We start from the raw sequence: 144,179 nt of genomic DNA, 5'->3' as shown, positions 1-144,179 counted from the left end.
GGATTCAAAAATATGGCACTCCACTGAGCGGGAGGCAACCTAAGCACAGGCTACAGAGTCAATCTGGATCATTCTCTGACCCCGTGACTATACCAATCCCCCAGTCTCGCACAGGGCACAAAGCCATCATCTAGTTCATAATCTAGATTTTATCATTCAGTTGCTGTAATAGTTTAGCAAAAAAGCCAATAGGTTTTAATAGACATTTGCCGAGGTTTAAGTATCAGAACAGATACAAACAGTAATTGTGTGCAGTTATTTCCATTGTCTTTTGACATTTATTAAATGAAAGCACTCCCAAACTAGCCAGTGGCAACATCCTCATTAAAATAAAGTATGCCACTTCTTATATGTGGATTGTATGGAAACATTTCAGTTTTGCTATAAATGCTTCACCTTGCATCCCAGATCAGATGCCGTCCAAATTCTGGTTTCCTTATAAAGTAAATAGTAAAGCTCTGATAACATACTTGTAGATTTAATTTACCGGCTAGGCTGTGACAATTCTTACCACATTACATTGTATTCTGAAGAACAAAACCACTGTGGTATGTCAATTTATACCAAGTGAGGGTCTGTGCATTAGTACTGAGTTAGGGAGAACAGGAGGACGAAAAGAGAAAGCTGGTTGGTTAATACCAGCATTTTCTGTGAACCCTCATCAAAACAGTTTTTCCTCTAGTACCATTCAGACCTCTGGCATTAACAACAGAGTTTCATGGAACAGATGTTCTTGAATTTGCATAATGACAGACAGACTGCCTTTTCTTTATTAAAGGTCACTGAAAACCAATGCTTCTGTTTAGTCAGCCCTGCCTTCATTAAACAATTTCAGGACAAAACTGCTTTGTCTTCAGTTACAGCCTTGGTGATCACTACTTTACATACTTTAATCAGATGGCTTTGCCTCCAGAGCACTTGCTTATTTCATCCCACATATGCTTGACTTTCTTAGCTTGGTTAATTTCTACTAATAAGCACTATTTTTGTTTGAAAGCTCAAATATGTCTGAACACGGGCCTAGATCCTCAGCTTCTGTAAATTGGGGTTGCTCCACTGACATCAGTGGCTCTATCCCAAACTATCCTGATTTACACCAGTGAAGGATCTGGCCCTTAGATGCTTCTCCTCCCCCCCCCCACCCCCCCAATTCCCCACCACCTTCCTCACAGCCAGGTATAATAGTATTCCCACCACTTAAATTCAAGTTGATTTCTCACACAAACAAAATTCATTTGACATTAAGTTTCTAAATAGAGGTAGTGAAAATATTAATGATGAATTGTATTTGCTATAAATGTAGCCTCATTTATGATAGCAAATTGTTCAGAACTACATCCTTATTGTCTTCAAATGTACTCATTAGTTGTATGCTAAGTCAAATAGCTGGACAAATCATTTTCAGCTTACGTGTTCTTTGCTAATACCTCACTCCGGCTATTTGCTATTCACCATTTGCATTGTGTGGTAAATCACCTGAGTCACATGGAATTGTTTCTTTTCCCTGACTGGATGACAAACACCTAAAGCAAAAGAGCACACACTGAAGAATGACTGTCAAATGTGGAATAAATACACATAGAGCAAGTTCTCATTTGTGCTAAAATTTCATGAAATGTTGCAGTGCCACACGGAAGACAAGGGTGTGATACTTCACTCACAGAACCGATTAAGCTCAAATGAGTGACAAAAGTGACATGTTCCATTTCCAGTGGTGCGCTGTGATCAGTGACACCTCACTTCTTAGTGCCAGCCGAGTTCCATAATTAGTGTTTGAGAAGAGAAATACATGTTTGCCTTCAGGGCAAAAGGTAGTCCTGTGTTCTCAGCCACATATGGCTGAAGATTTATGGAGAAATCAGCTATAAGGTTTAGGGAGAGGGAAAAGGTAAAAAGACCTCATTTGGACCACCCAGCTGCATCAAGGGGAGAGGGAGAGTCATGCTCAGATGCCTGACAGAGGGAAGGGAAATGCATCACAAAGACAGAAAGTAAAAATAAACACAGAATTTCATGCTTTAAAAATATCACTCAAATGACAAAGAAATGGAAGATGTACCAGCATGGTAAATAATATTTTTTCTACATGACATACTTTCAATTTTCAGTTAGCTCTGCAATTTTCCACTATGTGGTTTTAATCAGTGAATCATACATTAGCATTTGCTGTTATATTACCCAGAACTGCATGATCATGTTAAAATTATCTATTTGCTCATATTTCAGATTAATTTAATATGACTAAGAACACTCGAACACAAGATTTGCACATGGGCAATGGGATGCATTGCTGCACAGAACAAAACATGCAGTGTTGCTTCCTACCTCTTCTGAATTATGCACAATATTTTGCCTGGTTCTGCAGGAAAGGAGAGGGTGCAGACTCCCTTCCCTCCAACTCCCCTTCTTCTTGTGGGCAGTGGCCAGGTGCAATTCTGTTCCTTACACTTCTGGACAGCAAGTTCTCACGGGACTCTAATGCTGGCAGCGGCACAGAAACTACTTAACGACAGGGAGGAATGGGATGAAGTCCCAGCCTCCTTCAGATTGGACAACACAGCAGGGCCAAGGTGAGAGGACTGGAATGTGCTGCACCCTGCTGAGGGCTAGATCACACAATTTGAAGGAAGCCCAGTGTAGGGGGCCACGTGGAGCCGCCCTGCCTTAAGGGAACACCAGGAGAGATTGTGCCTCAGGAGAATTTCCTCACAGAGATTCTCCCACATCATTTGGTTGGGGGGCGGGAGGGTGAAGTTTACCCCTAGTAAAGGGTGTGAGGCCTATCCTCAAGCTTAACAGGAGGACAAGACCATCTGTGTTGAGACTATATGCCTCTGCAACAGCTCTGGCAAGCAGCGAGATGTCCCCAGGCTGCAGCAGCCTCTGCTCCTTTCAGGGGTGGGTACACAGAAAACGCAATTCAGCCTGGATCTTACTATCTTTTCCAAGTATGTTCCTCTGGGCCAAGAGCGAGGTGGGAGGGGATGGATGAGGTGAAGTATCTACCGCCGGAATACTTTTCCTGCCTCCTGTCCCACCCAATCTACACTGCTTCACCCAGCGTGGACCCAAACTACATGGATCCAGTAAAGCCCTGTCCAAGTAAGTTTGGGGGACAATGCTAGGAAGGTAGCTGAGTCCTCAGTTCCGTGTGGAAGGGGAGATCAGTACATGGAGGCCCCTATGTATGCAAATCTCATAGGAGGGGATGGGGACAATCTGGCCATGGTTATGCTTTGAGCCTGTGTATCCTGACATGACCATTTGTTATAGTGACAGAAGTTGAATGCTACATGTCGCTTGTTAACAGTCAGGTTTTAACTTCTCTCTGAGGCCAACGGGAGATAGGCAAGCTACATACAGTTAGCTTGAGTATCTCCTATGGACTTCCTCACGTTCTCTTGCCGTGGTGTCTCCGCCGCACTGTGTCGATGGGAAATGCCCTCCGATCGACACAGCATTACTCTTATGGGGGATTTACTGCGTCGACCAGAGAGCACTTCTGGGACCAATTGTGCAGGTCTCCATTACCCGCTCAAATTGATCCTGCTGCATCGAATTGTGGAGCCCGACGCAGCCCTGGCCCTGTAGACATATCCTGAGCTCCAGTTTTTATTTTCCCCTGCCATCATCCTCCATTTAAATGGGATTCTCACCTGTCTTTCAGCTGGGGTTTAAGTTGCTGGTGCTGATGAAAGCCCTGAATGGTTTGGGATCTGACAGAGAGAGAAATCCCCCTGACATGACACCATAACAAGTGCCATCAAATGCACTAATACCACCCAGACTTATTTATCCAGGAAGGGGCTGGCAGCAGGTGTTTTCCATAAGGAGTCTTTTACTGTGAAATTTGTTCCACATTCCTATCCAACAGAGCCCAGATTTAACATTCAAAGTAAGCTGCAAAGCTCACTAAAATTTTGTGCCTGATGCATGTAGGGTAGTTATTAGTCAGGCAAATATTATAGGTCAGATCCTGTCATCCTGACACTGTTTCTTGTAAATGATCACTGAATGAGACTACCTAAAGGTGAATGAGAGGGCTTAGTCTGGAAAGAAAAAAGCAAAGAGAAAAACCAAAGAAAAATCTGTCAGTGAAAATACTCAACCACAAAAAATGATCATATGCAGAAAGCTATTGAAATATCCAATATTGTATCTAAAACAACAGGGTAGATTCATGAAAGATGTTGGTGGCTATATTTAGACCATGAAACTACAACAGAATAGGTAAAACCACAACTCATTTTTCAAGGCTCAGTAAATTAAGTGCCTGCAAAGGCTTTTTCTGTTTCAGATATAACTAGAAAGAACTCAGAAGTTCGTGGGGACATGGTAACATACATTTAATATCATTTTTAGCCTAAAAATGTTTTGATGGGCGTTTAAAAATTTTGTATGTGCTCTGTAAGATTTGCTGGTTCTTTTAGTTTTATTATGATGTTGTGTGTAGATCTCCTAGCACAAGGAGGTCCTGGTTGATGACTGGGCTCCTCGGCACTGCATTAATACAAATCAAACCTACCTACCTACCAGAGGTGTGGCTGTGTCACAGCATTTTAAAAACGTACAAAAATCATGGAACAGCCACAGCAAAAGTCACAGGTTTTGTGCTTTAATTAAAAATATGCCATGACAAATGAGAAGGCTGGGTCTCAGGGAGGGGGTGTTTGGACTCCCATGGACCACGGGTTCAAAACCATTGCTATAGAGACCTGATCCTGCAATATTTAAGTCACTTGGTGCAAAATTGGACTTTAGCAACAGCTGTATTAATCTTCTTTGGCCCCCAACAGAAAAACCCTGTGTAAGTCACATTTGCTCCAGCTCTTCACAGGGCTAAAATCCAACATATGTAAAAGACATCTTGGAAAGTTCCTTAATCCATGGTATGAACTGTTTTCTGTAAAAATATATAACCATCCAGTCACTATGAGTGTCTGTTACATAATCACTGAACAGAGTTTTAATTTGTGATGTTACATAAAACTCTCCTACAGTTTTACAGTCCTTCAAGGACACTGTGTAATGTATACAGTACATACAATTTATGACTTTCTTCTTTAAGCCAATACAATTTCACTTGTTCAATTGCAATTGAACTTCAGCTTGTGTCAATATTGTTACTGGTGTTTATTTAATATGCCATTGGCTTGCATGATAAAATGCCAGGTGCAGTCCCTCAGGAGTTTACATTCTAAGGGGATGAACCAAAGCCCATTGAAGGTGGTGGGAAAACGCCAATTGACTTTGTTAGGTTTTGGATTAGATCCTAAGTTTTCTTACAACTATATTGCCTGTTAGACAAATGATGAGCTGTTTTCAATGCTAATATGTCCTTTTTAGCTTCTATTATTCCAATGAACGAGGTCTTGTAAAGAAGCAAAAATAGGAAGCTCATGATTACAAGTTTTTGTTACAGACAAAATTCTTTACTTCAGAGTTAGCACAATGGTTGGAAACAAAAGCCTTAAGTGATATTGGTAAACCCTGGTGAACAAAGACAGTATTGTTCTGCTTTAATTATCCCATCTGCATTTGAGAGGAATTTATTCATTGGATGATGATCCAAAAGAATCATGTTTCCACTGTAATAGTGCACGGTAATAATTTATTGAGAATTGCCATTTTCCTTCCAGGAAAGAGAGCTGAAAGTCATAGTACCGCTAAGTATGAACTGCATCTTTACTGTTTAATTTTTTTCTCCATGGATACTAGCTCTTAATATATCAGCGATACAAGATATTCTCTCACAGTAAGAATGATAACAGGGGTGGGAAGCCAGAACCAGACAACAAGAGTGTCATAAGAAAAAGTTACGCTTGAAATGCCAATGGTAAGTTATTCCTGCAGAGTGAAATTCACCCTTGTGCAGAGGGCCAGCATAAGACCAGTGCACTTAAGTTCACTTAAGTCCTATTTTGGGGTAGTGAAGTGGGACTCCAGTATTCATAGGACTATACTAGCCCTGCAAGCAAGGAATGGATTTCACCAGTCAATTGTATGTGTATGGAAGGATTTTTATTTTTTTTTAATGAAAGCAAAAAGGACAATTTCAAAACTGAAATACCCACAAAAAAATTGATTGAAAACCAGAATTTGCATATTAACCACAGCGTTGATGTTATCTCAAGTCAAGCTCTCTGTAGGATAAACCTAAGCTTTTCTTTCCTTAGGGCAAGTTTTTCCAAAATAGGAGCCTAAAGTCAGACTCCTACACCCATATTTCAGCATCTAAATATATGCCTGATTTTCAAAGGTGTTGAGCACCCAGCAGCTGCACTGAAACCAGCTCTCCTATTTAGTTGCCTACAGGTGGCCTTAGAAGCTTCACTATAGGCACCCATTTTGAAATTCTTGGTCTAATTTACATTTTAAATTAGTAAAATCTAAGCGTCCATTATGTCTTGTTTTTAAAATTACCATTAATGAGGCAGACAAACTGAAGACCAACTGATGAATCAATAAGAAGATCAGTAGCTTCTCCATCACCACATCCAGAATTAACATTGGTCTGTGATGGAAATGGCAGATGCGGCAATGTGCATTGACTCAGGACTCAATATCTACTATTGATGTCTGTCATAGGAGGGTTAGAGGAAGGGGAACTTGTTGCTGCCTAAAACTCAGCAAGCTTCCGTTGGTAGTTGGGCATTGGGAAAGCAAAACAGGAAGCTGGACAACAGCCTTGTGCAGTTTCTGATTTTGATAGTAACCAAAAACAGTGTCTTGTGAGGGAAATAAAACTGCACGTGTCTCACTGTGACCAGCATTGAATTTGCCTTGCAAACATTTAATGGTAGAGTGGGGAAGAAATTCAGGTGTAAGCTGTGTCTCAGTGGATTGAGACTAGATATTTTACTGGAAAACAAAAACATTATAGGAGGATTCTACTGAGAAGGAATATTGAAATAACTAATCTTACTGCCGAATGTGGGTATTTAAGTATAAACTAGTAATCAGAAGCACATGGTAAAGGAATACATGAAGATAATTTCATGGACACACGACTTCTTCATAGGAAATAGGAAATATATCCTCTATTCCACAAAAGGAAATATATCCTCTATTTCCAAGCTTTCTAGAAGGCATGTTGACACTATGTGATACTTAGATGACTCTCACACAGTTTCTTCATGCAAATTTCAGTGTAAATCCTGAAGGAGCAAATTCCTTGCCATTCATGTAAGCTTAGTGACACAAATGGCAAAAAAAAAAAAAAAAAGTGATTTAATGAATATTGATTTAAAAAGTTACAATGATATCTGAAATAATGTGAAAATGATTAACTTTATGGTCTAAGTATTTCATCCTCAATAGCACATATTTTTGGCAGTTAATGAAAAACAAAAAAGGCTATATGATAACTTTTGTGAACTCATATTTACAAATTCTCAAGAAGTCAGTGAACTAAACACTATATTATATATTTTTGAAAAAAGAGCTCAGACCAAGCTAGGCAAATTTTAGTTTAAAAGTAGAGATTAGTCCAAACAAAGCTGATGTTCAAAGAACACACAAAGTGTTTGAAATCCAAACATAGATCCAGATCTAAATACTGAACCCTAGATATTGAAGTAATATACTTTAGAGACGTGTTGTCCCATTTTTTAATCCCATGAATTAGATAGATACTTCTGTCTTTGGAAAGCCCAAATGGCAAGAATTTTACACACACACACACACACACACACTCTCTCTCTCTCTCTCCCCCCCCCCCCTAAAATTACTTCCTATCTTGATGGCTGCTTAAAATATCGTGCCCAGGCTCTGAGGACCTGCTGCTATGGCTTTAGTGATTAATACATCCAGTCCAAACCACAAATGGCAAGATGCCATGCAAAAATGTAGGATCCTATCTGACAACACTAAGCAGGAATCGCATAACATTTTAACTCTATTTTCACTCACAGTTCTCTCATGTATTCACCTTTTGGGCTGACATTTTCCATGTTTGGTCACTGTCTGAAGATGAATATTTGTTTACTTTTTTTTAAGTTTGAATAAAATTCCTTTCCACTGACTTCAGTTTATGGGGGGAAAGACTGTAGTTTGTACATATAGGTAAAACTCTCAATCTTGTAGATTAAAATTTTCCTCAACATTCTATTTTTATGTTAGAGCCAAACGAACTAAAGAGTGAGGATCCTATGCTAATCCCTTAAGGCAGAGTGGCACACAAAGAGGCAACTGTTGTGCTCTCTCACTAACATAGCTTTGAATTATTAATCCCGCCCACCCACTTGTGTGCAATTTGAACATGCGTTTAGCGTAGAGGAAGATGCTGTTAGCTCACAGAGCATTTTATAAAAATTAAAGCAAGTAGAGAGGAAATGGTTTCCATTAATACCAAGCTACCATTACTAGAATGTAACAAGTGATTAAATGTAACAAATGTAGGGCAAAGGTGGTCTTGTAGAAAGTTTTCTTCTTTTCCATCATTGCTTAGCAGTATTTTGGCATATCAGAGATGCCTAACCCTCCCACTTCTCCTCAATCCATGGCACAGAATGGGTTTTCTAATTCATGCTGTATATAAGAGTAGAGTTTAGAACATTTTGCTTTCATAGTCAGCTCCACACATGGTGGAGTCCAAATATATACAGTATTCTTTAACACTCATAGCTGGCAAGAGTGTATTTGTATAGGATACTGAGGCTCAGTCAGCATCCCCCCGGGTGGGTCTGATCTGGCCACTTGCTGAGAACAAAGTGCCCATAATCAGCAACTTGCCAGAGGAGGCCTTGTGTTATGCTGTGAGATAAGATGAAATCACTGTCTCTCTCTGATGAGAATGTGCCTCTTTCTTGCATAGCATGATTCCAAATTATTCCTTTGTTTGGATTTTAATATAATGAAGCAAGAGAAAAAAAAAAACCATTCCACTATTTTTGTTGCATCTCCTTTGATCATCCAACCTATTTCTTTGTGAGGACAGGGTTGTTACACTTGCTGTCTTAGCCCGATGTCCAGCTTTGGCAATTACATTATGCGTATCCAAATTCATCCTGTCATTTCAACTGGGTGCAATATTCTTCAATTTCCTTCTTACATGGTTGTGCAGAGTTAAGGCTGTTACACAACTATTGCCTTTCAAGAAAGCAGCTGCACTTAGGCTGTTTTTCAGTTACAGATGAAGAGAGCTCAGTGGATAGTTTGTAAACAAATTGATGTACTGTATACATTATAATCCTTTAGGATGAAGTCCACTGTAATATAAAATCATCATCTTGCTTTAATATAGATTGAATAATCAGCATGAGAACAGTATATGACTTGTAAAAGGACACTGAATTAATGTCTTTAAACATAACTCCCATTATTATTCATCAAAACAGCTTTTGATAGATTGAGTAGTAAACTTTAATATTGTTTTAAAAGGTATAATAATTTTCCTTTCAAATAAAGTAAAACCCGTCATATCTGTCTGTGTCTTTGCCACTGTTAATTACTAGGCATTTATGAAACCACCACCACAGAACAAAGGCCAACGCGCAATAAGGTGATTATTAATTCACACTGCGTCATTACTAAGTCTAGCTTCTGCAGCATACCTTATTTGAACTCTCATTCACTCTGGTTACTGCAAGCACTCCTAGGGAATCATTTCTTTGCAGGGGAATATATGGGAACCTTGCAGTTATTTTTAGTCACTGAAATTAAAATTCACTCCTAGTTATTGCTGAGTGCTCAGAAGAAATGAATCAGTTCCACAGCTACTGGGATTAATGCAGACTATAGCTGCCCAGTCTTGTGCCATATTGTACACGTAAGAGAACTTTTGTAGCCAAGGGCTTCACAATATGGTTTTTTGCAGGCATGATTTTGAATTAGGTAACTCTTCAGAAGTCAGAGCAACAGAGCAAACCACTGCCAGTCAGAGTGAATGAGCTTGTAAATACACTCACAGTTTATTGAAGAAGAATTCTGGAACTTAAATGTCTGAAAAATGGCTTGAAGGTAGAACGATCAAGAACTGAGTAGGAACTGGAAAGATGAAAATAGAAAGATGGAGAAAAGTGCATGCCATATATAAAACACATGAACATCCAGTAAAGGCAGATAGTCTGTATATTAATTTATGGCACAAGTCCCTGAATTTATTATGATTGGTGCTGTTTACAGCTACTGTAAATCATCTGAGCCATTTCTAATGCTTTACTCAGTAGATATCAATCCCATTGGATATAGAGCAACTCATTATCATGCAGTGTTGAAAGGAATCCAACTTCTCCTAAATTACAAAGGGACTGAATGTGAAAGATGGCCAATGTCTCACCAAAGGTGTCAAAGTCAATGGGAGCAGGAAACACACGGGGTACCTCCCAGGAGGCCCGCAGCAGCAAAGGCAGTTAATTCTGTTTGTTACACAGTGTTTCTTTTTCCACTGAATGCCCTAACCTACGTGCTGCTTTTTCAAATGGAGTGAAGCATATTAAGAAAGCAATCACCCAATCAAAGCATCAATTTAGTGTGTCAGCATTTTTGGAAAAGAGACCTGGCTCAGTGGGATTGAGGGAGGAACAATGGACATGTCTCTTTTTCCAATCAAATCCCACATGATTATTTGCTTACAGTAAAACCCACAATGTGTTAGATGCTTGCCAGCCATAAAAGTAGTGATAATTCCGATCCCATTTGCTTAACAAGGGCTTAAAAATGACTCATGATTTCTGAGGTCTCCATTTTTGGGTGCCCAGCTTTCAAGATCCTAATTTCCAGTAAGTGCTGAGCTCCCACCCTCTGGAAATCAGGCTTCTTTACGTCCCCTTGAGTTGGGCATCCAAAAATTTTCCATAGTGACCAGTCATTTAAGCCAAAATAACCAAAACTTGCCTAATATCATCCTCATTAACACCCCCCACCCGACACACATACACATCACACCCACACAAAAACACAAATTGGTAAGAAGTTTGTCTTTAGAAAGAAAATTATTTGCATGGAATTTGTTTTAGCTAAAGTGGGTTTTTTTTTAAAATGAAAACCAAAGCAGTGTTCAATTATAGCACTATTTCAATTTTCTAGAAAACAGGACCTCTTCATTTTATTGTATTCATATGTGCAATGGTGTCACGTCTCTTTTTACATTTCAATTCAATTCTTTTAATCTGATTAGCAGCATCTTCTTTTCTCTCCTTCTTTTCTTTTCTTATCTTGTTATCCATCCCTTGCTCTGTTATGCTACCTCTTCCCTCCGACTCCCCACTCATTCATATGTTTTTCCTATTGCTTTTGCCCCCCTACATTCTCAGCTCTCTGCATCCATTGCTCTCACCTGTATTTTATTATATTGCCATGGTCTTTCCCCATCTCTCAAACATAAAACTTAGCACTCATGAAATATTTCACACCCATTAACGTCAACATATCAAGACTCTCATGAGGTAGGTACGTATGTTAGCCTCAGTTGTATCAGTGAGGAAACTAAATTAGAATGATTTAGTGACTTGTCTACATCTACAAAGTCAGTGCCAGAGCCTGAATGCTGAAGACTCTGGCTCTCATTCACATTTAGTCTAGTAGGCCATGCTGCTTCTCATGCTATTGAGTTGTGCCTCTTTGTCACCAGTAGCCAATTGTCCAGTTAGTAGAGGATTTGGATTGTCTTCAGGCAGTGGTCAAGAGGTAAGCTCATAGCAGCTATAGCACCAGCAATGGCAGCCTGATTCAAAGAGTCAGTTAGGTTTGGGGTCCCCTCCCAAAAAAAAAGAAAATAAAAAAAATAGAGTGGCTGATCGATCTGGGTTTCACAGTCACACCGAGCCAGCCTAAGTGGCTGCAGAAGGAATGGCCAGTAAAATGAAAGTTTTAGGGAAAGACAACATACAATGTTTTCATCTGCAGGGTTTGGTTTCTACAAAACCACATTTTTTAAGGCTATCATCAGCAAGAGGAAGATTAGACACTTATTTAACGAAAAATTAAATTAGCCTTGATTTTTGTATAGTCCCAAAATTATGGCGTCCAACCACCGTGGGCTTCACTGGCATCAAAGGCCATTTCAATCCTTTTGAACCAGATCCAGGTGATGTAAAACAGCACAGCTCCGCTGAAGTCAGTTGACCACAGCTGAGAATCTGGTCCTTTAGTCTTACAAACAGAAAGCAATATCTCCTGAGATTTCAAATCAAATCAGATTTAAAAAAAAAAAAAAAAAAGTAGTTGAATTAGTTAACCAGAAAATATTTTAAATAGCTGCATACTTTTATATTATAGTATATGCAGGGTATGTTCTACTATGAAGATTATCCTGCTGTGTAAAAACAAACAAAAAACAGAGACGGTGCCCTTTTTCCATCTGTAAATGCAATGTATGCAAATATGAAAGTCAGAATTTGACATATGATGTAGGACATTTCTGAAGAAAATATATCCACCCTTACGTATGTGAATTCACAGGCTGCATTTGAAAATGATAGTTTTGCCACCTTGAGAAGTTGATTTCTCACTTAAAAAAATTCTGCTGTGATAAACGAAGCATAAATAGGTCATAATAATGCCTAGAGACTAACTTTGACAGTCACTGCAACATTGAGAGAGAGAAGTATACCACTATATCCTTCATAAATAAGAGCTTATGTTTCTGCTGACCCACCTGAGGGAAGCACTTGTCTTTGGGTTTTTCTTCATTTGGAAATTTGTCAAGGACATCAAACAATTTGCTTTAATTATAATTTAGCTGAAAAGACAAACTTGCACTGCCTAGTACATTCCCCGGTTGGTAGGACACAGTCCTCTGAAGTGCAGAGAACCCCCTGTGAGGAAAAGAACATCCTCAGTTCCCATTGGCTTTTGGTATCTTGCCCAGACCAGATCCTTTGCAGCTCAGGAACATGAAAGATTGCAAGCTGTGGTAAAATGTAAGTCACCACAAAGTGAATTCAATTTCTTTAAATTCAGTATTTGATTCTTTATTACGTTCCCATTACAAACAGAGAAAAAAAATAGAAACTATAATGATGTATCAGAGCACTACAATGGTTAATACACAATGAAGTACAATATACTGGAGACTCTTTAGAAAGTTAGATTCAAAAGAATCTTATTAATAGATTTCAAAGTATCTTAACCATGAGGAGATCCTCACCTAATAAGCTACTGGCATAGCATAAAGAATGAAATACAGCACTTCCACAGGAACTAAGTAAGCACTTAAAAAAATGCCACAAGTAAGATGGATGAACTGAGATTTCTGATTCAATGGCTGCTGACAGAGGTGTCCTCAGATGCTCAGAGCTATTTGATTGAAATGTTAGACTTGTTGACTTTCTACTCCTCTTCTGAACTGATTGAAAAACTGAAAAGGCAATTTTGGACATGTAGCTACCAAGGGCTGTAGCCTGGCCCACACTCCCTCATAGGGGCATATGGGAAATAGCATTCCCTTTTACACTCCTGCACAAACTTACTTATTGCTAGAGTCCTCGTGCATTGTAGTAAGGGGATGCTGCACAGCAAATATTCTCAACGTCCTATCAGCTAGCCAGGGAGTGGCTGGAGAAGGGTGAGAAGTGGACAAAACCTTGACTCTATCCATCCAACACACTAGCAAGCACTGCTGAGCTGGTGGGGGTAGAATAATTTGTAGAAATGGGCTGGCAGCAAAACTACCTTTCTGGAGCAAAGGGAGGATGGTGTTCCTGAGGGATCACAACAATGCAGAATGGTACTTTGGGCAGATTGTACAATAACAATCTAACCTGTGTTTTTAATATCCTGGCTCTCTAAAATGAATTGTTAATAACTACCCTATACATGATTGAATGAGCTACTGACTGCTGAGGCCCTGCAGGAAACCTGAGATGATAGTCTATCTCCATAGATTAGAAAGGTTTAGCAAGAGGTTTTGAGGAGGTACAGGATGCATTTAAAAAAATAAAAAGGAGGAAAAATTAAAATCTCGCCCTCTTTTCCTGACTAAAAAGCTCAGACAAGACTGTGCTGCTGCATTGGAAAAAACATACACAATTTCAGTCCAGAACCTGACCTGCACTCTGGCCCTTTTGCACCACCAGAGCAGCACAAAGGGGTCATGAAGCTACCTGAAAGTGATGTAGAGGAATTCTCATAGATACTCTATGCCATGCCCTGCCACAATGTAAGGGGAACATCAGGGATGGGATAGAGCGAAGTAGGAAGGGTTTGACCAGACCACATTGCTGAATTGAAAGGAGAATATATGGCTGGGCCAATAAAGTGAGATCAATCCCTACATCTGTGTTGCAGTAATATACAGAATAGCAGTAAGAAGCTGTATGTTGAGATTTATTAGTGAGGTGAGAATTCAGGCAGGCAGGCCAGGTGAAGTGAAATGATGAGACCCTTGATAAGGTGTTGCTCTCACCTTCCTTATATACCAGGTAGCATTAATGAGCTGCACCTGCCACAATCAGCCTAGCAGAACATTAGCAGCTTCATGCAGGGGGCTAACACCCCACTACAATGTGGCCTGGCCATTGTGTAAGCATTATCAATTAGAGTCTAGTTATAGGGGTCTCTAGGAGTATAATCATAAATTCTAAACATGCTTCAGGAGAAAGTAGCTTTGGCACAGGCTTGTCATGATTCTCAGAGTTCCGAGTCTTAAATTCTAAGGCCAGAAGGGACTACTGTGATCATAGAATCATTGCGTGAGAAGGGACCGCAAGGGTCATCCTGTTTAACCCCCTGCTAAGATGCAGGATTTGTGTGCCTAAGCCATCCAAGACAGATGGCTATCCAGCCTCCTTTTGAAAACCTCCAATGATGGAGCTTCCACAACCTCCCTAGACACTGTGTTCTATTGTCCTACTGTTCTTACAGTTAGAAAGTTTTCCCTGAGATTTAATCTAAATCTGCTATGCTGTAGTTTGAACCCATTGCCCCTTGTCCTGCCTTCTGTGCCAAGAAAGAACAATTTTTCTCCATCTTTTTTATGGCAGCCTTTCAAGTATTTGACGACAGCTATCATGTTCTCCCTTAATCTCCTCTTTTCCAAACAAAACATACCCATTTCCTTCTGCCCCTCTCACATGGCTTGCATTCCATCCCTTTGATCATCTTTGTCGCTCACCTATGGATCCTTTCAAGTTTCTCTATATCCTTTCTACACATTGGTGACCAAAATTCAACACAGTACTCCAGCTGAGGCCTAACCAGCGCTGAGTAGAGCAGTACTATCACCTCCTTTGACTTGCATGCTATGCCCCTGTTAATGCAACCTAAAATTGCATTTGCTTTTTTTTGCAACAGCACCCCATTTGCTGACATGTTGAAGTTGTGATCCACCACAACTCCCAGATCCTTCTCAGCAGTGCTGCTGCCAAGCCTGTTTTTCCTCATTCTGTATTTGTACATTTGTTTTTTCTTCCCTAAGTGTAGGACCTTACATTTGTCTCTATTGAATTTCATTTTGTTGTCAATAGCCCAGGTCTCCAATTCATCTAACTCCCTTTGAATTTTAGCTCTATCCTCTAAAATGTTGGCAACTCCTACGAGCTTTGTGCCATCTGCAAATCTGATCAGTATGTTCTATATTCCTACTTCCAGGTCATTAATAAAGATGTTAAACACCACCGGACTCCAAATAGATCCCTGTGGAACCCCATTTGAGATCTTCCTCCAATCTGACAATCCATTAAAAGCTACTCTTTGTCACCTAGTCAGACCCTCAACACAGGCCTTAGCTTTAGCACTTCCCTGAATTAATTAATTCCCATTAGAATTAGAGCATCTCTCTTTTAGAAAGACATCCAGTCTGATTTTAAAATTTCCAGTAATAGAGAAGCCATCACAGCCCTTGATGCGCTGTTCCAACAGTTAATTACACTCACTGTTAAAAGTTTGCATTTATTTCTAGTTTGAATGTGTCTCGCTTCAAGCTTCAAGCCATTGGATCTTGTTCCTTTTTGACCACAGTTTCACATTGGGAGCTCATATTTGGCTGATTATCTACCATGAGCCTAAAATCTTTTTCAGAGTCACTGCTTCCCAGGACAGTGTGCTCCCTCATGTAAGTAGGCCCTACATTCTTTGTTCCTAGAGATGTACAACTTTAACTTTGGCTGTATTGAAACTTATATTTGCATGCACCCAGGTCCTGAAATGCTCCAGAGTGCTCTGTATCAGTGACCTGTCCTCTTCATTACCCCAAGTCCAATATTTGGGTTATCTGCCAACTTAATCAGTAATAACTTATGTTTTCTTCCTGGTCACTGGTTAAAAAGTGTTAACTAGCATGGGACCAGTGAAGTCAGTGAAATTACAGCAAGGGATCCCTTTAGCCTAACATGTTTGTTTGTATTACAGTGGTGTTTAGCGTTCCCAAGCAAGATAAGGCACTATTGTGGCTGGTACTGTTCAAACATTAAATGTCTGACCTGAAGAGCTTATAATCTAAATAAACTAGACAGACCAAAGAGGGGATGGGAATAGATGTACAGAAATGTGAAGTGATTTGCCTAAGGTCACGCAGAAGGTCAGTGGCAGATTTCCTGACTCCCACTAATGGTGCCCTATCCATTAGACCACACTACCTCTGCCAGTGTTTCAGACTTTATTGTATAATAGGATGCTGTTAGCACTATACAACATGACTCTCTCTTTTGTCACAGGCAGCTGCAGCCAACAAGAGGAATAGTCAGTTTTCATAACTATTTTGTGCATGTTTTTCAAAAAAGTGAAGTTGTTCCTTTCATAAATTTCATAGCTGGATGAGATTGTGATCATCTAGTCTGACCTCCTGTACATCACAGCCCATAAAACTTCCAAAATAATTTCTAGAACAGATCTTTTAGAAAAAGCTTTAATATTGTTTTAAAATAGTCAGTGATGGAGAATCCACTACAACCCTTGCTAAATTGTTCCAATGGCTTATTACTCTCACTGGTAAAAAAGTTACCTTATTTTCTGTCTGAATTTGTCTAGCTTCAACTTCCAGTCATTGGACTGTACTAAACCTTTCTCTGCTAGACTAAAAAGCCCATTATTAAATATTCATTCTCCATGAAGGAATTTACAGACTAATCAAATTACTCCATAGTCTTCTTTTTAAACTAAATAGATTGTTAGAATCAAGGAGCTCACCGTGACAGATGTTTTCTAATCCTTTAATCATTCTCATGTCTATTCTCTGAACCCACTCCAATTTATCAACATCATTCTTGAATTGTGGGGGCACCAGAACTGGACACAGACTCCAACAGCAGTAGCACCAGTGCCAAATACAAAGGTAAAATAACCTCTCTACTCCTACTTGAGATTCCCCAGTTTATGCAGGGATTATTTTAGCCCTTTCCTGGCAAATGAAGTGGAACTGAATTTAGTCCAGTTACTCATGTCAAGCCAGGCTTGGGATGAGGCCTCATTTCTTGGGAGACAGGATTAAGGAGGTAAATGGATCAGCAGGCTGGACACAATGTCTGTATGAGCTATAATAAGGGGGATCACCCAGGGAACTATTTACAATGGCCAAAATAATAATGGATGAGATAAGCATGGAACATAAAATGATGTAGAATAAGTCATACATGGACAGTGCATGCTGTATAGCGATTGTTTCCTAAAAAAAGTGACTGAGCTCATCCCAAAACATGTAATGCATTGTATAGTAAATGCATATTCAGGAGACAGTTTGCTGTGTAATTGTGGATGCGTGGTACACCTTATACCCCCCAGCTATGTTTGAATCTGATCCACTCAGATCAGCTTTGCTGATCAGCTTTGCTATGTGCCAAATAAAGGAAATTGAGTGATAAGACTGGAATCACACTGAACTCTTGGGGGAACTGAACGGAAGAGGTCTGAGGAGAACTGCAACAGTAAATGAAACAACAGTGAACTGGACAGGCTGTTAGTTGTTCACCATGGCTAGGAGGGATTTTTAATTTAATGTTTTATACATATTTCCAAATGGCAGCACCCATTACATTGCTTTTGATATCTAAAGCAATGGACAAGGATTTAGCTAATTCCTTAGCTACAGTACAAGCAATGAGGACAAGACCACCAGTGTTTTGATATTAAAATTAGCTATAGCTGAGTGACTGATTTACAGTGAATAATTTGATATGCACAGCTTCTCTCTCTAATCACAGAATATCTGCACACAGATCTCAATTTCCTTGATTTAGGGTCTGAAACAAAGCTCACTGCAGTTAATAGAATTATTCCCATTGACTTCAGTGGACTTTGGATTGATAGTTATTCAAGAAGTCTCTCCATATTTATTATGTGTCGATTGTGAATATTCAAAAACTGCTCTGTTTTGCTTAGTTGAGATTAGTCAGGTAAATCACATGGATCAAGGGACGATATTTTCAGAAACAGGTGCCTAACGTTAGGCTCGCAAATAAGTGACCTAATTCTCAGAAAGGCTGAGCATCCAGCTGCTCCCACTGATGTTGTTCAGATGATAACTTTTACAGATGACAAAATTAGCCATCTTAGTCAAATATAGAAAAAATGTTGAGGAACTTCAGAGGAGCTTAAAGATGATGCATGGCCAACAAGGTGGCGATCTAATGTTAACATATAAAAGATAATGCATATTTAGAAGGGATAATTTGAACTATTAATACATATTACTGGGTCCTAAAATAACTATCCTCTCAGGAAAAAGTCCTGGGCATCAGTATGGACATTTCAGTGAATATCTCTGTTCAAGACACAGCATTAGTCAAAAAAAAAAAAAAAAAAATGTTTGGATATTCAAAGAAAGGGTTAGAAAACAGCATCATATAAAATAAATGGCATGCCCTTATCAAAGGCCAAAGATGATCAACAAATAGGATATGAACAATGGAGAGACTTCCCTGTGAGGAAAGGAGATGAATGACAGGGAGTAGAATAGCGATATATAAAATAATGAATGCTACAGAGAAGCTATGCCAAAGAGGACAATTAAACGTGTTGCCTTTCAATCTAAAGCTGATAAGAGAAAATATGGTTTTATACAAGGCATAATTATATAATTCATTGCCAGGAGGTATCACTGAGGCCAAGACACTAACAGGATTCAAAAATATAAACAAATTTTATTTAGGTAATGAAAATATCTACAGTTACATAGGTTAGAAAATGAGACATCATTCATGTTTCAGAGCATAGGCCAATCAGTGACTGATAGGACGTTAGAAAGAAATTTCCCTTATGAGCAGGCTATGCCATAATTTTGTGAACTACAGGGTTTTCACATCTGGTACAGGCTATTGTTCAATAGCCGACAGATAGAACACTGATTTGATGCAGTATATTTCCTCTGTTCATATGTTTATTTTATAAGAGACTGAGTAATTAATTTGAAAACAGGTCTTAATGCTTGTAGATAGAATAGTGATGGGTGAGAGAGAGAGATTAGCTGGCAACCTCGTAAAGTAGAAAGAAATGATTTCACTATGGTCTGTTCTGGTTTACAGTGTCTGGTGCTATTTTACAAAACAGTACGATGGTTTGCTTGAGCTAAACTCTGATTAGTAATGGTGGCTAATTTAAATACTTGGGCTGTAGAAATGTAAGTGTTCATTATCTACATCAAATACAACCTTGGATTTTAGCCTACAGGATGTGGGCAGCAATGTTCATTACTGTACCAGAGTAATCCACTATAGTGCTGCAGTGTCCGTTCCCTGAACAACCTGTGACTCACCTCTTGTTTTTATTTTCTCATTACCAGCATTCAGTCAGTGTGGAGACAGACAAACTTTGACCTACATAAGTTAATTTCTGGTTGTATTATGGCATTTAGCCTGGCACTGCTTCCCTAAAGCATAAAACCTCTCAAAAGATCACTCGTTGCTTCTTGAGATCTCTTCCTCTTGCACATCTGCACAGGATCTACTCCAGTCTAAGAGAACTTTGTTAGCCAGAATTTTTGTCTGCAGAACTCTGATACATACACAAGAGAAGGGCAGCTGTCTCTAGACAGAAATTAAAGTACCTACAAACCCTCCTTCACCACTAGCTAGTTATCCATGATTACCCATGGTTCTCCACTCTTGCTCACCACCTTCAGTAGGACTGCCCATGATCACCCAATGTCAACCTAACCTGTGCTTGGCTAGTATGGACTTTGTCACGTCATTCTGTATTCCTTTAACTATTGCATGCCTGTGCTAATATTTTGACTCACGTAGATTTCACAATGCCACAAAATTCATACCATTTACTTATATTCATGTCCCTCCCTTTGATTAGTTCACAAAATTAAATGAATATTCCAGGAATTTATTAATATTTCACCTAATAGCTCACTCCTATATACACTACAATTTGATTTGCATCTTTGACTCTCTGATATTACATTGGGTTTTAGAGAATTGTGGTATAGGTAGCTATGGGATTACTATGAATTCCTTTTCTGTGTATTGCACCTTAATTTCTAAAAAGTCTTTATTTTGCTGGAATTAGATGCTATTTTGTGTTCACAGCAGATACATCCTGTTGTAAAGCAGGGAAAACGGGCACGCGCACGCGCACGCGCACACAGAGGTCCTTCATGGAGGTTTTTTTGGTTGTTTGTTTTTTTTTGTTTTCTTCTTTTGTTGTCTCCACTTAATCTAAAACAAACTTGTTCAGACAAAGTACATGATTTATGGTTTGCCAGCCAAAAACAGCAGATATTCATGGTAGTTTTCTCATTGATGTAATTGATCTACACACACACACTTTTTTCTTTTAAATTAATATAGAAGTTAATATAATTAAATACAAGTACTGAATGTTAAGGTTCATCCTTAACGATTAACTAGTGCCATTTTTCAAGGAATTTTTTTTATAATGAGAAGCGTGTCAACAAGTGGCCTTCCCTCCCCCATAAAAGTCAAACTCTGAACCAAAAAAAAAATGTTTATGGATTTAATATTTCCTTCCCCCTCCACTGTTAGTGGAAGAATCAAGGGGGAGGAAAGGGGGGGAAGGGAGGATAGAGAGTTTAAGGTCAAAAGGGACCACCATCTAGTCTGACTTTCTATATATCACAGGCCACCAACATCACACCCAGCACCCACACACTGAACCCAATAACTAAAATTAGACCAGGTATTGTCACTCACAGGAAACTAGACTATTCTGTACCACAGAGAGAGAATAGGAGGGACCAATACTCCAGGCCCCTGCAATAGCAGGGAACAGATAAAATGAAATATACTCAGATAGTCATGTCTAGTGACCCACACAGTGCAGAGTATGGTGAAAACCACCTAGGTCACTTCCAGCCTGGGCTGGGGGAAAATTCCTTCCCACCCCCAAATGTGCTGATCAGTAGACCCCAAGCACATGAGCAAGAACTAGCCAACCAAGCACCTGAGAGAGAGACTGCTTGGTGCCATCTCAGAGCACTGGCCCACTCTGCCCAGGGTCCCATCTCCAACCATGGCATTGCTGATGCTTCAGAAGAAGGAGACCAGAAAAACTCCCAGACTACATTGGGAAGGAAATTAGGAATCCCGTTGTGTTCCCTGCAGTTGGCTGGCTGAAGCCTTGAAGCATTCATTTGTAAGAACACAATACATATGCCAGAAGTGAGCCACAGGGCTGCTGAGGGGGAAGGAAAACAAAAGACAAGAAATTTTCAAAAAATGTTTTAAATAAAAACATTTGAAAAATCCAAATAAATGAGTTGTTCCTTTTCAAATCCTGGGGAAAGGAAAGGAACATGACTGAGGTTTTTTAAAAAATTCCATGTGTTTTTATTGTATATATTAATCAGCTCTACTACCAATATTTGTGCAATTTAATATTTCAGATTCTCTAGTACACAATACCTGGAGTGTGGAGACTGCATCCAAATGCTCATTCATCCAAATGCTCAGTGACTGGGTTTCCTTCCAAAGTAAGGCTATTTAAAAGCTTTTGAGAGAACATTTTTCCATTGGAAAATGCTGATTCATTGAAAGTGAAATACAACAAGCACAAAAAATCAACTGAGGAAAACTCATTTAGAAACAAAAGCTGAGGAAAACCATTTTGAGGAGGTTGAAATGCTCATTTTGACCTTTTTGGGAATAAAACAATTCTCTATTTTTGAATTACTTTTTCCATTTTTTCTTAAGTTCTCCATTATAAGCATACATTTTTATCTCTAAGGGTGCCCCTCATCCCTGCATATAATATCATGGGAGATTCTCTCTCTTGCACCTCCTTTGGGGGCTGCTTTCTCAGCCAGAGTGACCACTCCTAGCCAGACTCTTCCCTAGATTCCCTTAGTGGGTCTTCTGTGATGCTAATCACACAACAGTTCAGTCCAGGGTTCAGCTCAAAACAAAATGGCCCTTTGCCCTTCCTGGGCTCAACTTCATTTCCCTTACCCTTTGTGGCTGATGGCCAGCTTCCCTCAATGGGTCTCACACCTTCCTGCTTGTAGTGGGCCAGGAAGTTGCCCATCACCCCATCTTCCCTGGGGGAGAGGGGTAGGGACCCAGGCCCACCCGCTCCTCCGGGTCCCAGCCCAGGGGCCCTATGAACCACAGCGGTATACTGCTGGCTCTGTATTGTTTGAGCTGCAGCCTCTTCCCCTGGGCTACTTTTCCCCCCTCAGTCTTTCCGGCCTCTCCGGCCCTATGTCCTTGCAGGCCCTTCCTGGGCTCAGTACCTCCTTTAGGGTTCTTCTGCTCTCCCCCACTTCGCTTCTCCAAGCTGCTGCTGCTGCTGCTGCTGCTGCTGCTGCGCCCAGCACAACACCTCTGCTTCCTCCAACTTGTGCACTGTGTGTTTGGGGCGGAGCCCTTTTATGGAGCACCTGGCTGATCACTAATCAGCCTCAGCTGCTCCTAATTGCCCCCAGTGGCTCTGAGTTAGTCAGCAGGGAACAAAGCCCGGAGCATTCTGGGGCTCACGCCCGCCCACCTTTCCTAGTTTTACAAATAGGAGCACTCTTCTACTGCCTTCTGCCTTCACCATATCACACCTTGTAGACTCGTTCAGTTCCGTTCCGTTCTCTCCCCCACAAGACTCTAGTGTGCTCCCCCACAACCTCATCCCCTTGTTCCCTCCTCTAGTGAGTTCCCATTTCTATTTAAATAGTGCTCTCCCTGCTTCACCACCATAACTGGGATCAGTCTTTCTAATTCATTATACCCAGCTGGGGTCACTAATGGGCCCTTATTGTCAGCTCATCAGTGAAGCTGAGGGATAGCTGCTAAGTCACCAGGCTGTACCCAGCTTGTTTCAAAGGGCTAGCCTATCAGCCCATCAAAATCAGAATGAAGCATTTTAATTGACTTGATATGATTTTTGCGTGTATGGGTGGGTATTTCAGTTTATAGGGATATTTCAAAAAAATTGGTTTCAATCCAGAATGGAAGAAGTTTTGCAATCACAGAATTCCCCCCAGATGAAAAATCTAGTTCCCACACAGCTCTACTCCAAACCTATTTGTTTTCTACGATTTGGTGTTGTGTGGGGGTTTAAAATAGAACTGACTGGATGACAACAAGTCCGTTTTGTGGCATCTTTTGAGGCTGTGATGTTTGTTTTCTTTCTGCATTAAAATGAAAACAAAACCTTTTGAACATTGTTGCGAAAATGGAATTACATAAGGGGAGACATGGGTATGTGACACTCTCTATAGGCCTGTCTGGGATGTAGGAAACCCAGGTCCTCGTCCCTGCTCTGTCTGATTCAGAGCAGAGATTTTCATTTCAAATCACTCAAATCAGGTAGAGCAGAGACTTAACTGTGGGTCTTCTACATCCCAGGCCAGTATCCTAACCACACAGTTACACATGCACATTCTCCTGGTTAAAATTCTGTCAATGTTTTGCTGTTGACAAAATGGCTTATTTCACAGAAATGAAAATGTTCTGACCAGCTCTAATTTAAAGGCAAATTTAGTTGGCAAAATAACTCCCTAAGGAAAAATTTTATTTCTCCTTTAATATCATTTTGTCTTACTGTGGCTCTCTCAGAACTTGGAAATCCACAAAGACTTAAAAAAACTATGATAAATAAAGTAATATAAAATTGATGTAACTATCAAGGTGTGGGGGGGAAAAGGTAAATATAGGGTTTTTCTGATAACATTACTTTTTAGTCCACAGGACTCCATGAGGAATCTTAGTGAACTCAGTTCATTTATAGGCATGTGAGCAGCTGACTGAATGCTTAATTCAGAAAGGCTTAGCAGTAGACAGAGATAGCGGCTTTCTGTACTTCTGCTCCACCTTTTTTTTTTTTTTTTTTTTTTTTTTTGGTTAAACAATACTCTAGCTGGTTTTATTTTGTACTGAATAATTTACAGAAAATTTGGTTTCCATATGTGTGTGTGTGTGTGTGTGTGTGTGTGTGTGTGTGTGTGTGTGTGAGAGAGAGAGAGAGAGAGAGAGAGAGCATTCAGTTGCAACTGCTGGGATAGTAAACTTGCAAAATGTTTATGGCAAAATACCTGGCTTCAGAGTCTGCTCTCTCAACAAAGATGCTGGTTAAGCCTGAGTAAATACAGAGGAGAAATGCCATGTTTGATGGCTTTACAGTTTCAAATGGTTCACACCCAGTCACTAATGAGCCATTCCAAATTTTGCATGTCCTGTGCTAATAACAAGGTTTGCTAATAACATGTAGGTTCCCATAATCATGTGGCAAGTCTAGGGAGAGCTGATCAAAACTTCAAACGAACCATGTAATGGCTCCCAACCAAAAAGAAATGTAATGAAAATATAAATTTAGCTTGTAGTGTACTATATGCTTTACAATATGCTGAGAGAGAAGGCTGTGGTTTGTTATTCTGAATTTCTTTGTATGCAAAAACAACAATTCCCCGCCCCCAACCCAAGGCGTTCCAACAAGAGAGCTAGATTCTACACATAAATTAAGTGGAAGATGTGGATGTATACACTACATTTATTTCTGAATTTATTTATATATTACTTACACAAGATTTCTCAAAAAGATTGACTTGGGAAGGTATGAAGGTTGCTCTCAAGGTCACATATGTTGCAAGGAGAGGTGCAGGGTCATAGTCTACACTGCCCCTAATCCATGCCTGCCCATGGAACTGGCAAGTCATGTAGAGGACAATTCAATGTATTTTCCTAAAGAATGGTGTAATGAGTCCTGTGTGCTTCCTGGAGATCTGGGAAGGACTGGATCACCACCACGCTTGAGGGGGGAGGCAGGTAGCTCCTTTATCCCCTTCTCAGAACTATAGTTAAATGGTAGCCCTAAACCTGACTAATTAAAGAAAATGAAAAGATGCTCTCATGTCTTCAGTATAGATAGGCCAAACTGTTAAATTCAGCTCTGGATCTGAATCAGAGGGTCTGCTTAAGTTTAATACAGCAATTGGCCTGCCTGCAAAATCTGGAATTAGATCTGAGTGTGCGCGCGCACACACACAAAACTTCGGGGTGTTTGCTGCTGGACCAGAGTTTGGGTTCAGATCTATCTCGAATCCTGAACAACTACTTGTATGTATATTTAATTTATTTTGTGTTCTTTTGCCTGACACATTTGTCACTACTGTTTCCACTGACCTGTTGTTATCACAATTTGATTTTGGCTCACTGGGCATTTTTCAAAGAGAACTTAGATATAATTTTCCATGCTGTGGATTATCACATTTTCACTTTTGGCTCCCATGGGTAAAACTAAACAGATTTTCAAATAGCAACGTTATATAAATAGACTAAAGTTTATATATTTGTGCTTCATGTCATCTACAGCTAGGAAAACCATTCAGACAGATATCCCAAAGCCACCAAACGATCAGTGCAGCAGAGACTGCTGAGCTGAACACTGATACCTTTACTCAGATGATCTTTGTGTTGCAATGTCATGAAGCAAACACGATGATGGCAGCCAGACAGTCAGAAATCAAACAACCCTCTACTGCTTCCCTCTTCCGCACTATCATGTACTGTAGATGGTCTCTCAGGAAGTGGATCAGGAGAAATATGGCTGCCATACTTTCTGCTCTCTGATTTCAGGAATCCATGGGACTGGGCCTTATAGTCCAAGTCAAAATTCTGTCATGTAATATGGCAAATATTCAAGGTTAAAAGTAACTTCTAATGGCCATTATCTGAAGTTAGTGGGGCACCTCATGGGCACAGAAGCCCATGAACTTGGATGCCCTTGCAATATGATGACCTAAAACAGGATTTGTCTCTCCCTCAGCTACAGGTTACTTCAAATTAGGAAAGCAATATAGGTTAATGGCTAGGGCACTGAACTGGGAATCAAGAAAGAGGGGTTCTATGCCTAACTCAACCACTGAACTCATGAGTAAACTGGGGAAATGTGGTCTAGATGAAATTACTAGTAAGTGGCTGCACAACTGGCTGAAAGAGTGTACTCACAAAGTAGTTATCAATGATTCATTGTCAAAATAGGAGTCTGTTTCTAGTGGAGTCCTGAAGGCTCTGTTCTGGTTGCAGTACTATTCAATATTTTCATTAGTGACTTGGATAATGGAATGGAGATTACGTTTATAAAATCTGCAGCTGACACCAAACTGGAAGGGGTTGCAAGCATGTTGGAGGACAGGATAAGAATTTAAAATGACCTTGACAAATTGGAGAATTGGTCTGAAATCAATAGGATGAAACTCAATAAAGACAAGTGCAAAAAATTTCACTTAGGAAGGAAAAATCAAACATCTACAAAATGGGGAATAACTGGTGGTAGTACTGCTGAAAAGGATCTGGGGATTATAGTGAATCACAAATTAAATGAGTCAACAATGTGATACAGTCATGGAAAAGATTAATATCATTCTGGGGTGTATTAACAGAAGTTTTGTATGTAAGAAATGGGTGGTAATTGTCCTGCCTCTATTCGGCACTGGTGAGGCCTCAGCTGCAGTAATGTGTCCAATTCTGGGCATCATACTTTAGGGAAAATGTGGACAAATTGGACAAAGGCCAGAAGAGAGCAACAAAAGTGATAAAAGGTTTTGAAAACCTGACTTATGAGGAAGTTTAAAAAAAAAACCTGGACATATTTAGTCTTGAGAAAAGAAAATTGAGGGGGGACCCGATAACGGACTTCAAATATGTTAAGGGATTTTATAAAGAAGACAGTATTCTCCAAGTCCACTGAAGGTAGGACAAGAAGAAATAGGCTTAATCTACAGCAAGGGAGATTAAGGTTAGATATTAGGAAAACCTTTCTCACTATAAGGGTAATTAAGCTCTGGAATAGGCTTCCAAGGGAGGTTGTGGAATACCTATCAAAATTAGGTTGGGGGGGGAAAAACCCACCTTGTTAAGGATGGTCTAAGTTTATCTGGTCTTACCAAAGCACAGAGGGCTGCACTTGATGACTTCTCCAGTGCTCTTCCAGCCCTGCATTTCTATAGTTCTGTGATTCTATGAACTATCATTGATTGGAAGTTTATCTTTGTTTGCTGAAGTACGTCATGATGCAACTTCAAAAATATTCCTATCTTCCTGCTATTGCTGCTTATGGCATACATCATCAATATGGGTCTTTCACATACTGCCCACAATAGTTTGAGTTGTATCTCAACCTTTTATCCAGACAGCACCATTTAGAAAATATTTGTGAACCCTTCCTCCAATTCTACTACCAGAACAGAACTTGAACTGTTCTCCCAATAGAGTGAAGGGCATCCATGTGTTTCTCTTGGGGGCATAATTAAAAAACGCACTTGCATAAGTACTACTGAATGACAGTCATTAAAGATACATTTATAGGTCTTTTTATGGTGTGCTTACTAAAATTCCAGGAAAAAACCTATTGAGGTAGCCTACTAAAAACCAGGATAGTTTTGGCCTGCTCAACCAATTTTATTAAGCACAGCATAATATTTTCTTTTTAAATTAAACCAGGATTGATTGTAATGTAATTGATCAGGCTAGCAGTCACTTAAAAATGTCATGTGCTTCAAAAGGAATTCAATGAAGCGCTAAAATGTACCAGATTTCTAAAATCATATACAGTATCTTAGATGTATCATATTAACTTAGTTTAGTAAGAGGTCTTGGACTTTTCACTCATACTGTATTAGGATTAACAGGAACTATCCTTTGGTGGAAAACTGGGAGAAGCAGAAGAGAAAGATGTCCTGAATACACTAACCTTATCTTCAAGTCCTTCCTCCAAACTCACCTCTTCCGTAATGCTTACAGTAAACTGCAAATTGATAGTACACCGGTAGGGAGTCTTATTCACTGCTCCTGACTAAGAATTACATGCATCCTATTGTTTTTGTTATCCCATCTTCCTTATCTTCCTGCAAACTCCCAGTTTTCTTATCCACCTGTAATGGATTTTCTTTTAGACTTAGGGTATATTTACACTTGGAGCAGGGGGTGTGATTCCCAGCTCTCCTAGACATACTTACCCTACTGCTCATCGAGCTAGTGCACTGAAAATAGTAGGGTAGTCAGGATGGCACAGGCTGTGGCAAGCAGCAGCATAGCCCACCATCCTTGAGTACAAACCCACATGAAACCCATGGGAATGTACTTGGCATGGCTAGCCCATGTCACCATTTGCCACTGCCCATACTACCCCAGCTACACTACTATTTTAGCACACTAGCTTGATGAGAGCTAGTGTGAGTATGTCTGCTCGAGCCAGCAATCACAGCTCCAAGTACAATATATGCCCTAAGTTCTTAGAGGCAGAGCCATCATTTTCTATACAGAACTGAGTACACCCCACCAGCTCATTCAGGCAGGTGGGTGCTACTGAATATAAATGGTTTACCAATAGTAATTAAGAACTTATTTCCAAACTGTGGCTATCTGTACAGTTTAAAAACTCACCAACTACTACCCTGCTGTACTTTCCAATGCCTCCATTTCCTTGGCTTTGATAATGCTAGCTGCCTGATTTGAGTTTTAGTGCCAAAGGCATACATGAATGCAGAATGCCAGCAAAAGAGGCGTCCTAGCTGTAAGTACAGACGGAGTACTAAGGTGGTGACTTTTTGGCAATTTTCTTTAATTCCTGGGAAGGAGCTGACCACCATCATATTTTCCTAGTTATTGTATTCACTAATTTATGTTAGGCAACCAAAGTGTCTATTTGAATGTTACAATTACTCTTCCAAAAGCCTGTAGAAATTGTCAAGCATTTTTAAAATATTTTATTCCTCTTGAGAAGCCACAAAAATAACCATGGAGAAGATTCTGACAGACTAGTCAATTTTCCCCACTGGTAAATGTTTATTTATGTTTATTTCTCCTCTTTCTATGGTAAAAGATCTTGGAAGTATTGAGTAGGCCAACACTTCTAGAGTTAACTCTCCTACATTCTCTTGAAGGGCACTGATGCTGTTGAGTGCTCTCAGAGGTTCCACAGCTCCCCTAAAGGAGCTCCCTGGTACACAGAGTTAAATGCCTTCCGGGAGAGAGGGGACCCAGTGTGCATGTCAAAATTAACATTTATGTCTTGGGTGTGGGTGTTGAAGTCAGCAGAACTGAGCTGCCGACAGATGTGTATATTAAGAATGTGGATCCAGTCCAGAAGAATGAGACTTTCAGTGAATCTGGTGGGAAGTATATTTTGTAACTGCTGAAATAATCTATTTTCACTGAAGCATATGATTCCTGGCTCAGTAAAGTGAACTTTGATTCAAGTAGAAAGAAAAATGATCTTCCCAGGAATGTTAAAATGGCAACATTCGTCACCAATTTCAGGGAGGAGATGGTTATGAAAATGAATGACACCAACAAGAAGAGACCATAAACAAACATTTTACATCATCCACCTATGAAGTACTGCAGTGAACTATGCTGCATTTTTCCTGCTAATGACAGAACTCATGCTGGTGGTAAATGCTACGTTCCATAAAAGCATGTTACTCACTTTCTTTAGTGAATGTTATTTATCTTTAAACTTAGATGGCTTTCAGGGTAGTCATGATAGTATCTGATTGATTGTGGAAAAAGTCAGTGGTGGGCCTGGAGCAGCCACCACATAAAGCTTTCTGTACAATGCCAGACCACAGCAGGACCAAAGATGATAGGAAATGCTGAGCACCACATCGGTTCTGCCTGGTAGAGTGCTGGCTTTTCCCCTTCTAATTATGTTTTTGTCTTTCTTTGCACTCCTGTGGGCCTATGAAACACTGGAGTCCCCCATTTCAATGAATGTTTGTGCTAGCTGTTATTATTAATTTGCATTATGCAAGTAGCTAGTGGCTCCAGTGACCATTAGGGCCTCATTGCATTAAGAACCATACAACCAAAAAATAGAAGGACTGTCCTGAGCTGTAGAGATCACAGTCCAAGAGAGGGTGCTATGACAGGAGTGGGATGGAGGAAGAGAGGGAAGACACAACCAGTAGCAAAGGCCAGCTATGTGCCCAGCTAAATGATCTTGAGTCTTATTTTCATATAAGACATTAATGACAGATTACTTGGGTTATAAGATCTTTGGCTCAGGGCCCGTCTTTTTGTTACATGTGTCTAGGGGTGCTGGAACAATGTGTATGGGGGGCTGCTGAAAGCCATTGAACCAAACTGTAAACCCTGCATATGATGGAAACCATTTCAAGCCAGGGGGTACAACAGCACTCCTAGTTCCAGCACCTGTGCATGTGCCTCGCATAATTGAACCCTGATTCCTGACTGGGGTCTCTGGATGCTGTAACACCACAAATGAATTGTAACAGATGACATATCAGGAGCCCTTACCAGCCAAGACTCTAACCTTTCGCAACTAGGTATACATATTGCAGCAAAACTGGGTCTTGATAAGAGATCTGAAGGCATCTTTATGAACTAGGGTCTGTTTCCTTTTTCCCAAACCACAAGTTAGCCCTCCAAGTTAACTATTAAATGAAACCATTAAGGCAAAGCAGCCAGTGATTTCTCCAATGCCAAACTTTATGACAAACTGACAGGAAACCATCTTTAACCACACCATGAGTTGTAGCAACTATTTTATAGAGTCTCGGGCAATAATCTTTAAACTCGATTCTCCACCTGTGGCATGAGCATCCAAGGCGGCAATGTTCAACAGCCGCTTCCCTTCCTCCTCTCCCTCTGTATCCCATGCACTGTTGTCCATGGTTGGCAGAGTTCCAAGTTCAGGCAGCTTTGTCTCCAGCCCTTAAGGGAAGTGCTTCTTGATATGCTCTGGGTGCTCCTCCATCTATCCCAGTAATTTAAGCTTTAATAGTGCTTGGTAGGTGAGTCTTCAGCAGATTTCTTCAGCTATTCTGCTGCTTTCTGTGCCACCTCAAGTCACAAAGTCACCCCTCTCCACAGTCTTCAGAGAGAAATCAGTCGTATATAGGACGCCAACCAAGTCTTTACCACCTAGAATGCAAGCTCCCCAAAAGATAAAAGATCCCCTCTCCCGACTCCATTACCTAAGTGTGCTAGATTGAGGTTTTGGTTAGGGGACCCCTCCTTCTAAGCACAGCTGGTGTAGTTCTAGTACCCTTTCATTACCTGACAAGAACAATGAAGCTTTATTACCTCAAAACTTAACACTTATCAGAATTTTGACCAAAGTGTTTCAAACTGTCACGAAATAGAAATGCAAACAAGGTCTGGCCCATTCAGTCATTTTCTCTTGCTCACCAACAGATTCCAGAAGAGAGCTCCCTCCCCAATGGAGCATCCGTCCACCTGGAGTTCCGAAGGAGCTCTGTGCTGCTCTTTCCCCAGATTACCAGCAGATGGCTGTAGCAAGCTCCCTACGCTTTAGAGTTTCAGGCCACAGACCTTACACATACTTCTAAGCCAACTGGGTCTAGGCTGGGTCTCATTCCTATCTCTGGGTCTCTAAGGCATCCTCCCAGGTACAAACCGCATCTGAACCCATCCTTGGGACATGGGACTCCACAGTTTAGATGCCCCAGATCTCCTGCCCCCTCAGTTGCTTACACATGCTCCCACAGGACTCCACAGAGCTCTCTGGGCATGCTGGATTCTAGTTCAACCCCTTTGGGGACAATGTGACAGTAAAGCAAGGAACACAGACTTTGCAAAGAAATGTATTAATCACAGTCACTTGACTCATAAGAAGCATGAGAGAGTTGCAAATCTTTGCAAAATAAGAAAAAAATCTGAAATACACACTCCCCTAATCCAGTGGAGGACCGAAGAGGGGTGGTTGGGAGGGGGCCATGGCCTCCAGGTGCTGGCTATGCAGACAAGAGACACGCAGAGGGTGGAGAGTGCAGGAGGCTTTAAAGGATGGCTGGATGGAACCCAGAGGTAGGTGGGAGGGTGGGGAGCTGTGGGTGACCAGGAGGAGGAACTCCCCCCCCTCGCTACCCAATGGCCAGGGGATAAGGCCGCCCCATCCGGTAGGGGGAGCTGGCATCGGATCTGATTGGGCTGTGAGGCTGGAGTGGGAAAGGCAGGCACCGCAGCGGGTAAGTACGGGGGGGCAGTGGTGGAGCCTGGTCAGAGCAGGGGAACTGCCGCCATGAGCGTCAGAAAGTCTGGGCACAAGAGAAGGAAAGCAGCATGTCCCTTGCAGATATAGATCTCCCCCCCTCCCTCCCTGGGCCAGTTGGGGGGGCGATGCCATCTGCGGGAGCCGGGGACCCCTCTTGTCCTGCATGGGGAATGCCTGAGGCCCTGGAGGGGGGGCGCAAATGCAAGCATTGCCCCCCCCTCCCGGTGCCAGAGACCCACAGCATGCTACTGCCCTAATTTGAGCTCATTCTTTCTGTGAGTCAAAGATCTTGTCAACATTTCAGTCTGGTCAGAGTCCCTCTTGCCCTCTCTCCCTTCAGCCTGGTCTTCTTGCATGTGGTGATGGATGGCCCCCCTCCACTGAGAAGGACTCCTTAAATACAACCTCCGTCCCTTTTGCAATGTACACAGGCTGAGAAGCTGAAGGTCTACCCATTTTGTCACAATGTGCATAAAGAATAGCAGGAGCTCAGCAGCTACTCAAGTGAGTGGCTTGGCTTGCATGTTGGCTCAAATGAAAGCAATGACTAATAGTTGCAAGTACTCAGCAGCCACAGAATTGGACAATAAGTGCTATTTTGTCACATCAATGGACATCATATCCAGGAAGAATGGCAGGCCATCAGACGGCACAGAGATACATAGGGCATACACCTTTCGAAGAGGAAACTGAAGTACCTATACATTTATCCTCATTCACTTGCTCATGTTCCACTGTAAAAGGCAACTCCTAGACAATGGCACGTCATCTTAGGCTGGTGGAAAGGAGAGCATCAATGTTTTGCAATAAATATCCATGGCTTCCACTATAGAGGCCACCCACATTTACTTGAAAGTTCACATCAACTAATCTACAGTCCACTGTCATGGGAAGACTGGCCACTTTAGAGCTCCTGCCAGCAACACCTGAGCTTATTCTGGAGTCCACTGTGCCAAATTTAGTGTTAAAGATTCTGAGTTTGGTCTCCATGTGGCTGTGGAGAAGCTAAGATTTTCTAGCCATTTTCTGCACCTCTGAGATCAGTACAATGACGCAGGTGGTATCTGACGAACCACTTTCACAGAGGGATGCAACAGCAGTCAAAATTAGGCCAGGTTAACTGTGACTTTCATGCTGGTAAGTCATATCTGCATCTGATAAACACTGAAACAAAGACTATTAGGGAGGCAGGGCACTTGCTAGGAAATTCAGCAGGGTGGATGTTAGTGTGCGGGGGGAATGTAATTCAACAGAAAGGATTAACTTTGATTAATCAAGTTGCTCCCAAGTTAGAAAAATTAATCCTCCCACAGCAGGATCCAGGGTGGAGGGAACACTATGGACTAGGCCGTGCCCTTGGTTAATTTGGATGAACCCACACTACCATGACCAAACTACCCGAACCTTAGCTCCATATTCACATATTCTGATGGCAGGGCATCAGATCTTGGTAGAGATCTTAGCTCTGGGGTCTGATGTGAAGCACAGCATCTGCTCTCCAAATACCTGCCCTGGGAGAAAATGGGTGGGAAGGAAGTAGAGAAGAGCAGAGATTGGGTAGAGTCTTGGCTCTCCCACCCTTTCCGCTTGCTACTCAGTGCCTCTTGCCAGGCGTGAAGGAGGAAGTAAACTCAGAAAAGAGCCCACACTAACTTATTTTCCGCTACAAGAAAGAGAAGTAACAGGGGATCAGGTTAGGAATTGGGCTTCATATGGGTTCCTCTGAATCATAATGTCTCCTGAGTATCCTCCTGAATCTTGCACAACACACCTTTCTGAAAGCTGGGCATAAAAAAAAAAATACAATCTAGCCCTCTGCAATAACAGCAAGGAGAGTACTAGCTAAGGCCTTCCTTCCTCTTTAACATTCCTTTGTGATGCCCCCAGCTCTGAATGAACACCCAAGCCAAGGTTAGAAAGGAAAGTTTGAACACACATCTTCTCCCATCAGAAATATATTCTGCATTAGTGAATCTTGGAGCATGCAACCAACATGCAATTACATGCTCTATAACAGGGAAATACAGAGTAGACAGAAGAATACAGACAAAAATAGCGGAGAAAGAAAGTTTCCGAGCCTTACCACTGGCCTTCCACTTCTTGTGTTCATCACAGAGAAGAAGGATAGTCTTGAGTATAATGCTAGGAACCAGCTGTCCTGGATTCCATTTCAAGCTCTGCCTTTCAACAACAGAGTTTGCTCAGTTAAGTTTAGGCTTTAGAATGCATGTTTTATATGTAACCATTTGTTCCCATCTCTCATACTGATTCCTGTTTGAATCTCTATTCTTTCTTAAATAAATTTCCTTGTGTTTTATAATTGAGCTCAAGTGCTCTTTGTAATACAGCAATCATAGAATCACAGAAGATGAAGGTTGAAGTGACCTCAGGAGGTCATCTAGTCCAACCCCCTGCTCAAAGCAGGACCAAACCCAACTAAATCATCCCAGCCAGGGCTTTATCAAGCCGGGCCTTAAAGACCTCTAAGGATGGAGATTCCATCACCTTTGCCAGCTGGCATCCTGAGATTCTTGAGTCACATGGACCCTGCCATGGCCATATTTTGAGGAGGATACTATAGCTCAGTACTAGTAAACAGCATTCATATCTTTGAATCCTGTGATGTTCTTTTTTCATGTCTGTTCTATATTACCCACATTTCCTGACCTCTCCAAAGATTAGTCCCAGTTTTCTTCTATGTTCAGAATAAATGCAATTTTTAAGATTAGGATCAATATTTTCCTAAGAACTTACTATTTAAAAGTGTTTCCTTTGTAATATCCTTTCTTTCTAAAATGTCCAAGTACCTACTTTTACTGACCTTAATAGAAAAGGAAGCCCAAGACCCTACAATCCTGGGAAAGAATTCCTATAACCTGAAAAATAAATACAAATTATTTTGGTTTCTGAGAAACAATGGGTCTTTCCAGTCAAACATGAGTCTTCTAAATAGACTGAGACTTCACTCTGTATAATAATTCTGTTGTTCTGTTGAAATGCAAAATCATGTAGATTTCTATGTTCCCTGGAGCTTGTCTTTTTGCATTACCATGTCATCTTGTGAGCTAGCAAGGTGAGAGGAAGGAGTGCATGAAGCTCAGTGGTTTTGTCATTGAAATTCTGAGTGAAAATATACTAAAGCAGGCTCTAGTGCAGATAGAAATATACTATGAAAGACTGGAGCACAAAATAAGTAATTGTATATAAAAAACAACTTTTACTGTATGCTCAGAAACGCCAAACAAAAAACACACAAAGTCCCCATGTATTTGTGGTAATTAGAAGGATGAAAACATGATTCTTACAACAACAAAAAACCCCACCAAAATCCGTTATAAAGAGATTTTTCTACTATTGAATGTGATTACCTCTGAGTTCATCAAAGCATCGTCATTTTCAAAGCCAAAAAAAAAAAAAAAAAAACCCCACCAAAAAACAACATAAAACCAACAACTACAAAGCCAGTGTTAAAGATCCATTTCTATTGGAGCCTTTAGTCACTCATAAATGTATTATCAGACAACTCTCTAAATGTTATCTGACAAGTCTCTAATTTTCACTATGGAAAACAGTTACAGTCAAGTGTGTAGACCATATAACTACACAATTATTAAAACATTTTCTATCTCCTAGAATGCCATGTACAGTGAATATATATTTAGTTATCAGCAAAAGGTCTGTATGTTTTTTTCAGCACTCCTTGTTTTCTTTATCTTCAGTACATGCAGCTAATATTTATGTTCTCTTTTGCCTTTCAAGCAGCTTACTGATCTGTCAAATGAGAACTTTCTATTTGAAGTTTGTTGATCTAACATAGTTGTGAGTCTCTCAGGATCTCTTGATTTGGATATTAAAATCCTTTTTCCTCCAGCAACAGCGTTAGAAGTTACAGTATACACTATGGACTATAAAAGCTTTTCATTCATGCATCTATTGACACTCAAAAACATACAGTTCTTTTTTCTTGGGAGGTGGGGGCTCTTTACTGGAAGGTATAGATATTTATTTTATGAGCCTTCCACTGCCTTTTTAGATGGATCATTTTAGGTGGTGAGATTGCCAGGATATACCAGGCATAGGTCATTTGATGAAACAGTATTTTGCAAAACACAGTCAACCTGACTGTTGCTAACCAGGAGAGGCTTACATCCAAATACATAATACAATTGACAAGATTAGTGCTGTAACACAAAGGTTTGATCCAAACTCACTGAACTCAGCGCAGTTCTTACTGAATTCTATTCCCTCACATGATCCTGACAGTATATTCTTCTGCTCTAAGATTTTGTATAAAGACTTTTCTTTCATCAAGCATTTGTTCCAATTTCCCCTTTACACAGAATTTGTCCTCTTTTAATGCCTTTCCTCCATTTTTACTCCCTCACCACAGACTGTAAAAAGATGGTATATTATTATTGAGGCATTAATAGAATCATGCATTCTTTACTTGACAGTTAAATGCTTTAGGCCTTATGAGAAAGGGTCACATTGTTGCTGCATGTATCAGTTAATTAGGTCTCCTTTAGCCATATTGAAATTCCCTTTTCAGCTCTTTCTTATGCATGTACAGTTCACCTGGACTCATCCTAATCAGTCAGATTTTTAAATAAAACATTTAAAGTCATACTTAACAGGAGTACTTCATGTACAGGCAGAGTGCCAGCCTACAAAAAAAAAATTAAATTTAGTGTAAATTAAGTTTATTTTACAAACTGAATCTTTGCCAACTTTAAAAAATATATATATTGGATGTTATTTTGTATAAAGTCAGTTCAAAATAAAATCTTATCAACCTGTAAGTTTCTTTATTTCTACGTTATATGTATATAATTTAAGAATGACTAAACTGATTATTTAATTTAATAAAATAATGCTAAGTTTGGACAGAGATCTGCTATGTCATGTTTTGGCTTGGAACAATTTTTTGCATTCAAAAGACAGTTTGTAATGGATGCTGAACAAACCTCAACTCTGCTAGCCAAGAGCTGTTTTTAATGCCAGAAAGGAAAATGATGGTGCAGTGCACATAGTAGCACAGTATTGCTTTTGAAAAAAGTGTAAGATACCAAAATCTGCTTTGATTTATACTACTGAATCTTGTATTTGAGCATTTGGGCTCAGAATATAAACAATAGATGGGCCAAACATCTCCTTATTTGGAGTCTATCATTTTAAAAAAGGACTACACTGATGGATCTCTTGGATGGGCCATCGTGTTCTCTCTAGATGACTTTGAATAAGGTTCAATCAGCATGCTAGATTCACAGCAACAATGCCAGGCTCTGCTGCAGATCTACAGTTGGTTGGGAAATGGTGTTTTTTCCTCACAAAAACGGACAAACAAAATTTTGGTCTCAATTTTGTCAAAATTTTTCTTTGAGATTTTCTGATTTTTTGTCAAAAGTCTGAAAAGCAAGATTTTGTCTTCGTTCATTTTATTTGTTTTGTTTTCTGCAAGCAGGAGTTTTGGGTTTCCCATAAGTAAATAAACAAAAACCTGAAAACTGTTTTTTTTTCCCAACATAAGTGAACCTTTTTGCAAAAAAAAATAATTTTTTCAAAAAGGCCATTTTCTCTCCAAGAAGATGGAATTTTTTTTTGATCAGCACTAGGGAGAACTCATGGGTGGTACGCTGACCCCCTATTCTGCCTGCTTTTGCACTCATGACAGTGCAAAGTATCTGAAAAGCCAATTTACCTGTCTGTTTGTGGAGTCCCTGGCACCAGGCAGCTTGGCGTCAGCTATGCCAGCTCTGGGCCACTCTCTCTGCTGTAGGAGTCATCAGGGAATTGTTGAGGAAAGGTGGGCGCTGCACTCTGCTGCCACCTGCCAGAAAGAATAGCCCCTTGGCAGACATTACCAGTCAACACAACTTAGAGCAGCCCTAAGGCTGCTTTAAGTTGATCCAACGGGACATAGAAAAGCCACCTTTCACCACCTAATTGTATCAAGCACAGCTTGGGCATAGTTGAGGATTCAGCCTCATGTTTTTCACGCTGAGCCATAGTTGTTCTCCATTTCCCTTCACAGCCTCCTCTGCCCTCTTACCCTAAACTCACCACATATTCTCTTCCCTACACTTGCAGTGTAAGTCTCCAGCATGTTGCTTACCACCAGGAGGATGAATGAATAACCCTTTCCAAAGACGACCCCTATGGACTGTCTGGAAACAGATGTTCAAATCAATTACAGTAGCTCTCTTGGCACTACATCTCCCCTGTGATTAGCATACAGTCTGGCAACCATCAGCTATTGTTCAGGCGGAATTTGGAAAGATTCTTATAAATATTTGGAAAAGTTCTTTGTTTTTTCGAAACATGTGTTCTTTGTCATTTTTGAGGTAAGCCATTCCAGATATAGCTGCCTACCAGGCAAAACTTAGTTTGTTTTCAAGGTGTGGTTTAAACATTCTGTCCAAGTGCAACAAACCTCTCAATGTACTGTTTTACTGTTCTTTTCCTTTCCCCTGCCACCTTTTGTTTCACAAAATACTGAATCCATAACAGTGTACAGATACAATATTTTATCTGGCTTGGTTATTTTCCTCTTCATCCTTTTTTGTATCCAGTATTAAACCCTTATCAGTCTGATAAACACCAGTGCAAAAATGTACGTGTTTGTGAATCTAGGACTTCTTGCATGAACTTCCTTTCAATCAGCTGCTACTTGTATGGCATTTGAGCCAAAGGGGAAAGAACAAGTATATGAGGATGCCAACTACTGTAGAAAAAGCAGCTTCCTCTCAGAATCCTGGTATGATTCATGACAGAAAGCTTTAGAACATACGTACTGTACTTATAGATCGGCAAAAATGCTTTATCAAAAGTCAAGAAACCATTGCATAAAAGCAGAAGGAATAAGTATCAAAGGTGAACTGCAGAGCTCAAATGAAAATTGAGTTAAAGCCCAGAAATATTTGTTCTTTGCCTCTAAGAAGCGGGGTGGGTAGGAGAGGGCACACAGCAAAGGAGTAAGTTTGCACAAGCTCTTAAAAATATATATATATCCCTGTGTAATTTTTTGGCAATTTCATGTTCTCTAAAGAAATCTTAGATCAGTGGTTCTCAACCAGAGGTACATGTACCCCTTGTACATGTACTTCCGGGGGTACATCAACTCATCTAGATAGTCTACTTTTACAACAGACTACATAAAAAGCACTAGAGAAGTCACTACAAACCAAAATTTCATACAATGACTTGTATATACTGCTCCATATACTATACGCTGAAATGTGAGTACAAAATTTATATTCCAATTAATGTATTTTATAATTATATGGTAAAAATGAGAAAGCATGCAATTGTTCAGGAATAGCGTGCTGTGACACTTTTGCATTTGTATGTGATTTCGTAAGCAAGTAGTTTTTAAACTTGGGTGAAACTTGGGTGTACTCGAGACAAATCAAATTCCTGAAAGGGGTACAGTAGTTTGGAAAGGTTGAGAGCCCCTGCCCTAGATCAGATCATTCTGTGACATCATTAATGGGCCATTCTGTGATACCAAGAGTTTTCATGGGGCTCTTGGCATCCATGATATCACAGAGTCAGTAGTGGAGTTGAGGGTAAACACAGGTAAAGTGAGTTTACCCTCTTCTCATTTGGGGAATATGGAGTTTAGTTTAGGGTCATTTACCCACTTCTTTTTTTAACCATTAAACCACTGCACAGAATGCTGCACTCTGGGATGTGTTTAGCAAACCAGGAATTGCCACCAGCTTTCATGGAAGCAAATGAAAAATGTAAAAGATGAGTTTGAACTTAATTTTGAATGAATGACCTGCCACGAGGAGGTAACCTGCAGCCCCTTCTTGGCTCTCAACACAACTGGCTAGGCTTTGACTGCCTGCCCCTGGACCTCAGTCCTGTAGCATGGAGTGATGGGGTCATGGAAATGTTTTAGGGGGGTTAATACTGATTGTCAGAGCTACTCTCCACTTGTCCTGCCCCCAGCTCATTATTGGCTTCCCTCTTCTGCCCCCTCCCGTGCACAGATCTGTGGAGCTTTGCAGGGTTCCTCCCTAGGATGTGGGTTTAGGGGCAAGATGCCATTGAAGTGACTAATCCCATGTGAGAGGGAGGAAATGAGCATGCAGAGGGCACCTTCCATCCACAAATGCTGAAGGAATGATGCCCCCTTACATTTAGTCCTGTGCACAAGTTAAGCAAAAAAACCTGTTCTTGAGCAGGTGGGTGGGGAGGGAAGGGAAACTGGCTGAGCTTCGCTCTATGTCCTCTATTCCTCTGCCACTGCTGCAGAACCAGTGTGCTCTGAATCATAATGTGTCGCTAATCTAGGCTAGAAGGATATTATTAAACAAAACCCTCCACTCCACTGCCCCAGGAGCTAGGAGGCATACCAGGAGGAATGTGATTCAAAGCGCACAGAGCCTCTTGAGGCTCCTCTTAACGCCGTGTAGCTTATGCACCTCACCTTGCTCAGTATCAAAGCAGTGTCATTTATCCAGCACATCCATACCGATGGACCATTACAAGGCCCCCAGTTAATGGTAGCTGAAAACACAGAATTGTTGACAAATGAACAAAATAGAGGATGATGGACCGAGGGGATCTATTTAGTCAACATGAAATGAAGACGTAGCTGTTGATTGCTCTCAAGCACTAGCCCACTAAACACAAGGCCAAAGTACTTTTAGGTCATCACACGCAGGAGAACCCAAACACACTATTTTACAAGACCACGTCCCAATTTAATTTCAGGTAGGCAGAGACATTCGACTTAGCTTGTTCTCCTTGAACAGGCTAAATTTGGCACCTGTATAAAACATTTGCCAACATTTTTAGTGAACATTTTACACCTATTACAGACATGCTTGTAAACCAGGCTGGATTGTCAAGTCTGCTGGAATGGATTCTGCAGTGTCTTTTATTGTTCAGTTCACCAGGCTACATATATGGCGCTGTAATAATCCATGGAAGTGTGATTCAATGGGGCTGAATCCTGTGAAACAAGGGTTCAAAAAGTCATGACTCAGGAGTAAAAAAATCATGATATTTTAAAAAAATAAAATACATTTTGGGCTTTTTTCATTTTCCTTCTGGTTTCTGAGCTTTTAGCATACACTTGAATCATGCTTTCAAGCTTGTTCCTGTGAGTAGGTCCTACCAGTAATTTAAAGTAGATTAGAAAATGCCTGTATAATTTAAAATATATCAGAGCTCTGAAGGTTAAACTCTTAAAATAAAACAAAACAAAGAAACACCCAGCTTTAAATGGGAGTTTGTCTGATCAAGGCTGAATGAAAAGAGTATACACTGAGGGCCAAATTGTATGTCCCTTGTTTGGGGTGAGTAATTCCTTTCTCTGAATTGTCCCATTAAACCTCAGTGAAACTAGTAATAGAATCAGGTACTACTCACTGTGAGTAAGGGGGGGCAGAATTTGGCCTCGAGTAAGGACCTAAGGATTTGACCCAATAATAGGCCAGACCCCTGAGCAAGGAGTGGTGCTTAAACTATATCACCCCTAGAAAAGCTCTAGGAATTACAGACACACCAAAACGCTTGAGATGCAATTCCTCCCCTTCTTCCCCAATGCTCTATGGTGGGACAACATGAGGGCAATAATTAGTTGCTGGCCTATAACAGCAGCAGATTACAGACACGTACCATGCAGCAATGGCTGTACTGGCTAACGCATTGGAAGAGTGGGGATTGGCCAAGGCTTTCCCATTTGCTCCCCCTCACTGCTACTGCTTCCAGGAGGGAGCAGTAAGTGAGCACACAGCACCCACTTTCCTCTGCACACCCAAACCCAATGTCAGGGTAGTCTTCAGGGCCCCACTGCATGGGTATGAAGACAAGTTACAATGTCATAGTTATCAACTAGCTGACCTTGAGAGGCCTCATACTAAACTCACCAGCATTTTTCTGTTTGTCTGTAATGTGATAACTCTAGAACACAAGATCTAATCAATTCCAAGTCTTCAGTGAATGATCTAGGCAGCAATGGGCAGGAGCCTGTTGATTTTGGTGAAAATCAGAAAAGAAGGAGAGGGTCCAGTGGATGGTAACCATTAACAGATTCAATTTTTGTGTTTAAAGTTCCTGTATTCTCTCTCTCATGGGCCCCTTCTTCTTACTTCAGCAGCTGCCTTGGGAGCTCAGAGTTCATTTAATCCATTTATTCCCTCCCCTTTCACTCTTTTGATCTCTTCAAAGAGATCCCATGAAGATGCCTCCCCGCCCCTGGAAACCAATGCTGCTTGAACTTTGTGAGTAATGAAATTTCAATCTATCACACAATGCAGATGCATCCTTTTCTGCTCTCCGGATGGAGCAAGAATAGAAACTGCCCAGCATGAACAACAGAACTGCTTTCCAGTTCTCCATGATTGGCTGTCACTGAACAGCAGAGCATAAACATAATCCATGGTGATCCCAAAGGTGGCATTTCTTATCAGCTCTGCCACATACACCAGAAGCTGATAAGACAGACAGAAAGGAGATTGCTGCTATCAAGCTGCTATCAAGCTGTCTAGGTAGATTATTATTTCATCATCATCACCACCATCACATATTTATGGAAAAGTAGCTGTCTTTTTTATAATAAAAATCACAGAATAAAGTTTCACCTTTCCCCCTTCTGACCTGTGATGGCTTACAGCGTTGACCTCATGTTTAATATAAAAATAAAAGACTAATGTCCTTACATATGTCTTAAGCAAGCCCTAATTTCTTTGAAAACCCCTCATGCCCTTAAAAAAAAAATCTTTCACAGCCATATCTTGTCCATCTGGCTCCAAGTGTTTGCAAAGGAATAGTATACATAATTCTGTTAAAATTATTTTGGGGCTTAACATATAGTAATCACTCCACTGGAACAGACCAATAGTCTGTCTAGTCCAGTATCCTCTCTCATACAGTGGTCTATAGCAGATGTTTCAAAGACATAACATCTTCATGGTATATTTGGCAATTGTATTATACTATACCCTGAGGGGAAAATTTAATCCTTTCCCCAGCTGGTTATCAGCCCATACCCTGAAGTCTGAGGATAGGTAACTGTTATCCTAGCTAGTGTGCAAGTGATATTCTTATTCATGAGTATTTCTTTTTGAATCTTACTAATCTATTTCCCTCTGTGGGATCATGTGGCAATGAGTTCCACAAGCTAATTCTACTTTGCACCTCTCCTTTTACTTTATCTGGACTACATGTGTGCTTCATTGAATTTCCCCTTGTATTTTTTTTTTTTTTTTTTATAGGATGGGATTAAAAGAAACTTCTTACTGACTTTCTCCATCTCTATTTTATATATCTCTATTGTATCTCCTCTTAATCCTTTTCTCTCCAAAGGAAAAAAAATCCTTGTTTTGAAAAACTCTCCTCATATGGAGGTCACTCCTTAGTCCCCTTTTCCCACACACACACACACACACACACACACACACACACACACACACACACACACACACACACACACACACACACACACACACACACACACACACACACACACACACACACACACACACCCCTAAATCAATATCATTGCTCTTCATGGTTAAGTCTGACCATAACATGCTCGGTGAAGCTTGTATTAAATACCGTTAAGAGCCAGAATCTGCAATTTCTAAATATGGCACATATTCATGCTGAGTAATTGCATTCTCTGGATTACTTGTGTGAGTAAATGCTACTTACTGTATGGACAGAGAAGTGGGCTCTCACATGCAGTACATTATACTATAACACACTGTACACTGAATCATCACATATATCCCCTTTCTGATCAGCTCTAGTGCTATTGCCCAATAGACTGAAAGCTTTCTGCATGCTAGCAGGGTCACCAAATTATTTTCTCTGCTCTAGGAGAACAAGAAGTTACAATTCCTGTTTCTTATTTTCCCCAATTTGATTGAGAAACGAAAAGAAAAATAATTTCTCAATTAAAAAAAAGAAAGGAAAATGAACTCCATATGTGTTCATGATATACAGGGCAAGGAAATATGTATGGAGCTATAAAGGTAGGAGGTATAATGAAGCACTATAGGGAATGGAAATCAACAGGGGGCACCGATGCTTCCTTTCAGAACCTAGCCAACGGGGTTAATATCAGGCCTGCTGATAAAATTCTGGCAGCTGCTACGGAAAGCACAATGCACATTGTTGTCATTCAGAAAGTGGCTTTGTTTTTCCTGGCATGAGTTACTGTTTGGAAGCAGTATTAAAATAGGAAGAAAAAAAAAAGCCAGCCTGAAAACTTAAAATAAAAGGGTTGTGCCAGAGTTGTTACTCTGCTATATTTTTAGGAGGAATTGTTGATTCTTTGTTCTGAGAAGGTTATTTAGGTACCTTTAAATGAAATTAACTTCAAAATTCATTGCATACTTAATGCAGCTTCTGTCAGAAATATGAGCCAGCATATTTTAAATGTAGCAGATCAGACGTGCACTCGAAATGTCCAGTGTATATGCATAAGAAATGCCGGTACCTCCTGTTTCAGTCACTTTTCCTCACTCACAAAGGGGCTTCCACTTCTTTGTGTGTGTTTCCCCAACAAGTAGAAAGATGCTGCAGGTAAAACTTCTATTATGTGGGGCACTGTCACATAGCTCAGATCCTCTCTGTAATGCCGAAATGTTTTGTCATCTATATTCTGCATTCCCGACACAATACCAGATCAGATCCACAGCACACACTGGTTTACACTACCTAAGGATCTGGCCCAGTGAGTCTGACAGTAGATATTTTGTTTGTTCTACTGATCTCTACTTCTATTCTCTGTCATAGCTTTCTATGAGATGGGCATTAGCAAAATTAACAAGCAGGAAAAAGAGAAGACCAATCATTGTAAAATCTTGCATTTGAAGTTGTTGATTCCTCTATTCTGTGTGAGCTCAGAAATGACAAGCAAAGTTACAGATATAGACTTTAAGAGATACTGTACATGCCCCCTGTACTATGTGGCATGCCGCAAGGCAATGGAAAAGGATTCAATGGATGCTGGTATTTGCCTATTTGAAATTAAGCCACTGTTTTCTTTCCTTACCATTATTTTAAACAAAGCCTGCACTCTGGACAAATCACTCAAATGTTCAAAAAACAGTGCACAGAAACTGGGTACCTCTGAGCATCTGCTAAACCTAGATTGAACCAACTGACTGACGTTTCTTTCATTCCCATTAAGTCACAGTGGGCTAACAGTGGTTAAATGAGACTAGAAAAAAATTTAGTGGCTCAGATTCTCTGGTTCCTTTGTGCCACTCCAGGGAGGTCAAAACTGGCTAACTCTCCTCAAGCTGAGGTATCTCCCAGTGTGAGGAATCGTCCAATGACATAGGCAGCTCCTGACCCCAGGGAGGGGATATGTTGAGGATATGGCCAAAAAACTGCTGTGCTCAAGCTATTCTAAGATGACAGTCTTTAAGGGGCCTATATCAGCCGCCACAGATTAGAGGAACCTTGAGGCTGCCCTAAACTACTCTAGGACCAGGACAAGCATCGAATAGTACAGAGAATCAGAGGTCTACAAATGATTCCTTTGTATACTCATGTCCCACACCAACACAAGAGAGAGTTGGTGCAGCAAAGAATCTGAATCAGGGTCATTATAAACTAGTGCAGTATTGTAGCTATGCTTGGCACCAGCTAGTCCCTAAAATGGTGCAGAGCAATCACACTGCAAACCTGGGTTTTTTAAATGGTTTATACCACATCTACACAATGCACGAACGCCTGCTATTGCTGTACCCGTGTATTCTGAGAATTCAGAGTCTCCTACAGTTCCCAGCTTAGCTTCTGGGAAAAAAATGCATTTAAAGAGATGGGCGGGGGGAGCTAACATGAAGAAAACCGGCAGAGTGTGTCTCATTTTCACATACACAAGATTTTTGCAAGAGGTAAGAGCTTTTTCATAGGGGTAACAAGTGCAATGCTCATTTTTCAGTTTAGCTGTTTAGAGAAAAAAAGCAACAAAATATTTTGAGCAAATTCTTGCAAAGAAAGAAAAATCCAGTTTGTAGATGATTATTGTTTAACCAGAGATACACAGTAAACTATATGCTCTAGTTTGGTATAACTATAGTCATATTCCAGGCAAAGAATTTCATTGAACTAAAGTTAAATGTTGCAATACAGACAAGTCATTTAAGAGTTCAATTCCTAGATCAGAATGGTCTAGTTATTAATTTAAAAAAACAAAAACCCCACACATTTAGAAAGGCAGGAAATTCAGAGTTAAGGTTAAATGTAAAGGAAATCCAATCCTTGCCTTATTCCTCAGTCACCACCTAACAAGATGCACAAGAACTGAGACAACAGCTCAGTCATATTGTCTTTAGCATACAGTGATACTATTGAAGTTAGACTAATGCAATGAGTGGTAACCGACTTTGATCTTGTCTTTGTAGCATATTGGTGCACTGACACCTAAAAACACATTGAATTGTTTGGCTTAGTTCCCCAAACCCATTGGAAACCTGGAATTTGTGTTTTGCTAATCCACACACTCAATAATCTAATCAGCAAAAACCGTCACTCTCTCCTTATTTCTTAGCAAAAATGTGAGAGAGAGCTTTGTTAATCTCATATTAATGATTTCATTCATTTTACAAAATACTGTGTATGGTAGTACAGAGCATTTACTGATAAGCCATGAAGTATCATAAGCGCAACAGGGATTAGTTAATATTATCAAAAATATTTTAAACTAACTAAATTATGCTTTCAAATGATAGGGACAGCTCCAATAGCCAAGGATCAATGTGAGTTCTATGCATTCCGGCCCCTTCTCATGCCCTTCGCAACAAGCCCTTGGTGTACCTCTCCCTGTTCCCACAATCCCACCCAACACACCTCTTATTCACAGGCGAGAAGGGAGTGACAAAGTTGACTCAAAAGTTTTTTCCCACCTGGATGTTGCTCTTAAGGGCAGATTCTGATGCCTGAAGTAGTACAAAGTGGTCAGAACAAGGGCAAAGAATAAAGATCTCAATCACTGGGAATGGGTCTCCCCCCAGAACCTTCCTGAATCAGGGGAGGTTCTGCTGTTCCTGAAGCCCCTACTGCTTTTAAAGATGAAGAGTGATCGGTCCTTGATTAAAATAGTTATTTGATCCTTTGCATAAATCACCATGACATAAATCAATTAAATCATTCAGTTTGATTTATGTAATAAGCAAATATCTAGTGCATTATAATAATTCAAATTTTTATCTGATGTGAAATATGTTCTTACAATGAGCTAGCTGATCTTATTCTAAGCAAAATAATGCCAAGTATAACCACTTATTACAGCATGCAGTGCAATAAACTAAGCACCACAATGAAGAATGAAAATTTGATAATTCATTCTAGTCGCACTCTGACCCACTTTTATAGATTCAGACAGTTCAGCAGAAATTCCTCTGTCAACAGTTCCGCTGCTCATATAAAACAACTATTTTTTCATGTCAAGGAAAATGAGAGCTGGAAGGAGGAAACAGAGACAGGCTGCACTGTAAAACAATGTTTAACAAAAAGGTCCATTTTGTTTACACACCAGATTTTAAAATGGAAAATTTACAATCTTTTTCCCCACAGAAATATTATTACAATGGTCCATAACTGAAAGTTCACAAAATTCTGTGCAAGTCTTCAGAAGTTCACTTTATTTTTTTTTCAAAACAAAATGTTTATTGTGGAAAAGAAAAAAGAGGGTAGGGGACATTGTAAGCATTTAGAAACATCAGTCATTGTGCAGCGGCACTTAGGGTCCTTATCCTGCATCCTTTCAAGCCAATGGGAATTTGTGCCTTCATACAGAACACGATGAAAATCCTATCAACACTGAAACTTAAATGGTGTGGCAAGGCAGTATACCTCAGAACTCACTGTGGCCGGCAGTGACCCACCCATGCATTTTCACTTATACATGACACCTATAGCTATTGGTTCTTTACAATGTTTTTGTAACTGTGAATGTGAGGGGCTGATGGCTTTCATACTCATCTCACGGAAGTATTTAAGGCATAGGTGTGATGGGAATTCTTTCAAATACCTCCATCAGATGAGTGTGAAAGTTCTCCATCAGCCCCACACATAGCACCCTCTCCTCATAATGTTAACCTGCACATTTACCTGCTGCCCTTGCCCAGGGCTTGTGGCAAAGCAACAATTTAGCCCTTATGTGGTACATAAGTTTTGTGCTATCTCCATGCACTGGGATGAATTTAACCCTTCGTGAACAAAGGAATTAGTAAATAAGTTCACTGTTCTCACCTGAACAGAGCAGCAGTAACAAGCTAAAAAATGTAAAAGCATACTTGTGACAACGTGCTGTCCGTTTCATGTGTGTATCCCACCCTATTTCAATGGCTATAATCAAAGGATCCCAAACACTAACTCCCTTTTGCCCCTTTGCTCGCCTCTACATAGGGCAGTAGCTATCTCAAAATAGCAAGATGCATTATGGGAGAAAGATGCTGCCACATCCATCCCCACCTCTTCCTTTCTCCATTTTGTCATGGAAACAGTGGGGCTCTGTTCACATGTGCAGGTTCTCTATTTTCTCTGAACCATTGTTAACTAGTGTAGCTGCTTTTTTCTTTACTTATTTGTGTTAATTTCCAGGTTTTCCCCTGGTCTCCTTGATCCACATTTGTATGGCTATCTATTTTGAGGACAGGCACTACAAGACTCCAGGTAAGTTCCAACAGATCTAGGTTTTTAAATGTTAGTTCAAAAAAAGAAGCTAATTTTATGCTCTGAGGTCCATCCACTCATTATTTTCTCAGAGGCTGGCTGTGGCTACACCCATGGTTTCTTTCCCACAATCCCCAGCCTCTCTCCCCACCAAAAACAAAATCAAGGGGAAGGGAGGTTGTTACACCTAGACCATCATACAGAAGTTCCTTCCTTGCTCTTTCTGCATAGAGGAAGAGATTTTAAACCACTTCCCTGACGCTATCTCATCCTTGGACTGGATCCCCTCTCCCCAAAGACCCTTTGTGGGTCTAGGGCTGTGCATATAGGAAATAGCCAGCACGGACTAGACTTGGACATATGTATGATCTCATCCCACCAACCAGAGCAGGTTGGGGGGAGGGGAGGAAGAATGACCTAATCACCAGGCTATAGAGTCAGTGTCTCTCTCTGGCCCAGTGTATATTTAATTACACAAAGTGAAATAGCTCTAACAGAACAGACTGACTCTATATTTTCCAAATCAGGCAGAGCAGGGTCTTGAACCTAGCTCCCGCACCTCCTCTACAGTGCCATAATCACCAGGCTATTAGCTATTTTAGGGTGGGGCTCTAGCTCTCTGCCTCTCTCACTGTTCCACCGAAAATTTCAAAAGGTCTCATTTTTGGTCCATATTGAAACAAAAACAAATTCCAGACTCTTGAAATTTGTCATTAAACTAGAAATGTTTTTTGCTGGTCGTGGAAAAAAATGCTAATTAAAAATACATAACCAGAAACTGTATTAACTTTTTTGCAATCCTTCCTCTATGTGAAGAACCCCCTTGAAGATCGATTCTCTGACAATGTGGCTTTAAACTCCACCTCCTAAGACAAAAATTTGGGAGTAACTGTACAATCAGGCCCCAATTTTTTTTTTTTTTTTTTTTTTTTTTTTTAAAGATAAGAGTTTCTGTGAATATAAAGATGGCAAGGGCACAATTTTAGGTCTCTGTTGATTTGATTTGCCATTATCATCCCTTTTCCTTTGTTCATCTGGCTACACTTGCTGTGACAAGCAATACCGCTGATCATACAGATCAGCTTCAAATCAAGGGTTGTGGGTTTAATATTTTGATCTTCTGCTCCTCAGACACACAATTTTCCATCTCTCCTAAGAGAATTTTTGCAAAATTACTCAACACAGAGCTGATGAAATGGCTGCTTATGAAAGTGGAGAAAAAGGCAACACATTTTGGAGGGGAATATTCAAATTTGATCTTACCTAGCACTTTTCATACTTGATACCTTGCACTTTATCGTGTGATGATTAGATATGCATTCAGCAATAGCACTTTCAGAGCACTCCCTGTTAGAAGCTGTATTATTGGAAAAGGAACTGTCGGCCCAGACACTACAGCTGTGCCTTATTCTAACCTCACAGAATGGTGATAAAACGCACCAAATCAGGCACACAGTCTGCTCATCCACCATTTGCAGAGATGAAAATAACAATAGGATATTTTACTCACCCATCAAAAACAATTATATGGATTGGGTGGGAAGACAGGTAGAATTTATAAAGGCTGCCATATGTTGCTCAACAAGGGATATGGGATCTGTAGATTGTACCCAGTGCCTGGCATTAGGGTCCTCATTTTATGCCCTATGAGCTCTTTGTGTGTTTGTAAATTAAATTCACCATAACCTTCCCAACGACGAGCAATAAAAAAGATTAAAAGCTGTGTACGTATTTTAAACATGGGCGCACTTATTTTTTTCCCTTTAAAATATGTTTCCCTTTCATTGAATTTATCAGTCAAATTTTGCAAAATAGATTGCATGCAATTTTAACAACTGAGTAGAGCCTGACATAGCACTTTGACAAATTGAGTCAAAATCATCCCTGACGTAATATCACTAAAATCAGTGGAATTACACCAGGGATCAACCTACAGAATAAAACTTGTGTATTTTAAAGCACAGCATTAGTAATCCGTTAAACTCTTCAGCAAAAGTACAAAACTTACAACTTAATGACATGGGGGTGGCAGAGATGAAGCTACGATAAAAGCAAACTCATCCATGGTATTGTGTTGCATGTACTTTTCCTACCTTTAACTATTATACAGTTTATCTTACCTCAACACTAGCCGATCAAAATGCAAAACAAAGGCTGATGTCTAACCATCATTACCCACAGAAATTGCAAAGTTTGCTGAGCACTTTCATCCTGACAGGCTGATGTAAACAGTACTTGATAGATACAGGAGAGCTCCATGATGTTGTTGTTTGCTTTTAAAGTATATTCATATCTAAGCTTTGAGACAAACAGTTCACGAATCAAGAAAATGTCATTGCATATTGTCTAGCAGCTATTTGTGTGATACTTTATTTCTTAAATACTTCTCAGGGGGAAACAAATAATTACCCCTTATATCTATAACATTATATCATCAAAGATAATGGGAGTGCAGAATTGCAGCTTACTTGCCCACGCACTAAAGAAAATTACATATCATTGCCACATCCTGATAGGCTGATGATTACAAGAGACTGGTAGCTAGATGAATTTTCTTCCTCCTTTTTATTCTTAGGAGATTTGAGTGTCCTGTTTCTTTGGCTTCCTTACTTTGTCCAACCAAAGCCTCTGAATTCATACTGTGTCTAAGGGGGGGAAAATGTATATATTGTCAAAAGAAGTTTCAAAGAATAAAGGAGAACGTGCCCAGTTGTGGCCTTCTGAAAGTATGGTGGCACTGAGCTAAAGGGCTGAATTAAATATAATTTCTTGTATGTCCAAGTAAATAAAATGAAGATTGAATTTCTAGGGGGCTTTCAAGATAGCAATGAGCTTTATTTTTTACATTTTGATCACCCACAACTAAGTAGCATGTAAAGCAATACAAATTTGAATGGTACTAATATAGTAGTAGTTGCTTCTTATACGGTTTTTTCATGCCCTAAATCACTCTCACCCACTTTTACGTTTTATAGTATATACACTATAACAGTGTTTTGGTTTTTCTGTAAGGCATGAAGATAAATCGTGCATGAATCAATACATGAATGAATCAGCTCCTGGTCTGGCTTACTGATGTACTCATCCTTTATGTCTTGAAAATCTGCAGAAACTGAAATTGTAGCTGGGCTACACTTCTGTTGAAAGCAGCTTGAGAAAGCTGTCCAATGAGGTTTCATATTCAAGATGAGCCAGTTCTGCAGGAATTGCTGAAACAGGATGAAAACATTCAAAGCTCTGTACCGACATGGTTGCTCCTCATTCAAGCATTTAGGAGTCAGAGCACTCAAGGCCAAATTTTGGTGTAAGCAACACCACTGCCAACTCTTAGCTTTGTCACATCTGATCTCACTTAAGTCAATGGGATTTTTGGTTTTGACTCCAGTGAAACCAGGATTTGGTCCATATAGTCAATAGGCCTGGCCTAATCACTTTGAAATCAATAGGTCTTCTGCTGCAAATTCAGATGGAGCAGGACAGAGATTCCCTTGGCTGCAGCTGCTGCAGGGACCCTCTTTAAAGGGGGTTCTCACAGTCTTTGGTGGGGAGAGGATGAGGGAGCACAGGAAAAGTAATCCAGCTCTAGGCCGGGGGCTCTCAGGGAAAGGGGTGGGGGGGGGGATATTTCCACAAAGGCAGCTGAGAGTTTTGGTGCGGTGGTGGGAAAGGGGTGGAGTTCCATGTAGGGAGGGTCCCATCCAAATGCGGATTCTTGGGACTCAGTGTGGTCAATTATTATTAATTATGTGTATTACCACAGTACCTAGGAGTCCTAGCCTTGGACCAGGAACCCACTGTGTTAGACTCTGTACAAAACTCAGAACTAAAATCAGTCCCTGGCCCAGTGAGTTTACCGTCTAACTAGATTATAACCAAGAGGCTCATATGTATATCAATTTTTTTTGTCCTCTTTTCTCTCCAAATGGCAACTGTTTTCCCTAACGCTTCCCATCTTGACAGCCCTCCTGATCCTCACCTCTCAACCCCTTTTCCAATATCTGCAGCCAGCTCGGAGTACTGAGGCAATTTCCAGACACTTTGTGGTAAACTGAAGGCTCACATTACAGCAGAGAAGCTAGCAAACACTGTCGTGAAAGGAAGGACCAGTTTGCACTCTAACTCCCCTTCTTCGGTTGTTCTTAAGTTTATAAAAACCTTGCCTGTAATGTTTGGTCTCAGCCCAAAGACAACTTTGTTTTTTTTAAGCTGGCACAAAGCAGGCTGAGCTATTTGTGTCTCCTTTAAGTGTGATATATTTGGAAGCATGTGGTTGTGTTCTGACTATTCCATCCATTAGTCTGATTCCTGAGGGCCCAAATCTGCCATTCATACTCCTGTGTAAGTAGACCTCTTTATTTCTATTGAATCGCTCATGGACTAAAGATGCCACTCAGCATGAGTAAGGGGGACGGGAGAATCTGGCCTAGAACAAATGGAAGATTTCAATGCAATGTTTTCCCAAGGGCTTTCTTTCCATTAAATGAGAATTTGGTGACAAGCTATTTGGACTAGTGATGATAAAATGTAATCGTGTGACTAGTGACTGAGAAAAAAAAGTATAAATATTTTCTCTCTAAGTTTACAACACAAGGATGAATCATTGAGAGGTAGTTTTCCCTCACTGATGTGGTTTCCAACATGCATCCCTAGTCCAAAATATTATTTAGAGTGAAATTCACTCCACTGCACAGGTCAGAAAAAGGCACACACACGCACACCTCAAGTCCTCAAAATAAGTCTTCTATGGCTCATTGGCCTTGCACAGTGGCAAATTTCATTTTTATTTCCCATTTAGATCACTAGATGAAGGAGCATGGATTGATAAGTCTTTGTGTGGCATTTGAAAGGACAACATAACCCTTTTGAAATGGATGTGTGAGAACAGGATGATTTGCCAAGGCACATTTTACAATGGGTGGGAAGCAGGAGGCCCAAATATAAAAACTGCATCCACCCTTCACGTGGCACATTTACATATTCAAAGGGAACAAAGTAAACTGGCAAAAATACTTGGAAAACCCAGTGCAGAGTTATTACCATAAACAGGAGTGGATCACTGTTTTAACACGCTGACTATAGCCTGAAGCTATACACCACAACCACCACTGCCTCAGGACTATTGCTCTCAGTACATCTTGCTAGTTCATGCCGGTGGCTTATTACTCAACTGTTGCAGCATGTAACAGCTCTCTTGGTGTCTTTGGAGGCTGCAAGATACCAGTTACCACACAGGCAAAGGTAGATAGGTTACATGTCACAATACTATGGTTGTATGCAGTGTTATAGCCATGTCAGTCCCAAAGTATTAGAGAGACAAGGTGGGTGAGGTGATATCTTTTATTGGACCAATTTCTGTTGGTGAAAGAGACAAGCTTTTGAGCTTACACAGGATCTGAAAAAGAGCTCTGTGTAAGCTCAAAAGCTTCTCTCTCTCATCAACAGAAGTTGGCTCAATAAAAAGATATTACCTCACTCCTCTTGTCTCTCCAATGCAATGATATCAGCCTCATGTTTTGGCTCTTTTATTGTTTAATGTGTTTATTTAGTTTGGAGGCTGCCTAGTTCTGAAGCAGTTTTGTAGCTACCTAACTAGAGGAGAGTGTCTACCCAGCTAGCTTGTGACTATTGCTAGATGCAATTTATTCCAACTTTCTTTGAAGTGAGGACACTGGGGGTATAATAAAAACAGATCTGAAAATGTAATTTGTGAGGGGGGAGTGGGAAGGGAGCTTACAGCCCACAAGAAAGGGCTTGTAAGCAAAAAGAGGTGAGCCTACAAAGAGGCCCTCCTAGCTCAAAGCTGATTGCCTTCTCAATAGATTCTATTCCAAGGGATGTTGATAAATGCATTTGACCTGTTAATCACACAAAGCTCCATGGTTGCTACCCCAGTCTGCATTGATTAATGTATGTGCAGAGGTATGATAAGAATATTTCACATTTTATTCAGCTTCACTATTCGTAATCTTTCCATTTGTTTCTGTAACCACATTCCGATTTCAGAAGGAGAATTAAACAATAAACAAACACATAAAGACTAGGAAAGAATACAAGCTGAAGCAGACTCAATGTCTGGGATATTTCTAACGTCCAAAACAGCCCCAAACACTTTGTGAGGCCGTCTTTATATATGATAAAGATGCAAAATAAGGCACAAGCTGATTTTTCTCCTTCCTTAGCCGTCACTTTTAAGGACCCAATCCTGCTATTGCTATGGAGAGTTAAACTTCACTGACATCAAGAAGCATTTTGTCTCTATAAGAAGTGTAGGATCAACCCCTAGATGGGATATATAGAAAATGTAGCTAATTTTATTAATATGTAAAAGTTTCAGACTAAACTTGCAACAGCTTTGCCCAATGACACGTAGTGTAGTTTTGTCTGGTTTTGTAAGAGGATATATTTAGCCAGACCACAGGGGTGTCATTCCTGTTTACACAGAAATGTTCATGTTATACAGCAATGAGCCTTGTCAATAGTTTTGGCCACATGCTGCTTTGTCTGCCTGATTAATATTTTATTGACTCTTCATATAGGAAGCATATTTAAGTATATACAATTTTAAATAAGGAATATTACTATGTTACATCATGTGGATATGTGCCAACATAGTTGTGACACCTGGCCTAGATAGAGTATATGATCATATTTTATTTATAGGTGTTTATGTGACCTAGAAATAGGATTCTTGTAATGTAATTTGCTATGACAGATATGCACTAACGCAGATGATCGATAAACAGAATATAAAAAGGAGATGTTTTATTTTAGAATACTGACAAGTGTCAATAAATAAATTAAATAAATACAACCTTCAGTATATTTAATTGAGACATATCCATGCCTTTCTTTCTTTAAGATTGTGTGAAATATGGTTTATGATCTGTAATGATGTGGATATATGTATTTCTAAATATAAAGGTGTCATCATTTTAAAACCTAATCCAGCAAAATAAATGGGAATATAGTTAAATTCTGCCCTCAAGTTGGAGCCTGTTCATGCATAAAAGGCAGAGTTTGGTCCACGGGGCTGCAGTCTACCTGTGCAGATTATGGTTTTAAACTTATTATATTATAGGTCAAAGGCCATTGAAGTCAATGGAAGTCTTACTATTGACTTCATTGGGCTTTGGATCATGTTCTGTTTCACTGATCAACAATTTTCTGTGTGATAGCATCTAAGAATGGGAATCTAAATATATGTAGTTGAGGTTTTGTTTTTTTTTAAACCTTGCACTCAGCTTATTGCAGCAACAACTATGCTGTCTATGCTTTCTTTTGTACTATTTCATTTTGGCTGCTCTGTGTTGATAATTAAGATGGGAAATTGTTGTCAGATAGCAAGAGAGGAGAGATTATTCCCAACAGTCAGAGGTCAAGATGGGATTTTATGCTTGCAAGTTCCTGACAGTGAAAAAACATCTTCTGCTGCAGTAACAGCAGGCTTTGGATGTTGATTTCATGTATTTGTTATGCATTGTGAAGTTCAGAGGCTTACAGCTCTACAGAAGGATAGATCTTATGACTCTGCTAATGACCTATGCCTTTTTCTAGTACCCTGGAAATAAATAAGTTAATGCATAGTTGCTTTTTACTATTCTTTTTCTATGTAAGCATCTGTTTGTATGCAGCCATACCAGTTTGCATCACACTCCTAGCAGAGCTCCCAAGGTAAACAGGTGTTGGCTAGTTGACCCACGTGCTGCTGAACAGAGTTTCCCAATCTGGGAGTTGCCCTCTCAGAGGTGGGAAGAGTGAGACTGATTCAGGAAAGGTGCGGTGCAGAGGAAAGGATCACTGCTGGCAGGGAAAACTGCAGTTCCCACAAACACTGCAGATGTGTGGGCAGAGTCTGCAGGTGATGTGGCAAATGACTCCTTGAAAGCCATCTACCACCCCTTCCTTGCTCCCATTGTGAACCCTATTGTAGCGGGGGAAGGGAGCTGCTCACAGGCACAAGCCGCAGACTCAGGCAGCAGCCTACCAGCCCATGCCGTCCTTCTGTGCTCCTCTGGCACTCAGCTCTACCTTACACAGCACCAAAGGACGCCTTGTTCTCCCAGCTTTCCCAGCAGCATGCAGTGAGGGAAGGGATAGTAGCATCAGAGATACCAGAGTGAAGAGGAGGGATCTGAAGAGTCAGCAAACAAAATAAAAGAAGAAGAAGAATGAGAAAAATGGGGGGGGGGGGGAAGAGAAAGGAGAAAAGTAGGTGCATGAGAGAAAATTGACGGAAAAGAGCAACTGTCTGAGGAGCTGGTGTAAAGGAAGATTGGGACTGCCCATCTGGCAGCCTAACCCAAGGGCGCTCCAGCAAAAAAAAAGGTTAGGGCCCTGTGCCCTTGGAAGGAGTGACAGCAAGTCAGCAGGTGGCACCCTTCCCTTTGAATCAGTGCTGAACGAGTGCCCCAGCCCACCCTTGTGCTGCTGGAGGTGCTGACTCTTGGAAGAGACATGAAGCCCAGAGCCTTACTAGCTGTGCTCATTAAAGATCCCAGGGCCTTTTTTTGGGGGGAGGGGAGGGCAAATAAGGGTGTGAAGCTTGGGGTCCTGATCAGATTTCAACCTGGCTCCCTATATTTTGCCTGCCTACATTTCCCCTGGAGCGTCGACAGTCTTTTTCACTTGTTGCCCTATGTAGCAGAGTAGGGGACAGTGCAGGTACTGAGTACACCCACCCGTAGAAGCAGGCGGAATTTCTGGCAATGGGAATGGAGTGCATCCTTTCCCTCCCCTAGGCGGGCAGTGTCAGAGGTGACTACATCTGCATCAGTTTGTGCGAGCTGGAACAACTAGTTCCCCCTCATAGCAACCTTCAACAGCTGCCCTATGGCACCCATCCAAATGCCTGCCACTGCATCCAACAGTGGGAGATAAACAATGGAGGCCCCAGATCCTAGCTGCTGTAAATCTGCATAGCCCCATCAGCTTTTCTACACTATTTATGCCAACTGAAGATCTGGTCCTGCAGTATTTTGGCATTAGCCAGCATCAGTGTAATGATTAATAAGGGAAAGAATTTTAACATGCAAAGGAGAATCCCAGTCATTAATCCCTTTGTTACAAAGCTGAATATTATTTTCTTTTTTAAAATGATTGTACAGATGTCTACCTAGGGAGAGTCAGAGGGTGGGGACCGATAGAGACCAGGGGGGGATAAAGGTGTGAGCTGTTTGTTTTAATATCTAGTCCAATATCCTAAAGCCAAGGGATAGATAATAAAATAAAACATAATATTTGAACCTTTCTTATTTAATCCCTGACAAAAAGCACCATACTTTGTTGACCTAACCAAAGAAAAATGGTTTCAATTTGCAGCGTAAAACATTTTAAAGCTCCCTAGGTTTTCCACCCTGTAATTAAGCATTTGTCTATGAATACATATCAAGGCTGCCGAATCAACAAAGAATACCATGGGATTGGATGCTTTCAGACTGAACATGCTGTAGTCATCTTCTTCTTGCTGAAGTTTCTGTTAGCCACAGCAGATTCACACTATTGATGTATGATGAACTGTATAGTCACCTGCTAAGTCTGATAGACTTCCTGCCTACTTTTGTGTGTGTATGTTTTCAGGCTATTTCCACAGATGAAACAGCCACGCTTTATGGGCGGCTCAACCAATGGGATTGTCATATGGACAAGGATTACTCACATGAGTAACAGTCGTGGACTTTATGGGCCTGACTGGCTATTCTGTTGCACCAGTTTTACATGCATATAACTCCACTGAAGTTGATGGTGTTGCACTGCTGTACACGGAGTGGTGAACCAAGCCCTATGACTAATTAGGAAGATGCTAAGTGGGAAAAAATCATAAGCACGCAAAAAACAGCCTTTCTAGGGTCTGACCTAGCTTCGGTTGAAGTCAAAAGATGTTTTGCCCTTGATTTTAGTGAGAGCAGAATCAAGTCCCCACGTTGCAAAACTGTATTAAATGACTAACTAGATTCTTATTGTGGTGCTGGGAAAAGTGAGTGTAGGTGGATAAGCTTTTGAAAAGACATGTCATAAAACGTACATTATCATAAAAAACACCACGTACTGAAACCAGTTTTCCCCTGGTTTACTTTTGTGTAATGTTCTCACTTTCTGTAGTTAACCCTGAGTCAATCTTTCCATGTCTAATCCTTGCCTTAGCTTCTTTACCTTTCCTTCCTGGCTTCTTTTTGTTCTCGTTGGCTCAGGCAGGTTGCAAGATGAAAGCAGCACCATGACTGTTCTTCTAGTGTTTGCACCAATCCTTTGATTCACTAATATTTTAATAATGCCCATACATACTGGAAAATAGCAACCCTTCTACAAAAGGAACATTCATGGTTAAAAGGTCCATAAATGAAAATCAGCCTAAAAAATAGATTGTGGTGAGTTTGTTTATTCATTATCCCACAAAGCAGAAAAACAATCAGGCTTCTTAAAGGATGACTGTATGCGTCTCAGCTGGGCATCCCTCCAGAAACAAACCAAGCTGCCGAGTTTCTTACGGAATCCATGTGCTGCAAGCATGCACAGTCACAATGCATCCTTCCTAACTGCTCCCCTTTGCTCTTCAGCTGAGTCTGTGCTGCTAGGAAAATACATAGGACTCAAGTGTTTGTCACCATGTGGTCTAGCCCCATTCAGAGCAGAGACTGATGATGCAGTGATACAAATGCTCAAGCCTTGTCAACACCAGCTCCGCTACAACTAATGGAACAGCACCGGTGTTGAATGACACACAAGTCCTAATTTTCCTAAGGTTGACAAGTTCTCCTAGTCTTGATAGCTGGCAAGCATCCAGACTTTTAAGGGCAGGGATGGCCATTGATTATATACTTAAACAGTGCCCAGACAACAGTGCCCAACCTGATTGTGGCCTTTAGCACTACCACAGTATAAATAAGTGTTGAATAATAATAAATAATAATAATAATAATAGAGGGAATCGGCAGCACTGCCCATATTCTTAATGCTGTCTGGCACTTCCCATTAAAAGATCCTGTTTTCAGTTGCTCATAATTTGTCAAAGGCTACCTGTTCTGGCTAAAGTTTTCCATGTTAGGTGTCTACCTTAGGTAAATAAATAAATAAAAAGGCTATTTCCAAGAATGAGATTAGGGAGAAATAGGTTGTTAAGGCAACATTAAATCTGTCCTCTTCTAACTTGAGTGCTTGACTTGGAACTTTAACGTTTTTTTTAACATAGCTCTTGTGTGTAATAACAATGTGGGAGAGAAAAGTTCTTGCCAATTTCAAGAAAAGAGCTTGCAGGAATAATAGACTGTGATAATCATCTGCAAAGAAAACAAAACCGGCACCTGGAATATATTGGTGGTATCCTGCCCGGCTGATATTTTGAAAGTAGGCTCATTTTGAGGCCTAACAGACTTGTTGACAGTATCTCTTTAAATTACCCTCTGCCCAGGCAAATGTGAGGCATTTCCCCTGACTTTAGGTTATATGAGTCACCGTTCCAATACTTTCTGGGATTGAAATCACCAAGCACATTTTAGCAATCACTTTCTTCCAGATGCTGTGGCTCACTGCAAAATATTTTTAATGCAGGGGAAGACTGTGTCTTAAGTTTTTGCATGATAAGGGGAGACCCTGAAGAAAATCTTAAATTTGGCCTTTAGAAACAAACAAACCATGTTCTATCAGTTTCATTTAGTCAGATGAAACGTGTTTTTATTATGTTATATCTGTGCTGACAGCATGTTTGAAAACCTCACTAAATAAAAAAGTTAAAGAAGGAAAGAAAATAATTCTTTCCATGAACACTGCTGGGTTTATATGCTTATATTCCACATGTTACAGCAAGTGGAGCTGGTCAAAAATGCTCAGATGGAACTTTTTTCTATTGGAAAATGCAGATTCATCTAAAAATCAAAATTTTCTGCAGGAACACAGGCTACGGCTACACTGACAGCAGCAAAGGCGCCGCTGTGAGATCGATTTCTCTGGATTCCCGTCAGCGCAGTGCAATAAAGACGGTGCACAGAAGAGGAGCCCAGAAGTTGATGGGAGTTACACACGTTTTTTGCGTAGCTTGCGTAATTCCCATTGACTGCCGCCGAATCCCGGAGGAAAGTGTAGACAGGGTCACAGTCATTTTGACAAAATTTTGTTTTGAAAAAAATAGAAATGAAATGTTATGATAAAGGATGGAATTTTTTTATTTTTCATTTTGAAAAGACTTTGTTTTATGTATTTTATTATATTGTATTGTGTTTTTATGTTCTTGAATAACAAACATTTGAAGTATATAAAATATGAAAAAAATTAAAATTAAAATTGAAAATGAAGCATTTTGATTCACCCAAAACAAAATTTTTGTTGCAGGAGATTTTAAATTTTTGTTAGCCCAATTTGGAATTAAAATCAAATTTTGAAGGGTCAGAATTTCCTGTGGAAGTGGAAATTCTGAGGTTTGACCAGCTCTAATTGCAAGTTTTCTCTTTACAAACAATGGGCCAGAAAGGGTATGTGGAGGGGGATGTGGGGGGTGGAGAAGGGGGTGGTTGGCTTTTTTTGTTTGTTTTCCTTAAAGATAAAAAAATGTTTACTTTATTTAGATATCACCAAGGACATTTTGGCTGACCTTGGATGGTTTCTCTCTCACACGTTTTCATTTTGCTGATGAACGCAAGGTCACTTGTGAACCAAATTTGGACAAGACTCCCTGCCAGCATCACTGACGTGGCATAATGCCACTTCTAGCCCTGCTGGTCTATTCACACATCTCAGTACAATACCACACAAAAATAAGCCCTGAATAACCCCAAAAACATAAGTTGGGATGTGGGGGAGAGAGAGAGAGAGAGAGAGAGAGAGATCGAATAACAGGCTTGATCCTTTCAAACATAGGAACAGAATTCCCCACACAAGTTTTTGAATGACTCTACAGAGTCTGCCAGACTAAGGACAAACAGAACCTAGGACTCCTGGTGTTATACAGATCTCCAGATGAAGACACTGCCGCCTCGCTAGGGGAACAAATGAGCCTGCTGCCCTGCAAATTGCTGGAATTCCTAAGGTTCATTGTTTTTGGTGACCTCAGCTTCAGACCAACCAATGCCAAGGATGCCTGAGCATCAGATCTCAGGTCTTTACTGAAAACCACAATCAGACCATCTACAGACTCTCACACTCAACCAGACACAAATTGAACCTGAACTTCAGCCTAGCTGCAGACAGCAGGAACACAAGTCCTTTTCCACCCTTATCACCCCCTCATGTGGACAAATCTCACAGCCATATCTGGTCAAACTTTAAAATAAATAAATAAATAAATAAAATAAAAAGGAAGGTCAAGACTGAGGTTTGACCACAATTACATTTTGTGGGAAAATTACATTTTTCACCAAAATTCTTTGAACAAAATTAACAAAAAAATTTTTTTTTAAATTGTGGGGGAAATCCCATTCTCTCTCACTTATTTTTTACTCACGCTTTCCCCACTTTTTTCCCCCACTAGAAAAAAGGGGTGAAAGTAAAAAAAGTGTGTATGTGGGGGGGGGGGGGGGAACCTCTGACCAGTGAAGAGCATGATCACCTACGCACTCCTGAAAAGGCCATTTACACCTACTGAAGACAATAGGAGCAGCCTCTGTGAAAATCAGCCCACTCTTACGTAAGTGTCTAATTTTAAAAAACACTCAAATTTGAAAATGTTGGCTATTGGCTATAGCCCAGGTCACTGCCCACATTCCAGACTACAATGGCTCATCCACAGGCAGGTTCAAGCCATATGAAACTAGAGGACAATAGTGAACCTGTGATAGCAGTCTCTAGACCCATCATGTAGCATGGAACATCAGTCCATTCCATAGAGATGATTACCAAAGGTCTGCACTTGTGTGAGCTCACTATAGGGGACGGACAGATGGACACACACCCTATCTTATGGCTGGACAAGGGCAACAGGATCTTTACACAGATGATGCCACGTCCTGCCCCACTGTACCATGGTGATTGATATGGGTGAGGTACCATCTGTTCACAAGGTATGCTAGCATGTGCTGCACCTTTATAGGTCCTTACACATGTCCTTTATCCATTTGGCCTAATTTAAGGCAACTTTCAACACCAGAGATTGGCTGCCTATCCATCATGCCTGGGAAGTTACCACTGCCCTACTTTCTCCCATGTTTCCACAGCTGCATACCTTTCTGCTTTGGAAAGCTGGGTACACTTTTTCTTTGTTTGTTTGTTTAAATCCTCTAAGTCCCTGACACCCTGTGCAACTTTGTATCTGGTTTATAAACGTGCACAGGTGCTGAATTCAACCCAGTGTTCTTGTATATGCCTATTAAGTAAATGTAGCTTAAGAAGAGGTCTGACATTTTCAAAACCCAGTAAAATGTGCTTACAAAAGTGCAAGGCAAAATGTTAGCAGTGCTAAGAATTGCTTAGAACCACACGAAGGGTGTTTCTCAACAACAACAAAAATAACCAAGCAGGAACAGCAAAGCACATTTGTTAAATATCAGCAAAATCAGCCACTGTGAAAATCTGACAAGCAGTTATTGACTGCAGAGGAGTACATGTGCACTCACCACATCACTGCCACAGAGGTACAGGATGTTATTAGTACAATATGACCCTTTCTCAGCTGTCAGTAAGCCACACTGTGCTTGCTGTCAATTTGTTTATATAATTCTAATAGACATTTTATGGAATCAACCGTTCTATTTTAGAAGGCACAAGAATTGCCATCCACCTTACATGGGGAGTTAAAAAATCTCTCAGGGTATCATAGTATTAAAGAAACAAATCCAATGTTTTTCCCCAGTTAAAATAAGGGTCTCTGGAGTTGTACATTAATGACTTGAGCCCCAAACCTTCAAACACTTATGCACATGCTTAACTTTACTACTAGAAGGACTTCCTAGCTTTTATTAGTGCAGGGGGGTTGCTTCTGCTTGCAAATAAATCAGTGGCAAGACACCCAGTGACTTCAGTGAGACTACCCATGGCAGCACAGTTAAGCACATGTGGGCTTGCAGGATCAGGGCCTTGCCCCTGCATTCACTCAAGTCAGAGGGAATTTTGCCACGGACTTAATTGCATGCAGGACTGAACCCTCTGAACTAACAAAAGCTGGCAAGTACCTCTCACCAAAGAGCTAGATGCACTGGACCAGGACAGTGAAGTAGAAGCTGGCTGCAGATATTCTGATAATCGTCTCATCTTCAAAAAGTGGAATCTACTCAGGGGCAGATCTTTAAGGGTATTTAGACACCTACTGGGATTTTCAAACGCACATAGGCACTTAAAACTTATTGATTTCAAATCGTTGTTAGGTGCTTAGGTGCTGTTGAAAATCCCAATAGGTGCCTAAATATCTTTAAAGATCCAGCCCTTAAGCTAGGTAATAATTTTTTGCAGTTCTACAGAACCATTCATCTGACTATCTCAGTGTTTTACAACCATGAATTAATATAGCCTCATGACACCCATAATTATCCCCACGTTTAATTATTGGGAAACTGAAGTGTAAGGAGTTTGTGTGACTTTTCCAAGGTTTCACAATGACCAGAGCTGGAAATGGAACTTGGGGTCCTGATTTCAATGCCTTTCTCTGACTATTAGAACACAGTGCAAACAGAAGGCGAGAACAAGATTAACAGAAACAAACAAGCATAAAGGACATTTGCACAGGGGGGATTTCAGTGAATTTACAGAGATTGTAAACACATTTTAATACGCTAAAGAGCAACTGGGATGCTGTGTTCTTTTCTACGCTACATTATCTGACACTGACATATCCGTTCGTGTATAAGGTACATAATGTGATAGCTGTTATTTGTCTTGCTAAATAAAATAAAATAAAATATCTGTGATCTCAGATTCCCATTATCGACCTTGCCCACTTTTCCCTCAAGGACCACGACAGCTACATTTTCCACATAGTGAATTAATGGCCCTTCTGCAGTTTAAACCTTTGCTTTGTGTACTCTGGGTTCATTTCTATGAGTCACGAGGATGTTCTTTGTTCTCAAGTTCACAGTTTGGGGCTGCAAAAATATGATTTCCTTCTTCCTCCACACCACATGCACACACACACATCTTAGTGACAGAAGAAAGAAGCAAAAATTACTGTTCTCATTTCCTTTCTGAGCTGATTTGACGAGATCCTCTCCACCCTAAAGTAAAAGTGTCTAGTTTTGTTTATATTTCTGCTCTGACACTGAAGCAGGTACAGACATGGCAGAACACCACATGTATATCAAGCTGCAGAGTCTGCTGACTCATTTCACAAAACACAAATGTTTTTGTTCCAAAAGCTGAAGTTCTGCCAATGGGAAACTCACAAGTGTCTTCACAAAACCTGGGGGGGAGATTAGCACTTGCAGCTGCATGCAATTTTTAAATTTCCTTGGGCAGCATTTCTCACACTGTATAGGCAAGGCTGTTGTTTTAATCACTGAACAAGCCTCGTATAAAAAGATTGATAGATCACTATCTAAGCTGCATATGCTGGGCTAGTGATCATATCTGCCAATAATATACATGTCTATCCTATGAGACAAGTATTCAGTGAGCTGGGGTGGGAGTAGCAACAAGGGAGAGTGTGTGACCACAAATCATTAGATAGATTCCTAAGCTTGAGAACTATTAAAACATGAAAATGAGCATCAGCTGCTCCCTTCATCCTGTCCTACTAGAAGTCTGATCTGGCCTAAATTTTCATGTGATTAGTGAATTTGGGTACCTACATTTTTGGGAACCCAATATTACACATCTTAAAAGGGCTGACTTTCAGAGGGTGGGTTCTGAGCACTTTCTGAAATTCAGGTTCCTTTAAGGAATCTGAAGCTGGGCACCAAAAAACCTGAGCCCCCCTGCCTCCCATACCTTTCTTGCTTTTGAAAATTTGGGCGGCTAAGTCACCACTCTCAAAATAATTCCTTTACAAGGCCTGGCGGATATAGGGCAGCATCTAATAGCGCAGGCAGTGTAGCCTAGTGGTGCAAGCATTGGGTTTGGCTTCAGAAGACTTCAGTTCTAGTGTTGGTTCTGCTATTGGCCTGCTCCATGATCTCCCTGCCTCAGTATCTCCGCTCCATCTGTAAAATGAGAATAATGATACTGAAGTCCTTTCTAAAGCACTTCTAGATAGTACTGTTCATCAGTCAATCTAAAAGCTAGGCATTATTATTCTATAGCCAGAAAAAACACCCAAAAAGAATTCCCTCGAATAAGAATTCCTTTATAAAAGGTGAGGACCTTTCCCCCACACCAGTCTCTGGCCCTCTTTGCAGATTCATCATGTTGAAGAACTTGGGGAAGTTTGAAAACCCTTATGACGATTCATAGGTATGTAGGGTGACCCCCTTCACTATGGGCCCAATCTTGTTTCCAATTAAGCTGCAGACTGAACTCCCATTGACTTCTCTGTTCAGAATCCATCCCCAAATCCACACAGGAGAAGCCCAGAATTCAGATGTGGATGTATGGTGGGGATAAGGGGCTTTTTTATTTGTTACATTGAAGAAAGCTCACTTTGCCCTGATACCAGCACTTTGTCACTCATCTCCTGCCCTGCCCTGCCCTACCATTCCAAATCACCCATCTGGAGACAGCAGCACTTCCTTTCAACAACTGACACGAAGTGCTGTTGGGTGGTACAGCTGAAAACCTGATCCAACTCCCATTGAAATGAATGGGGACAGACAAGATGTGCAATAACAACCCAGCCCTTGGTGCTGGGGAAGGAGCAGTGAGAAGAGAAGAGAGGAGAGCCCACCAAACGAGAGAGAGAGAAGCCATACAGGAACAGGTCAATGGGGACAGCACTGACTCTTTTAAAAATCAGAAGTGGCCCATCTAAACTGAGTCATTTGCTCCCTTTAAATAAAGGCTCCTGCAATAAACACAGGGCTCTTTGCACCAGCCATGTCAGATATTTGTTACTGTTGCTCTTAGTGTCGTCTAATTCCTTACTGCCTCCATTCCTCTGCTGCATTACCACGTTTCCATTCCAAGTAACGTAGCCCCAAATGCCTCACAGTCTATGCAATTCATGCTTCTCCTAGTAAATTGCTGCTTATTGCTGACAGAGTGAGTAAACGCTCTTGGAAAGGTCTTTAATGTTCACATCTCTTTGATCTTGGCAAGGATAGAGGGAAACTACCCATATTTTATGACTCAACCCTCAGGCTGCTAGGTAGTATAGATCAACTTACGGAAGAAGTTATTTATTTGTAACAGCTTCCAATGGAACAACAATTAGATTTATAAAGCTTCTTATATTGCTGCAGACTTGGCTCTGACCGTCATCCAGAGATGTCTGGAAATTTTATATAGCTCTTACTTACCTTTTTTTAAAATAAACTTATCTAAGTACTTTTATGGCCCTCATCATCGTAACAGTTGAGTACCTCAGATCATTAATGGATTTTATCCTCACAACACCACTCTGAGGTAGGGAAGTAGTGTCTTCATGCAGGTAGAGAATAAGGAACAGAGTCGATCAAGTGACTTGTCCAAAGTCACAACGGAAATTGCACCTAGTTCTCTCAAGTTCTACTTCACTGCATTACACACACACACACACACACACACACAGGGGTCATGACCCATGTCACTGAAATGACTGTATTTAGTTGTTAAGGACAAAACTAAAGAGGAAATAACACCCAACATTTGTCGTCAGTGATGAAACTCAAGCTCAAAAGGGGAATGAAGCATAAAAGTTGCAAGATCCTTCTACAGTTTATTTATAATTAACCCATGTTGCTCACTTAGGGGGGGGGGGGGGGGAATTAGCCTTGTACAGGGGGCCTGCACAAGGTCTATGCAACTTTAAAGTCTCATTTAAGTTCTCAAAATAGGGTTGTAACCCTGAGAACCCCACAGTGCCAACTAGCAAAGAGTTCACTGTATTGTAACAGCAACGGCTATCAGGCCTGACAAACTCACTACACCTAACATACTGCTTTCCTAATATTTACCCAAAAAGGGTCATGCATGTCTAATGGAAGCTTACATCATAATGATCTTCCTACTCACTGTATGATGTACATACAGGTGATATTTGAGAAGGTTCATGTTTATATTGAAAATATGTGTAGAATGTGTGTCCCAGGAAGGTTTTTGCCACCCAAAAGGTCATGGAATCACGACTGCCTAGGTCTCCCATGTAAATTAAGCATTGTAAAGCCAACTCAAAGCAAGGCCCATTTCCATGTAAAGTCAACAGAAGAAAAAGGTTGATGGGGGAATGAAAAAGCAACAGGGGAGAGCTCACCAGAATCTGAACTCCCAGGGATCATCCTGACTCTGGAAACAAAGACAATTAACTTTAGGGTATAAGAAGGCAGCACCAAGACCCCTCTTTTATCCTGTACTCGAGAGGGTAATCGGGTACAGCAGTTACATCCACGAAAACAGGTTCTCAACTGACCTGGACTGAAACTGCAGAAAAGGCTTAGGTGAGATAAGACTGCTTTAGATAAGGATTGTAGCCTAAGTTAATTTGCCTAAGTTAATTTTTAATCTCTAGAAAGACTATACTTATGTTTTATTTGTTACCTGCCACGCTTATTACCCTTACTCACTCTCTCTTAAATCTGAACTTTTGTTAACGAACATAACATATTTGTTTTCACTATAAACAGATTATAGCGCTGGGGTATATTAGAGATGATTCTCAGTTGGCTCAAACAAGCTGGTCTGTATATACCATTCCCTTGACAGTAGTGAACCGGGTAACTACTGTGAATGTCCAGTTACGGGGGCTGGATGCTACAGGGGAATGCTCTTCCAGGGGGCTCTGGGTCTGGGTGCACTTATTGTTAATCTGCACAACAAAGTAGGACTTGTAGACTCCTGAGGAGAGTGCTTGAGTGGTTGAAAGGCTGATGCTGTTCAGTCTTTGACACTCAACTACTACAAGAAAGACACCCTCATACTGGAGGCAAGTGCCAAGTATGATAGGACAATTACCTCCGATGTCTTACATACAACTCCCATTAATACACCCCAGAATATTAACCTTTTCCGCAGTTGCACCACATTGTTGACTCATATTCAATTTGTGATCCATTATAACCCCCGGATCCTTCTCAGCAGTACTACCACCTAGCAAGTTATTCCCCATTTTGTAGGTGTGCATTTGATTTTTCCTTTCTAAGTGAAGTACTTTTGTGCTGGTCTTTATTGAATTTCTTGTAGATTTCAAACCAAAATTCTCCAATTTGTCAATGGCATTTTAAACTCTAATTCTATTATCTAAGTCATTAATGAAAGTATTGAATAATACCAGCCCCAAGACTGACTCCTGTGGGACCACACTAGTTATGCCCTCCCAGTTTGAGAGAAAACCATTGATAACTACTCTTTCAGTAGGTCTTTCAACCAGTAGTGCACTCACCTTACAGTAATTTAATTTAGACTACATTTCCCTAGTTTGCTTATGAGAATGTCCTATGGGACTGTATAAAAAGCCTTACTAAAACCAAGATATATCACATTTGCTGCTTCCCCTCTAACCATCAGGCCAGTAAACCTGTGAAAGAAGGAAATTAGGTTGGTTTGGCATGATTTGGTCTTGACAAATCCATGCTAGCTATTCTTTTTAAGCCTATTATCTTCCAGATGGTTACCAATTGTTTAATAATTTCTTCCAGTATCTTTCTAGGTATCAAAGTTAGGTTGATTGTCTATAGCTTCCCGGGTCCTCTTTGTTCCCCTTTTTAAAGATAGGTACTACATTTGCTCTTCTCCAGTCTTCTGAGACCTCACCTATCCTCCAACTGTTCTCAAAGATAACTGCTAATGGATCCAAGACTGTTTCAGCTAGTTCCTTATGTACCTTAGGATGCAGCTGACTTGAACACATCTAACTTATCTAAATATTCTTTAACCTATTCTTTCCCTATTTTGGCTTCCATTGCTTCCCTCAAGTTATTGGACATGTGACTTTAATAAGCAGAGCAGGACTATTTCTTTAATGATGAAAGATTTTCCAGCCAACTCTTCATACATGATTGGTTCATGATACAAGAAAGACCACCAAGCATGTATCATCATCAAATAGTGAAGCTGAATGCAAGTTTAGTTAAACAAGTGGAACTAAACTCTGTGCATTTCCCTGTCCATGTGGCTGAGTTGTTTCCAGCCTAATTCCACCTATTTCCTGTTCCCCTGGCGTACCCTCAATAACAGTCCCTCCAGGGAACATGAGCCCTCTGACTCCAGTTCCACTGAACATGATACAAAGTAGATGTGCAACACACATGACAAAACTTTGGCAACTTCTGTCAGTCAGGGACATATCTTAGAGTCCAATTCCTACTCTCAGTTGTGGCAAAAGAAGACATTGGAAATACATTGCACCAGATAATGATCCTGTGTTTTGTATAGTACTGATAGAAGCAGAGGGTACATTCTAATGGAATTGTACTTTCTCACATCAGAGATGAATCTGGCTCATAGTATCCAACCCAGTTAGTATCCAACCCAGATAAATTAGAGCAGAAGCAGAACATAGAAACTGATTATTTAACATCCATCAAACAGTTTTGTGAGAAGGTTTGTAGCTGTGGGCCACTATAGAGAGAAACTTAGAAGCAGAACTAGGCACAGTGCTGGAAATAGGAGGCCATGTAGCCTAGAGATTACAGCAAAAGCCAAAGAGCCAGGAGGGAGCATCATTACCTCACTTGGTTGCCTTTGACAATTCTCTTGAGCATCAGTCAACCCAACTGTAAAATTAGCTAGAGGTAGAACCACATTATACCTCATCCTACTAGCCAAAAAACATCCAGTGAGGAAACCACAAAACCTGCCTAACACACTACATTACAGCTGGCAGGAGATGTCTGGCTATTACTTGAAAGATTAATTACAAATATTCTTCATGCGCAGCCTCACATAGTTTTGTTTATTATATATTATTTAAAGGAGAGCTGGGAGAGAATTCTGGGATAGTTGACCTTTATTAAGCAAACAATGCTGTCCAAGCAAGAGAAAAAATGGAAAGCCCATGCACATCTCCACTACTGAAGTCTATAAGCAAACAAGTCATGCTCTGGCTGGTGAAAGGCTGCTTATAGGATTTATGCAAAGTGATAGAACAAATTTATTTAACAATGAGTTATTGTCTCTTAAATTCCATAAACTGAAGTGCAAGAGACGATGTCTGGAAAGGTGATTGCAAGAGATATGTGAGAAACAAAAGAAAAGAGGATTGTAAGTCAGGCCAGCTTTTTATCTATGTTACAGTCAGAATTTTATATTGAGGTTTGGGTGATAATCCTGCTTTCCTCCTGTTGTGATTCCCAAAAGAAGGAGGTTGGAGTAATTGTTGGAGGATGTGGCCACTAAGAGAAAGAGAAAGAGCTTTGAAGATAGGAAGTAAATGACCTGCTAAAAGAGGGAGACTGGATGTGAAAAGAGGGGACAGAAAGGACCAGTTAAAAGAACACATCTTGTGTGTGTGGACTCTCTTATTTTTAAAATTGGTTACACTGGTTTAACTTGTGCCTAGACTAAAACTGATATAGATAGCTAAACGAATAAAGCCAGATTTAAACTGATGAGGGAGTCCACACACACAAGTTTAACTCAATTGGTATGAATTTAGACTAGGTTTAAGATTAGAGAGAGAGAGAGAAAATGAAATGGAGTAATAGGGGGAAAAACATACAAATCCTCCCCTAGCAAACATCAAGACGTATCAAAATAACTCATGGTTCCATAATATTCCAACCCACAGCTATTGATTATTTGGCATCAATACAGGTCCGGCTCTGGATCTCCTGCTCCAGTGCCCAGATTTTCCTGTCTGATAAAATAATGGAGCTGTGTTGCCCATACCTGGTATGTTTATGAACTATCAAAAACCAAGACAATTACCTGTCAATTAAAAGTATTTAAAAAACAAACAAAACAAAAAAAAACCCTTCTTGTGATGGTGGGAAAAGTGTAAAATGGTGTCAGTAAAACCACTTAAGCATTTCCTGGACCAGCAATGTTTTCCCTTGCCAGTTGGTAATCCTGCCATGGACCCTTGTTCTCTAACCCATTTCAGATTGAGAGAAGGGTTTTGTAGTCCAAGGTGAAATTCATCCCTGTGAAGAAGGCTACAGCCAGGCATATGCACAACTTATTAAAATTATTTTGAGGGGTTATGTGATATTCAATTGGCGCACAGGCCTTTTTCTGTCCCGGCCTATGCCAAGAGAAAATTTCACCTTTTGATAGTTTTTATGAAATGAAATCTGAGTAATTGTTTTAAAACAATATTTTTCAAGAACACGTTGGAAATTTGTCATACATTTCTTTAGCCCCTGTTCAGTAAGGTACTCTAGCCCTCTAACTCTCATATTTAAGAATCTTGCTGAGTCAGGGGCCATAAAATCTAGAAGGAAAAGCTGAAAAAGCACCCAAATCATTGTGGGTTCTCCCATTCCTATTCATTTTTGTAATGATCACTTTAATTATAATTGATTACATGATGTATTCCACTGCTGATCACTGGTCAGGAAATGTAATCAGTGTGTTTCCATCAGCTTAAGTAGCAGACATTATAGCTGAGGTTTTAGCAGATAAATTAAAAGGAAAGCACTTCAGAGAAGCAGGTCAGCGGATGAAGTTTACCTATGTGCAGAGGGCTCACACAGACCTATGCTCTTCTGGTCCCACTGCTAAGCCTTTGCACCAGACAGAATGTCACCTATTGTGAACAGCAGCTGGTATTATCATCATTTTTCTGCTAAAAACCTATACAATGGAAAGCACCTACCTCAAATTGTTGAATATGATCCAAGAAATCTTGTCTGTTTTACTAAATCTGCTCTTTGTTTTCCATCAGGATGTTTTGGAAATGGACTAGACAGTAGTCCCGCTGATTGCTACAAAAACAGCAGTTCTCAGGCAGAGGCACTGAAGTTTATGCCTTTGTGCCAAAAGCAATTGACCTGGCTGCACTGATGGAATGAATATCAAAGTATCAGTTGCAAACTATCAGAAAAAGAAGTACGTTAATGTCTTGGCTTTAAAATCAGATTCACTGGCTCTTTTTCCAAAGGGAAGGAAAAATAAATACACAGAATAACCACTGAATAACCACAACACTGGATATTTGTTTTACGTTGTGTAAACTTTTTGTTGTTGGAATTTTCTCAGTGCTTGGCCTGTTAATATGAATTCAATCTATGAATATTATGGAATGGATAATGCAGCATCACCTGCTGTAAACTGTTGAAGATGCTGGAGAATACGTTACCCAGTTGAAAGTAACATCGTCAAGATTTACAGGATGTAACAGATACTAGATGTAACATACAGCATCTGTATTTGCATTTTTCCCTTAAGCTTGGGGGAAAAAAAAAAAAAAAAAACACTCTCTCAGCTACCTGTACAGGCAGATAACAGCCAAAGAAAATCCTAGTTTCTCAGCTGAGAAATCTAATAACCAAGAGAGTCAGAGCACTGGGTCCCTTTGGAAGTACAGTGCACAAACTCCTGGCTTACAAGAATCCTACTGTCAGAAAAATGGAGTAATTTCAATAGTGCAAGAATAGAGCAGGAAGGCAAAGCAGAGGGAGAGAGTGGCATTCATAATCATGCCCACAAAAAAGGTAGGTCTAATTTTAGGCCTGGCATCCTTTAGTCTCCATTAGTAACCAATATACCATGTCTAGGAAGTAAATCAGTTATGGCAAATATATGCATTTGATACCTAAGTATCGCATTGCTTTGCTACACTAAGAATGATGTACAATCCCCTCTGTAAAGGGGTAAGCACTCTATTTCCAAAGAGTCATTCAGTAACAAAACAAGCAATGAAACGATAATATGAAAACTGGAATGAACATCGTCGTTCTGGGCAAAATCCTCCTTTCAAATCAGCCTGGTGGGATTCAGTATCAGCACATTGTTCTCCCAACTCTACGCACAGCTGCACTCCCAATGGAATCCCAGAGTGCTGGCAATGTGTTGACAAGGGAATCCCATGATATTTTCCACCATAGCATTCAATAAGCTCTGTGCCCCTGAGTGGCGTACACAGAAGAGAAGGAGGATGAGAGAGTGGGTAATCTATTCATTAGTATTCCCATTTAAACAAAAGGGCTTTTTCATGCCTGTAACCAAGGAAGGAGCCAATGTCATTGGGGATTAAAAACAAAAACAAAACCTGAAGACACTTTGCTGCATGTTTCTGTATCATTCCAGAAAATCATATTGAGTATGGACCAAATTGTGACTCGTTGAAGACCCCCATATTGTGAGGAGCAGCACGTGATTGGGGGTCGCTACTGCTCCCCCTATGCCCATGCAGTTAGTCAGGGATTGAGCGTGCTGGCATTGTTGTGCCACTGTGCCGGGGACAGTAATCTGTACCATGTATAGGACTGGCATGGATTGTTTCCTCCCAGAGCGGGTGGTGAGGAACCAGGAACAGGCTGTGACTGTGAGTCCTTGTCTCATTCCCAGGCTGCACCTAGGGCAGCAGAAGACTGTTCTGCTCCTTCCTTGGGGCAAAGGCCCAGTATAGCCTTAAACGGATAGTACACCACAGAGTTCCACTTGTGTCATTTGAAGATTGGGGGGTGGAGAGTGAAGACTTTGTGGGTGGGAGCAGGATATCCTTTTCCAGGAATCTGTTTGGAAAAATACCTGTCTACTGGTGCAGTCGAGACCATTCCAAAAGGCAAAAGAATGCAGCTCTTTTGAAGTATTTTTATGGTCCCCAAGGATAAGTTACCTCTGGCAGGAATGGTTTAGCAGTAACCAGAGCAGGGGAAGAACTCCATCAACAGAAGAGGGATCATCTTGACTTGCCCTTTCCCTTGGTGACAAGATTTTAACAAGGAGTTCCCAGTAATGCCTTCCAGTCTGAAGAGAACGTTAGGAATTTGAGAGATGAATTTAGCTCTTTGGTGTCAGGAGCAGTATACGCCAGGCAACAAGGAGGCCATTTTGCATAACTGGAAACAAGTTTGAAAGGCAGACAAATTCTTGCTTGATGTTTTCAGACATCCCGGTTGAAAGCTAATCAGGTAAAGTAATTTTCTAGTCCTCTGAGTTTCGAACTTATGTGCTGTGCTGGCTAAAGGACCTGATATTAGCCATACTATAAACAACTATGAAATCGGAGATTACTGTTGTGCCCTTGTAGCTCATGCAGGAACCTGTAGCGCTTTTAAGATCAACCATCTGTATGGAAAATTAACTTGATCCAGGTAAAAGGAGGTTTTGTCAAAGTGCACTTGCTATCAAAGCTGAATAGCTTGGTCAATTTACATGGTTGCATTTTCAAAATACTGTGCTTAAAACAATTCGTGCTCAATGAGAGCCAGAGTCATAGCAAGATTTCACTGGTAGTTCCCATTTATGGCAACGGTGGAAAAGATGTAAACCATTCTTGATTTGATACAACTGCTCTGTGAGAGTGACAGCCATATTGACTATTGGTACCAGACTGCGTTGTCTTTAAATGTAGGTTTTTTATAACTATATCACGTTAAATGATCTTGTTATGAACATGTGAACTTTATCAAATTAAACTGGGGACATACTGGTGTAATTCCTGATCACCTTACCCAGGCAAATAACCCCACTGACTTCAGCAAGAAAACTTGCATGAGTAAGGCAAGCCAGTGGTGTACTGAGAGTCTCTGGCGCCCGGGGGCCAAGCCTACATTTGGGCCCCCCAGGCCTCACGTGCCCCTCCACACACAGGGCAGGAGGGTTCCCAGCGCTGCCCCCCAGCTGCCCCGGAGAGAAGGGCTCTGTACCTGCAGGGGGGGGGGGGGTGAGGCATTAGGGGGCACAAATACAGGCTTGACTCCACCCCTCCCCATACATACCCACCACATGGCACCCGCTTCTCCCCCTGAAGCCCCGCAGCCTGGCATCGGCTCAGATGGGAGCGGCCTCACCCCCCCCAGCCACGGAGGGGTGTCGGGCCAGCTCTTCATGACACACGGGAGGGGAGGTGCTGAGGGGCGCCCCTCAGAGCCTCCTGCATCCACCTCCTGTGCATTATGAAGGGCCAGCCTGGCCCCCACTCCTCGGTACGCCACTAAGCCGAGCAAGATTTGGCCCATTGTAAATAAATTTCAAACAAGCCCACTATTATATCCAACAAAAGAAAAAAATATATTTCATAGGTAATTAAAAAAAAGGAGGGATCTTAGTTCATTATCTGCACTTTTAGAATTCTCTTTCTATGCTCTCAATTTGCATGAAGAGGGTGTTTAAACTAGAATCCTATTAAAATGACAGGGCTCGTGTCTCATTTTCCTATTGGTGCAGCTCCTTACACTGCAGTGCAGTTACTCCAGATATAAACCAGTGTATATGAGAGCAGAATCAAACTACAGGTGTCAGTCCTGTTTTGTTATCCATCATTTAATTCTTGAGGGGAATGGTCTGGAGAAAGGTGTGGAGAGGTTGTAGAGATATAAGCCAGGGAAAATTATGCTTCTTCTCTATCCTTGACTTTGATGAGCAATTCTCTTTGTCTCTTTTTTGCTTGGTGTTGTCTTTGACTGGAATTCCGATTTATAAGTATGAAAATCTGAACCGATTTCAAAGAAATAGATGGGGAAAAAACCCTTAAATGTGGTCTATATTTTAAAACCCACCAAAAAATACCGAATTGGACTTTTTTTTTTTTTTTTTTTAGGATAGCATCTCAGACTAATTTACACTAATTTCACAGGATAAAAAGATGTTTGTAAAATACAAACCACTACCCTGGTTTGTATTTTACATACAATATACTGACACTGCTGTCATGCTCTTTTTCCAAACACAATAGCAAAAGCACAATAATAATGATAGTATGTGAGAACAAGATATATACTGACAAGCAATGGGACTAAACACTGGGAGAAAGACAAGTATTCAGGTAATAGAATGAATATTAGATTAGTTCAAAGCTTTCTATTGCTTTTTAACATCTTTCCAGATTTGGAGTATTTGGGGAGGCAAAGTTTAGGCAAAACTTTGAAAGTATCCTGTGACGTTCCTTTTTAGGTAAACCTGTTCGCCATGTGGTACACTTCTTTGTCTCTTGAAAGGAAAAAGTTTCTCCTTTTTGTAAAGAGCAACCATTTTAAAAACTGTGTCAGCAACAATTTTGATGCAACATAGCCAAATGTATCTCCTTTTGATGAACACGAAACCTTTCCACTGACTGACAACGATTAATGGACAAGATTGGCCCCTGAATGCAGTCCTAGTTGTGTCTGACATGTCCTAAAAATGATCACCTCTCCTTAGCACTTCTTTCAACAACTGCTCTAGAAAGAAACACCAATGGTAGCACCAAACATTCATTCTCTCTTTAGACAGAGATTTTCAGTTTGACTAGAGACTTCCCCTTTCTCGCAGTGTAACTTGGAGGAAGAATAGACTTCTTGTGTGAACATGTGCTGACACTGAGCTCTTATAGAGTTAAATAGTAAATTTACTTATATAGGCTGGACCCCCTGACAACCATGTGACTTTAAAACAAACACCAGTCACTAGGAATTACCAGCTGTTCTGGTTAGAAAAGTGCATTCATCCTCCACAGACCATAATTCCCCCACCACCAAGAATGCAGAATGTAGAATACAGGCTATAAAAATATAAACAAATTTTCCATCAGGGAGATTATATATATATATATATATATATATATATATATATATATGTATCCCTGATGGCAAAATTATAGAATACAGAGCAGTACAAAGGCACAGAAGTGTGACTGAATCAAATCAGACACTGCAGACCCCAATTTTTTCTAAATACCCAATCAATCCATAAATAAATATGAAAAATAATTAAAGGCAGCTGGAGAGAAGTCTCTCATATGTTAAGCAATCTGCTTACAGTCCTTGACTCAAAATGATAAAGTCTTGGCCACAGAGCTTGTTCTACAGAGATCACAACTCCTTGTCCTTTATTGTTGTTATTATTTTGGATGGAGTTGTTATGGACAGTTAATCTCCCTGTTGATGTGAGGGAGAAAAGAAGTGGTTTGTGTGTAGCTTTTCACCAAGTATAAAATGAAAGGCAATGCTTTTTCCTCTCTTAGTCTTTTTCAAAGAAGCCAATGTGAAACTAGTTCTAGTGCAGAGTACATTAACATAGAAAGAAAATTGTGGAAATTAAGAAAATTATTGACATGGCAGGCAATGAAGGAACCACCACTCTACATTGGCTTAGCCTTTTAACAAAGATCCTTTAAAGGGGAATGAGGTTTGCATGACCTATGCCTCTTCAACCCAGGTAGATTATCCAAACTGCCAGGGCTAGACTGTAACTTTGCAGTCTGCCCTAAGTAACAAAGGATATACAACTGCACCAGAGCTGCAGAAAGACAATTCCTCCCCTGCTTCCCACTTGCTCTCTGGGAAGAAGCAAACTACTTCTCCCTTCCCCCCCGAGCAGTTTCCCTATGCCCAGACAGCTATTCTAACCGACCCGTAGGACGGAATCAGGTTTATTCCCATGCCCTTCCTGGCCACTAGCTCACAGGGGGGAGTAGCAGGAGAGTAGCCCCATAACTATTCCCCATGGCTGAAGTCACAATTTGAGACGGGAAGTAAAGGAGCAGCCCTGCATTGCCAGGTAAGGGCTGAGATAGTGTAGGCCTTTGAGTAGAGCTGAGAGAAATTTAACAGTCACAGTTTACACAGGTTGGGGGTGGGGGAGGACTTTCAGTGGATCATGAGCAACACACACACACACACACACACACACACACACACACACACACACACACACACACACACACCCCTTCCATCAGAATGCCCTTCATGCCACAGCAAGTGGATGGCAGAAGAAAGCATGGTAGCAAGCCACCATAAGAGAATACAGTCTGTGTCACTATGAACCAAAATGGCAGCTGCCTTCCCTCTGTAGCAGGGAAAGTGAAGCCTCCCTCTTTATAAGTGCAGTGGAGATATGAGTAATCATAATAGAATCCAGCTACTTACCCCACTCTGGGTGTTCCATTTTTTTTTTTTTTTTTTTAATGTTCACATGGGTTCACACCATGAGTTTCAATGTGTGTTTCACATTCAAACAAGCCTCCAAAACTCAAAGTGAAATTCAGATTAAGTCAGTAAGTTTTGCATTTTTTTCCCCTCCATGTGGTTCTATGAATTGCTCCTAGGCACCAGTTTTGCTCAAAGGTTTTGTGAGCCTTTCAATAAATCTGGCCTGAGTTTTGGATTCATAATGAACTTGCCTGGTTTCAGATTTCATTATGAATGCTGAGCATAGCTCTAGTTTGATCTTGTTCCCAGTCATGCCAGCTTTCTATGTGGCACTGCCATTCTAGGAACTATCCATCAGAATCACAGAACACCAGAGCCCTTACTGGTTTATAAACAGTAGGTAGCAAAAGTGTTTTGACTCCAACATTTAAAATTTAGTGCGCCTTGTTAAAAGACTGAATTCTAGCACAAAAATATCCAAAATATATTTTGTTGAACAAAATATCTCCATCAAGGGTTTTGAACTGCCCATTTGGGGTTGAAAAAAAGTAACACTTTGCAAACTTAGAAAGGCTTCGCTAGAATGTTATTTGTATCAATGTTAATTTTAATCACATACAAAAAGGCCTACATTAAAAGAATGTTATTAAGGTTGCAAAGTCAAATACGCAAAAGAGGAACAAGGCCAAATCCTGCAGCTGAGTTCTGCTCAGTGTCAGGACTATGTCAGGGAGTTGGTTAAAACTTCCCAATTCAGAGAGCCAGCCCCAGCTGAGAGGCTTTTCTACTTAATGCCACTGATGCAGGGTACGCAATGGACCGTTTGCCAGTGGAGATTAGGCACAGCAGAGTTCTGCTCCACCATAATCTTCCCTGTCCCCTAAGAAGGGGGAGGTAAGTGATGCCAGAGCTGGTTACAGTGGCTTTCCATCAGCAAGAAGTTTCCCTGTGACAGGGGAATTTTCAGCTGGCCATTTCTAGCCAGAATTCAGCCCTGTGGAGCTTCCTGAGAAATGCAAAGGTATTGGATCTTATTTGAGAATGGGGCCCATCGACCGTGCCTGAAAGTCCTCATCACCTAAATTGTAGACATGACGATACAAGTGGATGTGACAAATGTGGGAAGGGGAGAGAATGGGGAAGGATGAGAGTTACGCAGCAGGGCTATCGTGCGGTTATTCAGTTTAAGTATGTGCCAATCGTTGTGGTTTACTTGAGCTATTATAAATAAGTAAGATGAAGAGATAAGATGGAGGAGATTATTGAAGCACAGAGCAGGGGCACTGTAGAAGAGGTAAATTTTCCAGGAGAAACTATAGTAGGAAGGAAGTGGTTTGGTAGACCAGACCAAGCAGAGGATGGTGCATCCAAACATAGGGACCGCAGCAAACAAAAAAGGTGCCGAGCCACTAGTTTCTGAGTCAAGGAGTGGACTTAGCAGCAAATTTCACAAGGCCCTGAAAATAGGAATTAGTTAGAGGTCATTAGAAAAAATTTTGAGAGCAATTTGAGGTATGTTTACACAATAAAAATTCATACACACTTTTCTGCACTGGCATAGTTCTACTGGTGCTTTTCACTGGTGGTAGTACAGACGAGTCATGGATATTTTTACCCCTGTGGCCAGAGCATGGTTAAATGACCCAGTGATAACAACACATGCACTCTGATCCTACAGCATCTGATGCTGGATCAGCAGAGGGGTTGTGCCAGTGAAGAAGAATAGTGAGTGGCTATAGATAGCATGAGTCACAAGGTAAAGTGGTGTACCCTGAGAAGCAGATGGATGTACAAGGCTTATTTTTTGTTAAGAGGTGGGAAACTAGGGTGCGTGTACTTAGAGGGAAAGGAAAGTGAGGTTAACAGTTGGGAAGGTAGGATATTGAGGGGGTTAGAAGTGCAAAGCAGGTGAATAACCTCAGAGTCTATAAATATAGGGAAAGATGCTGGGAAGAGAAGAGGACTAAGGAGTGGATGGAGGGAAGAAAGTCTTAATGGAACTTGTTTATCTTTGCAAAAGTCAGCAAGACCCTTTGCGGAGAGGGAAGAGAACTGCAGGAAGAGAGAGACTTAGGACAGACCCAAAGGAGGCCAACAAGTGATGGGGGTTGCAAGCCAGAGACTTAAAGGAAAGGGGTAGAGGTGATAGGCAATGAAGATGGCAAGCTGAATGAAGAGAGTATACACATTTGTAACGAGAGCAAGCCTTTTGGTCTCAGCATTTCCTCCCAAGCAGTTCACAAGGAGTTTGTTGGGAGTAGTCGATATCTTTTGATTGGACACTTAGGTCATACAGAGCATTTATGTTCCCTGAGCAGATGACTGGCACAACTTAGGGCAGGGGTGTCAAACTCATTTCCTATGGCGGGCCAGATTTGAATTAAATATACTTCAAGTGGGCCATACATACCATAAATAGAAATTTTTTAAATTCAAATTATTTTATTATATTGTACTGTATTGTTGTATTATAATAAAGTTTGACAAATTTCATTTATATATAATCAAACCTAATTTGCTTCTTGGCATTTCTGCCAAGAATGAGCAATAACAACTCTTCTGAAGAAAAGAAATTAGAATAGGAATTTGAAGAACCATTAAATTGAACATTTGTTTACAGTATGTTTGAGATCACTCATTTTACTAGGGAAATCAGGAAGCAGGTCCTATTTTTCAGGACCAATAGGAATATAAATGACCAATTAAAGCAAGTTATTTGTTCCTTTTTTGGAATGTCAAAGATCTCTCTTTTTCTCTCCCCCTACCTTTATCAACTTTCCCTTCCACACTGGGATTGTTTGTTTTTAATCTTATGAAGTCATCAAACAGATTTATAGAACAGTGAGCAAAATGTTAAACATGTTTAAATATCTAGCAACCGCTTACCAAGCGCTGTGTCTCGTGCACACAGCGCTCCACGCGCTGCCACCAGAGTACAGAGACCTCGTGGCAGCGTGCGCCGCCACGGGATCTCACAGCGTCGTACCCTCTGGTGGCAGCGCACACCACTGCCAAAGAGTACAACACCGCAAGATGTTGCAGCAGCGCAGGCTGCCGCTAGGGGCTGGACCAAAAAGGTTGGCAGGCCACATGCGGCCCGCGGGCCGGATGTTTGACACCCCTGACTTAGGGCAAATCAACATTGGATGTTTTTCACTGATGTCGTTGCATTGATGTAGCTGCATTAGTGCTAATTCCTACTGCACCTGTGCAGCTCACCCACTTTCAAGCTGTCCCTCACATAAGAGTGCTAGTAAGCTGTACTCTGCAATTCATATCTTACACCAGTGCAGGACATTCACAGTAGAGATCTACATCAGTGTACACTATGTAGCTAGACTGATGCAAAAAAACAAGATAGACAGAGCTTGGCAAAGATTGTTTCCCCATTCCATGAGAACTGTTGAGATTTTGAAAAAATGTATTGTCCCAATAGGGACGAAAAGTCAAAATCTCAAATTTGGCAAAATGAAAATTCAAAAAATATTCAGATCAGGTCAAAATATTTCGTTTCAATAATTCAATAAGGCTTTTTCGGGGGGAAGGAGGGCTTGGGTTTTTTGTTTGTTTGTTTGTTTGTTTGTTTTTGGGGTTTTTTTTAAACTTACTCCCCCTTCTACAGGCACACTTAATTTAAGGTGGGTTTTTTTGTTGTTGTTTTTTTTAAACTTCATTTTGAAAAATAAGGTTTTTGTGAGCCAAAAAGATGGAACTTTTTTGTTTTGAACGTGTCAAAATAGAGAAACTTTTCCCCCAAATTTTTCCAAAATGGGAAGTTTGTCATAACCGATCTTTCCTGTGAACGGTTTTGGTTTAGATGAATCGGCATTTTCTGACCAAAAAATTCCTGACCTACTCTAGCAAACAGGCCCTTAAATCAGCGCAAATGAGGCTTTAAATTATGCCAGGGGCCATTTCAGAACAAACCGGTCACTTAGGGTATGTCTATACTGCGATTAAAAACCCGCAGTTGGCCTGTGCTGGCGGACTCAAGTTCGCGGGGCTCAGGGTGCCACCTACCACCTCACTGGGTCCTAGACTGTGGGCTCCAACCCAGCCCAGAAGTCAAAAACTTCTAGGGGGCAAAAAACTCCTAGCTGGCTTCAAGACTGAGCTTGATAAGTTTATGGAGGGGATGGTATGATGGGACAGCCTAATTTGGCAATTAACTGATCTTTGACTACTAGCAGTAAATATGCCCAATGGCCTGTGATGGGATGTTAGATGGGGTGGACTCTGAGTTACTACAGAGAATTCTTTCCTGGGTGTCTGGCTGGTGAGTCTTGCCCACATGCTCAGGGTTTAGCTGATCGCCATATTTAGGGTTGGGAAGGAATTTTCCCCCAGGGCAGATTGGCAGAGGCCCTGGGGGGTTTTCACCTTCCTCTGCAGCATGGGGCACGGGTCACTTGCTGGTGGATTCTCTGTACCTTGAAGTCTTTAAACATGATTTGAAGACTTCAATAACTCAGTCATAGGTTAGGGGTCTATTACAGGAGTGGGTGGGTGAGGTTCTGTGTCCTGCATTGTGCAGGACACACTAGATCATCATAATGGTCTCTTCTGACCTTAAAATCTATGAGTCTGTTAGATGGATAAATTCAGCAATCAAATAGCAACACAAATGGGTTTCTAGCCTTTTAAACTAGTTATTGCTTCATCCTTGTTTATGCTGTTCTCTTCTGTCAGTTTGGATAGGATTTTAAAAGCAGAACTGAATATTTTTTATATAAACATTTGTGGTAAGCTTTGAGCCATGACAGTGTCGCAACCAAAATACAGTTGCTCAACTGCACCTGTTAGTGCAATTACTTTGACATAAAAATGTGGTTCTTCAGTGTTCTCTACAGGGAAAACCAGCAGCAGCCTGTTATCCGCAGTTCCAGCTGGCAACAAATTTTGTTACCTTTTCTTGATCTTGCATAATGTTTTCATTTGCAACAACAGATTTCCAGTGATAAAACTTGTTTTTCACTTGTTATCAAGTGCAAATCATGACCAGCAACTAGATAACCTTGAGGAATGAAGTTAAACTGAACTATGTATTTACAGCCAAATACTTCCATGGGATGTGCATTTATCAATTTTAGTGGGAGCCACATATACCTGAGAACGATATTTTCCCTTAATTTTTATCCATAGCTAAGTTTATACTAAAGAGAATCATAGAAATGTAGGGCTGGAAGGGACCTCAAAAAGTCATCAAGTCCAGCCCCTGTGCTGTGGCAGAATCACGTAAACCTAGACCATCCCTGACTGATGTTTGTCCAACTTGTTCTTAAAAGCTTCCAATGATAGGGACTTGATGGCATCCCTTGGAACTCTATTTCAGAGCCTAACTATGGTTAGATATTAGGAAAAGCTTTTTAAACACTAACCTAAATCTCCCTTGCTGCAGATTAAGTCTATTATCTCTTGTCCTACCTGCAGTGGACATGGAGAATAATTGACCAGTGTCCTCTTTAGAACAGCCATTAACGTATTGGAACACTTATCAGGTCCTCTCAGTCTTCTTTTCTCATGACTAAACATGCCCAGTTTTTTTCAATCTTTCCTTATAGGTCAGGTTTCTAAACTTTTGAACATTTTTGTTGCTATCCTCCGGACTCTTTTCAGTTTGTCCACATCCTTCCTAAATTGTGGTACACAGAATTGAATACAGTACTCCAGATGGGGCCTCACTAGGGGCCAGCAGAGTGGAACAATCACCTCCTGTGTCTTACATACAACACTCCTGTTAATACCCCCAGAATCATATTAGCCTTTTTTACAGCTGCATCACATCGATGACTCATGTTCACTTTGTGATCCACTATATCCCCTACATCCTTTTCAGCAGTGCTACCACCTAGACAGTTATTCCCCATTTTGTAGTTGGGCATTTGATTTGTCCTTTGTAAATGAAGTACTTTGCACTTGTCTTTGAAGAGAGAAGGTAGCAGCCTATCAAAAGGTTTATTATCTTGTATATTCCTAGAGATTCTGCCACAATACTAAGTTGAGTAAGAGTTTTAATCAGGGGAAAGGACACTCATAAGAGACAGATCATGAACAGTCCTTATGAGTGTGCTAACAAACCTTCCTCCACTTAAGCAGCTCTGAAAAGGCTTCTCAAAATAGCAGTCCCTGTGCACTGGACAGTGCAAATATTACACCCAGTTGCTCCTGCTCAGGTCATCTGTGGGGACTGAACCCAGAACTCTGGATCCAAAAGCTTTAATCCAGGTCCTTTAGCTCAAAGGAAGCAGTAGACTCATTAAACTGTACACATGGTCTGGCCACTAGAGAGGAGAGCTTGTTAGTCTGGGTTACACACAGACTGCTTATTCCTGCTCTCCAGGGAAGCAAGACTATGCCTGCTTGAAGCACAGTCTCTCCAGATCTCTTCCTGGGATGGCACAGCTATCTACCATGCCCTGTACAGAGCAGTGGCACAAATGCCACAATCCAGCTCTTAATATTTATTGTTTCTACACTATCACAGAATATAAACAGTGCCTTACCCAGACCTTCTACATGGTCAAGTCAAGAGTAAGTGGCATCAGAATTAGAAAGAAGGAAAAGTGGGAAAGCAAGCAGATAGGAGGACATAAAATTTTTCTAGCAGTACAATGAGAGAGAAGGATGTTGAAGGTGAACTGAAAAGCCTGTCAACATTTTATTTCAAGCTTGTAACCCTGACATTGCGAGGGGCTGAATGCTCACTGAAACTAGTGGGAGTTAGAGGCACTCACCGTCCCACAGGTAGTGTTCGGGGTCTCATAAAATAAGGTCCCTACAGCAATTTGTGGAGAGGGCAGGACAATTCTCTTCATCTAAAGAGACTCACAGAGTCAGCTGGGGAAATCTTGGATGCACCTAGGCCTTTCAGGCCATGGGACAAGATTTGGACAAGCAGTGCCTTCTAAGAGAATTTGAGAAGCAGAATTTGGGTGACCTGAAAGTGGAGAGGCAAAACTGAAATAGAAGAGATGTGGTCAGATCCCATTTACAGCAGGGAGTAAGCAGCAGAGGAGCCCAGAGAATTTTGTTATTTTTAAAAATTAATTTTACCTTTAAAATCAGAAAATAAATATCTGGAACATAGAAAAAGGCTCAGAAGAGGTTACTTGAGGGAATAGGGTTCTTCTTTAAAACTTGCAAAGCCAACACTGGAAAATAACAGAAGGAATAAATGTCAAAAAAAAAAAAAAAAAAAAAAAAAAACCACACTGTGTATAAAGCTAGCAAAAGGGCATTACTCATAGACTGATATAAACTGCCAGCAACTCCCACCTGGCAATAAAAGTCTTTGTAAAGGGAAATATTCTGAAACTACTGCAATTGCTAACTGGGGCCTGTTTTGGGAAATGCCTTCAGGATCCAACTGTGATTGCAGCAGAGAGAGAGGAAATGACATGTTCACATCCAAAATAGCTGAGAGCCCAACAATACTTGAGATGTTTCAAAATAGTAGATGCATTCAGAATTGAAAAGCAAACATAATTGGATCTGTAACATGATATGCACAATCCAGCTGCCTGGGTCTCAGCTGGGTACAGTGAAGGAGGCTCACTTGTACCTTTCTCGTCAAACTACCTCACCTCTAGGTTGACTGGGCACAGATGAGCAGCAAATGTACTGGAACAAATGGAAAAAATGCAAACTGAAAATGAGGAGGTCTAGACTAGTCTATAAGAAGTGCTCATTCTTATAGGGCCCAAACCAAAGCCTATTGAAGTCAATGGGAGTCTTTCTGTTCAGTTCAATGGGCTTTGGCTCAGTCCCATATGGCTAAATACTGGTCCTGACATGTTTATAGCATGGTTCAGAACTGCACAGCACAGCCAGACTCAAAGACATGGTTCATATCTTTAAAAAGGCTACTGGACAGCAAATTATGGCCCCAGTTCTGCAATTGTCTCTGCATAGGTGTTAGTCACAAACACCAGTTGTAGGCCAGACAACCACACAGAAAGCCAGGGATCAGTGCTAGGGTATTTAAAGGGGCACAAGGGTGTTACCTATGACATTGACATTTTTGGGCAAAATTTAAATTTCTGCAGTAAGGTCAATATCTTTAGAAAATATTCCAATATGAGCAGAATTTTTAGTTTTTCTGCAGCAGGACTTGCCAACCTCTTAAAAGGAAATATATTAAAATGGAATCAGTACAGCAGAGAGCAACAGGCACGGTAAGATACTTGAAATGATCTTCACTTTGAAAGAGATAAAGGCATTTAAGTCTATAATTTTAGGGTAAGATGGAGAGGGAGAAGGTGAAGAGGAGTCCTTGTTAAGGAGATGGAATACAGATGCAAAGAAAGTCGCTTATGACAAGTCTATCTGGAATAATGCAAACCAGAAGATTTAAAGATACACAAACTGAAGTTAGAGGGCCCATCCCTTGCAGATATAGTGTGTAGAGAAATTCTGCTTGCCAACTTTTGATAAGCCCATCCCCTACATTCAAAACAACAATTTAAGATGGGAATGGAACATAGATTGTGTGGGAGGGGAAAGAGAGAAGCACTGAAGCAATCACTCACAAACGTGTACTGATCCCTTCTTCGTATGCAAGAGCTGGCTGAATTACACAAACTTCTCTAGCATACAATTCCCTAGGACCACATGCAGAAGATTGTATACTGCATTGAACCTCCACACGTGTACTTTATTGGCTATTTGATGTGACTAGAACAATGACATAGAATGAATTTATAGTTTAATAACTGTCCAAGAGGAAAGGCAATTTCTTTGCCAGCAATAAAGGCATTCCCTATGTGGACAATAGAACCTGATTCTTTGATGCCCTGCCCCTTGTGTAGTCATTTACCCCAGTGCCAGTCAGGCGTAACACACTGCCATTCTGATGAGGCAGCATTCTATACTCATGAGGCACTTGTTAAAATGATGATACAAGCTACAGGACAAGAGAGAATCAGACCCTTTTAAGTCCACTTAACAAGCAGTAGCTGGCTGGCGGTTGGAGCTCAAATCTGTCTCAGCAAACCACTGGCTGAAAGGAAAGCAAACACTACTAGTAGCCTTCCAGGGAGTTGGAAAGCCAGTGTCTCCTCACCAGAGGAGAAATCCCAGCTCTAGTGAAGTCAGTGGTAAATCTTCCAATGACTTCAATGGGGCCAGGATTCATAAGCCTCCCCAGGGAAATTTTATTATTTTTAGGCTTGAGCTTAGCACTGTTTTTACTTTTATTAGGCACAGACACAGGGATGAAGTCACCATTTTGAGTAAAAAAGGTGTGTATAGTGAGCTGAGGGGAAAAATAGTGGAATTGATTTATATTCTCATGTTTAGAATCTTTGTGAGCACAGAATTAGTGAGCAACATGGATATTGTAAGAGGAGGTGTGTATATCCAATGGGGCATATCACTGTTTTCTTCATTATCCTTCCTTATCTCCCAAAGCAGGTTTCCACCATACTCCCAGAGAGGCTCCCATATTAACTCTCAAAGACTCCCATAATACTCAGGGGAGACTTTCAAAGGCACAGATGAGAGGAAAGTGCCCAGTTCTCATTGACAGCGAATGGCAGTTGGGCACCTAACTGCTCTTTTTGCCTTTGAAAAACTCCCCCTTCCTCCTTTACATCTTTGCATTTAAGAAAGAGTCAAGGTTATTGTGGCTTCTTGCAATCCCAGCACCATGGGTGGCATAAATCTCACCCTACTGCAAGGGGGCTGGGAAAATTTGCCTTCCTGGCTCTACAGGAATTGATTAGGAGCACCTTACTGCTGATGTAAGAACTGTATCCTTGTGCAACCCAGATATAATGTCCTCCTTGGAAGGAGAATGGATTGCTGTGGAACAAGGACTTCCGGTAGGTCTGTATGGATCTCATCCACTCCTTCCCCTTATCAACCTCCAGACAGACTTGTTCCCCTTCTTGCCTCTGTGAAACCTCCTATCCATGTTACCCTCCCATGATGCATTATTCCCTCCTCCTGATAGAGACCCATGTCCCCTCCTGCCTTCTCTCCGTGCCATCTCTCTACCCCCAAACCATTGCATTGTAATTCGCTACTTCACACAGACCCATTTCTCTCCTGTCCCTTCCCATACCTCCGTAAGTGGCTAAATATCAACCTTCCTCCCCAAAATGTAAACTCAGCTGTTCTGCTGAATAGGCTACTCTGAACCATCAGGGAGCTTTCACACCTGAGGCAGGGAAAAAGAACTATTGTTTCATGAAATGGCTATGAGGTACCAAGCCTATTGCCTCAGGCTGGGATAGTGAGTTGGGTGATCAAATCAGGTGGGGGTAACTGTTCTGCTGGGAATCGGGCAGGAGAGTGCTATTGGGGGAGGGTGCAGTGCGTGGGAAGGGGAGCACTTAGTTATGACACAAGGCCAACTTGGAAATTGCTTGGGAGATTACCCATTTATCTTTGTGCCCCAGGGCTGCTGCTACCTGTGACCTCACTATTTGCATATCCCTAGGACCAGACCTCAATGAGAGCATAATTTTACCATTCGATCTCCACAAAAAGGGTGTTTGGTTTGGTTACAGTACAGCCCTGCTCCAAATGTAGTTTGTTTTCACAAAGTGAAAATGAAAACAGTTTTACCAGCTGGATCTAAGAACTGGGCCTTATCCCTCCCCTTACCGTCCCTACCCTGGTATGGGGGGAAAAACAGTCTAACAGAAATATTTACTCTAGTTAACTGTAACCTATGTTTAGTAGTTTGAAGGCCAAATTCTGCAACTGAATCAACATACTCTGATCTCTTATTATGACTTTTATATCTTTTTCTCTAGCAAAAATAGTTAGGGTTTCATTCCAAATCTCTGCAGTTCCATTATAAACACTGCCCATTAGCTATTCACTGTAAGGTACTGAGCTTATTTCTTAGTTTCCAACAGCCTGACAGAACGTGCATTGAATTTGCCCAGGAAGGAGGACAATAGCAGATTGTGCAAGTTTGCTTTCTCAAGCAAACTCAGACACATAAGAAATATACATCTAAAAAAGTTAAACCTGCATTGTATATTGTACATAATCACATATCCTGACAGCAAAACTTTCAGAGTTCGTCAAGCAATGAAAGAATTAAAAGAAAAGTATGAAAACCTCTCTTTCCTCCCACTTCTTTTTAAATTAGTTGGGTTTCTTATTGTCAAATTAAATTGCTAGTTTGAAAATAGTCAGCTACTCATCCTGTTTGTACCAATAAATGAAGTAACAAGAGTTGGAAGGGAGGGGGAGAAGTGTACCACAGTATCTCAGTAGACATGAAGTTTGACACCAAATGTGGATATAATTATGATTATTTGGCCATATCCCTGCCATGTTATGGTCAATATATACACATACAAAGACCTAATTTCAAAGGACATTCCTCAAGTTGCGAATTCAATGACTCAAAAGTTAGGAAATGTGCCTATGCAACCTTCATTCAGTCCCTTGTGAGTATGCATTATTATATACTCTTTAACTACATGATTTCAGGCTATTTTTTCCACAGGACCCCTGTCTTATTCAGAGCACAGGATGCAAGGTGCTCTAACAGATAGTGAATATTTCATTTTATCCTCATTGTTTAAGGCCTCGTGCCTTATTTACGTTTTGGACCAGTCACTGGAGAGCAATGTCACACACATACTTTGAGAACGGGTTTCACACAGGTATTTGCTGATGGCAGAGGAATGATGAGATGCAAAAGTCTTAGGTTCCATTCCAGATTTTGCCCTATTGTGGTCACAGATCCTCTTGCCCGTTTCCTACAACCCTCCCATCCTGCCTGCCCCTTTCCCAGTCCTGTCTCTTTCTTGCCCTCATTGGCTCCTCATTCCAGTCTTCTTTCCCAGCCAGGCCCAGTCTCCTACTGTTGGCTCCCTGTCTAGGTCCCAGTCTTCGCTCCATTCTGGATCCCAGTCCCAGTCTTCCCCATGCTCTTCACCCAAGCTCAGCTTGCCCCATTCCCATCCCCAGTCTTGTCCCCAATCTCTTTGTCCTCCCCACAACCCCTCATCCAATCACTCTTCCCACCACAACCTTTGTATCTCCATCCCAGTACCTCCACATCAGCTCCTTATCCCAACCTACTTCCTCCATCACCCCAGCACTTGCAGGTCCACTGTGCGTCCAGGTAGGCTGCTTCCTTCTCCACCCTACCTAGGCACCAACAGTATCCCTGCTATCCATTCTGGTGCCTGGCATCACAGCAACACCAGGCAGCCTAGAGGAGCAATTGCAGGGAAAGACCTGTTCAGTCATTGCAGCCCCTCTCTGAAGCATGTTCAATGAAGACAATTTTTTTTGCAGAATTTAGATGCCAAACTCTAGCAAGTCTCTACTGAGCATGTGCGATCTGAGATTTTTTCCAAAGGTTTATAACAGGACCAAATTTGGGCAGTTATCCACAGGAAAAGCAAAAGGCATATCCCTGATACAAAGCAACTCCCCTAACAACTTTCAAGTCCTCCCTCCAAAGTGTGGAGGCATTAGAGCTTCTTAATGAAATGGTTGCAAAAAAAATGTAACATGGGTAATACAATGTATTTTCTCCTAGTTTTCAGAAATGACTGAGCCATTTTTCTAAAACTTTTCCAGACTTATTCAGCCTGAGGCAGACACCCAGCACGCAAAATTTCAGTTCAGATTACTACATTTTGGCAAAATGATAAACAATTCAAAACAGAATTTCACAATGGGAAGTGTCAGGCAACCTTAAACATAGGCATTGCTGTTTGTGTCAACTATAATCTCATAGACTTTAAGGTCAGAAGGGACCATCGTGATTATCTAGTCTGAGCTCCTGCATATTGCAGGCCACAGAACTTCACCCACTCCTGAAATAGACTCCTAACTTCTGGCTGAGTTACTGAAGTTCTCAAATCATGATGTCAAGTTACAGAGAATTCACTATTTACACTAATTTAAACCTGCAAGTGACCAATGCCCCATGCTGCAGAGGAAGGTGAAAAATGGCAGTTTGACCCAGGGGAAAACTTTTTCCCGACCTCAAATATGGTGATCAGTTAGACCCTGAGAATGTGGGCAAGACCTACTAGGCAGATACCTGGGAAAGAATTCTCTTTAGTAACTTAGAGCCCTCCCCCTCTAGTGTCCCATCACCAGCAGCTGGGAATTTTTGCTGCTGGCAGTTGCCAATGGCATGCCATCATAGGTGGTTCTATACCATCCCCTCTATAAACTTATCAAGATCAATCTTGAAGCCAATTAGGGATTTTGCCCCAACTGCTCCCCTTGGAAGGCTGTTCCAGAACTTCACTTCTCTGATGGTTAGAAACCTTTGTCTAATTTCAAACCTAAACTTGTTGATGGCCAGTTTATAGCCATTTGTTCTTGTATCCACATTGGTGCTTAACTTAAATAACTCCTCTCCCTCCCTGGTATTTATCCCTCTGATGTATTTATAGAGAACAAACACATCTCCCCTCATCCTTGTTTTGGTTAGGCTAAACAAGCCAAGCTCTTTGAGTTTCCTCTCATAAAGGTAGGTTTTTCATTCCTCAGATCATTCTAGTAGACCTTCTCTGCACCTGTTCCAGTTCGAATTCATCTTTCTTAAACATGGAAGACCAGAACTGCACACAGTATTCCAGATGAGGTTTCACCAATGCCTTGTATAACGGTACCTACACTTCCCTCTCTCTACTGGAAATACCTCACCTGATGAATCCTAGGACCACATTAGCCTTTTTTCACATCTGCATCACACTGACAACTCAGACATCCTGTGATATGCCCAGGTCCTTCTCTTCCTCTGTCACTTCCAACTGATACATCCCCACTTTATAGCCAAAATTCTTGTTGTTAGTTCCTAAAGGCATGACCTTGCACTTTGCTCTATTAAATTTTGTCCCATTTTTATTACTCCAGTTAAAAGGTCAACCAGATCTTCTTGTATGATATTCTGGTCCTCCTCCGTATTGGCTATGCCTACCAACTGTGTATCAACCACAAATTTTATTAACACGTTCACTTTGTGCGCCAAGGTCAATAATACAAATATTAAATAAGATTGGTCCTAAGACTCATCCCTAAGGAACTCCACTAATAACATCTCTCCAGTCTGACAGTTCACCTTTCATTATGACCGGTTGTACTCTCCCCTTTAACCAGTCCCTTAACCCCTTTCAATTCTAGCAATAATCCACATTTTCTCCAATTTAACTAATAATTTCCCATGTGCAACAGTATCAAATACCTTACTGAAATTCAGGCAGATTAGATCTAAAAAATCAGTTATTTTCTCAAAGAAGATCGGGTTGGTCTGGCACGATCTACCTTTTGTAAAACCATGCTGTATTTTATCCCAATTACCATTCACCTCTATGTCCTTGTCACACTGGCTGGACTGAGGGGCAGGGGGCATTTAGTATATTGTTTGACAACAGTATGTCAAAATCATAATTCATATGAGATATGCCATGTCAGATACTGTTAGAAAGGCTATAATATGCTAAGTAAGATGATAATGTTTATGCTCATGTGTTATACATGTAATGGAAGTTATGGATATGGTTGATATATCTGTATTTCAAATTGTGCTCCGTCTCAGTAATGCCCCAGACAGGATGGCTGCAGGGATGGCCTGCTTAATGGCCCATTAAGACATTCACAGGTACAAGGGGCCCGGGGGAGAAGCCAGGGATATACCTGATAAGTCACCAGGACTTGCTCATGTGACTCTGGACTCCATTTTGGTTCCTGAGAAATTCCACAAGCAGCATGGCAAGGGCCAGAGGACATAAAAGGCAGGTGCCCAGGATCCATTTTGTCTTCAGTCTGTCTTTCAGTCATCACCTACCTCTGGATCAACTCATCTACTGAAGCTGTGAAACAAAGGATTGAGACCCATCCAGGTACTGGATGTACACCAGAGGGACTATACAAGCCTGCAAACTCCACAATTCTTCTAGAAACCTGATATATATGGACTTTCAAATCCATATTTTTTTCAAATCCAAATTTTTGTATGTATCTAATTGATTTAATCCTTTAACATTTCTCTTATAGTTTGTTTCTCTCTTTCTTTTTATAATAAACCTTTAGTTTTAGTTACTAAAGGATTGGTGGCAGTGTGGTATTTTGGGTAAGATCTAAACTTATATTGATCTGGTACTGTGGCTGACCCTTTGGTGTCAGGAGAAACCTTTTTGGTAAAGAGCATAGAGTTTTAAATAACTGGTCTCTTTACTGGACCTAGTGGCTGATTGTGAGCCGGAGACTGAAATGCAGCAAAGGGGGCTGTGTATATCTTTATTTTGGCTTCTTGATAACTAGTGTGGGGAATCAGAAGCACTGTTTGTGGCTGGTTGGGAAGTCTGACTTCAGTGTCACCCACCAGTGCGGAGAGAATCTGCTCTCCTTTTGCAGCCTGCCCTGACCTTGGCATTTTCAGGTGGCTACCCTAGGCACAGAAGAGTCAGAGTCCTTAACTACTTTCTCTTTCAAAACTTGTTCCAAGACCTTGCATACAACTGAGGTTAAACTGACAGTTTTTTGTAGTTTCCTGGACCACTTCTTTTCCCCCTTTCTTAAAAATAGAAACTATATTAGCAATTCTTCAGTTATAGGGTATGACCCCGGAGTTTACAGATTCATTACAAATCCTTGCTATTGGACTTGAAATTTCATGTGCCAGTTCCTTTAATATTCTTGAATGGAGATTTCCCAGGCCCCCCGAGTTTGACTTTGACTTCCACCTTGGATGTGATAATCCTCCATATCCTCATTGCCATTAGCAACCCTGCCACTACCCCTAAGCTCTTCATTACCTAAGTTTTTAATGAGGTTAAAGTATTTGTTTAGATGTTGACCATGCCTAAAGAATCTTTAATCTCCACCCCATCTTCAGAGTTTAGTGGTCCCACTTCTTCTTTCCTTGTTTTCTCAACCACTATATCAGGGGAACCTATAGTAGCTTTCTTCCCCAAAGTGATTTTGGCCCAAACAGACTCTGTCTTATCCATTCCATCACTTCTAATTTCTTTACTGTCTACCTCATCATCAATATACAATGCTACTCCACCACGTTTGCCTTTATTTATTTATTTCCTGAAAGGCACATACCCTTCAATACCTGTACTACAGACATGACTACTATTCCACCATGTTTCTGTTATCACTATAATATCTTGTTTCACTTCCTGCACCAGTAGTTCTAGATCCTCCTCCTTGGATCTTCTATCACTTCACTCTATCAAGTGGCACCTCATGCAACAAAGCTCTTTTCAGGTACCCCTCCAGAATCATGTACATCCCAAAGCTTCCACATCCGGTCACCTTCATTATCTCTTCCATGGCTTCAGTCACTACCATTGCTGCCTCTGTACCAGTCATAACCTTCCCACCTAAATTCCTTTCACTTCCCATAAGGACCAGTGACTTGTTCCTCCATTCTCCTCCAACAGAACTCCCACTCAAACTCCCGTTTACAGCTCTGTTTGCTGCTCCAATAAACTCTAAATCAGAGGTAGATGTAATTCAGAAGCTCTGTAAGATTGAAGTCCCTTCTCCAGAGGACCTACACAAATGATCTGGAGATAGTTAGTGATCATCCTGAATGCAGATTTGCTTGGCTAATCTACACTTTTGGATTAAGATCCTGATCCTGCAGAGATTTACACACATGCTTAATTTTCCTCATTTGGATAGTCCCACTGACTTCAGTGAAGTTAAACACAAGCATAAGTCTTTGAAGGATCGGAGCCTAGATTCCCTGCTGATGTTATCACAGGAGGATGTGAGAGAGATCTGGGATTACACACTCTCTTTCCTAGAGATTAGGCAGTCCCAATTCTCCCAATAGAAAAATCCTTCGTCCACCCCCTGCTGATTCATGGACACAAAGTGACGGAAAGAAGCTGGGTGAAAATCACTAAAGGTATGTCTAAGATGCAGCCGGGAGCGAGCCTCCCAGTCCAGCTACGTCTGCTCAAACTAGTGTGCTAAAAATGGCAACGTGGCCTGTGGCTCAGGCTAGCCAGCCAAGTACATAACTAATAGTCGGGGAGGCTTATCCATGGGTGGCTAGCTCATGCCGCTGCCCATACTGTAAAAGCCATGCTGCTACTTTTAGTGCACCGGCTCAAGCAAAGCTAGCGTCTATCTACCCACCCATGCTGGGAGGCTGCAGTGGAGACTTACCCTAAGGCTTCACAGGCCAAGGCCAGGCTGTAGAGAGAAGGTTAGAGAAAGCAAATGCACAATGAGCAATTCTTGGAGATAATTCTGTCTTTGGAGTATACAAGTAGAGAGAATGCCTTTGGCAGCAGAGAAGAGAGTACACTCAGGTGTGGTTCCTATACTTCCTTTGTGGAGGCATAATGTGTGGTCCCCTCCCTTACAAGCTTAATTCCTTTGGATAGACTTTTATTTCTGAACTTCCCATGCCCAGTGTACAAAGGGAAGGAGGGCATCTTACAGTCTCACCACCCCTTTGTGCAACCACACAGGACCAGCCACAATTTCACGCTAGTGGTGTGAAGGCCTAAATTAGGTTTCTTAGAATACAGAAATGATAGCTAAAAAAAAAAAAAAAATCCAAGGGCAAGCATTACTAGTAACTGGGCTCACCAAACTAATCAGATATTCAGAAGAGAGCAGGATCAGTTAAGAAAATAGCGAATTCATCTTGTTGAAATCATGACAGCAATATCAGCAGAAAAAACAGAGAGAACATGAACAGAGTGAGACAAGAGATGACAACATGTCAGAAAGGGAAAAAGCAGCATGTTGAATGGCATCCACACAGCAAGAAGAAAGCTTTCAAATCTTCCTAATCTTCTTTAATTAAAAATGTTTAGGTTAAGACAAAAAATTGTTCAATGATGTATTTAATGAAATACACGCGTGCGCACACAAAATTTTGAGAACTAACCTCACCATTTAAAGAAATCCTATGAAAAATTATCCTAATTTTTCACCTAGTTCTTCTGGTCATTCATTTCTGCATTTTCACTGGTGTGAGAACCAGTGGACTGGGAAGAAGACTCTTAAAGTAGATAATCTAACATTTCAGGGCCTTCGAGGAATAAGAACGTAATTTAACTGAACATGAATTTTTGGACAGAATGGGCTAAAAACTTTCCACAGAGATTATATTGGAAGAAAGACTATCTGAAGTCAGCCCTATTGTAGATTTCCACCCCCACCACTGATAGTGGGAAATCAGCTATCATAGACTATATGGCTCAGATGAACCATAGCTGAGATAGAATTCTTAACTAACCTAGAAACCAGGTGCCTGACAAACAGACGTAAATGAAATCAGACCCTAGGAGATCAATTTTATTTATTCTTTTATTTTTAAAATCAGATTGACTAATGTAGAGTTTGCAGCAAAGGAGTGTAAGGCAAACAAATAAATCAGTAATCTCATATCAAATTATTAATATAAATAGCTCCAAAGTTGCAGACTTGGAACCTGGAGTGGAACAAAATGGAACTTTGAATGAGATCAAGTTATAATGCAGAAATGGAAAACTGGATTATGAAAGAACTTCAGAGAACAGAGTCACATAATCCCAGGTGGAGACTGTGACAAACTGAGTGTGTTGCCTCAGCAACCCATGATGTCAAAAGAATCAATTACTGCATTAACAAAGTTAAGGATTGAAGGTAGAGAAAGACTGATAAAAATGCAAATTGAAATGGCCAAAAATCTGCAGAGGACAAGCAATGGGAGACACCCAGAAAGCCATAATGCCAGGAGGTTAGATAGTGAATCAGGAGAATGATGAATGACAATGAGCCTTTGAAAAATGTGATGAAAATACTTATACAGAGCTGCACACAAATGACATTAAAGTGCCAGGACAGGAACAAGGAAAAAAGCTAAACCCATCACTGCTACCCTGCAATTTAAGGGAATGTGAATATGGTGGTTATTTTTCCCTGCTCAAAACACTGGGAATAATATGGCCAAGAGATGACCACATCTCCATCAACACAGACATAAGAGTAGTTGAAACAAAAAAAGAATGAGATAACTAGGACAATGCACAAAAAACACATCACTAAGGGGAATGTAGCCAACTATGATATGTTCTTCAATCTCCAGAAAGTGGCTGTGAAAAGAACATCCCCCAGGGACTACAGAAAAGCCTGTACTCCCTTCTGGTTATCAGACATGGAGGCACTCCTAAAGGAGTACAGGACAACAGGTAACCTTGTTACTGCAACCATGGTGTTATACAAGGCTACAATCCAGAACAACTCAGATATTTTGAGAAATCCTCATGCCTGAGTCTGGTATCTCAGAAGGTGACATTCAGACCCTTCTTGCATGGTGGTTACTCCAGTGGAATGTGGAGACAGCTGGTTTTTGAGGATTCAATCGGAGTTGCCATAACCAACAGTACTCCTCCAGTTTTTTCAGATCTTCTGTCAGGATTCATGCCGCTTGGGTGAAACTGCTTGTTTGGATGGCAAACGCAAGATCATCTGCACGTCCAAATTTCCATGACTGGGTTAATGGCATATCACAGATATAAATATTTTTAAAAAGTGAGGGTGCCAGGATGGATCCCTGTGGGTGCGTGTTGTTCACTAGATGAGGTCTGCTGGTCTGTTCTATTAGATGTACTCAAAACTTGTGGTTCATGAGTGTAACTGTCAGGAGGCACGATGTTGTTCTGCAGCACACTATTTTCAACGCTTTCAGTAGCAGGCCATGCCATCAATACATGTTGGATGTTGAGGACAACTCCTAAAGGCGGCTGCTGTTTTGAACCTGTGTTCATAGCTGGCTTTGTTGTGGGTCATCAGTGCGCTTATCTGATCGCAGGTGCTTCATATCAGTCTGAACCTAGATTGCTTTTTAGGGATGTAGTCCTCAGAGATGGGGGTAAGCCTCTGGAGTAACATTCTTTCCAAGAGCTTGTATGTTACACATAGTAATGATATTGCCTGGTTTGTTTTTTTTTTGGATCATGGGCTACTTTCCCCCAATTTGAGGATGGCGATGACCTTTGCCTGTTGCCATACCTTGGGTATCTGGCCAAAGACATGCACATTGACAAAGAAGTGCATTAACCAGTTGTGGCCATGCTCATATAGGTTTTACAGACATTTTGGGAAGATGCCATCTGAGCCTGCAGCCTTGCCAACTTTGGTAAATTATCGCCTTGTCCACTTCTCCAATCAATGGCTTTGATAGAGTCGATGTTGCTGGGAAGTCAGATAGGAAGCAATGAAGCTCTTTCACTTTCCTTTTGTGATGACCCTGTATTTTGAATTTGCAAGGTGATGGCATCAAACTGTGACATGTTGGCAATCTGCATTGGGGAAGGATAGCACCACCAAGATTGAGGAGAAACCTCCAGGTTTTCCTGCCTGCGTGGGTGAAATCTAGGGTCTGCATAGCTTTTGACTAGCAGAGCTCAGTGATTCTAGGAATATCTGACAGACTGCTGTCAAGATAAAGGCCAAGAACCATATAATCCACAAACTAGCCCGGACCAGTTGGGGAACAGATGCTAACACTCTGCAGACAGCCACCTTGGCAGCAGCTGAATATTGTGCACCAGTATGGGCAGGTGGCTCATGTACAATACCTGTTGATGTGTAATTGAATATTCATTTAAAAGTTATCACAGGAGTGTTGAAGTCAACACCAACCGTTTGGCTCTGTCCTCACACATCTCTTCAAAGGGATGGTGGTAAGATAAGCAGCAAGAATACAACTTTACAATAATGAATCCAGACTTGCCCATCTTTGAAGATCTCCAACTACCCAATATGCTGCCTTCAGTACAGGAACCCCTACTGGTTAATGGCCATAGTTCTCAAAACCTCAGGACTGTCACCAAAAGACAAGAAGCAGAGAGGCTGTGTGAAAACAGTGGGGTCAAGAATCAACATCTGATCATGGATCCTACAGACCAGCCACCTGGCTTCTCCATGTCATGCAAGTTATGGATCACAGCAAACTGCATCAGAAACTCAGAGAGGCATTGCCATTACCATCTACACAATGGAAAATGAAGGACTGGCCGATAGATAAATGTGGAGAATACATCCAAACCATAAAATATCTAGTGCCTGCTCAGCAATTTCTCTTGAGGGCAGCATAGACTTATTCCATGTCACTGAAAGCCATATAGAGTGGATGACAAACTTGAACAATGACCTTTAATATTGCTTTTTAAGTTGCCATAAGAAGGAAGAAGCAGTGGCGGAGCCAATAGAGGACAGAGGGGGCAGTCACACACCCTGACACCCTTTAGGTGTACGTATAGTGTCTTTTCAAGCATATTTTTCTCTTGAAAAATGGTCACCAATGACTCATCACCAATGGTCTCTCATTCCCCTTAATTACAAAATGTGGCTCCGCTACTGAGAAGATCCCACAAGTGCTTAGACACACAAAAATAAGAGGGCACGGGGGTCCTACGAATTCATCTGAACCTTGGAAAATAATCTGTTTTAATGCATTTTGAGTTTGGTGAGAGAATTCAGCAAGGGGTCATTATTATTTTGTCTAAACCTGTTGTAGACATCTTCTAATGGCAAAAAGCCATGCAGCTGCCACTTCTACCAAACATCAAATCAAAACAGAAGAAAAATGAAAGGCAGGTATAGGGCTGCCACTTTGTTCTCTGGAGAACGAGAGAGAGGACGACACATAAAAAAAAACAGAAAAGCAAATCACAATGACCACCCCAACCCCAGGATATAAAGAGAAAAGCAGTTTTGAAACGGGCAGCAAATCTGAAAGAAAAAAAAAAAAGTTTAAAAACAGCAACCACCAATAAAGGGACAATATAAATAATAGCTTCAAGACCAAAGTCTAGAGATTAGCAGAGCAATCAAGGAGTGCAAGTAACAAACAGCTTTAACTCTTTGAAACAGTCCGGCAACCAACCGAACACTTCAGAAAAAAAGATTTAGAAAACAAGCATTATGAAAGGAGGACTCTGATTGATTGACAATGATAGCTATAGATCTATACTGGTTGGGATTTGTTAGTAAGTGTCAATTTCGTAAAAGCAACTACACATTTTCAGAATAGCAGGTCATAGCAAACACAGCAGAATTTTTCTGCCCGGTCATAGGTGCTGGAACTCAGAGTATGAAAGATGCTGCTGCACCCCCTGGCTTGAAGTTATTTCCATCATATGCAGGGTTTACAATTTGGTTCAATGTCTCTCAGCACTCCCACTATACAAATTGTTACAGCATCCCTGTACCCACCCAACCCCAACTGGCATACCAAATATGGCTGTTTCCACTTGTCAGCAAAGTTTTGATATTGTAATATTGTAGTGAAGTCTCATCACTTTTACTTTAGAAAATATACTGCAGAACTCCTGTGGAATACTATTAAACATTATCATAAAGTAAAATTAAACTGAATTTGTCATCTAAATGGTGAAAATATTTACTGCCTAATTAGACTTACTGACTAATTAGCAAACTTCAGTATTTTGCAATGAGTCGCCTTGTCATTCATGAGAATTAGTGAGGCTTCACTGCCTAAGAATTGTACTGACAATCAGAGATTTGTGATCTTGGAGCTGAAGCGTCACAACACACCTGGGGCGGGTCTAACATTCATATAACATTGGTGGGATAGCTAAACTTACTATCCACTGCCTTGCAATTTAATGTAATATCATTGAAATAATTCAGCAGTAGGAACAGGATGACTGGACAGACAAAAGCTTACACACTAATATGTAGGAATTTAATTCAACTGTAAAAAACTGAACAAAACAAAACAATTTCTGCAAAGTAACAAAAAAAGTCAGTGTCATCCCCTGCTTCCCAAAAATCAATGTTTTGCATGGCATGGACTTTAATTATACCTCTTGAGTGTTCTTTACTACAAGAGCTATCCCTAATTAACATCCATCCTACAGAAGTGTGCTGTTGTCTCCCTTTTATTAAATGTCAAACCCATATCCTGAAAACACCATACATGTGCGTAATCTCAAACAGGTAAGCAATCCCACTGAAGTTATTAGAAATATTAAGTGCACGAAGATCAGCACATGCTTCATTAAGCGTTTGCAGGATCATGGCTTAAATTATTAACATCATAAATGTTAATTTAACTGAGGATTGAAAATTTTAATTTATGCTAAAAGAATAAATCCTACATCATTGTAAACATCCAGAATGAATAAGGTTATTGTATTTGGTCTGTATGTTCTCCTCCTATTTTGGAACTTTGTTTCTTATTGTGTCCCACGTCCAGGCCTTGGCAGACTGAGAAGGAAGTCTGGATATATTTTTGTTTTCACTGAGTCAGGCCACAAGCTGTCACTGCGGAGCGGAAACCAATGAAAATTACATGACCAATGGGATTTCTGGCAAATATATATTTGTTTAAGTTTGCCCAAGTAGGGTGGCTCTAACAAGGAAGCCCTCTTGCTTCATTTAGCATTTCTAGAACAGAATCTGTAAGGTTAACATGTTAAGACAGTAGAACTTGATGAATCCACTTCCCCTTGGGCACACCACTTCCATTCAGCAGAGAAAATAATACCCCACCTACAGCAGCTTGCCCAGAAACCCAGAGGCTACAAAGCAACAAGCCTCTGTCTCTTCTCCCTATCCTTAGGACTGACATTGCCTTGTTGCTGAATAGGCTGGTGGGAAGAGTTCAATGCAGGGTTTGCACTTTCCCAGCCATTAGCCAGCTGCCACTGCATTTCATTATCTTAGGCAGGAGGGGGATGTGGGGGCATATACATCAAAGACAGTTCCAAACAGCGTGATGGTGTGGAAGTAACTGAGCCTGGTCAACATTGTAAGTTGCAGGGTTTGGTTTCTTTGTTTGTTTGGGGAGGGGGGAGGGGTTTCATACACATGATGCCATCTGGCACACTAACTGCAAAGGCCAGCTGTTAAAAAAAAGAAAAATCCTGCATGCCTTACTTTGTTTATTGGTGTAACAGTTAATCCTGATAAACAGAAAGGCCTTGAAGCAACGACCTACTCTTAGGCATATCTACTGTTTTGTAAAATAAGAACTGTAAAGAGCTAGGAAAAAACAAAAGTTGTGCACAGGATTTCATGCAAAAACAAAAGTAAGGAGACCATGAAAAATAGCCTTTAGTTGGCTTTTTGTTTGCTTTATTTGCTGGCTGTGACAAAAAGAAAGGAGTTGAAAACGTTTTTCACCCTTTTAAAGAAGCTGCCTGCAAACCAAAATAGGAAGTGGGCTTTCAACAACACTGTCTAGGACCATTGTTCATCTGTTTCAGTGGACTTCATTTTTTGCCCCACTCCTAATAATATTTTTCTTTTAATTACAAAATCCCATATACTTTAGCAAGTCATCTATGCTTGTCCAAATGCACTTGGAACCTGCTTTCCATTAACAGAAATGTCTAATTAATGATTTCATAAACGGTCTTACATTAAAAGGAAAAAAAGAAAACCTCACTGAACATTACAGACTATTAATTAAGGTCTTAAATAGAAGTTGTCTGTACTGGGATTATTAGAACTGAGCTATCTTGTATTTCAAATAAACTCCAGCTAATTTTATAACTTTCAATTTACAGTGTATTCTGACCACCAAAATGCAGCACTCAAGCTTTTTTTCTTGACAAGAAGGGCTCTGAACTGCCACAGCTAAATATTGTGGTATATTCTTTGGCCAACAGTTTATTTTATAACCGCTTTCCCTTACTCAATTAACTCAAGGCTTGCAAGACAACAACAAACAACAACAACAGTCATTTGATTGTTACAAATAAGATGGAAAAGAGAATCACATGCCAAAGAAATGACTTGAAAAATGGATCAGCTTGAAACATCATCTATAAAATATGATGCACATATTTCAGCTTTTTTAGTGAAATATTAAGACTGCTTGCTACAGAGAGTACATCTTTGTGGTTCTGGGTACTAATTTAGAAGACCCTGATCTTGCAAGCTGATCCACATGGACAAAACCCCAGTACTCTTACAGATTTCAACAGGGGTCTGTCTCGGCAGATCAGTTTACAATATCATGACCTCAGGATCCAGTTCTGCAGCCCTTAGTAAGGCAAAATCTCCACTGACTTCACCTGTGTGAATAAGGGCTGCAGCAGCATTGGGCCTTTGAACTGTTTCTGTAATCTCTTGTTGTTTTGTACTTACTGTAACTACCTGTAGCTGCAATATATCTTCCGGTAAGGTAACAGCTAGATAGATTGCTATCTCAGACTTATTTAGAAATTGTGCTCAGAGAAATGAAGTCGCTGGCAGCCAACATTAAAAACAGAACTCTCTGACCTTGACTCTTCTCAATACAATAGCTCTTTTCCTGCTGTTTTCTGAGCAGTAGTGGGGGGGGGGGGGAGAAGAGGGGGGAAGGGGAGGAGGAGGAGGAGAGAGGGGGCATCAAATAGTATGACAGACACATTCCACTAAAAGGATAAAAAAAAATGTTTTATTACTATGCAAATATTTTAATCAAGCATGAAGACAGGAGGCTACTGCTGTAAAATGCATAAGAAGTTGATTTATATTGAATATACCCTCTTCCTTCTCCTGTATAGCATGGAGAAAAAAGAAGGAGCAGAGGGTTTCCTGAGTTTTTGCAATTTTCCGGGGAAATATGTTCCCCTTCCCTTACTTCTCCATAGCAGAGAAACCAAAGGCATGTGGTAATAAGTTGTTAATTGCATTTAAAATTAAAGTGAATCTTAAAATCTCTGCTCTGCCTTTCCTCCTATTCTCTGGCTTTGTGCCTAATTCTTCTCACTTTTAGAATCTGGTGGGCATCCTTTGGTGGGTAGAAGTCAGAGTGCTTTGGTCCAAAGGAAAGGGTGGAGGAAGGAGAACAGTCTCAAGTAAATAAGCTGTTCACTCTGTTTTGTTTATGTATTTATTTTAAGAAATCATGGACAAGTAGGTAGGTGCAGTATATCACGGCATCCACCAGGCAGATTTGTGCCATGCTTAGCATTTCCTAGGCAGATCACACAAGCTGTAAGTAGACATGGTAGCATTAGACTTCTGGGGGACACATTTTTACATGAATGAACTGGACAAACTGTTCAAGAACAATATGATGAATGCAAACAGGCTTTCCTTCAACATAAGGCAACCAGAGAACATCATTCAGTGTATTTTGTCTCCTCAGTGAGCATTTATTCCTGGGCTGCAAGGAGAACATCACAGATTGAGCTTCCCTCTGTTCCACCTGCAGAGCCAATTCCTCAGCTTGCGTAAGCCAGCGCAGTTCAGTTGACTACAGTACAGCTATCCCGTTTTTCACCAGCTGAGGATCCAGCTCCATTTGGCCATTAACACCAGGCCACAGCCCACCTCCGGGATAGCATACAACTATATATTTTGGAAGATATCAGGACAGAATACTGGGCAGCTAACATGCCTGTTCTGGAGTACGGAAGATTCACAAGGAAGGAAAAAAACAAAAAAGATACACACAGGTAATATTAAATCCCAGAGACCCCTTCGCATCTGCTACTGCACAGACTAGGGAAGAGAGCCCAGAGCAGCCTGAATCCAGAAGTGGACTGTACTGCTCAGGGGAGGAGGGTACCATATGCTAGCTAGATAGAAGCATTGGATTTGGGGACATGCATTCCTTCGGGCGTATGTGGACCCACAGCCAATTTAAAAGAGGGCAGAAGAGGCAAATTCTATCCTCCACCATCAAGTATTAGGAGGCAACTCCACAAGTTAATAATATTCTGGGACAGATGCTCAGCTGACATAAACCTGGGTAACTCTAGTGACTTCAATGGAGCTATGCCAAGTAATGACAGCTGAGGACCTCTCCCCTCAGAGTTTTCGGTCCATCTGCAGGCTCTCCACCTGAAAGAACATGGCATTGAATTTTTTTAGTTCAACATTGTTGGACACTGCATGCCTGACTGCAGGTGCACAGGAGAGTAAAATTTCCTCCACGCCTGAGTGGCTGTTTTAGGGATCCTTCTCATTGCCAGCTTGTTTGTAACAGACAAGCTATTTTAGTATTAGCAGTGGATGGTGGGAGAGAGAGCTGGGCCTGGGGGCTCAATACTTCCTCTCTGTCAGCAGGTAGCTAGGTAAGCTGTGGCGATAAAGAAAGTAAGCTGTATCCTTTCCAGGGCGGCAATAAGTTATTTCCCTCCATGAACAAAGGGCTGAGCTAGGAAGAAATTGTGGTTCTTTGGGTCACTGGTCAACCTACTCACCACCTCTTGCTCAGAGCTGAGCCTTATGGCTCAACCAAGCTCTTAGTCTGATGCACACATCCCAAAAAAGAATCCACGCAACCCAGCTCATTCACAAAGGAAACATAATACAGCATCCCACACACAGGTATCCCCAGTGTATCAGAACGTTGCAAAATACCAGGAGAGAGATGACCAAGAAAAATAATGGCTCTTGTTGTTTTGGGTGGTGTCAAGTAAGAGTCCTTATCCAGCTCTGCCCCCTTTCCATTTTACTAACCACATTACTGTGAGTTTCTAACCTTTCCTGTAAACCACCAAAATGTTTTCAGGCAATGTCACCATTAGAAGAACACTCTTAACATCAGCACCTAATGAGTAATGACAATAAGTTGTAATGGCACACACAATTCAAGGAAACAAAAATAAAAACAGAGGATATGAATTCTATGGGGAACACACTCCATAATACACACTGTGGGTGGGATGCTTTGATTTCCTCAAACTATATAACAACTTCATAACGCTGCTACAAATTATTCCTTGCTAAGAGATTAGGGTATTAACTCCCACTCCACCTTCATGTTCTGTTTATACCAATTGGCAGTAGCATCAGATTTCTATTTCTTTTAGTTTGTGTGATTTTAATTTTTGACTTTTTAAAATACCAAACCAAGTTGTTGAAAGAATTAAATCACAATACAAAGTTACACTAATGTGGTGCTCCCAGGAAATGAAAGTGTTCAGTTCATCTTCAGCAAGACAGAAAATTAAGGATAAATCATAACATATTGATAAAAACAAGATTTTTCTTAAAACAATTTAAGAATATTTTAAGGTCTTCATCTTCTCATCAAGGTGCCTGCATTTTAGATTTTTTTTTCCCCCTTATTTTTTAGTCAGGCTCAATCCAAGACACCTCTTTCTTCATTATCTAAATATCTCTTCATAAGCATTTTCTCATTCATTTGTTCCAAAATGTGTATACATTTTGTATATAAATACACCTATAGACACACACACCCCTGTTTAAGGTTCTGGATCAAACTACAAACTACTACATCCTAGAATGAGAGGCACGGACCATAGCTGAAAATCATGTTGCACTGGCATATCCTGTACACAACGTATACAGTACACTCCTGTTTATCCAAATAGCCTGAGGGACAGACAAAAGTTTTGGATAACCAGGCAAACAGATAAGCAGAAAGTGCTCTTAACAAACATAGGACTACATGAGGGCACTGTGGATTCAGATAACTAAGATTTTCAGATAAAGGGAATTGGGATAACTAAAATTATATTGTATTTGCAAAATGTCAGACTATTACTTTGTAATTTAACAGTCTAGATCATTGCCCTGTCTAATGAGGACTATAAATCCCCTTTGATTTAGGAATGAAGAGATTTCGGAATATGCTTTTTAAAAACGAAAAAAACAAAAAAACAAAAAATCAATTCTCCTGTTCTAACAAAATACCTTACCTTTCATAATTTCTGAAATATTAGTAAGCTCCAAGTTTTCCAGGAACATTTTTCTGTGTGAAAATATTATTTACAGTATCCCTTTTAAAGTGAATTCTGAATGTAAAACATACTTCCTTTGCTCCATATGAAAGTGCCTGACCTTCCACAGGAGGATAAAGATATTAATTATAAAGTATTTCAAGACTGAATCTGATAGACAAACTGTGTTTTTTATCTTTCCTTTCAGGAGGCACACAAATTGGATACAAATTCAAAGATAGTTTAGTAAATTAGTGTTATACAGAAGAAAAGTGGTTCTCATCCAGGAGTACGCATATCCTTGGGGATACACAGAGATCTTCCAGGAGGTACATCAACTCATCTAGACATTTGCCAAGTTTTACAATAGGCTACATAAAAAGCACCAACAAAGTCAGTACAAACTAAAATTTCATACCAACAATGACTTGTTTATAATGCTGTATATATTATACTCTAAAATGTAAGTATAATATTTATATTCCACTTGATTTATTTATAATTATATTGTAAAAAATGAGAAAGTAAACAATTTTTCAGTAATAGTGTGCTGTGGACACTTTTGTATTTTTATGTCTGCTTTTGTAAGCAAGTAGTTTTTAAGTAAGGTGAAATCTGGGGGTACAAAAGACAAATCAGACTCCTGAAAGGGGTTCAGTAGTCTGCAGTAGAAGATGCTTAGTTACAAGCTAAATTTAGTTTGACAATGTTAAATAGAAATGAATAGATGCTACCCACAGGGAATACATACCTAGGATTCAACTGATTGACCTCATGTGATTGCTGTGCCACATAACTACAGTTGACAGTGCATTGATTTGGCAGTAAATAAGGTGGCCCGTTAAGGGAACAGCCTGGCAGACAGCAGTTCACCATGTTTGGCACATTCCAAGTCCCCATCACAATACTCATTTTGTATATACAGAGAAGAGAAAAAATAGTTCACTTATATGAAATTTTCACATATACAAAGGAAAAAAATACTAGCTACTGTTTTAAGGGACTAATTAATGCATAATATGCAAATGACATTACAGAGTTCTGATTACAATAATTGCTCTATACGAGGGATTTCATACTTAAAAATAGACAGATTATATTGTACACCTTGTTCTTGACCACCTTCTAGTCTAATTTTCACCCCAAATCTCTCAAGCCTAAAATTTCTCACGTTGACGTTAAAACAGTAGCATATAAACATATCAACTATAAGAAAAAAAAATCAAGAGGAGAAACCAGATTATCCTGCATTTTATGCTTCTCATGCAAAAACAGAGTTTACTTTGTTTTGTGCAAGCACATTTGCATCAATATTTTCATCATAAAGTTAAAGGGCTATATCTGACAGTTTACTCAGCTCTGTTGCACAAGAACCTATTTAAACGTTTGCTCAAGTCACACATGGTTTTAGTCACATACACAATAGCCTAAAGGCAAACAAAAGGCACAAGAGACAAGGAGGGCTTTATGTATCAAACTGAAAATAGTATTTTCCTGTGCTAATGCTACGTAAACAACACAGATCTGCAGGATATCACTTTAACCTGCTTTCTTTGAGAGAGATTAATTAATACTTAAAAACTACACTACCGGTGTCTGGAGGGGAAAATACACTAGTTTGTAGGTTAAAAGGTTGCATAAAGAAAATCTCTAACCATAGAGGATATATCATATATATTCTTTTGACATGGATTCATTTAAAACTGTTCCATAATGGCATCAAAAGGACACATATATATTCCTCTTATTGAATGTGATAGACACAGACACGTAAAATATTTGAAAGAATGGTTATCATAAGACATCACTAAATATGTAATGAAAGAACAATTATGGTGAAATTTACCTAATCACTCTGGCCCCATATAAAGCCCTATGCACCATTTGCCCCAATCCTTAAAGGCCTCATGTAGGCCCATTACACTGGGATCAACCATACCTTTAGGTGTTATCCTAAGTGATTGAGGGGTGGGGAGAAAAATCACAAGCCCAGATACTCAGCTGGTGAAAATCAACAGAGCCCCATTCATTTATGCCAGATGAGGATATAGACCATCGTGTCAAATAAAGAGGGTTCGCTTGTTTTTTGTAAACAGGTTTACCATTGATAGCAAGGGCAAGACTGTCTTCCCCTTCTAAATGCTGATGGGTTTGAGCTCAACATTTGAAGAATGAATACAAAGAAAAAACAACTGTAATTAGTATTTTTGTAATTAACAAAATCTATCTTGCAGTGAGTCTAAAACCGACACTATATAATAACACTGTGCTGTAATGCTTTTAATCTATAGATTTCAAAGCATTTTACAAAAGCAAGTAAGCATTATCATATACATTTTACAAACTGGGATACTGAGGCATAGAAAAATGAAGTGACTTGCCCAAGGTCACCCAGCAATCCAATGGCCAAGATGGGACTAGAACACAAGTCTCTTAAATCACAGTGCTCTATCCACTATGCCATCCTGTCTCCCTCAACTATGGGGCAGATCCTCAGCTGGTATGAATCTGCATCAGTTTACTAAAGTTCAATGGAGCTACATAGATGTATACCAGATAAGGATATGGCCCAGAACATTTAATCCTTCAAAGCCATGAGTAATACATTTTGGACTTGTGCCAATTTTGTTTTTTCAAGTGTTAACTGCTGAGGATCTGGACTTACTTGCTCCACATACATGAGAGATTAATGCAAAAAAGTAGCAGCTGTTCTAAGACCCCTGTCCAATCACATGCACACATGAGTTTAGAGGAAAGGATAGCTGGAGATGTGTTAGTTGGATGTTGGCATTCCCCTGGGCAGACAGCTTTTGCAGGACATATATCTAAGCTCTGTGCACACATATACACCCATTCCAAGTGAATATTAAATATTTTTACAAAGCATTTTTGCATTGTGTACTTTTCAAATGTTGTTATATAAATTGAAATTACTTCTCCTACTAAGATCACTATGTTTAATTGTCAAATTCTTCAGAGTTCCCTCACTTGTATGGAATAATATTTCCAAATTTAAAGAGGATAATAATTTATCGTATTTTGAAACAACAATACATCCACAGCAACTGCAACACCAAGCAAGCTATAATTTAATATGGCAGAGAAGTATTAGCAACAGTACAATCCTTGAGATATCACTATCGGGTTGGATCGATACTTTTTTTGGTTACTCGGATACAAAGAGATCGGAAGTCCCTTTATTTACTTTTGCACAAAATGTGCTGCCATTAGATTAACCGCAGATCACTCTGTCAATACAGAGCAAAAACGAGCTCACAGAAATTAAAACATCCACTCGGCTTTTGGGATACAGCATTAGAGAATGAAAACACAGACCTCTTGGAAGATAATGGCAAAACTCCCACTGACTTCAGTGGAACCAAGATTTCACCCTCCTTAAGCATTTTAAAGCAGTCCAAAAGATTTCTCCAGTTTGGTCACATTAACAGTCCTCATTCCCTTCAGGGCCTTAAGGAGAAACTATCATTTGTGGAACAACATTGGCTTTATGATTCTCCAATATTTGTAATGATATCATCATGTCATTTGAGTTACTTCCATATTCCAGAACACTTGCAAAGCATTTACAAAGAAGGCTGTAGCCCAGATTCTCCCTGGCATATCCGCTGCTTTGTATCTCACCTCTACCACAGAGTAGTCCTGAACCCTAAGTAACCAATCATAGAAGGATCACTCCAATGTACAAAAGTCCTCAGACAGTAAAAAGCTGGGTAATGACTCCAACCGACTGTCCCAATGCCATTCCGGGGTGGATGTAGTTCTATGGTAGAACTACAAATATATATTTTAAGATCAAGAGCAATAATAATGCACAGGCTTTCAGACCCCACATTTCCTGTCTTCAAGGACCTCACTGTCTGTGTAATGTAACTTTAGTCCATTTTAGAAAGTGCCAGGTTATCCACCTTCCTCACTCAAATCCCAATCCTGCTTTGTACATTGTGTTTATAGAGTTGGCCTGCCTCTCTTTTCCCATATGACATCTACTTGAGTTCAGGAAGGTGGACATAAGCATTTCATTTTTAACAATGCCATTATACCATCTCCTCTAAATTGGAGCTTTTATAAATAATCATTCTGTACAGCTACTGATAAGAGAAGCCAGCTCCATACAGTAAGATGTTTGTGGAAATATTTCTTAAAGAAATGCTGGTCACCCCTATTTTAAAAGTATGGTTTTTCTGGGAGGTGTCTCATAGTACAGAAATAGTACTGGAAGCATTCCCACTTTAATGGATCATTATAGACTTGATAGAGAGTTTCTAAATGTGTATGCAGCACTCATGTTAACACACAAGAGTTCTCCCTACGTAAGAAGGTGATAATAGATCCTGTGATATTCCTGTGCTTTATTTAAAGTATTGTTCCCTGGGATAGCTGCACCAGGCACATGTTGTGAGGAACATGGGGGAAAAAAATAGTTTACATGGTCACAAAAGGAACATTACATCAGAGCTGACCAACACAGAGAATAGTACAGCCTCTTAATACTCACAATATCCAGTCAAACTGAGAACACACTAAAAATACTGAAATAGCATGGAATACCATCATAGTAATTGATTCATAGAGTTTAAGCCAAGAAAGGACCATCTTGTCTGACCTCCTGTATCTCACAGGCCATTAAATTTCACATAGTTACCCCTGTACTGAACCCAATAACTTGTGTTTGGCCAAAGCAGTTCTTCCAGAAATGCATCCAGCTTTGATTGGAAGGCATCAAGAGATGGAGAATCCCCACTTTACTTGGTAATTTGTTACAATGGTTAATCACCCTCACTGCTAAGAATCTGGGCCTTATTTCCATGTGTAATTTATCTGGCGTCAGCGTCCAGCCATTGTTTCTTGTTATGCATTACTTTGCAAGATTAAAGTATCATTAGTACCCAGCATTTTCTCACTGTGAAGATACTTCTGCACTATAATCAAATCATTCCTCAAACATTCTGATAAATGAAATAGCTCTTTAAGTTTCTCACTATAACTCCAGCCTTCAAATTATTTGTTGGGGCTCTTTTCTGCACCCTCTCCAATTTTCAATAAACTTTTTCAAATGGGGACACCAGAACTGTATGCGGTATCCCAATATCTGTCTTATCAATGCCACATACAGAAGTCAAGTCACTTCCCTACTCCCCTCTTTATACCGCCAAGAATCACACTAGCCCTTTTCGCCAGAGAACCACACAGAACTCATGGTGAGTTGTTTGTCTACTATGACTGCTAAATCATTTTCAGAGTTGCTGTATTCCAGGGCACAGCAGGTGCCGGAACATTCTAAAGTGGCGTTCTGGCACTGTTCGGGGGAGCTGGAATGATGGAGGGGCACCTGCATAACGGGCAGGAACACCCATATCCTCACTCAACAGAGGAGCCCCTGCTGGAGATCCAGAGCTGTGAGGGGAGACCTCCTCCATTTCCCCCAGCCTTCTACAACTGAGAGGGGAGCTGCAGGACAGATACTGGGGCTCTCCATAGGGAGATAGGTGTGACCCGCATTTAGGGTGACCAAATAGCAAGTGTGAAAAATCGGGATGGGGCGGGGGGGGGCAATAGGTGCCTATATAAGACAAAACCCTGAATATTGCGACTGTCCCTATAAAATCGGGATGTCTGGTCACCCTACCTGCATTCCTTGTTCCTAGATGTATAGCTTTGCATGTGGCTATATTCAAAACACATGTTGTGTGAATTGGCCCAGCTTACCAAGCAATTCAGATCACTCCTTGTGACTGCCCTGTCCTCATCGTTATTTACCACCCTGCCAATCTTTGTCATCCACAAATTCTATATTTACTTCCAGATCATTGAATAGTGTTGGATTTAGCAGTGATCACTGCAGAACCTCACTGAAACCCCCCAATTCAGTGATGAATCCCCATTGAATTACTTTATTAAGATTTGAGAGTCAGTTCTTAATTCATTAATATGTGATTTATTGATATTGTATCGTGCTTAACATCACATAGGTATTAGTGCTAGAAAACCTCTGTGTATAGGAAGGTTTAGGGACTAATCCTGCTCCCTTTGAAATCAATTAGAGTTTTGCCATTAACTACATGAGAGTGGGAGCAGTACTTATGAGTAGTCCATTAAAAAAAATTAAGCTTGACTCTCTAATGTTGCCATTAGCCCAAGGAACTTTCATTTGCAATAATCAACAGTGTTCGTTCCCACTCATTTGGGAACACTTCGATCAATTTTACATAACTAAGTCACAACCAATCATTATAAAGGCTTCTACTGGATTTGACTCAAATGCTGCACTAGAATTTAGAGGCAGAGAAATCATACCAAAACTGAGTAGCAACTGATTCTGGCAGAAAATGGGTCTTTTATTCAAATTATATTTTCCAAAATATAGTTCCAGCATTTACACTGGATCATTTCATTGAGTTTGAACTAAGAATGTAAACACTGTAAAAGGTAAACAAATGATTTGTTTCCAATTTTATTAGGAACTTACAGTTAGAATAATTCCACCCAGATGGCAGCATTAATGTATTACAGCGCAGCGATAGAATAGTACAATGTATTTTATGCCGTTCCTGTCCTGAATTATCCACAGTCTCAAGTGAAGTGTGATATTTAACATTTCATTTTGCACTTCTGATGCAATAAAATTTGCAGCATAGAATGTACTGCAGATGAGCTAAAAAGAAGATGAAATAAGCAAAGGAAATGGAAAGAGCAATGTTGCCCCAATTACATTTTTAGATGAGAAATAGTACAGATAACTGCCACATATTTAAGCGTCAAGATGAGCCCACAGCATTTTCTTGATGCAGACAGATGCTCCACCATCATTGATCTTGAAGTTCTGCCTACCACTAAGTAGGCAGATAAGCAGCAACAGGAAGAAGCCTCTATATACAGTATATTAAAAGTAAGATAAGAGGGAGCTCACCACACCTAAAAGGACACATTCAATATACTATCTACTGCCCTCCTCCCCTTCCTGTGAGTCTCCCGGTCCTCCAATACAATGAATCTTGTTTCAGGAGATGCCAATTTAGCATAGGCAAGCATCCTGGATTAGTAACCCTAGAAAGAATTTAAACATATTGAAAGAGTATCAGGGTAAAACTGAAAAAATGTGGACCCACATTGTTACTTCAGGTACTTATTACCCTGTTTCTCATCTGAAATTTCAGTGCTGGAGCATTTTTTACAACCATTACTTTTCTGAACCCTGTGGTATAGGAAGAATATAGTGTCCTTTTGCACATAGGATATATGTAAATTAAAGGAGAACAATGATTGTGACATCTCTCATCAAAACAATGTAAATGTCTCCCACTCCATCTATAACATCACTTAACGTTTAGATAACTGTCCTCAGAAGTAGATCTCAAAGTGCTTTACAAAATGTGGGTAAACATCATTTCCATTTTACAGATAGCAAAACTAAGGTTACATGGTTTACTGAAGACCACACAGCAAATCAATAGCAGAGCTGGAATAGAAACCAAGTCTCCTGACTGCTAGCGCAGTAGATTATCCATAAAACTACAGAGCACTATATACATTATCTTTTCAGTATGTAAACATGTGATTCTGCTCTGAAAAATGACTGTGTAAACATGGCAGCTACTTACTCAACAAGGTTGGTCTCTGTATGTATTCAGAATCAAATCCATTCACTTTAGTGGCTACAAATGTTTTCAGAGCTCTTTTTACTCCCCTAGGCCTGCAGGGCCAACCAAAAGCAACAGAGATTCTGTTTCACCTAATGCATCATCAGAATTGTTTACTAAGTGTTTATCAACTACACCTGTGAAAGCCCCACTGAATGGTTGCACAGGTGGGACTCAGGGCCTAATTTGGCTTGTAGGACAATTATTACTAATCATGATGATACATGAGATGGAGAAAGTCCATCTTGATATTTGAAGCCTGGGCAGCATTTGCATGACTGACAGTTAAAAAAACTCTCAGGATATTGAATATATTTAATACTATAGATTTAACCATTTGAGCAAGTCCCTTTTCAGAATAAAACTGCACTTTAAAATGTTTAATTTTATGCTCATTGGGCTAATTCTGTTGGCAATTAGACTGCTATAAATCGAATGACTTCAGCTGAATCACTTCAGATTTACACCAGACAGCAGATTTTGGTTCATTCTCTTTAGGTTGCTTTTATTTACATTATATTGATCATTGGAAAAAATAACTGAAGGAAGCACGGATTATCAAAAGAAATGTTAATTTCCTTGCAGCAACCAATTTACTGCCAGTAAAATTACAGAGTAAGTGTAAAATATTTCCAATCTTACCTATTCCCATACATGGACCACACTCAGTAGTAAGTCAATTCATGCCATTAAGCGTTCAATTTTTATATAACTCCTGTGTCAACTGACACCTCCAGATATCATCCAACCATTTTCATTTGCTTGCCAAATGGCAAGTGCCAATTTAAGAATTAATGTTCTCGTGCATAATCTGTACAGTGTTTTTAGCTGTTTCCTACCGTTTTCCAATTACCTTTGATGATGTCCAGTAGTCAGACTTGCATCTGAATCAAAGCATAGAAGGCAAATTTCTCATTCTAAATAAAAGATCTAACGTGGTAAATTTTCTTAAAGATTTGATTAGTATAAATTAGTACCTGGGGCCAAATCAGTCCTTTCCAGGGGAGTGTCCCACTATATATGACTTTTAGAGGGACAGGATGGGCAACCTACAAACAACATAGACCATCACCATGACAATCTGTGGGGAATTCTACTGCTAACCCTGTAGCTTTGAGGGCATCCACAGAAATAACCACCCACTGTTCACAGTGTTTCCTTGCCTCTTCCCACCCACATACACATGGCTAACTCAGGAAACATGTTGCTAGTAATTCCTCCTACTGCATCCACTCTATCTCCACCAGGTAGCATGCAGAGTATGCTGAGCAGAGCAAGGTGTTCCTCAGTTTCTTTTTCCTGTCTAACATCTCTCCCAACCCACAGAGCCCCAGTAAAAAGGGTTTTCACATTAAAAGGCCACCACAAGCTCTCAGGCAGAGGGAAACAGGTGGAGTTGCTATGCTTCCCTTCTTTTGCCGTTTTCAGGACTTTTAAAATTAATGTTACATGAGAAAAATTACTTAATTCAGAATACTAAGACAAGGACATTTGGAGAAGTTTCTCAGAAACTGCTAAAATCTTCTCTCTTTCATAGCAAGCAATTTAAAGTATTATGTAGTGTTCAGTATTTTAAGTAGCCTGAAAGGTTTTTGAAATTTTATCACACTGATGGATCCACACATTATTAAAAGGCAAAATCAACTGCAATGAATTGCCCAGAACAATTTCCATTCAAGATGGTTCTTTTGTTGAAATCATTAGCCCCGAGGCCCTTTGCTTCCAGTTTATATCAAAGCGCCCAGACGGAATTGCCATCTTGTAAATCACTGCAGCTCATCTCTTTTTCTATATATTGACTATGTGTCATCTGCAGCCCTCCATTGGATCCATGCGGTCTGCATCTACATCTGGAAAGCAGGCTGTGGAGAATCTAATCACTCAAGAACCTAATGCCAACAAATCAGCACTGGGATTTCTCTCCGACTTGCGTGACACATAGTGACAGTGGATGCAGTCAAACACATACCAAATTCAACGGGTGTAAAGATGGAAGTTAGGATTAACTACTGAACTGTGGATGCGTAAAATCAGTTTCACAAACTACCGCTGATGTCCCATTTAACAATTATATATCCTGACTGTTGCAAACAAAGCTTCACATTCATATAGGTAATTTGAAGCAGAAATGTGAAGCTTGAAAGACTCCTAGTGAGCACACTTAATTCAAAACTGAAATTTGTCAGGCTCACTAATGCAGGAGCCTGCGGCAACATGGCTAACAGTAAATGGAAACTGTCAAACAGACAAGAATGAGAGGGAGGCAACTCAGATGTTTTCAAACTGTGGGGTTTGCCTGCCGAGGAGGCAGGACGAGGTTGTCGGGGTGTATGAGGAGATGCTGTGAAGTAAAACATTCCCACATCCCTGCTACTTTCCGAGAAGCTGGCTGAGGTAGCGCCTCTCTGCAGGCAGCAGTGGTGGCAGCTGGTACACCCTGGAAGGTCACCGAGGAAGGGATTGGAGAGCGAGCCTGCCCCTGCAGTGCCTGTTCCTGCGCCACCCTGCCCACCACACCCCACCCCACACATGCCCTGGACGCGGGGCTGGTGGCAACAGGCAGTGGTCTGGGTGGGAGCAGAAGCAGCATGGAGGAAGTGGCTGAAGCCAGCAAGCAGAGTCACCAGGTGCACTCTGGTAGGGATGGTGACCTGGCTGCGAGAAGCAGGCTGGGAGAGTGAGAGCAATGGGAGTGGGACAAGGAGCCAAGAAGAGAGCTGGAGGGCAGAGGAGGAGGGGAGAAATAGGGGGTCATGGTTGGAACATGAATTTCCAAAGGTGGGCACAGCAAAAATAAAAGCTCTCATTCATCCCATTTTCCCAACACACCCAAAGTACAACATGAAGAAGTAGGACATACTCTGCATTGGCCCTCCCTGGAATGTGTGCATGAAATGGATGGTCAAACACCATCCCAAGAGCTAAGAACAAAGGGACTGCTATTCATTAATGAGGCTTGCATGATGTTGGGCTCTCTCCTACTAGCTTACTGTCAGGATTATTTGTCTGGCCTTGACTCATCTCCCACATCCCACTGGGGCCAATTCTTGCACATTTCATCACAAGTTTCACAATATTTGGTATTTCCTTAAGGCCCCAGAGCTCCTGGAGTCATGAAATGAGAATTTCAACTTGCATTTTAATAAAAACAAACAAGGAAGTATGGTTCCTCATAGTTGCAGAAATAATCTTGAAAACATGATTCCTACAGGTTCAAAAACCAGGCAAATAAAGGTTCTGAAATTTGGTTTTTTTAATCTTATTTTTAAGCCAATCTCATATTTTGGATTCTGACTTGTGATTTTTTGGCATTTGAGGTGGGCAATATTGAAACACTCATGTTTAGAGTGAGATCATGATGCAGGGGGGTGCAGCAATCATTCATTTCAGCACCTTCAGTAGCTCCAGTATAGGAATGAAGTTGGAAGTTTCTCATTGGTCAATGGCAAGGATTTTAGGGTTCACTACAGTGTCCATGGAAATACAAAATACCCTCTTTGCCTCACTGATAAGGCATTTTGATGTACCCTCCCCCCTCCCAAACCTTGCATTGGCCAATGTCAGAAGACAGGATACTGGACTAGATGGACCATTGGTCTGACCCAGTATGGCCATTCTTATGAACACTGAAGCATGTGTAATACTCACATGAATAGTCCCATAGGAGTCAATGGGATGCTTCAATTGAATAAAATTAAGCATATACATAAATATTTGTAGGACTGGGACCTAAGATTTTAATAAGATATAGTCTCTTTAAAATCTGAAACGTCTGTCCTCCCTGTATTACCTCTGTTAACTGATTATAAAGGACTGCTCACGTAGGTTGGAATAGATATAAAGGAGGGACAAAGTTCACCAAGGGATTTGTGTTGAAAAACCTGGCACAGGATTACATGGATTTGATAAATTAGGTATGTCCAAAATTTCTCCTATGTATAGACAATGCCCATACCAGAATAAGAAAAACTAACCACAAGCAACAGTCTATACAGCCTAGTAACCAAAGTAGCAGCCTAGGTCCTAGTTTATAATTCACTTCTGTAAAGTCCACAAAGGAGGAGGAAAAAAACCCTGATTTTTTTATTCTGATGTATAAAGGCAACATGAAAAGTGTGGGGTTTATTTGGGGGCTGGGGAGGATTAAAGGTTTTTTTCTACATTAAGAAATACATGGCTTGTCCCCCCTAGAAACCTCTCTGGTGACATGAGAACCAGTGAAATGACGACAATGACATGAAAGATAATCAATGGAGAGGAAAACGGATTCTAGTCAGAAGGTTTAAAATATTTGGTTTTAGACAGACATTGGAGGTTCGTAACATCTAGCACTTGGAGGAATGTTGCCTTTAATAAATATTCACCTAGTAAGGTATGAGAGTGCTCCCACCACCTGTGATTAATAACTCTTCTAGAAAAAATGGAAAAACACTAGCTGAACATTAAAGTACAAAAATAATGTCCAGGCCTCATACAGCATAAAGCATCAAGAGCACAATAGGAATTTCCCCAGTGTAGCTTTGAGCAGCTGATACTGTTACTACTAGATGCCTAATCTATTTTTAAGTAATTTAAGGAGAAGTTGTACTCTTCTCTTACCCTACACCATAAGCCACTTCTCCTTGCTGCGGTCTTGGAATCTAGTAGTGAAAGCAGTCTCACCCCAGCCATCCCCCGTTATTCACCATTTTGGTAGATACTGCTACTCATTGTGTGTATGTAAGGCTGCTCCAATAACTTTAAAGATTAATTCCTTCCCCACCTTTAAACTCCCAGTGGTTTAAATGTTTGCTTTTAATAAGCAAATACAGTTACCAACACATAAAACAAAGTTGTACTGGATTCTAGCATGTCTCAGGAGAACTGCAAGGCCAAAGGCTGACATCTGAGTTGTTGAAGTATCAAAGGCAACTACCCCCCAACTCAAAAACCCTTGAAAGTGTTGGGACAAGCCATGATTAGAAATCAAGTGGCTGACTGCTAGAACTTCAAGATGGAACTGCCATTACGTGGGCTTAAAAAAAAATCTTTGCGAGACTCCCCCAACCTAAGACTTGGTCCGTGTACAGCAGCTTTGACTTACGCTTGATTTCCCTTCCTCTTAAGGATGCCATGAGGCAGTTCTCTCTCTGAAGTAAATTCAGAAATGCTAGTTCAAAAAATGTGGTAATTACTATCCCTTTCCTATTGATTTTGAATATCACTTCTGGCCCCATCTGGTCTCAATTCTGCAGTGAAGTCACAAACAGGTTGATGATAGCATTACCATGGCTAGACTGATGTCACAAATGCAGCATTATGACTTGTGTGCATACTTCAGTAGAGCAAAAGCTCTGATGGAGCAATGCCCTTGTTCCAACACCTCTTCAGTAATTCGCAAATGTGACATGAAAGCAAGGAACTAGCAAAAGGTACAAGTGGTCATGTTTCAGGATCTCATGGGCTTAAGTTTCTGCCACTATGAAACTTCCACTGTACAGAAAGCACTGATGTGTTAGAGTATTTCAGTCTGTCCATGTATGGTAAGTCAGCCATTTTATTGTTGACCTACTTTATATCAACAATACATAGTTCGCCACTGCACATTCTCCAACTGCAGCCAAAAGAAATTGTGAAACCATACATTAAAGTGCAGTGTCAAAGCAATTGATGTTAATTATACCCTACAATTCCTATGTTGAGGAAATTAAGTGTCGCTGCTAACTTTTAATACAACATTTACTGTCTAAGTTTGACTTGCTTTTCCAGCCTTTGAAAGCTAGTGAATTAACATCCTGCTTCACAATGTTCACTTTATGCCACATTGGAATGTAAATGTAAAACATGTAAAAATAACCTCTGCTATTACCCCAAGAATAGATGTAAATATACATTCCTTTCTAATCCAAATGTTTATCTCCAGTCTATACATATTCCACTCCTTAAATTAAAAACCATCTTTAAAGTTCTTTAGTCAAATGGTAGCTTTTGCCAATATATCCAAACCATTTTCCCTTAAAGTCAAGGCATGTCCTAGAGAAAGCTTTGAAAAAACCCCAGTGTACTACTCAATTTATGGGTGGTTCAGAAGTGAATTCAACATAGATGTGCAAAAATGGAAGCCATATCACCATTTTATTGTTTTGCAGTAAAACATAGATGTCCCCACAGATTTTAAATGCATATGTTCTCAAGAAAGTGACCATGTAAAAAATGGCACCTTTTTCAACTATATGTTCAGCAATATTTGCTTAATATAGTGGCAAACGTTTACTAACATCACAGAAAAACTAACAGCTCTTGGAGTGAACTGGATTCTTTCAAGCTTGCACATCAGCAGAGCTGTTTAAATTCCCTTTGCAGTACCCCCTTGCACAGTTTCACTGCCTCCAAATTATGGCTCAAGTTACTTTGGCACAGTTTCATTGAATATGAGAGGAAAGCACAGGTTTAACAGTACTATTTAACTTTCAGAATCATTATTGCTAGTGAGGACGCATTACCCAACAAAACAGCTTCATTTTCAGATTCCATGGGAATATATAGTGTTGGTAGTTAAAAGATTTTTTTCCTACTTGTTAACTCAGCCAAGTTGATATGGAATCACTGAGGTACGGTAGTGTAGAATCAGTTATTTTTATAGTAACTTTTTGCTGTAGAACTGCACTTTAAGCAGAAGGTTATATGCAAACTGTTAGGCTACATGAGAGAACTAGCCACTTCTGAGAAACTCTGGCAAGTTGAGGCCTGTCACACACAAAGCATCTAGGAAAATCCCTATGAAAAAATCAGTAGAAAATGGAGATTTAAAAAGCAACTGCTTTCTGTGCTATTGCTACTGCTTATGTAGATATTTAAGCTCAGAAAAGGGCAGTTTTGTGTTGGATGGAATATATTGAATAATTCCATTTGGAAAAATAAGTTCTCTGAAAGCAGAAATGTCACTTACTAATTGTAGTTGCAGCTATATCTAATCTATGCCATAAAGGAAGCCCACCCTACCTTAAAAGGATTAAAATGTTAACTATCTGAGGCAGTATACTCATTCTAAGCTAAATGTCACGTCAGCCTCACAGAGCTGGAGTACTTGTTTGCAAAACTATGCCTAACTTAGAGAAAGATCATGGCTTACAGTCTGATCATGCTTTCATAATTTGCATAATTGTGTCAAAGGCAAACTATATAGCTAACTCTTCCTCATAACTCTACTTGCCAGCTGAACAAGCCGGTTTAGAAGCACCTGCACAGTACACCAAGCACAGCTCCATTTGCAGCTCTGTGGTGTAAAGCATTTCAGATAAGGTTTTTTTTTTTTTTTAAACCTTAGATACACAGGAAACCACCTGCAACGTACTTATATTTTGCCTGGCCTATTCAGAGGTACTAATGCTGCCCAGAGAACTGGAACTTAAGTTGATTTTCATATTCTGTGGCTTAATATTTCATTAATCTTTCCAAATTTTAAAGAGAGAGCACAATAAAAAATGAGTACAATAGTTTGTGTAAGTTTCAGAGATGTAAAATTAAATATATTCTAATTAATATAGCAGCATTTTAAAAACACATCTCCAAATTTGCAGCTCTCACAAAACTGCTACCGTCAAGCTCAAAAGTAAACCAAAAGCTTCAAGATACAGTACTTTACCAATAAAGTATGTGACTTAACTGAGGCAAACCCAAATGTAAAGTAAAATTGGCACATGATGGTAGGTTAATGTGTTTAAAAAAAGATAATTCTGAAAGCAATTTTTAGTTTTACCATGATCTGCACTTACATGTAAAGCTGAGCTTCTAAGACAGGAAGGAGTGTAAAGGTCATGTGTTCTGCCCCACTACTCAGCAACAGTCCATTAGACCAGTGTTGTGCTTACCAGCCATCATCTAACAGATTGGAAGACCCACACTTGGGCTTTAGGCCCTGCACTGGAATCTCTTAAACAAATGGCTAAAATATTGTGATTAAACTGATGACATGTAAATTAAAAACCCAATCTTCAGCAAGATTGTCATGATATATGGCAAGACTCAAATTCATCTGATAACTTACTTTGTCAAAAGAAGTTTATTTAGGTCAGAGTAATGATTCTGGCATGCACTTGTTTATCAGTTATAGCTTTATTTAAGGAGTGCTACATTACTGGAAGGGATTGAATTGCATAGGCATTTTAATGCTCATGAAATGTAATGTGTGCATTAAATCATAGATTTGAAAATAATGAAGTCTTACATCAGTATTTTAATAAATATAACTAACTCCTGCAAGATTTTGCCTTTAGTGGGGGGTACTTAATTGAACAATACGCCTAACCATTCGTTAACTTGGAATACGCTTTCCAATACGGGCATATCAATTTAGTATCAGTCATCTTTTTAAATCTGTGAAGGGAAAAAAAAGTCACATACCTTTAGTTTTGCTGAATCCCATCTTTCTGATTTATAAGTGAAAGTCTTGCTTGCATCTGAAGAAAGTGAAAGGCAACCAACCTTTCTGCCAAGTGGTTAACCTGCTCTTAAGGCTATAGGACATTTGTCCCAGTAATTGCTAATAGAGCAGGGAATCCATCAGGGAAGAATTAAGAACTTTTTTCAAAGGTAGCTCAAAATGGACACTTAAGTTTGCTATATCCTCACTTCATCAGGAAACCATGTAAGCTTTAATCCTCTGGATTTATTCAAGTCATCTTTGGTGGATGTTATTTGTACCTTTTCCTCATATCCTGGAATTAATGGCCCTGAAGTTACTTCCATATTATGTCTGGTTTTAAAAAAAAGCATTAAACTGACATGTTAAAATACTGTGTTTCCCTAGGCTTCCCAAATGTCTGTACACAAGTGATCTACGTTAATCCATGGCTGTGTCAAGTGTTTCCCCAACAGCAGTGTGCCACTGATGTTTTTATCCTTTAGAGTACAGTACCTATTTTTACATCTACTAGGAGATAGTTTGCCTGATCCTATATAATCACGACAAGAGATTAATTAAAATGCCAAGATAGGAAACAATTTATTATAGAGAGAAGAAAAATTTCTCATCCAAAATATAGAAATCTGTACAACTTTGCCACAATCAATATACATGAACTGTACAAATTTACACCAGTTCATAATTTACCAAATAAAAGATGACTAACAAAGTTCACAAAATAGATGGTGGTTTGTGGAAAAGACTTTTACCCAATTACGTACAAGGAAATTACAAACCAGACCTCCACTTTCTAAAAATAAGAAGTTTACTCAGTCTTAGAAAACTACAAGCTAGCAAATGTACAGTTAGCTGGCTGGTGCGAACACCACAGTTCAGACAGTGTCTTTATATGGTCTTTTTAAAGCCTGTTGCCATGGCAGATTCTGGTCACTTCCTACTTTCAAGGCCAATACTCAATATGAAGATCTGACCATTTCCCCAGGTCATGCTTACCAGTTTGTTTTATATATATTTATATGTACTGTAAGTGCTAGGTAAAAGTCTAAGAACATTTCCAGTACTATCATATGTTTATAACAAGTCTGGTTACTGAGCTGCCAAAAATGTAACAATTTGTAAATGTAATAGTGCAAATTTACTCTGCAAGACCAACTGCAGATAGTAACTTTTTAAATACAGATTTGGATTGAAATAATTTGTGTAAAAATTAAGTAAGATGTCTGGGAAAAACTGAAACCTTCCTAGGACTTCTTCACTCCCTAGCAAATAAAGTGATCATTCTGACCCACAGGCTATAAATCGCTGAAAAGGTACTGTCCAAACTACGGCACTGTCACTTTAAATAAAGTTTACCACTCTATTGTGTGCCAGATCTTCACAGCTGTGACATGGTTTAAATTCCATAATCCATCCCCAGAAGAGCCCACCCAGAGTAAAAACAAATTTTATCCATCCATCTTAAGGTGATCCATCCATAGACTATATCTTAACCTGATACAGTCATCATATTGTAGTTTTTGGAAGGGCTCGTTCTGCCCAACAGAAGTTCCTCCTTACAGCTTATTCTGCTGTCTACCATTTGCATGTTGGTGTTATTTTGGCTACCTCCTGCTGGTGCAGCTTCATACAGCACACAGATTGAGCCATCCTCTCCGATACGATAGGAGACTTCATACGGGTCAACCCATAGAGTGAGTTCACTTGGAAGAAGCCGGAACAGTTCCTGACCGCTCAGTCCAATCCGCTGTGCTGCTTGCCCAATCAGAGGATCCATTTTATGGTTGATCCGGATACAACGGTAACCTGATCCCTTGCATGGCTTTTCTGGGAACCAGTGATGTTTATAATGTTCTACAAAATAAGAAAAGAGATTGTGCTGCTTAGTGCTGTACGACAGATTCAGGACATATTATGTCATGTTCTATAACTTTTTTTTACTTATTTCACACATCAGTGTCAAGAAATTTGATTTTTCCAGCTCAAATGACTAACACTGTCAGAATATTTAACATTTTTATAAACTGTAAACTTGAAAGACAGTGAAAACTCAAGATGAGGTCTTAAATATTTTTGGATGTAATTTACACTAGTGTGATCTCATGGGGCAAGTATTTTTCACGGGTTAATCACAACTGAGTCATTACTTTTACTCAACACATTTTTTAAAATGATTCAAATACTCATAGTGTAACATGTACCAATATTTAGCACAAGAGAGATTACAAAGCCATAATATCAAGCTGGTTGAGTATGAAGCAGTAAGGCATTTATGGGCTTCAGATATCCCAGATTTATTAATATTCCTAACTGTTGGAGGAAAAATACACTTCAGCAGCATCCTGAAATATTTCAGTGTTATCTTCCCACTGCAAGTACTGCTAATGAAAACTAACAGAAAAAAACAGACTGGCAACATTTATTGACAATTTAAAATAGAGATCATATTGTACCATGAACGTTCATCTTACTGCATATACCTCTACCACCACCTTTCATACACTGCTTGTGCCTTAGGGCACAATTTGATACTCTACTCACCGTAGTAACCCAGCTGGTGTGGGGTAAAGCTACTGTAATGTAACCAACAAGAACTTGGCCCTTGGATCAGAAACTCTACAGGGTGGGAACCACATTTTCCTATGTGTTTATATAGCACCTAGTACAAAGGACCTGCAAACCCTGACTGGAGGGTGTGTAAGAACGGTACCACAGTAGAAACAGGATTTTTATTATGAATTTTCTGGCAAATAGCTCTTGAAGAAACCTGACTCCCATTTCCGTAATATTTCTAAACATAGAAACAATTTAAATACACTTTACACAAGAAACTGGATAGGGTTTGGTGTTTTCAGCACCTAACGAAGTGCTGATTGCTTTCAGAGAGTCTGTAGCTCTCTGTGTGGCTAAGTTTTACAAAACAACTACTTGATGTTTCAGCTGAAATCCCTCCCCTTCCTCCACCACCTTTGTAATCAGTCAGGAAGGGACCCTGGTTTTCTCTCTATTTTTTTTTTTTTTTAAACTATGCTACAGTATATAACACTAACAACCAAAACACAAAATACGTTGTTTGCTGACAACACTATCCAATATTGCAGCTTTTTAAAAACAATGTCTCGGACAAAGTCCTGCATTATTTAAAACTGCAGAGCTTTAAAAGCCCAGGGAAGTTTCTTCCCAGAAGCCGGACAGTCCAGTCCTACAAATGGTGTGCCTTTGTCTCACCACAAAGATACAGATCAGAGGCCTGGCTTCGGAACTGGAAAGTGACCAAGGGCAAGGATGTAAAGGGTGGCTGTGTTTCCATGCCAAGGAAAAGGCAGGCAGAATAGCTGGGGCTTGTAAAACCACTTGGGGGGCAAACTGAGCTGAGACGGGGGGAAGGAATCCTGGGGGGGAGCCCCACAGGGGGAGGCTCCGTGCCCCAAAAGCCGAGGCGGGGAACCCCACGGGGGAAAGGACGCGCCGCCCAGGGGGGCCCAGCTCATCTCCGGGGGGAGGAGAGCAGGGTGACGGGTGACTCACTTCCCCAGCCCCGTGAAACGCCGCCATCGGGCTGCCCGGGCGGGGGCGGGTGAAGACGGCGCCCTGCTCGCCAAGGCAGCCCCGGGCCGCGCGGCGCCGCCCCTCACCTGCCAGCAGCTCCTGCAGGCTCTGGCTGAAGGTCTGCAGCTGCCGCTCGTTCATCAGCCCCTTGGTCCGCAGGAACTTAGCGATGAAGCCCACGGCCGCGGCGATCTCGCGTATCATGCTGGCCCGGGTGTACAGGGCGGGATGCATGGGGGCGGCGGGGGCGGCTCTAGCTAACAGCACGGGAACGAGGGGGGCAGCGCACCCCAGCTCACATCCCGGGGGGAGGGCAGCAGCGGCGGCCTCCTCCTCCGACAAGGGCGCGGTAGCGGCACCCAAAACACAGCGACCATCTCCTGCTGCGAGGGACGAGGAGCGCCGCCTCCGTGCGCCGCCTCTTATAGCCGCCGCAGGACGGAAATGGCGTTGCGGTTGGGCGGAGCCAGGAACCCGCAGCCGTCCAATCCCCCGATCGCACCATTGTGACGCGCGGTTTGGGAGGGAGGGAGGAGCCCGGAGAGGGGGTGACGTAATCTGCTTGTAAACAAATAGAGCCTGGAAGCGGAGCGAGAGAGGCCGGCGCTGCTGAGTGGCGGCAGCTGCCTGGGAACAGAGTGTCTGGCGCTGAGAGGATGGGGGGAGCTGAGCTGAGCTGAGCTGAGCTGAGCTGCTGCCTGGGGGGGAAGGGCCTGAACGTCCGTGTATACACGCACACACTCTCTCTCTCTCTCTCTCAACAAAATAGAGGAGGGGTGTAGACGTGTGCATACGAAGTCAGGACTTGTACCTGGCGATAAGGGGTTATGGAGAGAGATTAAATGTATTTCAGGACACACACTAACGTCTGCATATGTGTGTAAATTATTAATGCTGTATACAAAGTGAGATTGAGAACTATCCACACACACAATGCTACATCCCTACAGGGCTACAGTGAGGCTTGTGCATACCACGTATAAATACAGCAACAAGGAAAATCCTCTGTCCACAGACAATATAGACTTAATAAATAGATGGAGAGATCAATATCTGTTTATTGCTCTGTGTTAGTGAGAGAAACACCTAAACATATAACAATACAGATTCACTACATGTGTGCAAAAATATATGTATACATATAGGGAATACAGATGTAGATAGCCTCTGTGTACACATGGAAAACACAGAGAGATTTCTATTTACACATGGAATCTGTATTATCAATGTGTATGTAGTTCTCTGTTAATACATACATATATAGCAATGGAAATATCTACACAAACAATATAGATTCAATACATGTACTCAAAGGGGTGTATGCATATCTACAGAGAATTTATGTATATCTAGAGAGAAAAACATCTATTTGCACAGACACATAAGTATATATTTAATACATGTACAGAGAGAGGTGTGTGTTTAGATACAGATATACATCTAGAGATTTAAAGAAATATATGTATATATACACATCCTTGAATTCTGGCCATGTTTATTGGTTATATATTCCTGTGTTTTGATAATTAATAATGGTTGGTGTGGCTTTTCCAATTCACATTGTATGCATAAGTACTGAACTATATACCAGTACAAAACAATGTAAATTAGATTAGGTGTAAGACTGCAAATGGTCTCTGTGAGATTCTATAATGTTTAGGAAAAGATGTATGAATGAATGAACTATGTTGCTAGTGTTTATCCTAGGATTGGTGGTAATAGTATATAGAAATTACAGAATTCATGTCTGCATATGTTTGTTGCTGCATGATTTTTATGGTCAGAGTTAAGGCTGCCTGTTGTTTCTTTAGGATGAGAGCTGAGATTTCTTAGCTGTGGTTGGTAAAAGTGAGGTAGCTGAGTTAGAAACAGGAACTGGTTAGGCAGTGGTTCCCAACCTTTTTGGCTCGAGGGCCACAGATATCATTTTTACAACCCTGAAAGTCTGCCTCCTTGCTGATCTCCCATCCCCCTGGCTGAAGCAGGAAAACCACATGCATCCTATAGCCCCGTGCGCTCCACCTCGGTCCCTAGGCAGTAGCCCCCTTCTGCAGCCAAGGGGATGGAAGATCAGCCAAGGGGATGGAAGATCTAGGAGGGACCCCAGGCAGAATGCTCTGCTGTGCTCCCTGCTACAGCCAGGGGGAGGGGAGCACTGATCTCCTGTCCCCTTGGCTGCAGCAAGGAGCCTGTGCCAGTCTTGTAGCCGCGCGGCAATGCACTCGACCTGGGTCTTTAGGCAGTGGCTCCCTTCTGTAGCCAGTGGGAGGGGAGCGGCGGGCCACTTTGAAAGACCCCTTGGGCCAAAAGTGGCCCACAGGCCACAGATTGGGAATCTCTGGGTTAGTGTAATATACACAACAGTTGAATGACTTAAATGTTTATTTTGTGCTTTTTCCAGTTTGTGCTGGATTACTGGAGGAGTATGCAGTGTAGCAACTTTAAACCAAAATTATTTTTGTTGTTGTGGGAGTTCCCAGTTTTTTAAATAAACATGTGTCAGCGCCAATATTTTGTCACATTGAGAGCTATTAGGGTTGATATGGATTATCTCGGATTGCTTTCTTGCAGAGCCCCAACAACTCCCATTTCAGTGTCCCCTACAGCTCCTCTTCTGACCACTGGAGAAATACACTCCTCCTCAAATCCCCAGTTCTCCACCCACACATCTGGATTATTATTTAACAGAGTAGTGGCATTCCCATAGCACTTAAGAGCCCTGGGCATGAACCAGGACTCATTGTGCTAGGTGCTGTACAAACATAGAAGAAAATGACGGGTCCCCTGCCCCACAGAGTTTATAATCCATATAAGGAAGGAGACGATAGATAGAAACAAGCAGACAAAAGTGTCCGTGGAAACAATGAGACAATATTGGTTGGCAAGAGAGGCAGAGGTCTCAGCACACCAGCAGCCTAACAGTTCTCAATCTTTTTGTAGGCATCATGGCAAGGGAGAGTTTTAAGGAGAATTTTGAAGGAGCATAATGAGATGGCTGTACAGTGTTAATAGGAAGGTCTGCCCAAGCATGTGGGGCAGCATAAAGGATAGCACAAAGGTGCTTGTTTGAAAGTTGAACAGTTGAATGATGGTGGCTGGCATCACTAGTCAGTCAGAGATGGGAATCAACATCTCTGCGTTATACTGCCCTGCACAGCCCTGCCTCCAGACAGCCATCCCACCCTATGACATGCTTTTCCCACTTATCCTTGTTCCCAACAATAGCCACCACTTCCACTGGCCACTTTTTTTAAACGAGAGGGGAAGGGGGATTGGCAAGCTTTATTCATAGAAGGCAGGATTATCATAAGGGCCTGGAGTCTTTGCATACAGGACCTCCCTCCTTCCTGGGGCAAAAAGGGAGGAGTTGAAAGAGGGAGAGTAGCTCTAGCCTGCCAGAGATGGCAGTTTTGTTAAGATCAGAAGATTTGTTAAGTTTTGGATACATAGTTTAGTTTCTTTGTTGGGATGGTGATTTTAAGGCCCTTAAGGAATTAGTATCTGCCATTAGTACTTCCATCAACATTATTGACAAGCATTCAAAAATCACAAGTCAGTCCTCCTTCACAAGAAATATGAGATTAGCTTAAAAATCATGGTTTTTTTTGTTTTTTTTAAAAGAGAGAATTTGGGTTTTTTTTCTTTGCTGTATGGTTTGGTTAAGGAGTACTCGGGTCATGCTTTCAGGCTTTTCTCTACACCCGTGAGGACTAGAAACCTCCCTATTTTAATGACAGCAAAACATTTTTGCATAGAAATTTCCCTTTTTTATTCCTTCCTATCAAGAAATTTTGAAATTCAGACTGTTTCTACCAGCTTTAGTACATATAAAAATAGATGTATGTAGAGGGAGATGAAATGAGGTATATGTGCTTAAGCAGCATATCCACTCATCAGGAATGAATTCTGGAGTGGACTATTCTCCCACAGAACTGCAGAGTGAGCTCATCAAAATTCTTGACATCTGACCCTACATAGCGTTGGTAACTGTGTGACAGCCCCACACTGCTGCCTCTGTGCTCATAGTAGCAGCTTGCTGTATTACCTTTTCCCTGAGCTAATTGGAAACTCTGTGTATCTTTGGGAATCTGCAGTACCACTTCCTTTCCACGCTCCTTTCTCCAGCTATCTCCTCCTTCCTTAGCAGTTCCAGATGCAAAGACTTTAGTAGGGAGAAGTTTGGCAGAGTCAGGCTGCAAGCCAGTGATTGTCAACTGTGATGGCAAGGGTACTCTTCTTCCTGCACAGACCTGTGTGATCATCAGTAACTTGGGAGGGTTTCTCAGTTCTGCATCAATATATTGGACCACATTTTGGATGAGGCGGGTAAAAATAAATATTGAACAGCTGCCCCATTCTCTGGCCTGCTCTACATTGCCGGCAAAATTCGGTGGCAGTTGACTGGAGTTACACAAGCTACACATAGTAGCTTGCATAACTCCTGTCGACTTTGTAACTTCCCTTTAGAGTGCCATCTCCACTGAGCTGAGCCGATGGAAAATGCCTTCCCGTCGACGCAGCACTACACTTTTTGGGGAGGTGGTTTTATTAGATCAACTTCTGGATCGATCTGACAGTGGCGAATTTGCCGCTGTCACTGTGTACATAGTCTCTGAGTACAGTCCACCCTATGCACTGAATGAGAAAGTGTCCTGTGGGAAAACAGTACATAAACCTGTAATTAAAGACTGTATCTTAATGCATACGCACAAGGGGGATGAATTAAGATTGTATAGGCAACCCTAATTCTGATCTTTTTAAATCTTGACTTTGCAACCTTTACAACATTCTTTTAATGTTGTTTTGGTAGGAACTGTCTCTTCCTATTGGTTTGGAGAGTGCCTTGCACATTGTGGGTTCTACCTTAATAGAAATAAATAATAAAATGTGACTACTTTTATCTATGCACTATATGTACCCTAAATAGTGCAAAGCCTATCTGCTTACCCAGGCCTTTCTGAGTCTGAGTGGGGTGGATCCCGAGTGGGGTAGGTGAGGAAGATTCTAGATCTGAAAATAGATTAATAGGAATTATGTGATTTTAGTTCATTTTATTGTTATAGGCCTAGAGTCTTTGGATTAATGCATATTTGTTTAAGGAAATAAATAAACTGCATGTATTGTTTTTCTTACAAATGTTTTTTGTTTAGGAAATAATTCCTACCACAATAAGGAAATACAAGGATTTTATGTGTGTGTGTGTGTGTGTATATATATATATATATATATACACAAATATATAAAATACATAGACAGTATTATACTATGGTGTACAGTTTTTATACAGTGTCTTGTTACAACCTTCCAGAGTAGTGAACAATTAAGGATATTCTCCCTATATTAATACAATTGCAGTTGTGTCTATGATTTTCATGGTATTTGGCAATGACCTCATAAAGAAACAGGAGTTGAAAATCATTAGTGATTTGTTACTGGAAAATTGCATTTATTCCTGAGATTGATGAATGGATGCCTGTTCTGAGATGTACAGTGTGCTACATGTAAGAAACAGTATATGTTAGTATATCCATTTTTATTATAAAAAAGATATTTTTGGTGTATGTTGTTAATATTACAAAATGCCATATTAATGTTATTAATCACACATTTTCTAAACCTACAACAAAGTCTTATTTCTCCAGAAATGGAATAGCTTGATTTATATGATGTGTAAGACATGCATTTTTTAGTTATCTTAATTCTTGCACTAAAGTGGACAGCATGTGTTCATCTCTTCAATACAAAGGAGGAGAGGACTCTTCAGCTTGGGCTATAGGCCTTTCTCTCAACCTGGTTTCACCCTATGATATACAAAGCTGTAGCTGTTACCCAGCATTTAGTTTACATTGGAATAATGGTTGGTTGCTCCACCCCTACACATTCTCCCAAACTGGAGAAGTCTTGCACCTGAAAACATGAAGTAGACTGATAGAAGTTGAACTCTATCAAACTGAAAAATCCCAAATCTCTATATTAGTGTGTCATGAAGCACCAGATTCTGCAAACAGTTACTCATATGGTAATCTCATTGAACATGAATGAGTAAAGAGGTTGAAGAATAAGCTCTAGTAATGTAGAACACATCACTATCTTAACAGAAAGGGGAAGAGAAGGAATAGGAAATCCATGAGCTTCTAGAGACAAGTGATCAGGACAGGTTAAAACTATTATACACTCTGCAAAACTAATTCCATTAGATCGAGCTCATGAAATTCTAGGATGAGATATTCTGCCAGCCTTGTTTCAAACAGACTAATATCTTGCTCCATGAGTAATCATGTAGGATATGTTTCAATTTAGGGGTGTGATTCCCAGCTCAAGGAGACATACTTGTGCTAGCTCTCATTGAACTAGTGCCCTAAAAACAGAGTATAGCTGTGGCACATGAGTTGTGGTATGGGCTAGCTGCCCCAGGTACATGCCTAGGGTCTCTGTCAGGCAGGTACTTGAGGTAGTTATCCCATCCTGCTGCTTGCGCTGCACAGCTGTGTTCTGTTTTAGTGCACTGGCTCAATGACAGCTAGCAGGAATATGTCTCCTCGAGCTGTAATCACATCCCCACTTCCAAGTGTAGACATACCCATTGATTTCAAAGGGACTACTCATGGAGAAGGGACTGCTCAGTGTGAGTAAGAGTGGCAGAATCTGGCCTAGAGAGATTAAGTTGGAGGTTTCTGTGTTGTTTCTTTTCTCTTTCAAAATATGCTCAAGAATGGTGTGGTAGCATCCACATGTGGCATCTAAAAGCAGATTTGGAAAAAACACTAGAAATTTGTTGTTATGAAGATATATATTTCCAATAGAAAAGTAGCAGATGGCTGGAGCAAGCGTGGTACTTAGATCAAAATTATCTTTGCATTATTGAACTAACAAAAAATGGAGAGAGTGGAAAGTACAATATGATCTGATTATTTTAAAGCTTTGTGATGGACAATAGAGGCTTGTGTGCAACAATACTTAGACATAACCATTATTGTTTTTCTTACTCTTTCAGTATGATTTGTTTTTCACTTACACTCAGTTATGACCAAAACTGTGCAAGACAAGTACAGATAAAACAAATGATCAGAAACCACATCCTGCATGGCAATGTACATTTATTATCAAGATCATTTTAAAGCCATATTACTGATTATTAAGACATATTTAATCATTTTCGTTGCACTCTGCAAATAGCGTAACACTAACTCCTAGCCTAAATCTTCAAATGCCCTGAAGCTCCATTTGGTGCAGGTAGGAAAGGAGGAGGACAAAAATGGGGTCTTGTGCTTCTCTGATTCCCAGAGTTGGCAGGGATCTTTTTGGACCCCAGCATAACTTTAGAGCATGCCTGAGCGTGATATAAGCTATACCATTTGGCCCTGTAGATGTCCTGCTATGTCTCCTCACAACACAACATGCCCCCTCGTGCCTGGGGGTGAAAGGGAGGGGCAGGCAGGAATGTGTTGAGTTCTAGGAGAATAGTCTACTGCCCATTTAGAGCAACTTTAAAGTCTCTTTGTGGTACTGAATTGGCACTAAGGGACAGGTCTGGGTACAGGATTTGGTTCTTACTGATTTCAATTAGAGTTTTTTCTTGAAAAAGCACTATAGGATTGATTCATAGATTATAAGGCCAGAAGGAATCATTATGAAAATTTAATATGATCTACCACATAACATAGGACATAGCACCTCACCCAGTAATTTCTGCATCAAGCCCATAATTTCTGTTTGAGCTATAGCATATCTTCTAGAAAGCCATCCAGTCTTTATGTATGGAGAATCCACCATGTCCCGAGGTATCTTAATAAATTGGTCCAATGGCTTGAATCCTTGCTTTTTTATAATATTTTTATAATCTTTGTCTCCAGGGTGTAAAAATAAAAAAATAATCTAAAGAATTGCACTTTACTATCATCATTACACAGGGAAAATAAAGTTTTCCATATCTGCGCTAAATGTTAGGACCACAGTATGCTAAAATTCAGAAAACAGCAAATATCACGACCCTGCAACTGCACTCATTTGGGTAACCAGACTTTATGGTTAAAATATCTCACTTGTAAAAAAGGCTAGACAAACAATTTCTGGAATTCCTTTGGCTCTAGAAGAGATTTTCTTTATAATTTGGTGGTGTATCGGGGAATTCCTTGAGCCAATTTTGCTGTGCTTGTGGATTTGGAGACTGTGGCCTGATTTTCAGAAGGTGGCTGCTTGGTGCCTGATTTTCTAAAAGTGCTCAGTCCACACCCCCTGAAAATCAGCTCCCTTTAAAGGCGTCTCAAGATAAACTCTTACCTGTTGAATTGTCTAGAATCACTAATCACTCTTGGAATTGTAAGCCCATGCGGGCCATAAAGAAATATATGGACCCCTTACACATCAGGATGGGGGTGTATAACACATGTACACCTGCCTCCCAAAAATATATCAAGTGTGCACTATGACAGGTAAGGGATAAAGAACATGTTACATGAGAGGAGAATGGGTGTGGCTGTACATCTCCTTTCTCCCAATCCTGTAGGCTGCAATTCTGCTGATAGATAGTTACCACTGCAGTTGTCTTGCCCAGTACAGCATCTGACTTTTGGAGATATTAAGGAAGACAGTGGAGGTCTGAGGGGGCTGCCCTCTCTCTGGGGCAGCAGTGCCTAGCAGTAAGAGTCCACTCTCTCTCTGGGGCAGCAGTGCCTAAAGGCAATTGCAGGGAGGGTAGGAGACCTGGGCCCACCCTACTCCACTGGGTCACAACCCAGGGCCTATGAAACCAATTGCCTCAATGCAGGGTTCAGGCCTACATGTGCCCAGATGCTTCCCTTGGGTCACTTCCTATCCTTAGGTTTGCCTCAGGCATCTCCTCTGCTATCAGTGGCTCGGCGTCCCCTTTGGTCCCCTGGTCAACTGGTTCCCTGTGGTGTAGTCAGGGTACTCAGCCTCAGCAATCTGAAGTCTCAGCAGCTCCTCCACAGAAGTCTGCACCACACGTTCAGTCTCCTCAACTAGCCCAGACTGAGCTGAGCTGCTTCATTTTATATGCTCCCTCCATCAGGAGCATGCCCAGCAAGGGCAAGGGGCATGGCTTTTAGACCCACAACAGATTGTTAACCCCTGCATTGCCAGTGAGGGGTTGATATGACCTGTCACAGAAGAGTAAACACTTTTAGATGTGTATTTTTTCATTATTGTCAACTAAACACAGGGCACTGTCAAAATTTGAATCCTATATGTAAATATTAGGAATACACTCCATATAAAAACTGGACAGGATTAACATTTACCTCTGCTCTACACAATATTTTCCACAATTCACGCTCTCATTTTTGATTGTAGTTATGGCACCCTTTCTTTCCCAAAGTGTTATAACTCAGATATTTTAATCACTTTCAAGCTGAAATTTAGTATACACAGTCTCAGCTCAGAATTAAATTTTGCTTCCTTTAGCTGTTGTTTAAAAAACTTCAGCAAGGTGGGAGCTATTAATCTGAGACTGCATGTATTTCCTTCCTCTGGCTACTGATGTTCTTTCTGATTAGAACTGCTTTCAATAGAACATAACAATTTGCAAACCTCCTAGTCTTACCTGGATTTGTAACTTAAAGAATATTTTAAACAAATAAATAGGGTGTTCAGTTGTATTCATGTCCAAACACTGAACAATCCTTATGTGAATGTGCAGTAATTTTCCCCTTTAACATGTTACATGCTTATAATAAGTCCAATCCTGAAGTCCCTATGCAAGTAAAACTCTCACTGAAATTGCTAGAAGTTCTGAGTGTGGAATGATTGTACACTCGGAAATGTTACGTGGCATTATAATGGCTACTACTTTTCTAGGGGCTAGTTTTGCAAACATTCACAAGCAGACAGGTAGTCCCACTGAGGTCTGTGGACTGTTCATGTAAGTAAGAGCTTGCAGGATCACAATAACCTCTCCGTGCATAATCCCAGATGTTACATATTGTAATTCACACTTGGGTACTTTAGCAACTTTCTGAGAAGGACAATGCCATACATTCAGGTACCTGCTTTGATTTTTAACACTTTTAGTATTCCCATGAAAAGAGAAGGCACAACAAGCACCTGATTTACTGGGGTACCATTTTCCCCCAGAAGAGGATGGATATCTGAATGTTAGTACAAGTGTTCTACATATGCATGCTTGATAACACCACAAACAGAAGAATCTAAATACAAGCAGAAGCAATATTTTAACTTAATCTCACCAAGATTCTGGGAGGGGAATTTTCCTGGTTGATTTTTTTACATTTTTTTTTAAAAAGTGCAGCCTTGTGATTGTCTTTCCCTCCACTTCCCCTTCAAAAAGTGACCAATTTTATCAGTTTCTCTCTGATGTATTTATGAAGAAACAGAACCAAAAAAACCCAGCTTGATGTGCTATGTACAATAGAGAGAAGAAATGCGACTGTGTGGGAGGGGCCACTTGGTTCTTAGGTGTAATACTGGGTACACATGCTCAGGAGCTGTCTAAGTGGCAGGGAACAGATCGTTCCGCTTAGCAGGATCTAACATAAAAGCAAAGACTGTAAGCCACTCTGTTAGAACTAAGCAGTACATTAATGTGAGAACCTGAGCCTGCAGAGGATGATCCTAACATTTTAGTTCAATGTTCTGTACTTTAACTTGTTTTTAGTTATTTAAAAGCTGCATGCAAGTCTTTTTAAAAAAAAAAAAAAAAATGAGGCAAAATTTGTTTTAAGGTCATTGCCACATTAAATTGCTAAAGACCAATTTATAAAAAAAGGTGCATAACCTGTGTCAATGGCCTGGAGCAGTGGGTCTCAACCAGGGCTACATGTATTCCTCAGGGTTTGCAGAGGTCTTCCAGGGGGTACATCAACTCATCCAGATATTGGCCTAGTTTTACAACAAACATAAAAAGCACTAGCATAGTCAATACAAACTAAAATTTCATACAGACAATGACTTATTCATACTGCTTTATATACTATACACTGAAATGTAAATACAATATTTATATTCCAATTGATTTATTTGATAATTATATGGTAAAAATGAGGAAAATAAGCAATTTTTCAGTAATAGTGTGCTGTGACACTTTTGTATTTATGTCTGCTTTTGTAAGCAAATAGTTTTTAAGTGAGATGAAAGTTGGGGGATAGGCAAGACAAATAAAACTCCTGAAAGGGTACAGTAGTCTGGAAAGGTTGAGAGCCATTGGCCTGGAGTATCTTGTCTTCATACAATGTCCTTGTAGCAGCATCTCTCCTGCCCTCCACACACTTATCTCCAAGACCCTGCGGAGAGCACTCCATGGGTCAGGGTCATTGCCAGGGGGTGGTTAGAGACTTGGGGATGGGTGTAGAGACACACTTTGTTTCTGGCTCCTCCATAGCTGAGTTAGTCTGGAGCTGTATGGTCTTTTCTGCAGAACTCTTTAGTTGCAGCCAGTTGGAGTTCCTGGTAGCAATGCTCTGATAGAGCCATGCTGGCATATAACCCTATGGGATGATGTCAGGAGCCAGAGCTATTGAAAAGACATGTTTGCTTCTCCCACATCAGAAAAGGCAGGGGGGCTGCCCAAAACTGGTAAATCCCAGGAGATCTGCTGGAGGCCAGCTCCAGATTTGGGTGCATGTCCCTCAGCATCTTCCACATGAATGACATGGTATGATGAAATGACATGGGGGGTCATTGTGAGGGGTGCCCACAGATTTCCTCCTAGTGATTTACCTCAGGAGGAATGATCTGGTCCATTGTTACGTAATTTCCTACTTTGTGTTTAAATGCATTCTCATCAGTTTATCTGAAGAAGGCATACTAATACATGACTTTTCAGAGGGAACAGATCTCATTTCAGTGTAATGAATTCTCTAGCAATAGATAATGCTTAGGAAATGGAACCTATAAAAGTGTGCATATTTAAGTTTGCAGGCTACACCGTATTTTAAATATACATCATTTCAAGAATCTCCTGTTTCACCCACATGGCCCCATTTAAGTCAGCCAGGATGTACTGGTGTATGGCAAAATTTTGACCGTGTTTTGTTACTCCTTTTACAGAACTGATGCATTTCTAACTGTATGTAGAGATTCCCAGACACTAAGGGAGTGTCTGAGAAATATATGAGATAATAAATAATTAACCAAATCCTGAAACTGTGAACTCATAGCCAAATAGTGTCTGATAGGCACTGGTCCATGTTACGAGTGATGGAGAATTCCAAGAGGAACTGTTTTTCATCTGTGTTGGCTAGAAGGAAGGGGAAGGATCACAACCCCCAGGGTGGCTAGTGGAGGGGGGTAATAGGAAGGTGCAGTTCCAGCACTCAGAGAAGTGCAAGTTGTAGAAAGCTCCATATCTCTTCCCGCTCCCAGTACACCTCTGCTCAATGACCAATCACAATTTGACTTTCAGTTTGTACTCATGCGAGACTTCAATCGACTTCAGTGAGACAAATCTTGAGAGGTGATGAGTGCTCAACAGCTCTCATGGATTTAAAAGGGAAAACCAAGTTCTCAGTATCTCCCAAAATTTGGCTCCAAATTTAGAGTTTAGACTGAGTTGAGACTTTAAGTTTTGGCCCCTGAAATTCAGATGATAATCTAATGCCAATTTGTAAAGCTCATTTGGTAATTATTGATTTCATTTCATTTTTAATCCAGTAATCTTAAATTACTTCAACTCTGTTTCTAACCATTTGCCAAAAAACAGACCATGCCCTTCCCACTCCTTCCATAAATTAGCTATACTGGGTACAGTTTTGCAACCTCCTGGGCTGCAGAAATGCCTGTGTCATCAGTGAATGGTTTTGAACTAGTACAATAGGCATTTTACCATTCTTCATAAAGGTAAATAGAGCACTCTCATCTCTGAGAATAAACCCATAAAAAGATAACCTGTAATAAATACAAATCGTATAGCAAGTCAATTGCTTGCATAAAATAATTGTAATACAGTATTGTTCGTTAATTTCAAAGATTGGAGACCAAGCATATATTTTACAGGGGAAAAATAATCTCTTTTCTATGCTCACTTTAAGTGAATTAACAAAACAACAAAAGACAGTGAGGCACTGCTGTTTTGTAAGTGACATGGGTCCTCTCCAGAACTTGTATCTTTGTTGTGAAATAATCACAAGTGAGAATTTTTTTTAAAAACAGGCAACCCGTCTATCAAAATCTTCCTATTCCCAAATTTTAGGTGTAAATGTGGGCAGCTGGCTGTTATGTATATTTACCACAGGCAACAGGCCCTATCCTGCTTGCTCTGAGGTTTGCTACTGATTTCAGAGTGAGTAGTATCAGGCTTAATATAATTTTCACCATGCTGAATCATTTATAAGCTTGTTCTCCACCCTGATGTTCACCCTATTGATCCTCCTCTCTCTTTCATGCTCCTGCTTCTCCATTCACAGTGTTAACTGAGAAAGCATTAAGCCACTGGGAATAAATGGCTCCTTCTTGAGCTATTGCCAATGCCAAAGTATGAGATCAGGCATCATGGAAAGAGACAGAGTCAATAGAATTCTCTTCAACAACTGCATCTTCACAGTGACCTTTAGCATCCAGTTCTCAAAGGTCATGGATTTGGGAGTATAAATTAGCTCCTGCTCTTTAGTTTCCTGGACATTAGAAATTCAGTGGTGTCACTTCAGAGAAAATCAGGCATAAGGGCCTAACAGTAAGTCCCTTTTTCCATGACATGGCTTTTGTTTCTAGAGTAATCAAGTCCACTGTTTCTCATTCACAAGTCAAACTGAGCAAATAGTGGAAAATACCATCCATTAATATTCATTTGAATTCTAATAGGCCATATGCCCAACCTCATTGCAGTCATTTTGCGCAAACATCTGACCATTTGATTTTTACCAGCACAGATATTGGCCAAAAAAAACCAACCAACCAACCAACCAAAAAACAGGTTTTCAAACTGGATGCTCAAATATTCTAATAAAGAGAATTTTGAATGGCATATTCAATTGTAAAATAAATAGATTGCTTTGTGTTGGTTAGTAAAAAACCAGAAATAATATCACTATCACTTTTATCACTAAGGAACCCAGTGCAAACTGCAAATTGTCAATCCTCTTCACAAGTGATTTGCAAATGATCTGCAGATCAAAAATTCTATTTTGAAATTTTTTTCCAATTCTTTCAAATAACAAATTTCAGAATTTCCCAACCTCTTTGTGAGCAATTTGCAAACATAAAAAAGTTAATGGGGGAGTATGACCATTGTTCAAATCTATTTTCAATTTAAAATTGCAGAACATTTTAAAGAATACTTTTGAAGGGCCCAGATAGAAACTCTAGGAAAACTATGGTGCATTTTGGAGAAAAATTGTAACGCACTTGAATAGATAATAACATAGATAAGTGAATAGGTAATATCTTATAACTAATAATAGTACATAGCACTTCTATAACTGTTTAATCTGTAGCTCTCAGAGAACTTTACAGAGTTTGGTAACCATTATTATTCCCATTCAGCATATGAGGAAACTAAGCCACAGAAAAATTAAGATCCATATTTTTAAAAGTGGGCCAGAGATGTTGTTTCCCAACTTGAGATCCAGAAGTGCAGAGTATCTACAAATCCAACTGAAATCAAAATCACTGGTTATCTCTGAAAATTTTGGCCTATATGTCACTCAATATGTCAATGGTAAAACAGATAATATAGGGCTTCTGACTCCCATTCAAGTGCTCTATTCATTACACCAGCCTGTGATAGCCTGCTATAGGGCCAGATTGTACCAAACACTGTGTGGGTGAGTGAGAGAGGTTGCAAGGAGCTCCTTTCCCCTTTGTGTCCCTGTGCAGTGGTGGGATGCAGCTGCAGTCCCTGCACGCCTAGGAGGACAGGGACTTCTTCCTCCATTCAAGACACCCCAAAGGAATAGAAGAGGTGGGACTGTGGCTCTCTCTCGAGAGCTCCACCCCCTTGCAGCCCTTGATGTAAATAGCATGTAGTCCTAATGATATACCCAGTTGCTCCAAGTATGTGTCCACCATAGACAACCCTAGGAATCAGAAGAGTATAAAGGTAACTTTGGGACATTTTTGCTCCCTACTCCCATGAACTGTGCCAGGAAGAGCTCTGGCTCAATTGAGGATCTGGGCTACTACCAGGAGTCAGATCCATCTTGCTACAGATAAAGTAGCTGACTAAAAATATCCATGATTAGGGTGTCATATACTGATTAAGGTCCCTTCTCTGCTATATGTCCCCCTTCTGAGACAGAACAGTTTGCCGGTTGACAGGACAAAGAGATGAACTCCATGACCCATTTTCTAACCTTTGCTTTAAAACAAGCCGGGTAGTGGACCACAACAACTCTGTTATTCCTTTCTCTGGGATGGGTTACCAGGTCTTCATAAAATTCCACTTTTCTCTTTAACATTGAGAAGGCTCTATAAGTTTGATATCAGCCATTTAATGATTCGGGAGCCAGTAAGTATGCCTTCCAAATCATTTGTTTTTTCTGCTAAAGCCCTTGCTTAAAGCTACTTCAGAAGCAAACTGCTTAGAAATAAATATTTAATTTCATCATCACTACAGTAATTTGGGGAAACATTATTTTGTTATAATGCTACTGCTTCTCATGAAAATGCATCAGTTACCAAATTCTTCCTCTTGAAATATGTATAACAGACAGATGATAACTTTCTGAACAAGCCATGTCATTATCACCACTGGCAAGTCTATCCAAAGCTGGATCTAAGGTCTTTCCTGTCTTGTCAAATTGGACTCCTCAGGCACTCACAAATATACGATATACACAATAACAAAACACTGTACGATTCCTAATACTTGGCTGCTTCAGGCAACAACCTGCTCTGCTATTATGGTGAAACTAGCCCTTATTTTATCATCCAAGATGATTATCTGGTTGTCTTATCTCCTTCAAAAATATATACAAATGGTGATCGCAAAGGGAAAAATTTATCCTATACATTGTGTGTCATTCTAGCATAAAGAGGCTACACTAAGGGATGCTACGGCAGAGTTACATTTGTGATGCTCAGATCTCTTAATTCCATTAATGGCCCTACCCTAAAGCAACAAAGCTAGCAGAAGTAAGCTTCACCATTCACAAGATAGGGTAACAGCTAAAAATATCCGTGATTAGAGTGACATGCATACAAATTACATTAGCTATTTTGTTATGGACACAGAACAGTCTGACTGCTGGATAGGACAAAACGATGAACTCCATGACCCATTTTCCCAACCTTTGCTTTAAGGGACTTAAGTCATAAATAGGTAATTAGATCTTCTAAATAGCCTGGTGTGGTTGAAATAGATCAACAGTATACATGTGTGGCCTAGGAAAAAAAATGAAGACACCATAATTAATTGATTTAGAGGGAATTCTGAGACTGCTTTCAGCAAGTATGTCAAATACATTCTGAAGGAATTGTGAGAAGTCATAAAGAGTGGCAATAAAAAGACCCAGGCTACCATACATTTTCCTGTCTAGTCAAAGTAATGGCTATTTGAAAAGAAGGAATGTAAGACGAAAATCATGAACAGGTTAAAGGGAAAGACCAAGGAACAGATATTGATCTTTCAGAAGATTATAGCTTTTGTGAGTCATTCTAAAAAACAAAAATCAGGCAATACTGGAACAGAAAAACATCTTTCATGATTACAAAATGAAAAGGCAATAGCTTACTAGGTGAATACTTGGGTAGATAATTCAACACCATTCTGTGTGTGTGTGTGTGTGCGTGCGTGCATGTGCATGTGCATGCAGAAATGCCAGGAAAAATGTGCCTAATGAAAAGAACATGAAAGTGCAGCCAGTATGAACTGAACCTGATCTTCAGAAAAGATGCTCAGATACTTGTCTCCAAGATAGAGAGAAGTCATCAGGCGTGCACAATGTTCATTTCGGGCAAGTGCATGGGTGCAAGAGCAGACAGGAACATGGATGAGAATGGCAAACAGCCATGAGATTGCTTAATCCAGTTTCCTGGGATGCATTCTATGAAGGTGTCAAGTTCTCACCTCCCAGTCTGAGAATTTATGTGGTTTATGAGTAGCAGCTATAGCTGCAATCTCCCATAAGCATAGGTTTCTGCTGCATAGAGACATGTTTCCATGAGAGTG

At 40.5% G+C, this 144,179-nt stretch overlaps 1 protein-coding gene and 1 long non-coding RNA gene across 2 annotated transcripts; both read right to left on the bottom strand.

The window, feature by feature from the left end:
* Nucleotides 1-40,993: 40,993 nt before the first annotated feature.
* Nucleotides 40,994-115,211, bottom strand: LOC137160527 (uncharacterized). Its single transcript, XR_010921905.1, has 3 exons — nucleotides 115,111-115,211; nucleotides 42,186-42,285; nucleotides 40,994-41,266 (listed from the first exon to the last, which is right to left on the bottom strand). It is a non-coding gene; the product is annotated as an uncharacterized lncRNA (long non-coding RNA).
* Nucleotides 115,212-124,107: 8,896 nt separating this feature from the next.
* BTG1 (BTG anti-proliferation factor 1) lies at nucleotides 124,108-127,512 on the bottom strand. Its single transcript, XM_067559832.1, has 2 exons — nucleotides 127,186-127,512; nucleotides 124,108-125,404 (listed from the first exon to the last, which is right to left on the bottom strand). The coding sequence occupies exons 1-2, from the start codon at nucleotides 127,331-127,333 to the stop codon at nucleotides 125,040-125,042; spliced, it is 513 nt and encodes a 170-aa protein (XP_067415933.1). The 5' UTR covers nucleotides 127,334-127,512; the 3' UTR covers nucleotides 124,108-125,039.
* Between the last annotated feature and the right edge of the window lie 16,667 nt (nucleotides 127,513-144,179).

The sequence above is a fragment of the Emydura macquarii genome, unplaced genomic scaffold (genome assembly GCF_026122565.2).
Source record: "Emydura macquarii macquarii isolate MOO-44397 ecotype Brisbane River unplaced genomic scaffold, CSIRO-AGI_Emac_v2 contig_2205, whole genome shotgun sequence".
NCBI classification, from domain to species: domain Eukaryota; kingdom Metazoa; phylum Chordata; order Testudines; family Chelidae; genus Emydura; species Emydura macquarii.
Note: the sequence above shows the minus strand (reverse complement) of the source record. Positions and strands in the feature narration are given on the sequence as shown.

Bases quoted from the DNA above. Each gene is read 5' to 3' on its own strand.
- BTG1 (XM_067559832.1), bottom strand. From the start codon at position 127,333: ATGCATCCCGCCCTGTACACCCGGGCCAGCATGATACGCGAGATCGCC. The intron at 125,405-127,185 runs GTGAGGGGCGGC...CTTATTTTGTAG, and splicing joins CCTGCAGGAGCTGCTGGCAG to AACATTATAAACATCACTGG.